A 108573-nucleotide genomic window follows, 5' to 3' on the forward strand; every position below is an offset into this window, starting at 1 on the left:
TCTGACTATAATAGACTAATATTAGAATAAAATCTCCCCAAAAAAAGTTTTAAATTATTGTTACAGTGGATGAAGGGGGTGGGGCTGGGGTGTCTAAAGTCAAAGATTAATCTTGATTGGGCCAAATTTGACCCCGAGTCACCCAAAACAATTCTGCTGGGTCATCCCAGACCTGAACACCAAATTATACACTTTTTTTTAGAGACCTTCAGACTTGGCTAAAATTGTCCAAATCAGTGTTGTAGTGTTTATATAGCTGTTGTGGAGGATATCATGAAGCCTTGTTCCGTAAAAAAAAAACGGTTACAATTATATAATTGTAACTTGAAACGGGTCACGGGATAAGGGACATAAGGGATAAAAGCAGAATCAACAATAAATTAATACGTGCTTCACTTGTCCATCCACTGCATGCGCGTCTTTCTGTTTAGTTCAGTATCTGTATATTATTGGCACAATAAACCACAACCCACAAACATACTCACTTGAAAGCAGACCTTTATACATATTTACAAAAAGAAAAAGACTCGCATGATGAGAGGATATCAGTTTAAGACAGTTTCATTCCTGCAAAGCAGTCGTTATGGAAAATCACACAAGAGAAATATTGACACAGAGATGTAATTACAGGAAAACAGAGTGAAACACAAGAGGCCGTTGTAATGAAAGAGGAGCAGCTCTGCACTTACGTCTTAAATGTTTAAAATGGTGCGCAATAAAAATGGTTCTTAGGACTTCTGCCTCCTACTCGTGTGCTGTTTGGATCTGACACAAATAAAGACTTACACACACATTACACACTCATACTCACACTATATCCTCAGGGTGAACACCATACACGCTTTTTCCTTTTCCTTTTTTTAGGTGGTTGGATTTGATGCTTGCTTGTCAACATTTTTGACCAGCCTGTATTTTGTATTTGCCTAGCCTAGCTTACACCATTAGCTTTTGTAATGTAATGACCAAAACAATTTGTTTAACTCTCTTCATGAAAAGTTAAACAGTCCTGCAGGTTTATGACGATTTTTAAACATTTTTTTCCGACAAGGTAGCTGCACTTCCTGTTTTTAATCTTTTTGCTAAGCTAAACAACTTCTGCGGTAGCTTTACGATGAAATAAGAATTGTATTAATGTACTCAGCTAAGACTTAACTAGAAAAGAAAAAAAACACATGTTACAATTCTAACTATTCTTTGTAGATAGATTGGTATTTTTTAACTGAATTGGATGATAGCCCCAACATTTATTTTGTTAGCATTAGCGACAGCTTCCATGAGGGAATATGCTAATAGCTAAAGGCTTGGAGTCATTGGATATGTTGAATTGGATGCTAACAATGTAACTGCCATTTTTATGTTGGTTACAAAGTGTTTACATTTTATTACAATTATGGATAGTTATTTTTCTTGTACAGAAAACAGCAATATCATGTTTACAGAAAGGCCTCAATGAAGAACCTCATTGAGATCTAGGATGCTAATGGATAGCAGAAGCTAAGAAAGAAAAGCTAAACTTTCTCTGTCTTGACATTTATTTTGTTGTTAACATTTATCAGCCCAGTTAGTAGCCTATGTCAATGGCTACGACTCATAACAATGTTTACTTTTCATAACCTACATTTCAGATTTGCCAGCTGTCTGAGAACACACTCAATCCTGATTTTACTTGGTCATACTGCCAGCTTCACACTCACACCCTTTCATTTTGAGGCGTGTCTGCACCTGACACTTTTAACATTTAACATAAACTCTCTCTTTCTTTACTCAAACACACATTCAGAAGTAGCTCAGCGCTGGTTGGCTCTTTCATGTGGCCAAAGCCAAGAAAGCCAAGGAGCCCAGCCCATGTTAATTCTCTGCTCTAAGTCGGTCTGGTTTATTTTTCTTACAGCATCAAAAGTGTCTCCGATCCATTGCTGAGATCCCTGTTTGGCAGATGTACTGACTGGCCCCTGGCCCTGCATTTCAGCTCCACTCACTCTGATCCTACTCTGACAAACACACACAGATCTGCGTGTGGCGCAGTGGATAGAGCCTTGGTGTTGGGATCAGGGGGTCACAGGTTCAAACCCCACTGCAGTCAGCATGTCGTTGTGTCCCTGGGCAAGACACTTCACCCCAAATTGCTCCTGTGGGGATTGTCCACTGTATTGAGTATGTAAGTCGCTTTGGATAAAAGCGTCTAACAAGTGACATGTAATGTAATCTAATCTATACTTTACAACAGCTGTGTCAAACTCAATTTCATCGCAGGCCACATTAGCATTATGGTTGCACTCAAAGGGCCGGTTGTAACTTTAAGACTATATAACAATACATACATAAATATTTAATATATATAAACGTATGTATTATATTACAATATTCCCTCTGCATTGGATTATTATGGGATAGGGTAATAACTTAATAATTAACTACGTCTGAAAGCAGAAGTCTAGGGCAAATAATTGGAAGTCTCTTCAGTGAGAATGTCACAAAATGATTTTTTTTAAAAAGCCAAATTCTGGAAAAAATGTGAAAATGTAAAAATATGTGAAATTTTGAAGCAAAAAAGTCGAATTCTGAGAAAGAAAAGTCAAATTCTGAACAACATTCATATTTGAGATGCATTGTGGGACATGTAGTTTATGGGCAACGTGCTTCTGTAAATCGGCATGTAACCGTATAATAAACGTATTATATTCTTTCACATTAAATGAAGTCGCGGGCCGGATTTGGCCCCCGGGCCTTGAGTTTGACACCCCTGCTTTACAAAAACACACACACATATGCAGTGCAAAGGGTTCAGGATCCTGCAGGACCCAGCATGGGTAATATTTAATCTAATATGTGCAGAATTACGTGCATGACTTCATCGTTGTTGGGTGAAATTACATATATGGAGATATGGGAGGCTGTAATTGTTGGACTAAACCAGGCATGGATAGTCTTCCAGTGAAGTAAGTTTTAATTAAATTAGTTGTCTTGCTTTCTCCATGTCCCTCTATTCTTACTGTTTATTCAAAATCTGAGTTCTGAAGTTTCAGCATTTGGTTTCTATTCGTTGTTCTGAGGAACTGTCAGAGAAACAGGAAGACAAAGCATCACATTTGGAAAGAGAATTGTAGTTCCTGCTGCTTTTTAAATGCTTGCCTTATGGGACGGTTAAAAAACATAAAATAACCGTGGTTGCAGGCAGGCACGATCTGAATTTCCACAGGTGGGATCGGGAAGGTGCGTCAAGAGAAACAGATGGTAACATTTGGAGATTTTACAAAACAAAAGAATACTGTGCAGACTTCAATGTGTGGGCATACAAACAAACAGTACATACATACAAAGACAAACCAACACAAATGTTAAATTAGCAGCCTGTTTGTGAGACATCATGGCTGAATTGGCAAAAAATGACCACAACATATCTGACCTCACAACTTCTGAAACAAGCTGTTTAATTCCAGACTAAACAAATAAATACCAATAAGAAGAAAGTTAAATAGAGGTGGAACGCTTTGTGTTGGTTTAACATTTAAACATTTAGAGAAAATCACAATTTACTGCCTTGGAAAGTCACTGTAGTCGTCTAAATCCCTCACGTCAGAGTCCACTTGACGCCAGTCCTGTTCAGCACTTTCTCAGGTTCCACTTTGTATAATAAAGGCGTCTTTATTAAACATCGGGCCTGCTTCATAATTTACAACCAAATGTCATTACCAGCTGCAGCTACAGGACCAGCGGTATATTACTCCACTTTTTTAATTTGGCTGGAACCCACACAAAGTCACCAACGGCCCATCTTAGGTCCAAAGCCATGGGTTGTAAAACATGCATTTTCTGTACAAAGTCTATTGGCATTTCAGTTCACACCTCAATCCTCAATGGAAACATCTTTTTAAAAGCATCTCAATATTTTACTCAGACATGTTCAAAGTTCAGCAAAAACAGATTCTTTTTAAATAGATACAGAGCCTCTAGAGGTTTTCAAGTGTTAGAAATATCATTTAAAATACTACCAATTAAAATATCCATGCCTTTTGCCAAATAACCCTTGTTATGTTAATCTAAAAGCCAGATTTCAAGAAACTTAAATAGCAAATATTAAAATGTGTACATTGGTGTGCAGATGTTACTTTTGTCCTACAATAAACATGTTTTCTAAATCTGTACACTGTACTCATGTGGGAGAGCAGGGAAACTAAACCAACACCCAGAATAGGATTTTCTCTGATGTTATAAAACACACCAGATCTACTAGGTCCTTATTTTCTGTTCACTTTTTCCCACACCTTTATTCAGCTGCGTGGCCGTGCCATAAATGAACACTACCAGCCAACATTTGTGAAGCTTTCAGGAGAACGGAATGGAAACATCTCCTGTCGCGAGTGTGTAAAAGAAGATGTGTAACCTCATCAAAGCTGTCGCCCTGCTTCTCTCTGCCCTCATCTTTGTGGTCACACTCCGTCATCTTGTGTCAGACCCCACCTATCTGAAGAAACAACTCTCTCTGTACTGTAGGTGAATTGTTGGTATACAGTATACTGTATCATTTTGGGTAAAGAAATGCATAATCAGTGCTATTTACCTTCTTAAAGGCCTTTAAACAAAATATCACTGCTGATTATTTCCCCAAAAATACCTTTAAACTTATTTTGACAGTGAACAATAGATTACTTTTTGTCCCCATGTTTTCACTTTCCAACAACAAAGCTAGACAATCAAAATGTTTTGAGAACACCAAGGATGGAGTGTCCTTGAAACGTGAACGCCACACATAGCAAAGTTTGTAAAATGCTGATTGCAACTTTCTAAAGAATTTTGCATGTTCCTGTGCGATGGTTTTCAAAGTCGCTCAAATTGAATGGAAACCAGTGTCTGCCGGGAAGGTACGAAATCAATCTTAAAAGACATCTGTTATCTGCTATGGAGGATAATTGGCAGAGTCTATATGACTTATAATCAAACATGCAGAGCCACCGGTATGGTGCTTTAAGGCAGCAATCATTTCAGAAGGGTTGGATGTTTTTTCAAATGTGGAATATCTACGTTTGGATTTTTTTTTCTCTGTAGAGGCTCCAAATCCAAAATCCCATGTCCTTGTCACGACAGGTAAACTGAGACATGTCGCTCATCCTTCATTCTACACGCTACGCAGCCTAAGGGTTTCTACTTTTTCCTTTTTATTCACAAGTCCTTTGTCCAAGTGTCTCTGTTGTTCTCCCCCTCCTGTACATACTTCAGTCAGACAGTTTGTCACTATAATGAAAGGATGCCTTTTTTGTTTGTAGATAAGTGCATGCGCATGTCATAGTCTCTGTATGTACAGTGTGTGTGTCTCAGTGTATAAGTTAAGTGTGTGTACGTGTGTGGACGTTTATGTGTGTGTTTTTTTAAGTCACTTAAATCCGCCCTCCTGTTCCGCTACACATTCAAGCGCTCCTCGGTGCCCTCTGCTGCGGCTTGCTCCTGCTCTTCCTCCCCGCTGCTCTTCCTCCCCCTCCACCTCCTCTTCCTCCCCCGTGCTTGTGCCTCTCCCCCTTCTCTTTCTCCTTCTTCTGCTCCACCTTGATTTCAGTGTAGTGACGGTGGTTGCGTGGGGGGCGGTATCCTAGCGCCTTGCAGTGCTGGCCGATGTTTCCGGGGTGAACCAGCGCCATCACGTCTTCGTACCAGTGCTGGCTCCCCGTGCTCTGATAGGACGAGGCGGACCAGGAAGCGAGGACGCGATTAGCCGAGGGGCTCCAGACGGCGAGGCGCACGGTGACGGCGGTCCAGTGGTAGCCGTGCTCCTCCACCTGGCAGTGGTAGACGCCGCCGTGAGTCAGCTCAGCTCGACGAATCAGGACGCCCCGTTCAATTACCACCAGCTGGTCACCTGTTACCACCTGGGGGGAGAGACAGAGAGCATTTGAAAAAGAAAAAAGGCTGCAACCTGCGTTTTTTATTCAAATACAGTACATGGGTGGTGTAGGTATTTGAGAGTATCTTTAAGTGTATCTTGTCATATTCTCATTGTATATTCTTTTTTGTATATTTATATTTTTTAACATATTCATTTTACTTTTATAATAGTTTTTAAACTAGTTCCATAACATTACATTATTACATGTCATAGCCTGACACTTTTATCCTAATGGACACTATACACTTCAATACCGTAGACATGCCTACATGTGCCATTATACACCAAAGTAAATTATAGTATATGTAAACTTAATTGACATTAAATCTGATTCAGATTTTCATATTGATATTTGATATTGTCCAGTACAAAAGAATAATGGTAAGGCATGTGTGTGTGTGTGTACCTGGTTAAGTTCGGGGCTGTTCTCCCCTGCCTGTTTGTACCAGGTAACAGCAGCGTGTCTGGATCGGGGGAGACACTCCAGATAAGTGCTGTTGCCCTCAGCAACCATCATTATCCTCTGCTCCGCCTCCACCTGCAGCCCGGCTGAGTGACAGCAAAGGACAGATGTGACAGGTTAGAGATCTGCTTTATCTTCCCTGTTAATTCAGTTTGCTTTCCTTCTTGTTGCAGAAAAACATTATTTTGTCAATTTATCACTGATCCTTTTGTGGCTTATTCACAAAATGCATGTTCTTTGCAGGTTTTGCTCATTGTGAAGCTTATTTTAATTCTAAGGAAGGAGGGTCTCGTATGTTATGTAGAATGTAAAGCGCATCAGGTTTTCAATCACATAACTGTTACTTTTGGTTATATAAATAAAATGACTCGAATCACCTAAATGTATCTGTAGCTGAGGCATTATTAGAGATCAAGTATCACAGTCAATGCTTGCCAAAGGTTACACAACAGTGATTGTATTTGTTAGCATTTGTAACTGAACAAACACTTTAGAGTGAGTTAGTTCCTCACCTCCCTGTCTGACACACTGCGTGAGGGGATCCTCTTCCTCCCCTAAGTGACGAGCATTCCTTCTGTCGAGAGAAACACATCAAATGACAGTAAACAAAGAGTTACAGCCTGATAGTTGATCTTGACGCTTCAATGTTAATACACCCTGTAAGGACAAAGTGTTGGACTTGGACTTACACTGACATTAGTAAGAAGGTTTAATTCACTTGGGAGCATCAATTTGCTCAGCTTGGAAGTGGAAGTGTTGGCTAATAAGTAATAATGGTGGCACTAGAGGAAAGGGCGTCATCATCAAAATATTATCATTGGGAACTTTCATGGAAATATATCCAACTGTCATACTTGGAAATGGAAAAGTGTTGGTCAAGTGGAAAAAATGCCTAACATTTAATCAGAAAGTAGTTTGGATGTGAATTTGAGTCACATTCTAGACTATCAACAAATGTGGTTTGAATTTGATTGGAAGAGATTGACTCCATGTGTTTGCTTTTTCAGACATTAGTGGGATAAAAACATATCTTACATATTCCAATAAGTGCTGTTTGGAAGGACAGATCTAACCTGCGCACGGTGGGCATGTAGGGGCTGCAGGCGTGTCCGTCCCAGGTGCAGTATGGGTCTCTGGCGAGGCAGCACTCAGCACAGGCCTGACCGTACAGCTCACACTGGTACAGGGCCAGCTGGGAAACACCCTCCCTGGAGCCCACAAACAACCACTGCTGGAGGAGGAGGAAGCGAGAGGGGGGGATGATATATAGGAATACAGATGTACGAATAAACAGTGGACATGGATGGTGGAAGAGAAGACGGAGAGAGGAAAGGGAACAAAGAAGTAGGAAAGAAGAGGAAAGTTATAAATGAAGAAGAGCCCAGAGAGAAAGAGGGCATTCAGTTTGCTCCCGTGAAACAGAGAGAAGCATTGACTATCAAGCTCAACCAGATACATCTGCACTGCGAGTCACACATCCATCTCACGCTGTAACAATGTCAGTGTGTGGCCACGGTGTGTGTGTGTGTGTGTGTGTGTGTGTGTGTGTGTGTGTGTGTGTGTGTGTGTGTGTGTGTGTGTGTGTGTGTGTGTGTGTGTGTGTGTGTGTGTGTGTGTGTGTTGAAGGCACATCATGATGCTTGCTTTTATAATCTTGACACGTGTATGCGAGTGTGAGCAAGCGTTAGACTCTTATTTCATGAAACCCAGACTATTTTAAAAATGCAAAGGGTGTTTCTGTGTGTGTGTGTGTGTGTGTGTGTGTGTGTGTGTGTGTGTGTGTGTGTGTGTGTGTGTGTGTGTGTGTGTGTGTGGCATATCGTCATTACTGCACCGACTGAGGTAGGGTAACCATAGCAACTGGTGATGAAGCTGTCCTTGGAGATACAAGGTGGAGAGATGAGTGATAAGTGTGATGTTGTGCGTGTTTGTCTGTGTGTATATGTGTGTGTGTGTGTGTGTGTGTGTGTGTTTGTGTGTGTGTGTGTGTGTGTGATGTAGTTTGGAAGTTTTAAAGTTTCTGTCTCTCTCAAATCTGTTACCTTTTTCTTTGAGAGTGTCATGGCTGTCACGGGTGATTTGTGCTGTGAGGAAAAGACAAAGAAAATTGAGTTTAAATTGAGACAAAGACAGAAATACACTGGCTCGAAGAAACAGACAAACAGAAAGACAGACACACAGAGATCAATGTCAACTAAAATATTGAATTTGTTTCTATGGAAAAATAAGGAATTTGTGTGTTTGGGTGCGCCTGCAAACCACAATAATGTTTAACAGTCTTAAATTATTTACAGAACTGATCTCATCGTCTGGTTATCATCCATTTCCCTTTATAAGGGCTTAACAAAGCACAAGCTTCACAGTGAAGAGCATTAAAAAGAACCTCAGACCTCACTTAGACAAATACATCTCGACCACATCAGTGGAGAGTGAAAACAGAGCCTTGATTTGAGCCTCCGGTGGACATAATATTGAGCAGAACTGTGAATATTGTGAACTGTGGTTACAGGAATGATAATCTACTATAGTCTGACAAGATAACTATGTGCAAAACACGGTTGTTTTATGTAAAATGTGTTACAGTCTTGGTGCAGTTACTTTTTAGATAAAAGCTTTTACTTAATTTCCTGTTTAATGGTATATATGGGTGAAGATTTAGGTCTGATAAACATAACAAAAAAGATTATTTCTTCATAAATCATGCATGCTTTACTATATGTCAGATAATTTGCAACGTAAGCATTGATGTCAAAGTGCTTCAGACTGTTTAAGCTACTGGTTTCCATTCATATGCATATCATATGAAAAGCAGATCTGTGGTTTTTAGTGTAGAACACAATGTTTGCATTTATTTCGGTCGCATGGCAATGCAGTCTTACGTGCAGACTTATTTAAAAAGTCTGTGCTGCATTACCTCTTGACAATAACGTAACTGTTTAAGCTTGAAGAGTCTGATACTTGAGTTTTAAACCACAAGGAAATGGTTAGAAAATTGCTGCATGAAAGCCAGGAAAAAAACATTTAGAAAGCAGTTTATAATAAATGGGTTGGAACATACACAATGGTATGGAGATAGCACTGTGTTTTGTTCAGAGGGGGCTGTACCTGGAAGACCTGCATCTGCTCCAGAGTGACCTCCTGACCCTGACCTTGTTCTCTGGGGAGATGGATGGCCTTCAGCACGAGGCCCGAGTCTGCAGAAGTATACAAAAATATCTTATCCATTGTGAAAAAAACACACACATTAAGAGTAAAAACGCAGGGTAAAGGTCCAGCAAAGACAATTTACCCGTGCCGATGAACAGGACGTCGTAGGTGCCGTCCACGGCCTCCACTCTGTCCACCAGCAGTTTGCTGAATTTGTAGTGAACACCCACTCTGACCAGGAGGGGGCGCTCTCCCAGAGGCAGCACATTTTCCTGAAAAACAGTCACAGTTTAGGGTTTTGAATTTTAAAATGCAAAACATGTGGACGAACAATGGGGTTTGTTTTATAAAGTTTTTGTCATATTTAGCAACGCTTATTGCATTTCTAAATTCCACATATGAATTGGGACAAATAAAAGGTTTGAGGCTATGCAAAACTAGAGTGCAATCTAATTGAATAACATTGTTGTAATTTAAAACAGTGAACTATCATTTGTACCTGCAGCAGGGGGTGAGTCCTGCTGAAGAAGATGACGTCGTCAGGATATTCTCTGGTGGAGCTGTAACTTCCATAAGTGCTGCTGGGACACTACGAGAAGAAAGAAGAAAGTAAAAGAGAGAAAAACACAAGGTGTGTGGAAGACATGGAGTGTTTTGTATTCATGCCTGAAGGAGTAACTTACAGTTCCTGGTCGCGGGTAAGGCACCTTGCCTGTGAACTCTGCCCACTTATACTGAGGCCCCTCCTTATGAAGGAAGTTTCCTTTGAAAGCCCGAACAACATCCTCCATCCGGTAGACGCACACTGCTGAACCATTCAGGATATCACTGCGGAGACATGAGAGAAGGGGAACTGTTAGTCCCTGCGGCGCACATGAATAAAAACATAAACTGAGCAGGTCTTTTATGAATTCACTTGAGCAGTTACCGTGGTCGTAAAGCAGTGCATTAAATAGGAGAGTGATGTAGTGTGTGCACTGCATGGAGGCTGTGAGTCATTGTGGCTTTCTCAGCCTGAACGCATCAATTCACTGAGCACGGTCCAACCCAAAGTCCAGCCTGGATGAATGCGCTGCTTTCAGCACATCATGGTTAGGATTTTTGCCTAAGTGTATCTGAACTACAGAAGGCAGTTGATGAGCAGAGCTGCTAGAAACAGAGCAGGGAGAAAGGCAGGGCTGTGATCATGTGACTGACACATACAGTTTGTTTAGTCTCATGTTGCTCTGGAGAGAGTGTGTCAAAGTACTTGGCAATAAACTGGATTCGGATTCTGAAACATACCACATACTGCATGTGATAGATGGTCAATCAAATGAAGAAATACAAAAACGAAATGATACAAGTAACAGTGAGGGATCTGCAGCCTGTGCTCTTAACTTCCTCACAGGGACACAAACGCCTGTGTGTGCATTCATGGTTGAGCAGAGGGAGAGGTTTCCATTCAGAGGGGATGACCTCTCTGCATCCTGCAGCTCTGTGGTGGGGACCCCACCCTGGGTGATGCTTTGGATTTCTGTCCGTTCCCCGCTGAGATTTCAGACACTTTCCAAAAGCCAGAAGTGGACCAACTCCCTGCTCCGCCGGCCAAGTGGCGTCATACCTCTGTTGCTACTGTGGAGCCCTGGCTGTAGCTCGGAGTTACTGTCAGTGCGTGAGGAGCCTCAGTACGTTTGGAAGAAATGAGAAAGTGCAGGCTTTCTTAGTTTGTTGCTCACTCGCTCATATGTTCTGGATTTTCCTCACTTTATAATACCTACCCCTTTTTTCAACCACTGCTTAGTTTTCAGTATATTTTTTCGAGGTTTGATTTTTGAGTGTGAGACATTTTTTCGAACTAACTGGCTTCTATCGTGCAGTTTGATGTGCTTGTGTTATTGCTGTGAGCCAAAAACACTATTTGTTATGATTACCATTTTGTAGATACTAACAGAAAGCATATTGTCTATAGTCTCTAATCAAATCAGTGCTGCTTCATATTTTCAATGTTTTGTTCAGGCATGTTTTTTAATAAAGATGGCAGTTGCACAGCCTGTTGTTTATCTGGTCTGATAGAGCATATTGTATTTTGAAATGTCTATTCCTGTGTTTCTCTTCATGTTTCATGTTGTCTCCTCAAAAAATCCCAGAGAGAAAGGAAACATAAAGGGAGAACAAAGCGAATCCAATGGCTAGAAAAAAACGTTTCATGCTACATTATCTCACACACTGTACGTACTTTGTGCATTACAGTCGATACACTAATGATGATGATGAGAGGACGAAGGCTCACATGAGCTCATTACAATGAATGTGTTTCATTCATTAGTCACAGGGACGGTGAACTGTGTGTCTCTCCCAGTGTGTGACATCATCTCTGTCAGTGTGACATCGCATCATGTCACTATGTGAGCTACTTCTCCATACAACATACACCTGTTTTATAGAAAAACTGTTTCTTTGTTTCTTATATCAACTTTTTCCTCTTTTAAAATAGCATGTTTTAGTATCCTCCATAAAAATGTAATCTTTCTGTCGGGTTGTGGATTATTGATCAGGTTTCAGGTCAGTTGTGGCAAATCTTCACTGTATGAATCCTGACTAACTTAAACGTCATAATCATGTATTGCCTAATGCGGTCTTTAACAGTTTCAGTCCCCATGATCAATAATTGATTTCTAACTCAAAACAAAAAAAAGTATTATATCACATTTACACCTAAGGGGCCTGTAGTAACTCACCTAGAGCTAAATGCCTTCTTTAAACTCAAGAGTATTTCCTTTTTCAATCAAAGTTAAATAGGATTTGCTGCTCTATACCACATCCCAGCTCAGCCTCAATATATCTATAGGGGTTGTAGGGTGGCTTGTTTATTTTTGTTATACGTGTTTATCGGCAATCAATACATCAAATGCTCTCACAAAAAAAGAAACAATCTGTTATTCACAGCTGTTGCAGGATTGTAATACTTCTGCCCAATCATTTTATTTATCCTGATCCTTCTCATAATAGTTATTTTGGTGGTGGCCTGAAGGGACGGGCTCTCAGTGTTTCCATCTGTTTTCTCGCTTGGTTTAGCAACATTTGAGCCAGTGCTTGGAAAAGCTTTGGCAACATTAGGCTGTTTTTTAAGTTTGATCATCTTTTTCAAATCTTACCCACCCTGGATTAAATCAATGTGTTTTTTTCCCAACTATGAGCAATCTCTGTAGAAATGAAAACTCTCCACCCAGAGGAAATTCAAGACACTCCCAGTGCCATCATACTGGGACTCAAACAAGAGTGCACAGATGACAACACGCTGTTTAATTGATCTAAAGCAGGGGTCTGGGGACATGTATAGCCTAACTGGATGGTCCTCACTTACTATGCGTAGGATGCAGCATTGGTTTTTATTAATGTATAAAGCCATTTTAGGTAAGCTTCCACTGTACATATGTGCCAGATTTGCCCCAGTTTGTGACTCTTACAACCTCAGATCCAGTGCCTGGATACGGTTCCAGGTTCCTGCTGTGCGGACTGAGGCTGGAAAAAGGAGTCTTTTTTATTATGGTCCTTGGTCTTGGAATGACCTTCAATCAAGCCTCAAACTGAGGGCACTTGTCTCAATAGCATGTTTTAAATTGAAGTTGTCTGAAGTCCTCACCACCAGCTGCTCTTGCAGTAATAAGTAGTGTACCTTTCTTACTGTCCTAATGTGCACAATGTAGTGACTGCTTTTTCGTCTTTTGTTTTCTTAGTTATGTTCTCTGTATGTTATGTGTTTGTGTTATGTGCTATGTGTAACGTTGCTGCCTTCTTGGCCAGGTCAGCATTGAAAATGAGATTTTATCTCAATGCTTTTATCTGGTTAAATAAAGGTTAAAAAATAAAAAAAATAAAATAAATTTCCCCCCTGTCCCCAGTGGAAATTACGCCATGCTTGTGTGTGCGTAAGTGCAATATATATGCAAGTTGCAACACACACAGAGTAAAACTCTGCCCCTCATGTGTTGTATAGGCTGGCACGACTAGGCTGTTCAATGGGGCTGATGTGTTGTGTAGATTCTGCCAGAAGGAAAATCAAGGTCAAACTCCTTATGAAGCGGTGAGGTGCCGCTCCACATTGCTTTTCTTCCCGACTGCAACGCTCGTCCCGCAAATCAAGCAAGAACGTGATTGGTCGATATTCATTGTGGGGGCGGGGGGAGGAGGGGTGTTAGATAAATAGAATTGTAGTAAGTAGATAGAGTTCGCTATGATTGAGGTTTCGTTTATGCATAGGGTAGATTCGTTTAATTACATTTCCTTTTTTTGTGTGTGTATTTTGTACATTTTGGATTTGCTTGGCGAGCTACTTATTGAGGGCTTACGAGCTACCGGTAGCTCGCGATCGACGTGTTGGAGACCCCTGATCTAAAGTATATTCCCTTGTTTTCTGCTTTACATTTGGTACAAACCTGGAAGTGGTGAACAGGCCATAGATGAGCGGGTTCTTCTTGTCTTTGGCCTGGAGGATGAAGATGTCTTCTGCATTGAGAGAACAAGGAAAGGAGGAAGGGATCAGGAAGAGGAAGGAGACAAAGAGGTAAAACATTAGTAAAGCATTCCAACTAATGGAGAAGTTTTGAGAAGAGTCACACCTGTATGAGGGTGTGTGTGCATCTATCAGTGTGACTGTGTGACTAATAGCGCTGGGCGTGCTGGCAGCATGGCTGACTGACTGCTGGAAATGAACCTGTAGCCATTAATTACAGGCCGCTGTGGGAGAGATGAGCACGGGGTCCGCCACAGGAGAACAACACCTGCTGTCTCTCACACACACACACACACACACACACACACACCACACACACACACACACACACACACACACACACACACACACACACACACACACACACACACACACACACACACACACACACACACACACACACACAGCCGATCATAACGCTGATATGTTTCTCTCACTCCGACTGCTGTGCCTCACGCAGCGCAATCTGGAGGAGTCGGTTATTGTCTCCATCTGTCTGTCTTAAAAACGTGATGCATGAAAACGTGATCTCATACAACACTGGCAGTATAGATTTTTGAATAGTCTTCTAGCAATTGAGTTACAAAAATGACTCCTTGGCGATGTTTATATAACCATATATAACAAAGTGAATAAGTTCTTTATTTATTTTTCCCAGTTGTTTTTCTCTACATCTTTTCTTCATTTTTGTAAGTACGTTTGTTTGGTTGCTTGTGTAAAGTGTTTTTTCTATTGTAAGTGTCTTAGAAAAGCACTATTCAAATGAACTTAACTATTTATTATTACTAAGATATACGTATATCATACACCAAATCTGATTTAGAAAACTTTTAAAGAGATGGTGAATCAATGCATTGCACTTAATGTCATTTTCGAAAGATAAATGACATTAATTATAGCTCTCTGAACTAACTCGGCACAATCAACAATCTCCACAGGAGGTCTGAATCAATCAGCTGCAGCATGGTAAATGAAAATTGACTTAAAATACTTTGATCACAAAAAGGTTTAATTAAAAGCTATCCTGCAGAGCTTTTGATCTCTGGTGGTACGATAGAACTAGGCTTTGATGAGCAGGTCCCAGATTTGTTTGTATGTTTTTATATATCAGCATTACGTCCATCAAAAGTAAATGGTTTATAATTAATGTTGGCAGACTTGGAGAAAAAAACCATTAAAGTGGTCCCTGAGATGTAAGAACAAAGCAAACTGCTATTCCAAAAACTCCATATCCTATCATTTATCTCCTGGGGCTAATCACTGTTTTCAAATGAAAGTGCAAATGAAGCATGTCACAAATCAATTGAAATAATAATAATAATAAACAGACTGACAGGAATGAAAGAAATAAACAGATGGCAGCAGTCAGGAGAACAAAAAACATCTTTTAAAAGTCTCTCACTAACAAACTAAATAACAAAAATACATCATGTTGTTATATTTGTTTCCAAGAAAATTCTACAGGGGCGGAGTGAATTATGTTCTCACATTTGAAAAGGCTTATAGTTTAGTATTGTAAAGTATAGAACAGTATGCTATTGTATAGCATAGTATAGTTAAGTATAGAATGGTATAGTTTAGTATAGTAAACTATTGAATGATATACTATTGTATAGCATCATATAGTTTTGTTAAGCAAAACTATACTATATAGTACTATACTATACAGTAGTATAGTATACTATTGTATAGCACAGTACAGTTAAGTATAGTAAAGCATTGAATAGTATAGTGTAGTATAGTATACTTTTTTATAGCATTGTAAAGCATTTTATAGCATTGTAAAGCATTGTAAAGCATTGTAAAGCATTGTAAAGCATTGTAAAGCATTGTAAAGCATATTATAGTATATAGCTTCGCGTCGGGCCGAACCACGCCCCTTAACTGTGATATAATGGCCATATACCACGGCCTGTCGTGAGCTATTGCTTAAGTATAGAATAGTGTAGTCTAGTATAGTAAAGTATAGAATAGTATAGTTTAGCATAGTATAGTTTGTTAAAGTATAATATAGTATTGTAAATTATAGAATAGTATAGTGTATTATGTAAGGGATAATGTGCAGCGAGGTGGTCATTATGGGTAAAAGAACACCCGACAGGCTGATCAGGAGCCCGACGCGAAGCGGAGGGATCTTGATCAGCATGAAGTGCATGCAGTTTGCTTTTCAGCCAAACTGTATACAGTTAAATCGACCGGACTTCTTTCTGCAGATGTGAGCGTCCTTAACAACGGTCAATAAGTCCTTGACAGCGGTCTGTCTGTACTGGATTAACAACGTGTCACGTGTTCTGAATTGACCAATCAGAATCGAGTATTCAACTAAGCCATGTAATAAAGTTCAGTATAGTATAGTTTAGTATATTGTAGTATAGTATAGTGTAGCATAGTATAGAATAGCAGTGTAGCATAGTTAAGCGTATTATAGTTTGGTATAGTATAGTTTGGTAAAGTATAGTATATAGTATAGTATAGGTAAGGATAATGTGCATATTACTTATATCACTACTTACTTTGAGTTCAGTTGACACATAACTAGCCCATTAATCAACAGGTTAGAATTACACATTTTGGGGCTCACAAATTGAAAGGAATCTTGGAACTGTTTTCTTGTGTTTAAAAATAAATCACAGTTGCAGAGACTTGAAATGCCAATCATATTTTCATCCTTTTTGCCCCTGTGTTTCTAGTGTTGTATAATTCAGTTGTCAGCTGTCACAGCACAGACGCCGCACAGTTTATTTAGATCACAGGTGTTTTGCACTTTTGTCTCAGCTAAGAGTTGGGAATGTTTTCATCATCATATCACAACGGAGGAGAACAGAGCACTTTGTCTCCGGTGTGGCATGCTGTGATAATCTATAAATACACAACTTGACTCTGCTCCTAGGTTACGGCGGGACAAATAACTTTAAAAGTCTTAGAAACTCTATAAAAAGGTTTGTACCCGGAAAGTACTCAGGTTGATGTCGAGACACAAAGAGTTTTACAACCTTTGTAGCCGTGAAGGTTGAAATAAGATGTTTTAAAACAATGTTTGGGTGCGCTCTACACGTCTCTGCTTTCATCCTCCTCTCCTTGTTTCCTCTCCTCTCCGATGAAGCAGAAATGTTGTTGTGGTGGCGGAGACAGTGAAGCGTATCACTGTCCCCACATTCCTGACGTTCCCGCTGCTCTAGATGGCCTCCATGAAACTACAGCCCTGCAGGACGTCTAATCTCATCTCATCTCAACACACACACACACACACACACACACACACACACACACACACACACACACACACACTTGCCACACACAGGGATTCAGGAGCGCATCCACATCGAACAAAGAGATATAAAAGCATGCATTGCCCCCCACACACACCAAGCAGCAGGGACCAGAGCACAGAGACGAACACATGCTGATACTGTACGTATAGACAGACATATATACAATCAGTAGGCCCCTCAGGGCAGAGCAGAGAGGATTATGGGTAGTCTGCAGCCTGCAGCATATCACTCCCTCCATTCTTTATTTAAGGTTTCACTTCTTTATAATTAAGTTTGCTTTATCGCTTCTGCTTTTAGTAAATGACAAGGCAGAGGTCTCATTTGTGCATCTTTACTTCTGTCCTGGTCCTCTATCCTACATATGTGAGTCATATGGTAAATCATCCCTTCTTCTCCCCCACCTCCTTTCTATACTAGTTTCCTTTCCTTCTCACATCTTCCAAAATATCTCCCTCCTTCTGTCATCAAAGCCATTATCTTGGCTACATTTTCTATTTCCCCCTCCTTCTACTTTTATTTATAGTATTTTTTTATCTGGATAATATATACACTCTTTGGTGAACGCTTCCACCCAGAGCACATCAAAGTGTTTTCCAAGGAAGGGATGAGTCAAAAGAAGGGCACAGGAAGATTTACATCTCAACCTGCAGATCTGAGTTTTATAGCCACACGTACAGAAGACCTTTCTGTACAGATCAGAGAGAGAATGTCTTTACACCTGGCACACAAAAACCCAATAAAACCCATTTGTAAGTGTGCACTCAAACTCTAATCATCAAAATCACATCTTTAGAGGTAGTCAGCCATATTTGGCCACATTGACGACAAAGTGTTGATGCAGTTTATCTGAGGAATGGTAAAGAAACCTTCATGTGAAGAGGTAATGAACAACAAAAGAAGATGCAGCCAGTTCAGATAAAGTGTTTACTTTAACATGAACAGAACACATATCTTCTAGTCTGATGGCCGAAAGACATTGGTTCATATTAAGCTAGATTTGGATAAAAGGTGACCAACTTAGTGTACTTATATTGTCTGTATCTTGAATTTGTTAGAAGAGTCTTAAACCAGGTTTTTATAATAGGTGATATAACAGTACTATGTTGCTACGTATTATTCTTTCTGTGTCTTTGTAGCACTACACACTGTATATCAGAGCAAATTCCTCGTATGTGTAAACCTATTTGGTAATAAAACCGATTCTGATTGTGAATCATTATAGAGATTAGCTGAGATACCTTAAGTAGATTACAAAGCTTTAAAGGATTTCCGGAATAGACCTCCTTTGAAATCAATTGAATCACAGTATAATGAAATTAGCCTTGGGGAGGCCTAGTTGTACCTTCTAGAAACCATTTAAGAGGTATCCTCATTTGCAATGGTTATGAAATGGTTGACAAGCCCCCGAGTCCCCTTACATTTGTGTCAGTTGATTCACTCAAATGTTTTCTCTTTTTTAGCAGGGCCACTGTAAACAAAGCAACGCCGAATACTACAACAGAGACTCTGTGTTGGTTAAAAACACTTTTCTACACTATTCTGTTCGTTTTTAATATCATTAATGACCTGTGTTAAAGAACTCATGAGAAAAACAACAGATTGAAACAAGAGAATGAATCGCACAGAGAAAACGTACTGGTGTTTTAAGGTGTGTCTTCACGCTGAAAACAAGTTACAGCTGTGGGAAATGGGAACCTCCATTTTCTTTTCAAGTCTTGGATAGGGACATCTAACCTGTAAGAAGCACTAGTGGCTACATCACATTTCATAGCAATTCTTTTAACAGTTTTTGAGGAACTTTAGTCGAAAGTGGTCCAACTGAGAGAATCAACAGACTGCTAGCATGGCTAAATATACTCAAGAAAATGTTTTAAAGCCATGTAGAAACGATGCCACGTATCAAATAAAGTTAATAAACTCAGTTCAATATTGAAAAATAACTTTGTGAACTTAATACAAACTTTGGTAAAGCCTGTAGGGAGAGACTCAACGCCTGCCTGCTGCTTGAAAGTTACCCGGTGTCTCCTTCCTCTCTGCACCTCCCTGTGCATTCAGCTTCACATGAATACAAAGCTCAACTTTGGAAGACGAAGACAGAACAACAATTTGCCTTTTCAGACTTTGAAGAAGACGCCTCGGTTATTTACAGCTCAGCTCGAGAAAAAATCCCCTCTTATCTCTCCGTGACAAGTTTTAAATCATGTCCTGATTTAGTGCCGTTCCTCCTCGCTGATACATCTCCCGCCAGTTTGAGTTATTAAACTGTAGTGACTTTAATGTCATTCATCTTTAACGGGGGAGGGAAAGCAAACACACATTCATCACAGTGCAGTCAGATATGAGGCCAATTTGCTTCTGTCTCAAAGTTATCTGGCCAGGTGAGGCGAGATGACCGCTTAATCATTTATCAGGTTGAAGGAGTGCAGACATAATGTTATTTATGAGTACAATAAAGCATTTTAATGATGTTGCAGTAACAGGAAAGACATTCATGCCTTTCTCCTCTCTGTTCTTATCTTTTGAACCACATTATTTTCTCTCACTGTCAGACAGCAGGCCACGACCATATACTATCGTAACAGCAATCCCTTGTTTTGAGCTTCTTTTCTCTCTGAACCCTCTTCTCGCCTTTTCTTTCTGTCTCCTTATCTTTTCATCAGGTGCACATCCCTCGTCCCTTTCTGCTCAAATTCACCTGGACTTCCCATGATCCCTTTGGGTGTCTCTCATTCTCTTTGTTTCTCACTTTCACCTTCCCTCCTTCCCTCCCTCCCTCCTGCTATCTCTCCCTCCCTCCGTCTCCCCGTCCATCTGTCTGTCTGGCCTATATTCTCTCTCTCTTGTGTCTTCTTCTCTAAACAAAGCGTCTGTGTGCCCCTGAGGGCCGATAGTGCTGTCTGGCCCGTAGACCTGCAGCCCCGGCCCCTATCATCATCTTCCTCCTCATAATTGTCTGGCCGCAGCCCCCCAAGGCGTACACCCCTATCTTCCTCATTTCTCCACTACTCCCTGAATGCCAGCATCCTCCCACCTCCCTCCTCCTGCTTGTCATCTATCTGACCACACTCCCTTTCTTTATGTCCTCCTCGCCATCTTATAGTCATTTGCCAATAATAGCCCTGCCTCCATCTTGTCTGGTTCGTTCCCCCCCCCTCGGCTATTGGCCCTATTCCTTCTGCCACTGCACCTTTTTTGTCTCTGTGACACATTTTCTTCCCCTCCAGCGGCTGCTGTTATCCCCACCCTGATGTCTCTCCGTTTATATCCACCAAGGGATCCATTTGGAAGAAGCCTACTCTTCCAAGGTGGCAATGAAGGGCGTTTGACTTGGCGGTAAATGTCATTGCCAGGAACCTTTCGTCTCTTAAAATGCCACTGATCAGCAAATCTAAATGAGAAAGAATATATAAATCAACCAATTATGTATTATGCTGGAGGACACTTTGAATAGTATGGCGGTCCTTAGAGAATGCTTTCGACGCCCATTTAGAAAAAAAGATATATCTTGAACTCTCATTAAAGACTGGGAATCTAGCCAGCAGCTATAAAGCACTTGGCTGAACCCATCCGTAGTTTAAGAGGGTTATGACTTTTAAAAGCTTCGTAATCTGCTTTACATTGAAAAAATGTGTAAAAATCCATTATTTCTGCCCACTGCATTTCCTACAGAAACCCTTTTTGTTATCGTCTCCCTCCTCTCCCCTCACTCTGTACCTCACTATCCTTCCCTATTGACCCCATTCCCCTCATTCCCTCCCGTCCAGTCTCCCTCCCACCACTCCTCACACCCTTTAAGCTTCACTTCACCTCACTCTGCCCCCCTCCGTGTCCTTTGAGGAAAAATGCCTTTTGTCTGGGTTGGGGTATTTCCTGCTGCATAAATCTCACCTTCATTATTTTGGGTGATTCCTTCTTCTCCTATTCTGTCTTTCCATTACACCATTTGTATTTAATTGCAGACCTTTTGGTAGCATCAGCACTTAAACTAATCTCCAACACTCTAGAGAGATGTAAAGAAATGTACTGCCAACGTTAAGTGAGGACCTTTCTTACTTTGATCATTTTTTCTCATCCAGACTTCTGCACTTAGCAATTAGCCATCGTATTCCTCTTCATAATAAGACTTCACTTGTGTCGCTTTAGGGCCACCATAGCTCAAGGGGAATAGGAAACTGGTGCCAGCGGGGAAGGCTGTAGAAGCCTCTTAGGCATATTCCTCCCATGCTACTGCAATTTCCACCTAAGAAGTCTTAAATAACCTTTAAATACCAGACACATCTCACTTTCTTTATCCCCTTGAGGAATAGACTCTTTAGACCAGAGCTCCTCTCCAACCAAACTTCTTCATCATCCATTGTCATTGTAAACAGGTAAAGCAGATTAATAATAATAATAACAATAATAATGCATAATAATGATAATTATTGCAGATTATAGATTATAAATAAATCATTTAGGGACAAGGGGGTGAGATTAAATAAATTATACTTCTTCTCACTCCTTTTCGAACACTAGATGTGGCACTGTTTATGCTGTTGTTGTTGTAAATGTCATTTTTTTGTTTTGATTTCTCTTACATGACTATGCACTGCAACATTTGTTTTGTTTTGTAATTATTTATTTTACTTGTTCGAAATAAATGTATCAATCAATCAATCAATTGTGTATCCTACCCTGAAGACAAATGTATTTCTTATATCTAATCAGATATTCCTTCTCTTTCTCCTCAACCTTCTCTTTCACAGTGCTAACACTTTGATAACAGTTTCCACTTCTTTCCTCGTCTCCTCCTCCTTTTTTCCTTTCCTCTTGCTCAACACCTTGAGATGAGATATAACCTCTACCCTCTCCCTACTTGTCCTACTTTTCTTCGCTGTCTCCCCCACTTTCTAAACCCACCTCCCTCCTCTCACCCTCTATCTTTCTCCTCCGTTTCTCCTTCTGATGAACTGGGCTTCCATTCAAGTGTTTTCACACAAGCTATGACGGATTAAGAAAAGGCTGAATGCAGGCGTCAAAACATGATTAATTTCCTTCAGTATCACAAAACATGTTTTCATACCCGCTTTGAACAGAGAGTGTTTTGGTTGATGAGGTAATTAAGCAGTAAATAGTGGGAATGCATTACTCAGGTTAATCTGGCAGGACCGGGCGACCTGGTGACTCAGTAATACAGGCAACTGCTCTTTCCTCGGTTTGAATATGGACTGAGATGTTATCGCCCCCTCCACTCTCTTTTTTGACCTTTTTATTCCATCTTTATTACCCAATAAAGTAAATGGACCGAAAAGAAGATACAATTAATCCAAATAAAGCTTTAATTCCAGAGTAAAACTGTCTAAACATGTGTAAAGTGTTGTCTACAGAATCTTGCAAAAGCCTCTTAGTGAGGTCCTTTGCACTGATGTTGGTGAATTGATGTGAACATTACAGGCAGGTCTTATTTGTTCTTCTGATTTTCAAAAAAAAAATATCCACCGACTGCCTTTTTGAGATAAATATTATGTCTGTGTAGAAGCACACTGTGGTTGGTTTATTTGTTGTGGCATTTCGAACCAATTTCCAGTCATATTTACATTTGTTTTGAATTGTTTACGACTGTATTGGTATCCAAGCTGTCTTAGGGTAAATATAGCTACTGTCTATCTTTCTCTTCATCCTCCTTCATCCTTACCACTCCCTTTTTTCTTTCCAACTCTTTCGATTTGTCCAAGACTTTTTTTCGTTCTGGCCTTTACAGATCTCATCATACCGGGGCGTGAAGATGACATTTCTCATGTTCTTCATCTTCCCTCCCTTCCACTCGTCATGTTTATCCTCTAAGCTAGGAAAACACACTTCATATTCTTACTCTTCTTCTGCCCACTTCTTTTTTATTCCACTCATCTCCCCAGTGACGTCCAAATCAAATTTAAATATGATTTATTTCCTGTTTGCTCCTCTCCCTATTCCCTGCCATCGTCAGTGGGTGATGTAGTGACACAGATATGGGTGTTGTCCTATGACGGGAACATTGAATCTATCATACACAGACAAAAATAGACTATAAAAATGCCCAAAAAATACCTCAGTGTCTCTAAATGCCATTACGCTGAGTCCGGCCACAGAGAGCTGTCTGTCTCCAGACAGAAAAACCTCATAGCATGACTGTCCTTCACAACAACTACTACCACAACAGGGACAACAGCAGTAAACAGCCCAGAATCCTCTTCCTCTGAGCTGGACTCGTGAGTTATTTCAGATTGAGTGGGCAACAGGAGGAACGTCTGTCCTCCATGACAGAGAAAATATGAAACACACGACTGGAGGTTTATTTGAACAATTGTGGCTCAATGACGCTGGACGTATAATTTCACACAATAAGTGACATCGTAAACATGTGCGGTGAGCCTCATGAAAGTGAACCTCAGACACAAAACAACTGAACAATCAACTTCAGGCTGTCCTGTGTCATGAGTCAGTCCATGTGGCCATCACTCACCAGATGCTCGTTTCAGAAGAAAGCCAAATGTGAAGGAGTTCAACATCTTAAATATGTGAGTCAACAACTACCAAAATAACACTAAAGGAAATATATGTTGTGCTGATCTAGTGGCTCTATTCTGCTTCATGGTGGCAAAGTCCATAGGGACTTGGCTTGGGAACTGGAAGGTCACAAGTTCAACTCCTGGAAAGCCACCGGAAAGTGCTACCGAGGTGTCCCTGAGCAAGGCACAGTTTCCTACACTGCTCCCCGGGTGCTGTACATAATGGCAGCCCACTGCTCCTAACACTAGGATGGGTCAAATACAGAGACCGCTTATATTTCCCCTCTGTGGGACAAAGAAAGGTATTCTGATTCTGATGTTGATGAATAGCTGAAGGAGTTGCATCTTGTATGATTACATGTGACAAGTACATTGATTTATTTATTTGTATAGTTATAATCTGGCATATAACATCTCTTCTCTTTTTGAGATGAATGTATTTGTATGCATGTTCTTTGTTCAATAAAGACATACAATAATAATAATAATAATAATAATAACAACAACTATTTGTTGGGCTTCTTCTCCATAGTACAGAAACGTGTACATGTACATGAACACAGCACAGCACACACAGTGAAATGTGACCTCTGTATTTAACCCATAGTTCTAGGAGCCATGCTTAAGGGAACCACGGCAGTGCCCAGATATACTTGGAACTTTCCAACTATCAGTTCATACTGCCTACTATGGTCTGTTCGGGGAGAGAACCAGGTCCCTACAGACTGAGCCTCTGCCACTCCAAAAACACTCCGACGAGGATGGGATTCGAACCCACGCGTGCAGAGCACAATGGATTAGCAGTCCATCGCCTTAACCACTCGGCCACCTCGTCCTGTGTACCAACATTTTATGCTTATCGATCAAGAAGGACTCTTGCTGGCCAGAGTATTTGAAGAGACAAAATGTATTTTGCTGGTGAGAAGCAACTGTGCCATCCAATATGTGAACATATCCGTTTTTAAGAGTGCGCTTAAGACCTTCCTTTTTGATAAAGCTTATAGTTAGGGCTGATTAGATTCAGCCCCTAGTTTTGCTGCTATAGGCTTAGTTTGTTGGGGGACACCTTACTTCTTCCTTCTCTCTGTCTGTACCTGTGTACTCTCATGTTCCGAATAACCCAGCTTCCCCCAAATTTCTTTTTGGTGTCTATCTACACCGGGATCCTGAGTCGTGGTTGATCGTGTTGCTGTGGTCCTGAGTCCTGGATCGCGAGCCCTGGATCTTGAGTCGTGGCTGTGCCTGTTGCTGTGGTCCTGGATCATAAGTCCTGGATGGATATCCTCGTGGATTCATCTTCTTATTATAGACACATGCATTTCCAAACATTTGGTCTACCTATGTTGTAAATGTATTATCTTTTCAATTTACACACGGCATCTATTGCACGTCTGTCCGTCCTGCGAGAGGGATCCCTCCTCTGTTGCTCTCCCTGAGGTTTCTCCCATGTTCCCCTTTAAACTGTGGGTTTTTCTCTGGAAGTTTTTCCTTGTACGATGTGAGGGTCTAAGGACAGAGGGTGTCGTATTGTCATACTGATATTCTGTGCAAACTCTGAAGTCCACTGAGACAAATGTAACATTTGTGATATTGGGCTATATAAATAAACATTGATTGATTGATTGATTGATTGATTGATTGAACAGAACAAAATAAATAAAACGTTTGTGATGGATTTGACCCACATGGTGTTGAATACTTTCACCTGTAAAAACAGTATCAGAGCTGACAGGAGCTGAAACTAAATATGGCTGTTTTTTCGTACCTGGTTTGTGTTTTACACAAATACACACGCAGAAAAAAGCGCAGAAAACCCACTCACATTTGTTTCACTAAAACGTAGCAATTACATAAACATACATTCAAAATATATTTTATTATAATAACATAGCACACTCAAAATGTTCAGCAAATTGTAATAACTTTCACACACACTCTCACCAGGTGGTAACCACCGCTCTGCTGCTATGAGGGACCCGCACACTGTCAGGGGTTTATGGGATTTGTAGTGTTTCTGTGTGGTGGAGCGTGGCAAAAACACAACACTGACCGCATTCTTAACGTGATGGGTTAATCTCCTGTATATGGGTTTGTGGTTTTGTGTGTGTCTTGCTGGAGTGTAATCACAAACAAATCTGTGCGCACCCTTATCAGATGAGTAAAACATGGCCACAGGCATGCAGGGCAGAGATGTTTATGCTCCTGACAAGTCAGAACTGTCTTGTGTACACACGCGGAGGCGCAAGTATGTGTGTAACAGCGCGAAAACTGTGCGAATGCGTTCAAATGTGTTTCTACATAGAGGTTTGACTATGTAAAAGAAAGAGTGTGTGATTTACAGAATGTGTTATTATTGTACTGTATATGTTCACATAAACAGTCATTCTGTGTGTGTGTTATGTCGTTTATTCTAAGAATCTTCTGTTTACAAAAACAGCAAAGATAAGAAACCGGTCCTGTCTCCACAGCGCTCCCGCTCTCTGTCCATGCTCTCTGTCTGCCAGCTCTCTCACCGAGCAAAAGGTGAGCCATGTGGGGCTGACAGCAGAGAGGTGCAGCAGAAGTGATTTGTATTAAAATCATCCTCTTTCAAAATCAAAGTGAAATTATGGCCCTGTTTTATACCTAAATAAATCATTTTCTCGGTTGTCTCTCTTACACTGGCCTCCTTAGCCAGGGAAAAACGCAACAAGCAGGAAGAGTCATGGCAGAGAAGAAGAAACGCTCCAGACAACAGTGCTGATTGTAATGTCTGCAAAATGATAATTACAAGTCAGATAAAAAAGTAAGGTTAGTTTCTAAAAACGGCGGCGCAGTGACGACACATTTCAAACACCAGACATACACAACGTGGACCTTCCGCTGCCCACCCACTTTGGACAGGTTTATATGAGTCAACCGTCTCGCCCATCCACATGAGCGTCCACGCCCCCCCTCTCTCTTCTCAGGGAAGTAGAGCATGTTATTTACCATGACAAATCATCAGTCCAGACATTACAAGTCAGCAAAACAGGGTGTGCGGCAGACAAAGACTGCTGAGCACTATGGCATTGTTGCTTTACGACAACACTCCTTTGTCTCATGTTCCTATTTTTGAAGAGCTTTGCTTTGCCACGTTTGCTCCCTACTGTGAATGTCCCTCTGTGCATTGTCTAACTTGTCTGTTTGACACTAACAGATACGCCCCAGTGGCCTAATGGATAAGGCACTGGCCTCCTAAGCCAGGGATTGTGGGTTCGAGTCCCATCTGGGGTGATTGACAGTAGGGTAGAGTGGTCCAAGAATTCCATTAATCAGTATACGCTCTTTAAAAAAATTGATCCTACAAATCATAATGAACACAATTCTGTTATGGTAGTCTTGTAGTACAAACAGAACAATTATTCTTAGATTTGAGTAGAAACTCTTCCTCCTTGAGACAGAGAGAGAAATATTGCAATCAGAAAAGAATCTTCTTCCCTATTTTACAACCTGCTCTTCTAATCACAATGTCTGTTTGGATCAGATGCACAGACATGCATAAATCAACACTATGGGGTAACCAGCTGTGGGGCCATCTTGATGAAAATCATAAAGATCAAGACTCCAATCTGCAGAGTTGTGGGGCAATCTGGCAGCTTCTTTGCAGTCTTCATGTATTGTGCCATGAAGTGATACCGAGCAGATTTAACTTGGCAGTGCATTAAAGATTTCTGCAGTAAAATGTGGCAACAAACTAACACTCCTGACCTGCAGGGATCTAGTGTGTAACTCTATCTGAGCCGGCTATATCAAACCATAGTGAATAACTAACAAAACAGATTCATATTTATCAATTCGGGGGGTTTTGTAAAACACAATTTAATAGCCAGTATTAAACAACTGCAGACTCCTGTGTGGGTGTGCAGGCCCTTTGAAATGCTACTCTACTTTAAAGGCAGGAGATAACCGTTCACACTTTGATAGTACTGTGTTCACCACCACTGAAAATCACAAACTTGTACATCTTCACCTACAAGTTCAGACAGAGAGCAAAGACAGGCTTACATCCCAATTTGCTCAAAATACACATGAAAAACCCATGCTTCCTAGACACAGACACACACGCAAGGACACACACACGCACGGACAACCGGAGGACACTGGCGCGAATCTTCGATAATGAATAAACCCACAGCAACTGAATGTTGAGGCCAGTTTCCTTGGTTACCAAGGCTGAGGCACGAAGACGGACCTAAGGTGACCGACAGGGCTGTTGATCACCGTGGTAACTGTGGAGCCAAGCAGACTCATGCCATGCAAACTCTCCTTCGTCATTTCAGAATGTTAGTGAGAAGTTCCGTCTCTTTGTGCATCACGCTCATAAACACAAACACACATACCGGGTGGTTTTTGAACTTAATTCCTCTTTTATGAAGCGTTCAGTGGTAGAGATCCAGCTGTTAGTGTGACTGGTGGCTGTTGAGGCCTGTCTGATGTGATTAGTTTTACTGTGCATGTAATGGGCTTCTCATTGGATGCTGGTGTGTACTCACGCAGCTGGTCGAAGTGTGTCTGCAGGCCGTCTGGTCCCGGGACCGAACACACCATGCGGGCCTTCTGGAAGGTACTCCACTTGTTGACCAAACTCCTCTGGCCTCCGATGTCATTCTACACACACATACAAAGAGTAGTCTGATTAAAACATGTGTATTTTATATCTGCTTTGGGTCAATCATTACTAATCGTTCTCTCTTGTATATAACATAGATGTCACTGATTTCACCTTATTTTCTAAGGATATGAAATATGAACCTCAGGATGACTAGTTGCTTGTTGAAGCTAAAGGGGATTTAAAGAAAGAGTAAAGAATACAAGCTAACAACATACTAACATTTATTTGTCTGTAGTTATGACCTAATATAACTTTAATTTACAGTTTTACACAAAACACTTACTTTGCTAACACCAAATACAAAAGCTTTTTTATGGAAGAATGTGATTATTTCCTGGTTATTTAATTAGTTGTCTGGTCTGTAAAACATCATACAAATGTAAAAACATTACATTATGTTTTCAGATTCTATCTATTTCTACTATCTTGGGCCAGGACTCTCTTGGAAAAGATCTCAATGAGACCTATCCTGCTAAAATAAAATAAAAATAAAAAAACATTAGTTGTTTTGGTTAACCAACAGCACAAAACTTAATTATATTCAATTTACTAAACAAGTATATATATGTAATACTGATAAAAGCGGCAAACCTCACAAGAAACCTAAAACCATAATTTTTTTTGTTGCAGATTATTGTGTTGTTGAATAAGACATTTACTATTTGATGCAAAATGTGTTTACTTAATAATTTTTTTTTAACATGAACACAAAAATGTGCATACATAACAAGGCAAAAATAAATCATACAAACACAGCCATGTATGTTTACACATATCCACATAGAAAGGCATTAGTACAAACACTAAGTGCATCACAGTGCAGCAGAAGACACAGCAAACATAAACAGTCCCATATACACAGACATCAAAAGGCACATCTATACAAGCTGGCAGGAGCATCCAATCACACAGAGCTGCTCTTAACGTAAACACTCTCTGAGCAGCACGTAGCTACTCTGCCTGTTCGGACAAACACGTGTTTACGTAAACTACACGCAGACAGTTTCTGATATGAGCACACAAACACAAACCTGGTGCCTATCTTTCTCCCACACACACAGTCCATACCTTGCACACACGTGCCACTCTGGAGTAGAGCACCTTCCCAGCAGCCCCTTCTGCCTCCTGAGCGCGCTCGGTGAAGAACACGTAGACCTTATCATCTTCTGGGTTATCAGTTTCAGACAACGGCGCTACCCGCACAAACTGGGCATCTGGGGAGAGACAGGCAGAGCTGAGTTTACAAACAGCAGAGAGTCAACATGTGTCTTGTTGTTATCAGCTGCACCCGTCGACAGACTGGCCTGAAAAAACCTCAACAGGGCGTGCATGAGATGGTTTTAGAGATGTGGATTTAGAGCAATATACATTTGGTTTACAAAGCTAAATGTAAAGAGAAAGACGGTTGTTAAATGAATATCAATCTATTGACACCAAAGAGAAAACCTCACATGAGTAAAGATGCAGAAAAGGCACAGATAAGTATCTAGGAGTAGATGTTTAAAATCTACTGATTATTATTTTTTTACCTGCAAAAGAGCAGTAGAAATTAAAATGTTGGTCTGTAAGCTGTTAGCAGTGTGCCACATGTTTTAGTTATAACACAACTTAACTAACACAGTGCAAAGAAGGCAATCAAGACTAATCCTGGGTAGCATGCTTACAAAATGACTCAACTTTTTGGTGCTCTCAAGATGAAAAAACGATTTAAGTGAAGTTACAATAGTTGCTGAATTATAAAAGGACCAGCCATCCCAGGAGTCTTGCAATTCAAAAACTGTGTTTCAAAGAAAAATAAATCCATTCCTGCACACTTATCTTCTGTGAATTGATCGACCTAAAAAGAGTCGATGCTTGTGATGCTTCAGTCACAAAGAAGGTGTTTTAATGGCAGTACTTTCTAAATACATCAAGAGAGAGGTGATAAGTGTTTGCTTTTTTCTTTGTAAAAGAGACCAGCAAGTGTGCCTCTTGCCTTCTAATCATCTTCTTACAAAAACTTTGAATCTTCTTGTGTCATGTGGCCACCTTATGTTACAGATCAGTAAATGTAGGGACTTTTTTAACTTTTCTTTTGGTTCTCTTTGCCCTTACCCTGCAGCCAGGTGGAGTCATACTGCTCGGTGCGGATGACGTGACGGTTGCCGAGACTACGGAAGAAGGCGGAGTCCCGGCTCATGAAGTCCGAGGTGATCCCAGCATACAGCTCTCCGTCTACACACATTAACAACAGTTTATTAAGGTCACACAGAATGGATAATGTTTAATGACGTTTGAAGGTGAAGTTTATTCCAAAAATATTCTCCTCTTTTTGTGAGAGCCCCAGTGCAGTTTTTTTTAATGCCAGCACCAAACAGACAATAGTGTCCGAGAATAATTGTATGTCGGTACAGTCTGTAGATGTCAAGAAACGGTGTGCAGCAAAAGAAGACTGCTGAGCACTATACCACTGTAGTTTCAGTACATTACTGCTTCTGTGCTATGTTACCATGTTTTCATTGATTTGCTTTTTTGTTTGCTCCCAGTTTAATGTCCTTTTGAGTTCGAGTCCCATCTGGGGTGATTAACCAGCACTTATTTGGAAATAGACAAGACATTTAAATCACATGAAGAGGTATAAAGTTTGTATTGCACTTTCATAAAGTTGGAAGAGTTACGAGCATCTTAGTTGACCTTAAATAGGTCAAGCTCATAAAACATTTGGTCTGAAACCTGAGAGTATATTTTCCACAGACTGTATCTGTAGACTGTGCCAATACAAAGACACAAAGTGGAGTCAAATGTCTGACCACACAGCATCTTTTTGTTAGATCCACCCTGACTGGAAAACGTCCATGTCTTTCAAACACAATGCAACCAGTTTGTAGCACAAGCTTTTTTGTTCAAATGTGTACTCTCCAGCCCATGCTAACTTTGAAAAGACATCACTATGCTGTCTCTTCATTGTTGTGCCGTCGTCCACCTCAGTGGCCTCAGGTAACCTCAGGGGCCATTGTGGACTAAAGCATATGTTTGTGCGATCACATTTGTTCATTTGTAGTGGAAGTCTTTTTACTGAATGGGTCAAATTAAGGTGTGCAAAGCCCCAGTGGCCTAATGGATAAGGCACTGGCCTCCTAAGCCAGGGATTGTGGGTTCAAGTCCCATCTGGGGTGATTGACAGTTGCTATTTAACTCTATGCTGTCAGGGATTTACACATTTCTCCCATGTCTGTGTTGCATGCAGTCAACACTCAATACTGTGCCTGAATGCATCCTGTGTAGAAACAGACAGAGCACTAAAGCTGCTGCTCAGGCTGCGCCTCCTGTAGAGTAGTCAGGGTGTAGGTATGTTTTATTCCTCTTTGCTCCCTCAGATTTAATTGCAGATATTATGTTAAGATGGCGTCAAAAAGAAGAAAAAAAACATCCAATCAAATTGGTTGTATGATTAACAAAGTCAGTGTACTAATAGGTGTTTTATAGTGCCTGCAACAACAAGCCTATAACTTTGTCTCATGCTCAGGGGAAAACTGGTCTTCCACACCAACCTGAAAATTCACAGACAAGTCATATCTGTTCCTATGATAACTTATCATTCATACTTTATTTGTGTTGCTGTTTGAGGAGAAAAACGGTCAGCTTACCCACGACAGCAGAGGCTGTTTTCTGGAACGGATCATAGGGGCATTTCCCTTTCCCACACTCTGTCTGGCTGTAGGAGAGAGTCTGGTGCTCCGCCTGGCAAGGAGAGCAGAGACAGAGGTCACTCAGAAAGAGAGGGAGAAAATCAGCCGGACAGAAGAAGACACACCAGAGAGAACAAGTTGTTTGGGCAGACTGACAGGCTGTGACTCTTTAATTTACTCTTTCATCTATTAATTATTTCATTCATTCACACAGAGAAGCATAGAGACTTTTTCAGCTGGTAGAATTAGTCTGCCACACACACACACACACACACACACACACACACACACACACACAGACACACACACACACACACACACACACACACACACACACACACACACACACACACACACACACACACACACACAATATGGGCGCCTAATTGAGGGTAACCAGGGTAAGTGAGGGGATTTTAAAATGTGTGAAGTCCGATCTTAAACCAGTCAGCACCACTAGATCCTTTAAGCACCTCGTCTGAACCGTTCTGATCTCACACCATCTTTCATGGTATTAGCTGTTCCCTGACACACACACCAATACAAATGTAGGAATTCCACATTCCACTCACACACATAAAATCACACATGATCTCTGATCCCACAACTACAAAGGTTTAAACCTCACACGCACAGCTCAAACTATAGCGGAAGAATATTAAGAACCATTAACCTATTTCTGACAAATTACATCCCACATGTTTTTCAATCATGTATCTGCTCTGGGGAGTAAAGGAGACACACTTGGGCTCTAGAATAACATTCACATTAAAGTGGACCTATCATGCTATTTTTAGGGTATAGCATAGGTCTCAGATATATAAAAAAATATAAAAAACATGTCTATGAAGTGTTTTGCTCAAAATACCAAACAGATCACCCATTCTAGCCATGCCTCATATCCCTCTATTTCACTTCCTGTTTCAAAAGTGCTGATTTTAAAGCTTTAAAAAAATTAAAAATTGATAAAAAAATAAAAAGTAGGGGGCTGAGCTCATGCGGGACCCGGCAGCTACTGTCTAAACTAAATTCTGCCGTGATGAAACGCCATATCATGGATTATCAAGGATTATTTCTGAAACAGTATGGAGCTCAAAGGCTTTCTCTCTTTCCGGTTATACCACAAGGTGAGTTCCTTTTTATTTCCTGCTTCTTCACACACATGCTCTATCCAGTACAGGTTAGCTCTGAGTGTTAGCGATGCTAATGTAAACATGCACCGACCATATGTGACCTGCTCTATCGAAATCAGTCGAATTGACCCGAAGACACAATTTGAGTTGTATACACTGTTGGGAAAGAGGATATTCCTAGCTTTCTGATGATATCAGGATTGTTGTTGTACTCCAAATATTAAGCTAAATATGTCACATTATATAATGACTGAGTCATCATTTTGAGAAAAAGGCCTTCAAAGTTTCCTCTTCTCTGGAATCCATCGATCTGATTGATTAGCGGAGCAAATGATCAAAATAGTCCGGAGGGAAAATATTTTCGTTTGGATTACTGCTCTGGGGGAAGCTCGCGAGCGTGTGTGTGTATACGTGTGTGTGTGTTTGTGTATTTTTGCATTTGTGTGTAATGTGTTTGTTTCCCGGGGAAAACACTCACGAGAAACACCGGCTGTTGTTATGCCTGCTGTAATGTTAAGTTACTCCGTTCTCCGCTTGTAATTATGCCGTTACAAGCTTCATAGTTGTATTTATCATCTAAATTCGCCAAAACAAGTTTAATATTCTGAAAGCCAAGACTTTGTTTAATTGAAATCAGATGAAAACAAACTGTAACGGACCCTGCCGTGTTATCTATGATTACTAATAATAATAATAATAATGGGTTCCATTTATAAAGCACTTCATATTTGATTTCAAATCCCGAAGTGCTTCAAGCAGTGAGCATGAACAGTATAAATAAACATTACACAACACGGTAGAATTAATAAAAATCAATAATAAAAAAAAAACAATAGAAATAAAATAAAATAAAAGGGTGTAAGAAGGTCTAGGCAAAGGCTCTTTTGAAGAGATGCAGATACTATAAGCCTTACATTCATAATTTCAGCCGGAGGGAGGGAGGGGGAGCTGCACTGCGGAAGAGCAGGGTGCGAGTGAGAGCTGTCATCTTCCCTTTACAAGCTTCAAAAATGTATTTATCGTGTGATTTTGGAAATAAAAGTCTTATATTCTGAAAGCCAAGACTTTGTTTATTTAAAATCAAAGCAAATCCATGTTTATTTTGAAATAAGCCGTTGCGACTTCCGACTGATTTTGATAGAGCGGGTCACATATTACGTCCAAAACAGTCGGGCATTGTTTCTGATAGCAACGTTTCTGATAGGCCCGTGGGTGTAAAGCCAGCCTACATTTCCGATATTACGTCATATCGGACGCAAATCTGGATCAGCTCCGTTGTAGCCCCGTTTTTAGAGATTTGGGTATGGAAAAGAGAGGGTTTTATTTTCTGACGCTGCGTGAGTTCCCTGACACACCGGGGACACATATTTATGTATAAAAGACATAAAAAAGTGCATTTTGCATGATAGGTCCCCTTTAAATTTGACGTAAAAATGTCCCCCTCAAAATGTCTAAAGTGTCAGGTGGTGCCAAGAGTGCAGCCTGAAAAGGTACACTGTATATATTTTAGACAGATGGCACAAGATAACCTTAGTACATGTAGATATATGGGCATGGGGGCAGACACCACACACATGATATTTCAGCTGCTGATAGGTAACTGTATAGGGGCTGGGAGTCAGAACACACACACACACAGGACGGTGGGTGGCAGGAACAGCATTGCTTCCTTTATTTGGCTTTTTTCATGTTATTTATTTAAAACCTGTTTATATATTATAGATCATAGTAGAAAAAGCTTGAAACTAGCTTATAGGATAGCTAACTAAGGAGTGTCATCGTTTGAATGTGATAAAGGTGAAAAGGCCAGTTACATTTTGTGAGCTAACACATTTCATCAACTGGGAAAGCCTGCACACATTTTATATTTTAAGGCGCAGAAGGAGAGACTCAAAATAGTGATATCAAGATCAAGGTTTTGAAGCTGCTAATACTGATCTGATACTTGTATACAATAATATATTTAGCAAAAAAACACCCATGTCTTTCAAACACCATTCAACCAATTTGTAACGCAGGCTTTCTATTGAAAACGTTACCCTTCAGCCCATGGCAACTCTGAAAACATCACTACGCTGTCTTTTTATTGTTGTGCCATCGCTGATATACCCCTTTCCCAAAGAAGCGGTTCGAACGGAAAATTAAGCGACGTAAACTGTGACGTCATGACGTGGCTCCTAAAGGTTTTGGTTGGTGGAAAAGCAGACTGATGCGCAGTTGGCTCAACATCGCGGACCAATTATGAACTGAACCATCGCCAGTGCTGAACAAGCACGGAACTCATTTCAGTGGAAAAGGGGTAACAGTGGCTCAGACCCTGAGGGGCCATTGTGGACTAAAGCCTATAACCCTTATTGTCACTTTGTAGTCTAACTCATTTTTGGTGAGAGGCTAAAGATGTGGTGTGCAAAGCCCCAGTGGCCTAATGGATAAGGCACTGGCCTCCTAAGCCAGGGATTGTGGGTTCGAGTCCCATCTGGGGTGATTTATGCTTTATGAACGTGGACAACAGAGACACATATTCTTCATGAACGAGGTTGTAATTGAAATAAAAAAGGAAAGTGAAACTTATGCTCGTCACCCTCTCCCTCCGGTCCACATTAATACAAATGATCCCAAAACGTATTATTGTATGAAAAGATCTTAAAATAAATACAAATGTATTTATTATAAACGTTAGCCCTTAACATCTATCACTGTGTATATCACCATTCAAACATCTTTTAAAAGTTTAACAAACCCCGCACAGCTCAGTAAAGACTGTGAAATGTTGACTTTATTTGATAATTTCAGTAAAAACTAACGTTCATATTTATCCTTTTGATTATAATACTGATGAACGTTCAAAACAAAGCACTTTGGCAACTTACCACATACGTTTTAAAATGCTTAATAAGCACCGTAACTTTCATGATATAATTTCTCGGTCATAATCGGTTGTTTCCGTGAACGGCCGAATGTTGTGTGTCACGGCAAATGTTGCGGCCGCAAGGCATTATGGGGCAGCATTTTCTCCTTTCCCTTCGTAAAGCAAGGTCCAGTGTTTCCTAAGCTAAAGGAGGTTATAAAGGAAGTTTCAAACCTCCTTTCCTATCATCTAGAGCAGTGGTTCCCAAACTTTTTGTGCCCAAGGCACACCAAAGGACAAGTAAAAATCTCAAGGCACACCTATTGTGCAAAATAGCCCTTATAACACGTGTTATCACTCATATCATGTAAAATATCTGTAAATGTGCATAATTATTTACTAATGCCAAATAAAATGTGACAAAGACAACTATATTACTCATGAAATATTTATTAACGAAATATTTCAGAAATTAATTTGAAACTTTATCAAATTAGGCTTCATCAAAGCAGCAACACACTCATTTAAACCAGACAGGTCACAAAATAAAAAATGAGGCAAAGACTCAGCAGAAATTCAGCACAGAGAACTGTCAATGCAAGGAAGCTGCACTGTCCATGGGCCTGAACTACAAATTATAAATGTAACATTTCAGCAATCAGCATTGAAACATGTGCTATTGTAAATATTTTGCCGACTTACAAATTAGTGAGATACATGTGCCTGTCGGGGCGCGCAGATTTTTGTAATCCTTGGTGGCACTGAGGAGAGGGCCACTCGCAAGTCCTGTTCAACAGAGAGCCGTGACCTCCTGTTGTTCTTCATGTAAACCAGAGTAGAGAACGCCAACTCACACAGGTAGGTAGTGGGAAAAAGAAGAAGTTGCTCAATCGCGTGGTGGGAGATGCTTGGGTACTCCGATGCAGAAGCCAACCAAAACTGATCCAGTGGGAGCTCACTAAATTTGAGTTTCAGTGTGCGGTCCACACGGAGCTCTGCGCACTCCTCTCTCTCTTTCATAGTGAGCTTTTCTGTTGGGAATTCCTGGTGGAATGGGTCTCGGATCCAGTCATAATCCTCGATGTCAGCCACACGTGGAAAATAGCGGTCAAACCTCTCTTTTAAGGTCTGAAGGTGTTTGGCATATACAGCGCGCTCCCTAGCTGCCTGCGGCACAGCTGATGCCAGCGGGAACATGTCCATGGAGCCCTGTTCCAAAGCCTCGCGCCACAGGATAAGTTTGCCCATAAACCCGAATCTTGTCTGTGGATGATAAAATGTTTTCATTCCTGCCCTGAAGCTTGGCGTTTAACTCGTTGAGATGCCCAAATATGTCTGCGAGGTAAGCCAGCCTGGCGCACCACCTCTCATCCGCGAGCTTGTCTTTATGTGGGACAGCGTGTTCACGTGAAAACTCCAAAAGCTCTTCCCGAAGCTCATAAAGACGGGATAGGACTTTCCCCCGTGACAGCCAACGTACCTCTGTGTGGAGGATCAGGCTTTGGTGGTCGGCTCCCATCTCGGCGCACATCTGGGAGAAGAGGCGAGATTTCAGGGGCCTTGATTTGATGTAATTCACCATCTTCTCCCGTAGTATGGCTTTCCATTTCTTTGCAGAAGAAAAACGTCTCTTTGATAGAGTCAGCATCAACATATCTGACGTTTGCCAGAAGTTGGGCAGCCCCACTTATGTCAGTAGATTAGTCTATTTGTAGGGAAAATCTGCCGCTCGCCTGCAGTGCCATAAGACAGGTAACTTTCATGATACTGTCTGCTGACAGTTTTTTTCCTCTTTTCTTTCGGTGGTGGGTTGTCGGCAGTCTCTGCACTGGTGGTTGGTGGTTTGCTCCGCACAAGAAAGCGCTCCATTTTCCCTCTTGCGTGTTTCTCTGTTTTAATGTTGTCCTTCAGCCTTCGATGTGTCACGGTCTTATAATTCCCACCTGTGCGACTGCGTTAACAGCGAAATATGGGGTTCTGTGAGGATTTTTTTTTAAAGAATTGTTTTTAGGTATAGAGTTTGCCTCTGTATTATGAAATGAGTGCATACAAAGTACTGATATAGTAAATACAAAAATAATTATTTTTGTGTAGTTGTATATTGCAATAATAACGTATGGTTGTCACAAAATCCCACGGCACACCCGGACTTGCCTCACGGCACACCAGTGTGCCGCGGCACACCGTTTGAGAACCACTGATCTAGAGAATTCGAACGGCTCTTATCATGGCTGCTACTGAGGTACTTCCGGGTCATTTCACTCCGTAAAGCCCCTGTCACACTGTCCCAAAATTGACACCAGATGGACACACGATAAAGGAAATGTTCAAATTTGGCTCTGATCGTAAACAACATCGGGCCATTCGTGAGGGCATCTTAAGCCATCGTATGACCCCCGGTGGAGTTTCTCAGGCTCCGGCAGCAACTTCGTGAGCGGTGGCAAAATCTTTGGCATGCCAAAAAATTGCCGAAAGACCTTGCGAAGATTCATTTTCGTGTTGAATTTGTGTGTCCATTTTGCCCTTCGTAAGGCACTCGTGAGGGCATCTTGTCAAATCGTGTCATCTTCGTCTGATCATCGGTGCCATCGGGCATTTTTTGCTTCACGAAGACAATACGAAGTAAACAAGAAACTGCCCGATTGTCTTAGGAAGGCAACACAACTACGTGAAGCCCTCGCAATGCCGTCGTGTAGCCATCGTATTATAGTACGATGACATCGAGATTGCATTTATTTCACAACAAAATCATGTAAACATATTATGTAAATAACCCAATTTGTGTTCTGTGAAACTGAAAAGGATATTACATTGTTTTTGTTACTTTCGTTGCAGTTGTATGTCTTAAATGTAATTTAGGTTAACTTCCTGTTTTATTTAGATGCTTTTATTTTGAAGGCGAGTTTACGTTGACAGGAAGTTGTTGTTGCTATGGAAACAACATGACGGAGATAAGTAATATTTTTTAATCGACATATAAAGACGGAGAAAGTAAAGAATAAAGTGTATGTTTAAATGTTAGCACCCCCCGAAGAGGCACAAGCTCTTACGTTGAGTCTGGATACATTCTAAATCATCAGTAAAGTCTACGACCATATTTTCGTGTGTGGTTCGGGTGCCATCGTGTGGCCTTCTGTAGGCATCGTACTTGCTTCGGCTGTTGCTTGGCTGTTGACCAAGTTCGGGGCCATCTTCGTGCGAAATAATAGTAATCAGCAGCGAACCGCTTCAACACGTGTATTTCGGTGTATTCACGGCATTCATTTAGTTATTCTACAGTATTGTTGTTTTATAGTTATTTGTTAATGTAACCCAATTTGTGTTCTTTGAAATTGAAAAGGATATCGCATTGTGTGTGTTACTTTCGTTGCAGTTGTATATGTCTTAAGTGTAATTTGGCATGTCCTATTTATGGACATGCTTTTATTTTGAAGGAGAGTTAGCGCAGTTGACAGGAAGTTGTTGTTGCTTTGGAAACAACGTGACGGAGATTAACGGAGAAAAGTAATATCTACATATAAAGACGGAGAAAGTAAACGATAACGTTTATAGCTACGTGTTAGCACCCCCCGAAGAGGCACAAGCTCTTACGTTGATATTGGAGATTTCAATCAATTCAATTTGAAAAAAAGACGGGAAAAAAACGAAAAAACAAACAAAACGAATATCCGAATAACGAAATTGAAACCCGAATAGTACTCCAACGAACGGATATTCGGATATTCGTATATTCGGGTACAGCCCTAAAACCTATGTTGGAGCCCTTGTGTTGCTTCGTAGTAGAACACATTTTTCATCAAAGGGTAAATATACTTAATTCAAAGCCCCAGTGGCCTAATGGATAAGGCACTGGCCTCCTAAGCCAGGGATCGTGGGTTCAAGTCCCATCTGGGGTGATTAACAGCTCATATTTACTCCATACTGTCAGCAAGTAAGTATGAGTTACACCATGCAAATTGTAGCCTCAGTTTCCTGTTCCTAGCACACGGTGTGGTCTTCCCATCTGCTTCAAGGTTCCAAGTGTTGTATGTTCTGAGATGGTCTTCTGCATACCTTCGCTTTAACTTGTGGTTATTTGAGTTACTGTTGCCTTTCTATCATCTTGAACCAGTCTGGACATTCTCCTCTGACATCAACAAGGCATTTTTGCCCTGAGAACTGCCGCTCACTGGATATTTTCCCTTTTACGGACAATTCTCTGTATACCCTAGAGATGGTTGTGTGTGAAATTCCCAGTAGAACAGCAGTTTCTGAAATACTCAGTCCAGCCCGTCTGGCACCAACAACCATGCCACATTCAATCACCTTTCTTCCCCATTCTGATTTTGAGTTTGAACTTCACCAGGTCCTCTTGACCATGACTACATGCCTAAATGCATTGAGTTGCTGCCATGTGATTGGCTGATTAAATATTTGCGTTAACCACCAATTGAACAGGTGTACCTAATAAAGTGGCCAGTGAGTGTATGTTAAGGCGCAGAAGGGGAGACTCAAACTAGGGATCTCCACATCAAGTTTTTTTGGCTTCTGATACTGATCTGATACTTATATACAATAATATATTTACCAACATTCTGAGTACTATAAATATGTATCTGGGAAACTGAAAGAAAAGCTATTTTCTTCTAAATGTGACATGTTTTATTTGGCAGATGGACCACTTTCTAACTGGTGAAGTGTCTTCAGAAAGTCATTGTTTGTGTGCATATGTGGGCTTGCAGTATTACCTGTTGGAAGATGCTTGTAGCTATGAAAGCACATCGGGGGTTGAAGGCTCCAGTGCCACACACGTAGAGGTGGGTCTGATTAAAAGGCTGCAGAACTCTCAGGAAGTTAGCACACTCCAACTGGACAGAGAGAGAAACACACACACATTGAGAGGGAACAATGTGAGTATGAAGAAATTATATTTGTAAATGCTTTATTACATATATGAGTAAGTGATTACTTTATATGAATTGGTTGCGTAACAATATTGGGAAAGTAGTAACAAAACGAGCCTGGTTGAATTATATTGAAATAACATAATGGAGGGCAGGATCTGTTGGGCATGTGACAAGTTTGCTATATATGAAAAAAGGTGGCTACACCAAACAAAAAGTAAGATTTGATTTATTGATAAGCATCACCTTTTTCTTCTCTGTCAAAGTCTTTCCATTTAGTCCCGGACATGTTGTTTTGTCGTCTGAATAAATTATGCTAACCTGAATCTTGATCATTTTGCCAGGATCAGAGCTGTCTTGTCTGTTTATTGTTACCAAATGAATCAGATGCATTCAGCTTTAGTTCCGCTCCAGATTGTAATCTACCATGCCACTGTCTTGCTTTATTGATGCTGATCTCTTCGCTGTTTGTTTTATGTGAGAGTTGAATATAAGAAAAAAAGATGTTAAACCTGATTTGAACTCTGATCTGAACAGATATATAAATGTTCACCTGCGTTTACGGCTACACACTGTGGTACATGTTGCTTTGCTTATGCAATCTACTGTTTTTGTGTGTTTGTGTGTGTGTTTGTGTTGAATCACCTCTGGATCCTTCCCAGCCATCAGACATTCTTGGACTCGGTCTGGACTGGCTGGCCAGTACAGCTACAGAGAGCGAGAGAGATAAAGAAAGAAAAAGAGGGGGAGAAAGATATTTAAAAACAGTGTTTGTTACTCACTCAACATTTTCCTGATAAAAAGATGTCAGCATTGTGCTCGAGGTGGGAACGAGGCAGCGAAACATGACTAATCTAGATTTTAAACAACATGAAGAGACGAGGCAGATTTGAATAGCTCTTGGGAGGCAGCTTCAGGGAGGAGAATATAAAAAGTAACTGGCAGCAATTCCGAGTCCTAATGATGAGGCAAGCTGTCAGAGCGGCAGTGATGGTGGCAACATGACAAATACAGCTATTGTTAGACTGTGACTGCAGTGTTAGCTACAGCAACATGAGCACAATAATGCAACTGTTGTCATTAGATTGGAAAAAGCTATCAGTTCATTTTCTTGTTTAATGAATAAGCAAGCCTCTGTCTAAATGTAAATCATTATCATTCATGTGAATACACCAGTCCTAGTTAGCAAATAGTTTTGTAACAGCAGTAAACTATGGCTTAGAGTGGCATTATAGCAGACTCCATTGTTAAAATGCTAATCAATCCTGGTTATAGACAGAGTTTGAGAGCACCTTTTCCAAATCTAAGGACCCAAACTGAATCTCAACTCCTCTTTCTATGTCATGTCAACTTTATTTTTTCTTTGCAACAAGTTTCCAGAATGTCTGATGTAAATTAAGGGTTTTTCTGACCTAATTTCTGAGAATGTAATTATGAATATTATGTTAAAAAGAACAGCACTCTGGCTAGGTAATAAAAATGTGGGCTGATTTGTTTATGTTCAGCAATGTGCCCACACAGAAGCAACATTCATGAGTCATGTCTTTTTCCAATCATGAGCCGTTCCACAGCAGACCAGTTCACTATACTTATAAAATCTGTATATTTTCATAATGTATGTAGGCTCTTTGCCCTGTGCATATCTGCCAAAAAAATGAAACTTTTCCAGAGGTTAAAAGAAAGAAGAATCTGTAATGCAGAAATTAGGTACGCAATGGAACCTGTCAGATGTGCCCCGAAGCCACATATTCAGACGTTAACCAATTAAGGTATTTCGGGAAGGCATGAGACAGTGTTTATTCACTTTTTTCCAAACTGTCTGAATCCCTATGTCTGAATAAACAGGTTGTTCAGGAATCAGGTTACATTTGCTTCAGGCCTGTTTAGGTTTGGTCGTGTGTGTGTGTGTTTGCTTTTTTAATAGATTCATCCTGGGTTCAGTTAAGAGAATCACTAATGAAAAGTATTATTTCTAATCAAAGTAAAGATTAGTTCACCAGTGGACGTATGGACTAATGGAACTAATGACATGTTTCCTTCAGTTGTTGTCTCTATTTCATAAAACTGCCATGTTTGTGTCTATGTTAATGATAAGTATATATATTTATAAAATTCCCTGCTTTCATGTCAAGCGATTAGGGCAAAAAATAATAGACAGGGCTTTGATAAAGAAAGAGAGAAAGAGAAAATATGGCTTCATGGGAAATGACTAATCTACATGACTAATCTAAATATTTCCCTTAGTCAGTCATTCAAGCAAAGATTGAATTGATATGACAACTCATCGTTCTCACTTATCTCTACATACCATAACAACTGCAAAGTTCACTGAAGGAAATGCAGGAACTTAACTCTAAAATTAAAAGTGGTAATGAACAAATGAACTTCTCGAATATCATCATTAATACTCACATAAATAAGATGTGATTGATCTGGATATTGGATCCAGAAAATGTAACATCAACTGTTTGAAAGGGACCAATGACAAATGATGGTGCTTTCAGGAAACAATTTATTCTGACCGTCCAGTAATGGCTCTCTGGTGTAGTCATTCCCGCAGAGCCTTTGGCGGAGCAGAGACGATCAGATTAGATTAGAGCCCACGTTTCCCCCTTATCTTCAAATACCACACACTGACAGGAACACGGACCACCACTAAAGGATTCTCACCAGGTAAGAACCCTGTGTAATGGAAATGTACCTCTCTGGGAAAAGCATGCTGGTTGTCAGTTTATGCGAAATATAGAACTCACCGGGAGGAAAAATCTGAAGGTATAATAGATTTTTAGAAATGACTCATTTAAAGAAAGAAAGAAAGAAAAGAAAGTGGAAACAAAAGAAGTACGGAGAATGAATAAACAATAAATATGCAACAAAAGCCACAAACACACACTCAAACCCTCAGTGACCCTTTGTGTAATGTGGACTGCCAGCTGCACACTCACACAGAAGGAATGTCTTGAGGGTTTTTGGTCTGATCAAAGTAAAAATGCAACTGAAGGCAACCGCGTCACGTTTGGCACTCTGCCCTGCAATGGGATGAATCGGAGGATCTGGTTACGTGTCCATCACTCGGTGCCAAAATCAGTTCTATTGAGTCAGTAAGACTGCACATATATAAAAAGTATGTGTGAGGTTTAAATCATGAAAAGAAAGCAATACATAAGTAGGAATGAAGTGGCCTCAAGCTGCACTGATAAGGAGCTCTGGGTGTCAGTAGCAGAGAAAACAAACAGGAATGTGGAGAATATGGCACTGTGAGTGGTTTGCACACCACAAGGGAAGAACTGCACCGAGCTGGAACAGTATAAACAGACTATAAATACTGTATGTACAGATGTATGACTTTACAGCCAGCACACAGTTGAGTTACGAGTTTGATATGACTATCTATCTTTTGTTGGCCGGTTGCCAAGCTGAGTGGGTGGCTGGCCAGCTTGACTGCTGTCTGTCTGTCTGCTTCACTGGTAGTTTGTCTGCTTCCCTACCTGTCAGTTATCTGATAGCTTACGTGTACAACGGACAGATGAGGCTATTGATTTGAGTCTGCAGGGTTTTAAAAAAGCAGCACAGACACTGTCCTTTCTGTAACCCTGAACCTAAGCAGACTGGTTGAAAAAAACGTCACCTTATCCATCTACATTCAAAATCATAGCTGCAGCATGAAACTGGATACTGTAACAAACCTGTAACTTATATGTAACAGTTTGCATCCATATTTTATTTCCCTATGCAGCTATAAGATGCTCTGCTTTCACTAGGAATCATGGTTTGGGCCTTAGACCCTGGTTGGACATGTTGTGTCATTTAAACCATTGTCAAGCAGCACTGGAGGAACTAAGTATGTAGCGACCATATAAGGAGAATTTTACAGAGTTGGACACACATTAAACGGTTTGCCGTGGTACTTTGATTGGTGCTAAAGAAAATGTGGATTGTTGTAAGTTGTTATGATGACGTCACAAGTCAGTGGGGACAAAGTAAGGTCACATCTCGCCATGAAAAAGAGTGGACCCAGCTCTGGAGTCGCATAGTTAGCTAATTAGCTTTCCTTTCTCCGGAGTAGTGGAAGACTGGGCAGAGGGGCCGTTAACATCTACCCAGAGTTTCTGCTGGCTAACAGTAAGCAAGCTACCTAGCAGCTTAGCTGGCTTGTTAGTTAAAGGTGGGGTATGTCATTTATTTCAGAAACACTTTTTGTTATATTCCATGGAATGCTCTTAACATCCCGATAGCAATGAATATATGAAATGCTTTGACAATAAATACATTAAAAAATGTCATCTGTGGAAGCCGTAGTACTGTAAAAAGCACGACCAATCATTTTAGCCGGCCCGGCTAAAATAACTGGATGGCCTACCTGCCTGTCAGCCTTCCATCTGTGTGCAAACTTATCTCGTGCCCTCATTGGTCATGTGTGCGTTCGTGTGTGTTGGAGGAGGGGCTCTGTAAGGAAGTGGCAGATTTTTTCCTGTTGTGTATTTTCAAATTCTAGCGCACTCGAGCTGGTTTCTCTAAAATGACATACCCCACCTTTAACTTGCTAATTGGACCATGTTTTAACGCTTCACAGAAAATTAGAGCAATGTGTTTTCCAATGCTGTGAGTGTGTGACTGACGCATAAAGTTAATTCATATCACTTATTTCCTCTGGCTTTGTATGTTTACTGCAAAACCTCACCTCTGTGAGTCCTTGACCGCTCAGTGTTGTAGTCAAGTCACCAATTCACGAGTCCAAGTCACTCTCGAGTCACCACTCTTCGAGTCCGAGTCCAAGTCCGAGTCACCAAGGGAGAGTCGTAGTCGAGTCCGAGTCCAAGTCCGAGTCACCCAAGGAATGTCCGAGTCGAGTCCGAGTCATCATTACCTGTGTTCGAGTCCGAGTCCAAGTCTGAGTCACCTAAGAAGAGTCCAAGTCAAGTCCGAGTCACAAGTCTTCATGTATTAATCTTCGTGGATATATGTGTTGAAATGTAGCTGCTCCTCTACATTGCTTTTATCCTGTCATGTTATACTAATCTGTCTATTGAACTGCTGTAAAGCGAGTTTGGCTACAATTCTTGTAATAGGTGCTATACAAATATAAAGCTTATTACTAATATTAATATTATTATTATTATATATAAATAAACTATGTTTAAAATGAGTTACCTTTTAGAGAAGTGATTATATTTGTATGCCAATATTTTCCTATGGTAAAGTTTTCGTTTTGCACTTTTATTTTGATAGTAATAAGATCGGGACTCTTATTTTGAAGGAACTTTTACCGGTTAAATCGGTTTACTGATAAAGATTTAGCCCCAGAAAGCACATGGCTACTTAGCATGCAAAATGACGTCATTCTGCATGCTAAGTAGCCATATGCTTTCGTGTTATCGGCTGAATCTTTATGTATTGATTAGATCACGTTACTCTGATGATAGTGTTCAAGACAGCCTATATGTCTGAACTCGATCCTTAGAGTAATGTGTTACGGAGCCTTCTCTTCAATATTGTTTCCACATAGAGCATTTTGAGCTGCTCTTTTCCAATGTGGAAGCAGAATGTGTGAAAGCATACAGCACGATGCGGGGTGTGTCTCTAGACATCTTTAGACTGGAATAGCGGGGCCCAGTACGTGAACTCGCCTCGCAGCTGGTGCACACGTCAGGATAGAGGACATCAGACTCCATAGAAAACTTGCTCGAGTCCGAGTCCAAGTCGGAGCGTCAATGTACAAGTCGAGTCCGAGTCATCATGGGGGGAAAAATTCACGAGTCCGAGTCCGAGTCCAAGTCAGCGTACGCGATAATTCACAAGTCCGAGTCCGAGTCCAAGTCATCGTGCGCGAGAATTCACGAGTCCAAGTCCGAGTCGCGTCAATCAGTGCGCGAGTCCGAGTCGAGTCACGAGTCCCGAAAATCGGCCAGACTCGAGTCCAGGACTCGAGTACTCCGAGGGTGTTTCTCAATCGCGAGTATGCTTGCTTGGTAGCACATGTCTGCCGAGCATCTTGCTTCAGAAGCGAGTCAAGAATACTTCCTGCCATTCGGAAAACAAAGAGTGGAACAGGCTAGCAAGTGTGCAGGTGTGCGTCATATGAGAGGCCCCGCCTTACATCTTCCGCCACAGATTTGGGGAAATTGGTCCGTGCGCAAAGCATTGTGGGGATTTTAAGGCCGCGAAGTCTACTCATGTGCACACTCGATATTTCTCCAAACGGAGTACGCCGGGCTCGGTAGATTTCCAAGTATACTGGAGATTGGAACCGTACTTCGGCGGCACTCGATGACGTAATATGCTTGAAATAGTGGCTCGGAAGCAGCTTTACTCGCGATTGAGAAACACCCCATCTCTGCGCTCTACAAGTCGCAATGGCTATGCAACACATAAAAATGGCCGCCGTTGTTATCATTATGCTATGTCGATTTAAATTAAAATGGTGGTTCTGCTGTATTATTCTTATGGTAACAACACACATAAGGAAAAGAGACTTGTGTCAGGGTGAGAACTTGACCAGCTGAACTCCGAGAGGTCAGAGCAGGGGGTCCACCTCAGGGTTTTAAGGTTTATATCATGAAGCTGTATATGATTGTCAACATGGTAAAATCCTGGTCTTTAAACTGTTTATATAAACTAAAAAAGAAATGGATAAATCCACTAAATCAGAAATGGCAAGTGAGCAGAAGCCCTTACTATTATAATAAATCAATAAAAAGGCTTCTAAATTTCTGCTGTTTTTCTTTAAAGCAGGGGAAGGGAACATTCGGCCCCCAGGCCGTATACGACCCGGGAGACCATTTGGTACGGCCCTCGAGGTAATTTATAAACACACGCAAAAAAGAAAAAAAATTAAGAAATCTAGACCGCAAACAAATTAAACAAGCGAGTACCTGTTTTTCCTGGCCAAGGTCAGGGTCCTTGAACACAACACGAGCCTAACGTGTCATCACGTGGTATATGTCTCGTCTGACAGGGGTGCAGTTCTGACGGAGAGCACCAGAACGCCGCTCTGGCACTTCCAAAAATTGCAGTACCCATAAGGAGCCGTACACATGCCGCAGTTTTTGCTGTGTCTTTAGTTGAAAGCCCAGTGGCGATCTGTTCATCTGACATACTGATCATACAGTCAATAACTTTGTTGTTATTAGCATCTGGTTAGCTAGCTATGCTAACGAATATAAGAAGCTTTTTCTACAACCAGTGAGGTAAAGGCACATCTTTATATGATTATTATAGTTATAAAGAAATAAGAGAATAAAGTAAACGGGTATAAAATACTATATGACAGTAAAAAAAAGTTGTTATTAATAAACAAGAATACAGTTTAAAAGGGGAGTGATTTGTAAAATATCCATAAAGAAAATAAAATCTGCTTACAGTTCTGTTTCATATGGGTGTTGAGAGATGTATCCATAGATCTCCTAATGTTGCTCTCAAAGTGCACCAGATTGATGCTTTTAACTTCAACATTTAAAAAAGAAAATCTTCCCGGGGGAGCATGCCCCCCGGACCCCCCTAGAGGAGGTTTGGTCCCCCCCCCACTTAAATCATGTTCACATGGATAGGAAACTAAATACATTTGCACACATCTTGTGTCCATATCTTTCTGTTTGGGTGGTCATGCCACAACCGTGCATGTGAATGCATGCGCGAGTCATGGTAAGATATCTGGATTAAGAGGTTGCTTTTTCTTTGCACAGCATGAAAGAAAGGCCAAATGAATGGGCTGTGATTTTAGTTTTTTTAAGCAGAGGTCAATCATTTGTACGGCCCTCGGACGATGTTGAAAAAATTGAAATGGCCCTTGAGAGGAAAAAGGTTCCCCACCCCTGCTTTAAAGGTATAATAGTGCCCGGCAGAGGTAGGAATTTGGAAAATGTGAAACAAATTATTTGTTACTGGAACCCATTATCTTGTTATGTATTGGTCCGTTTTGGAAAGTGACAAATAATGAGAAAACAAAAGAATGCTATGCTTCATTGCTAGTAGTAGTTAAGTAGTTTTGGTTATATTTAAGCTTCAAAAGGCTTTAGTAGACCTCCATTGCCCTATGGAAAGTTTTTGCAATGAGTTGGCCTCGATTTTGTTTACCTTGTACACACACAAGGACGGACACACACACACACACACACACACACACACACACACACACACACACACACACACACACACACACACACACACACACACACACACACACACACACACACACACACACACACACACACACACACACACACACACACACACAGATGCATCTTGCCAATGGCGTCACAATATTCCAGCGATCAACAGGTTGCAGTAACGTGCCAAAATATGCAACAATGCGCTATGAAAGGCAGGGAAGAAGATGACTGCAAGCTAATTAAGGTGGATGTAAAAATTGATGGATTTAAAATGCTTTTGCGGTTTTGCAAATGTTTTACGATAAAATAAATGCATTTGACATGCTTTGAGACCTCATGTTTGTACACAATGTGTTTTGGTGAGTAATATTGAATATAAACATCCCTTTTGTTTGTTTACAAGAAAAATCCACAGGGCACCTTTAAGTCCTACAACTAACACAGGCTTTTTGGGCTTTTGAAATCCCTCCAACTATCAGTGGATAAACTAAACAACACATGGTGGAGAGGCCAATAAATAAATCCACATTTTGAAGATGTTTTATAGAACAGTCACAACACTGCAGCTTTTATGGAGAGGCCAAGTTGGAGCGAGGGACAGATTGTGTAATATACTACTAAACATTGTTTCTGTCTATGTGGAAAGTTATTTCTTCTTGATTAGAGTCAAAGAAGGTAAAAACCAGGAAGCAGGGGACTCAGGAAGAAACTGATTTCTGTAATAAGAGCAAGGAATTAGAGACAGATAGGCGCTCAGAGGGGTGTGAGTTTCCTCTTCCTCATATTAATCATAATTAGTCCCATCAAAGCCCTCACACATTCATTATCTATGTTTATCTCCAAGCATTCATCAACAATCTTTGGCATGTGTGTAGTAATGCACCTTGCCTCAGGTGGTATGTGAAAATGAGTGTGTGTATGTCCTCCAGTTCTAACCTTGCGTGGGTTCTGCGTTATGTCATCCAGACTGGTAGACAGCAGGTTATCTTTCATGGCCACGTAGAGGCGCTTCCTGTCTTCGTCAGGCAGCAGATACTGCATGTCTCCGGCCACCAGGGGCAGCGTCAGCAGGCGGCCATTCTGGATCAGCTCTGATTAGGGAGAGGAAGACAAATGAAGGATTAGAATCAAAATGTGCAAGGAAATCTGAAAGAAATGAACATTAAGCACTTCTTGCAGGAAGTTAGATTAGAAGACTGACTGCACTGCCATCTGTATGCATTAACTATGGAGCTTATGACAGGATTTGATTCGAATTGCAAAGCTTAAAGACTTGAAGTCCGTTCACAAACAAATGTAAAATTGAAGTTGTTGTTATAACACAAGTAATGAGTTCCAGACTGCTTCTAGTATTTATGCGAAGTAAAAGTTTGCTAATTGACGTCTAATTCTGGCTTAATTTGAGCGAATAGAGTAAAGTCTTGTTCATCATAAAAATTGAAATTTGGTTTACACACATGCATGTATGGTGGCAAACAGGTTCAGACACGCTACTTTGGCCAAAACACGTCCATTCACAGACCAATTGTTCACAATCTTTCTTTTTGTGAGGGTCTAAGGACAGAGGGTGTCGTTTTCTCATACTGATATTCTGCACAAACTGTGCTGTTATATTTGCTGTAAAGTGTCCTTACTGTAAGGTAATTATTATATGTACAGCACTTTGGCTCGACCAAAAATCGTTTTAAAAATGTGCTATATAAATAAAACTTGATTTGATTTGATTTGATTTACAAAAAGCACTACAGTGAGGACATACTATCATCAGTCCAGTGCAGTTATTTGGTACGGCCAGAGTTGAAACAGACTAACTCTGTAAACAGTGACAGTTGGCCAACTTTATCATTCCCAAACGTCAACAAGCGCTGCGGTCCCAGCTGTGTGCGTCCCTTTTTAGTGTCCCCGTTTCCGTTTAGTTTTGAGCTTCTTGCAATCTTTTTTTTGCAGCAGCATTTTATATTAACAGCGTTTTGTATTTACAGCCTTTTCATGAGGCAGCGTGTTACTCCTAATGGAAATGTTTTGGGCCGTTGTAATGCGTTTCCACCTGTTGGCAACCGTATGCATGGGTATATGGAACAACAATTAATCCAAACATATTTTTTAAAAGATAAAGACAGCACCGAATGCAAAGATTTGTTGCGAGAATTTCTTTTTTTATAACAGACAACCACATAAACTTAGAAAATGGTCAAAGACTAACTTTCACAACCCCCTCAATCTTCCTCACACACACTATTTGTTTGATTTATTCGTCTTATCATCACTAGACACACTCAGGTCAAACCAAAGTAGCTACAATCTCTTTTTGTGAATAATCAAACATAGACACACTGTACCTAAACTACATCTCCAGACAGACAGTTTGATAACAAAGCATGCATCTGAAATGCTTTAAAATGATAAGAATGTTGCACCGTGTAAACTATGAGAACTATGAGAACACCACACGTCTGTCTGTCTGTCTTGTGTTAACTTTTATATTTTGACTGCCAAGTGTTCTTCAGTGGATCGGACTTGGCATGGCCTCACAAAGCTAAAAGCATAAACGTATAGGCTCTGAAGCACAACCAGGCTTCACACGTTGGCAGCTCTAAATAGCAGTAAGAGGCAGACAGAGCTTTTAAAACACGGTTTGAACTTCAAAACAACGAAAAGTGGGCACATTATGTTAGTGAAACGCACGCAGCATTCTCCTGTTAAGCAACCTGGCCGTTCTGCTTTTAGCAAATGATACCAAAGGGACGAGAGGCAGAAGAGTTTCCACTTTGAGTGTATAAACCAGACCCAAAGGAGGAATGGGATATATGAGATAATAATACAGCTTGTACTTAAGATGAATTATTCCCCAATGTTGCCTGAGCACACCATTTTGGTTCACTCAAGGGAAGATTTAAAGAAGTTATTAATGATTTATCATCTTTCACTGCGGCAGTAAACTCAGCTCACTCTTATTAAAAAAGATCATGTTTAGTTTTGTATCGTTCAAGTGGTGCTTCCTCCTCTGCAGTGCGAATCCCTCTCAAAAATACGCCGTGTTTCCTCAAGCAGCTGAATCTGAACTGACACTAAAAGATCATCGGAATATGATCGGGTCAATAAAATCCCTTAAAATGTCTTTCTATCAGTTGTAAGGATCAAAAGCAAACATAAACCTGCAATGGAAAGCTTACCAATGTACTTTTTTGATAAAGCTTAAACCTATTTTTGAAATGATTTCTAATTAGCCAACACCATCCTGTTGTAGGACTATGGGTTATAAAATGGAAACTGCTAGTCACACTACAGTACCTCTGCCTTCCCCAGTATTTTAACAGCCTAACAAACAGAAATATCAAGTATTCATCACAATATAAATTGGTTTGCTGACACGCACTGCGGTTACCCCTTATTCTACATTATACCCACATATACGCTCCTCTCCGAATACATAGTAATTATCTTTACAGCTGACTGAAGCAGATGTGGGCTCTCAGAATGAGGTAATGAATGACTCTGGATGTCTTCAACATTTTGCTGTATGTTCTTGATTTGCTACATGTTAGTGGACATGTGAGTTAGAAAAAGAAAAAAGAGTTTAGAAAAGATCAAGAGACTTATAGATGAAGGAAACTGGTTGAAGAGTGACACTATGGGGAAGAGAAGGGAAATGGAGAGGTTGAGAAGTGGGACCCTGTTGAGGTGCAGGAGATCGATTCGAAAGACTTAATAATAAATGAGACGACACTTCTGAGAAGGACCCTGAAAGGATGACAGACTGGAATCAAATACAAGGATGGATGAAGACATGGCAGGAGAGACAGGGAGAGAGGGGTGAGATTCCACACTGAACATGCTTTTATCAGTAAGTAAAAATATAATACTCAACAACAAGACAGGGCCATGCTAAATTCTGGTCTTATCAAATAACCACATTGGACCATGGAGTGCTTTTTGTGGGATTTTGAATGTAATCTGAATAAACGGCACAATAACCATGAAACAAGTAACGGGTCAATTCAGCTACAGCACTCTGGGAATGCAAGTTCTTCTTGTTTATCTCGTTGCCTCAGTAACCCAAGTATTGATCTTTCTTCCTTTGGTAACTATAGCTGTAAGGCTATAATCAATTGACAGAAAAACAATTGCAAAAAAATGAAATGATCAATTGCAGATGGCCAGGGGCTTTTTTTAGGATCTACAATATGAAGATGTTGTGCTTTTCTCTGTTTAACATCACGTTAACTTTGTATCTTTCCGTTTTAGACTGAAACCATACATCACCTTGGACTTTTAGAAACTATGATGCTATTTTTTACTATCTTCTCATAATTTCTGGACCAAACGATTAATCGAGAAAACTAATCGATAGATAGGACCCTTGTGTTTTGCATATTAAACTCCATCTCCTCACGTGCTTTTAACTGCCATGAGCACCGGACAAAGAGAATGTGGAAAGTCCATCATGCTTAACTCGTAAACAGGAACTTGAATCAGGACATTGGACCTGGTCCAACTTCATCAAAATGTCTAACAAGGTGGAGTGACAGGTCTGGAAAAACACTGCCCAATTAACAAGCTGCATGCTGGGAGCCCATGTGACTTTTATTTTACAATTACTGGCTGGTATTTAATGTCAGCAATGTAATTAAGTGATCCGGACAGGACCCAATATTACTAGAGCAGTTTCACTTTTCCTTTGGTACAGAGAAAACTTAGTTGAACTTGTCCGATCTGATCCTTGTATCGCAATGCTGAAATAGTTTTTGAACATCTGTATTCTTCACTATGCACATAAAACAGCAAATCAATGTGAGAAGGGTCACATAAAAAAAGCTCAAATCCCAAATAGGAGGAGGGAGGGATGTGGGGATAACGACAGGGCAGAGTGACAAGAAGATGAAAACAGTCCGATGGGCGAAGACAGATACGAGATGAGAATAGGAAAAATGTCAAAACATGACACGATGACAGACAGATGAGAGGGAAAGGGGAGGAGGAGAGCGGAGTGAAAGGAAATCTTGATGGAGGAAATTAATAAAAATGGATGGATGATGATGAGGAGGAGGAGCAGGAAGAGGAGGGATGGGAAAAGACAGGTGGAGATTGGGCAGGGAAGGTCAACAAGGATAGAAGCGAGAGCTCATGTGGAGATGACAGGGCTGGGGGGGGATGATGGGCATATGGGAGGATTGAGGAGGAAGTGAGAAAGGAGGATGAAGGGGAAGAGTAGCCCCGAGCGGGAGGGGAAATGGCCCCGTAATAACAGAGGGGATAATGATGGATAGAGAGGTGAATTGAGGAGGGAAAGGAGAGAAGCGGGAAAGTGAGAGGAAAAGACGATATGATGACAGGGTGAGAAATGATGATTGGGTAGAGGACGGGTGAGAGAAAGAGGTGGGAAGACTAGGTGCTAGGAGAAGAGTAGAAACAATGTCAGAGAAGAAGGGGAAATATGCAAGGTAGAAAAAAGTCTGATGAAGGGGGAAGAAGAAGAGAAAGATGGCCCGATGCTGCAGACAGTAATAAGAGAAACAACATGCTGACAGTCGGGAGAAAACACAAGAGATGGATGAGCAGAGAGAAAATGAGGAGAGGAGAAAGCGAGAGGAAGACATGACTCAATGGAAATGGCGAGATAATTTGAAACAGTCACAGTATGGAGGAAAAGCTTTGCAGGCACAAAGTAGAAACCTATACTTTAGCTCAGTGGGAAAGCCACGCTTATGAGCCACTGGGTATTTTGTGATTAATATTCAGCCGACGGTCAGAGAGGTAAATTGTTTTTGCCTCACGCTGATCTTGCCTTCATTAATCACAGTGGGCGCATCAGCACAGCAGCATTATGCATTCAGGATTTCTGTTTGTTTGGTTTAAACGTTGCTTTTGTTCGAGAGTCACCACATCCCCACATGGTAGCAATGCATTTTAATAGCCAGATTGTATCATAATCAGCTGGAATGTTGACCAAAACTATGGATTTAGACCCAAGTTGTCAACATTGTCTTTTTTCTATGTTCCAAGAACTTTAGTTGGTTATGGCTTTTGAGTTATGACAACTACTTGCAACACAACACTGATTATCAACTTAACCAAATGTCCCAATGTTGTCCCATAACATGTGATGACTTCCCTTATTGGCCTATTGTTACCACTACATTATTAGGTCTGACATAACCTTCTTGTTCGCAGTTGTATTTTGCTTGACTTACATAAGGGTACTTAAGGCAGAGTACAATTACCTTCGATTTTGTAAGTTTACAGAGAAGGATATTGACATCGGAATGATTAACATAAACCTATTTTCTGGTTAGATAAGCAATAACATGTCCTGATGCATTTCCAGCCGCATAATTGAGACATTAGGATCATTTATTGAAGATGATGCCTGTTTCAAAGTAGTAGTACAGTTAAGGAGTAGTACAGTTCTACAGCTAGCTCGCAAAGTTAGCTGACATTTAAACAAACATCAATATCATGATGGACATTTGAGTGCCAAAAGTTATTATTATTATGTATTTATTTATTGATATTTTACCTATGCTATTTTTAACCTCTTATTGTGTCACATTTCTGAAAGCTATGATTTAAAAAATGTCGACACTCATTCCGTTATGTGATTGCTTTAATTCCACAAAATGGGACTTGCTAAAGTTCTTCAACAGTCGTCGATACCATTTGTCCTCCTTACTCAAGGCTTAACTTTTTTCCAAACATGGTGTTGAATTGCAAACATCACACAAAGAAGTAAATACAACTTTGAAAACAGCACAAGGCAATGTCCCTTTCTGTTTCCTGACCATGTTTTCATGGGTACAGCTATTTGAATTCCAAGCAAACATCCCAACGCCTATCATACCCTCGTCTTCACAGGGAATCTAACCCTGGTGGAATTCATGCCTTGCTCTGCCTACTCAAGCATCAGGCACTTCATCTGAATTACAGTGTGTGCCACAAGAACGCTATGACCTTGCCTAATTCAATATAAAAGGAAGAGCTCAGCTTAATTGAATGTGAAACCACGTCTTCGGTGGAAACCCAAGTGACGTTCGGCAACTGTTAGCATCACGAGATCCTATTGGCTCCGACAGGCTGAAATCCAGCTCGCATCTTCACTTAAGAGTGCATTAAATCAGCATTATGGCATACAGATGACACTCAGAACTAAGAGGGAAACACATGCACACACATATACATTTACAAAGATAGAAAGTGGGTGCAATGGTGAGTCAGCAGCACATGTTGAAGACTGAAACACATTTAGATGTAGCTTCCACACACACACATCACAACCTCCCAGTTTGTATACACCTCCTTTATCTGTGTCACACCTTCACACATACGCAGAATTGTTCAGATTGTTGTTGTCTCCCATCTTGACCTCACAAAGATGAATGCCTCCTATTGAGTATAAAAACACACACATTCTTTCCCCCTGCCATGCGCGCACATACACACGCAAACCGGGATAAGTCGAGAAACACCAGCTGCACCCACCCCACCCTTACTCTTGGGACAGTTGCCTTGGAAACAGCAACCATGCCGACATAATTTTTTGAGGAGGTATGTGTGGTGTGTCGAGGAGTGTCTCTTGGCATTGGCTCCATACCCCACCTTCTCACACACACACACACACACACACACACACACACACACACACACACACACACACACACACACACACACACACACACACCCACACACACACACACACACACACACACACACACACAGTTATGAAGGATTTGGCTCACACCGCTCATCAACACTTTGGCTAAAACACAGAGGGCAGTTTAGAATAATGGAGTGTTTTTCCATGAGATCAAATATGTTAAGTTAACAGGAGGGCACACACACACAGTTACGCATTCAATTACACACACATTTCCAGATTCAAAAAGTGGCATCCGTGCCATGCTTCCTGGCTATCTGTCATGATCAACATTCAACAGGATATTAACACACGCCTGCCAAGACCAAATTAAATTGTTGCAAACATTAACCAAACACGGTCAGGAAAGGTCGAGCGTTTCACCTCACACAGGCTACAGTCACTTCTGTCTAAATACTTCTAGAATTGTGAAAGTGTATGTGCATTTTTTTCTCGCATTCATCTGTCTGTTTGTAATGTTGTTATCGACCCTGAGGCAATCTGTTTTTCCAACTCTGCAGCCTTTTCAAAATCTCTGAATTAAAAAAGCTTTTTTTTTTAAATGACTTCTCAGCTCCCGAATGCCTTTAAATTGCATTGAAAGCTGGAACAAAAATCAGATACCAAAAAAGCGAGTTGTGGTACAGAGAGTACAAGACAGAATAACCGAAATCATTGGAAAAATCTATTTAATAATGCTGGAAAAGCTGGTTTAAGAATAAAGAGCGACTGTAATTATATTCTATGTGTAAAACATGGTTACTTCTCTGCGCAGTGTTTCTTCAGAGCTTAATGTTGCAACACTTAAAGGAAACCTATCATGCTATATTTAAATGATATATTGTAGGGCCATACCTATATAAGGTATATTTATACGTTTCTGTTTTCGAAATACCAAACAGATCATGCATTTTAGCCATGCCTCATTTCGCTCTATGTGCTGTTTGCTGTCTACGGGTCTGATTCTGCTGACCACGCCCCCCTGCAGGAGAGGGGAGACGTGCTCTGATCAGCTGCTGGGCTGTCAGAAGAGGGGGAGAAAAAGAGATCTCCGTCCTCCATGTTTTATTATATAGAGTCGTTATTCATTTGTTTTAAAGCTCAATAAATAACAAAGAAGACCTTTGACGGGCACTTTTCTAATTTTGTCCGGAAGATTTAAACTTTAACGGACATCTTGACCGGCGAAAGTAACTGAAACTGAAACTCTGCCGCACGGTCCCCTCGTTCCTTGGAAGAGGCGGAGAGGTGGGTGTTTGTCATCTGCTGGTGGACTAACCGGAGAGAATTACAGTGCTTGCCTCGACGGGGAGGGATTGCATTGAATTAAAGCAGCGGGAGCAAACGCTTGCCTCGGGGAGGGAGAAAGAAAGCCACAGCGGAGAATAAACAGAAGGGTAACCATGGTAACCAAGTCTTCATCGCTGCTTTTGTGGCAGACTACAGCGCCACTTACAGGCCTGGCATATGTACTACAGCGTCTCCAGCGCTTTCGAGCGGCAATGGCTGGCCGTGGCCCAACTCCACATTGGAGTTGGCCCAATAGCCGTAGCGCCACTTTCCTGACGTCAGTAAAGTGCTCAAATCTGGATCAGTTTTTATCAGATCCGTTGCAGCCCCTTTTTTAGAGATTTGGGTATGGAGGAAAATAGAGAGGGTTGTGTTTTCTGACACTTGGTGAGTTCCCTGGAACACCGGGGACACATATTCATGTATAAAAGGCGTACAAAAGTGCATTTTGCATGATAGGTCCCCTTTAAACTATCCTGTAGCCAGTGGTGGATATAGTAACACTTTGACTTTCATGTGCCACTAGTTTTACATTCTTTAAGTATATTTTAATGCCTATACTTTTGTACTTTTACTTTAATGCAAGACCGTTAACTTGTCACAAAGTATTTTTAAAATGTATTATTGCTACCTAAGTAAAAAGATGTGGGTTTAACACAGACCACAACACTAAAACATTCCCCAAGATGTCTATACTTCCATTTCAAATTTTATGATGAATTTAAAAAGCAAAATATAAAGGTTTTAGTTTTACTTATTTTTGTTGACTTAATTTGAGACTGTTAAAAAAGTATTTATGGTACGATGGATACTAGTTGCTATGGGCGGAAATTGTAAGTCTAGGTAGGAGTGATGTGGAAAAAACGTTTTAATCTACTATGTTTTCTAAAAAAGCAAATATGCTCATTCTGCCCACACACACACACACACACACACACACACACACACACACACACACACACACACACACACACATACACACACACACACACACACACACACACACACACACACACACACACACACACACACACACACACACACGCACACGCACACTTGCAGCACACACACACGCCTGCTGAGTGCAGCCACTCTTATCAGCATCGAGTTGACAGCGGGGTCAACGAGGGTCATGACCTCTGATCCGAGCCAATTGGCCTCTGACTCCTGTCGGTGTGAATCAAAGACGGAAAAGGTTAAGACATAAAAGAACAGAAATTCTAAGACATAATCCTACTGGTATATGCACACACATGCAGACACACACACGCTGAAATGTGTGTGAATGGTTCCTTTATAGCAGTGCATGGAGTCAGCCTGTCCATATTTTCCTCCTTGAGTTCGTTTATTTACTGTTTGTGCATTTATACGTGTGTGTGTGTGTGTGTGTGTGTGTGTGTGTGTGTGTGTGTGTGTGTGTGTGTGTGTGTGTGTGTGTGTGTGTGTGTGTGTGTGTTTGTTAGATATTTTTATCCATGGTGAATATTAGATTAAAGGCTGCTGGTCATGGGAGCTGTGATGGACCTCTATGTGATTAGAGCAAATGTGTGCCGTGTGATACAGCTAAGAACATTCCTACATTGCAACACACACACACACACACACACACACACACACACACACACACACACACACACACACACACACACACACACACACACACACACACACACACACACACACACGGCAATGCACATGTGGACGGGCGTTCTCATTAACACACACACCTGCACACGGGCAAACAGACTTAACTTGCCGTGCAGGTAAATGTTTCTTGCTCGGTGTTAATCTAAAGTAGATGAATGATGCTTTTGTGCTGATCCAGCTGTTTTTCAAATATTGTTCTGATTTTTTGTTTGTTTATTTTACCAGTCATTATGTGTCTCTTAATCACAAGACAGTTCCAGACTAGTCGACTACAACTATTTATATTAAAGCTGATTGAGGCAACTTTCCTCACTTGGATACTCGTGCAGAATGTACAAGAGGAACAGTTCCAGCGAGCTTGTCATTAACACAGATTAGGCCCAGATGAGGTCAATCAGGACTCTTTTAAATCAATGATCAGATCTGTGTGCATTATCGCATTTACTACATGACATGCATTGCAGACTTTAATCAAATGATCAAAAGAATTAAGCTAATAGTATTTGCATGAACAGACAGGCAGCTATAGATCCCAGGAGCCATGGCTGCGCTGTAGACACAGAGTCAGAAGCAGAGCGAATGGGATTAACAGTAGCTGATCTAAAGATTCCTCTTTCGTTTCTTGTTGGGAAGGCAGTACCTGCTAAAGTTGTTTGTCAATATGTCTTTAGTTATGGTCGACAGTTTAATATCAGCTCTCAACCTATATTAGGTTGCAAGTTACCATAGCAACAGTACTAAAAAGGTAAAGCCAGAGATTCTCACATGATAGTTATCGGCTTTGGGGAAGCCACAAATATCCGATACTCACGGACAAATGTGCCATCCTTTTAGGTCTGTAGTGCTTCCAAATATCACAGCTCAAAGCTTTGATGCTCTGGTGCTAATATTGGTATGTTTGTCAAAGTATCTGTCTGTTTGAAATAAGATTTCATGCCTATTCGGGATGTGTTGGGAAATCAAGATTTATATTTTGACAAATCATTAAATACAAATAAAAGACATGAATCATTGAATAAAATGCTGCTTAGAAATAATCAGTGGTTTGTCTGTGTCCTTCTCTGAGCTCCTCAAGTCTTTTTGTAATGATGCTGGAGATGCCTGCAGGCTTTGAGCTCAAGTGGGACTGTGAAGGTGAGACTGGCAGCCGAGGTGCAGGGAGGTCACGGCAACAAAAAATCAGATAGAACCACTCTGATAGGTATCCATTATGCAAACAGTGAGCGTCAGCACTGCTTTCCATGCTGGCAGCGCAACACATCAAGGCTGAGATGACAACCTGCACAATGATGGACAGGTAGGAAGTTCGCTAATCTGGTTAGCATGTATGCAGGGCCGGATTATTCCTGAGTCCCTGACAGTTGCAAGTTGGAGGGAGGAAACGTTCCCAACAAAAGGCAGGACTTGCAACACATCGAGTATCACAACTGTATGTAAACAAAGTAATAGGTCTGTGAGTGCAAACCAGCAAAGTGAAATACGAGTGACATAATAGATACAAATGAAAAAGAAGATGATAAAATAAGTTTCTTTTTCAATGGTTATCGCACTGATAGGAATCCAATTTAGTTATTTTCCTGGTGTTTTACAGCATTTCCTCCACTTATCATTCATCTATCCAATTATTCCCTCAGAGCCTACAGCTTCCTCCATGTGAGTGTGTTGGTAAGCTACACACGAGTGTATTTTGTTTCTGATGTCTGTTTGTGTGTCTGTCTTTGTCCGTCTGTTCATCTACTCGCCGAGCCGCAGGGAACTTTAGTTGTCTGGTGCAACGTTCCCAGGGGGAGGACTTTGTTGGCTGCGCCACCAGAGGGAGGTGATGGTGGCGGGGGCGGGGAAACCGGGGCACATTTCCTGTGGAAATGGGGTTATCACTTCACCAATTACTGGTGCAATTACAGCGGGGGGCCTGCAGAAGCATGGGAACAAAGCCCATAGGCACACAGATGGGCACTTATGTGGAGACATGCACACAAAATCATTTCTAACACACATGTGCACGTGCAGTGACAAAAATCTCCCTCTGTATTTCTCTGTTACGTCAAGATCACATCGCACTGCATTTATATCTTTACAAATGGTCACTATGTTAGATCAGGTGTTCTTGGTGCCTTAAAGTGGACCTATCATGCTATATTATAATAATATAGTGTAGGACCATACCTATATAAGGCATATTTATATATTTTTTTCAAAATACCAAACAGATCATGCATTTTAGCCATGCCTCATTTTGCTCAATTTGCATTTTTTTACCCCTGTTTTTGCAAGGGCTGATTCTGTACCAGCACCATCTACTGGCCTGGCATATGTACTACAGCGTCTCCAGCGCTTTCGAACGGCAATGGCCGTGGCTGTCTCCTCCTGATTGGTGGAGTTGGCCCAATAGCCGTAGCGCCACTGTCCTGACGTCAGGACAGTGTTCAAATCTGGATCAGTTTTTATCAGATCCGTTGCAGCCCCTTTTTTAGAGATTTGGGTATGGAGGAACATAGAGAGGGTTGTGCTTTCTGACACTTGGTGAGTTCCCTGGAACACCGGGGACACATATTCATGTATAAAAGACGTACAAAAGTGCATTTTGCATGATAGGTCCCCTTTAAATAATACCACAATTTGTCGTGTCAGAAAGGGAAACAGGCAAGAAAGTCAGATTTCAAGAATCAGTAACAAACAACACAGGGTAAAATACCAATATATCATGCTCAATTCAATTCTCATATTACTCCTGATGCACCTAGCCTTCAGATTGTACCAGCATCAGGATGACACATTGTAGTCTTATTCATTTTTAAAAACTGTACAATGTATTCTCTGATCCAGTGGTGCCACTGGTGTTTCAACAGGTTAGGCCAAGTTTGCTAACGCATGATTATTGCAATATACAGGTTCAGTCTGTACGAAAAGTCAAGCGCATCTCCATCTTCGCCTTGACTCATGTACATCTGTGGAATGTGCTGTTCTATCACCTCTTTTTTCATTTTGTTACGTGTGTGTGGTTTAAGTGAGTGTGTCGCTCCTTTGACGTCATTTTAAATGCTTTTCAAATAAATGATTTCATCTACATTAACATTTTGCTGGGACTTAGCACCGCTGCTATGACTCCATCCTAGGGGAAAGACTAATTCTCAAGTAAATTCTTCTTCCTGTTCCACATGGGCTCAAATCATACATACACATGCACACGACAGAAACATTATACCCAAACACACAGTTGCAGTACGTCTGGACTGTGTCACAGAGAGACCAGACCCACGTGGACAGCTTGACCTTTGACCTCAGTGCGTATGATTATTCATCATCATCAGACTGCTCGGCCCAGCTCGCCCTGCTGCTGCACACACACATTACAGTCCATTCACTGTTTGCTTTCTATCTTCTACATCTTTATTTATCCAGAGAAGGTTCACTGAGAACACCCATTGTTTTCTCTGCTGCACATTCACACAGTTACATGGTGGAGCGGCCCAGTGCTGAAGAGTGTTGGGGGTCAAATGCTTTGCTCATGGCTAGACGGTTAGGGTTAGTTAACAGACGTTTCTCATTGGAAGTTTTATAATAAGTTACTTTTTCTCACACAAATAGTCGGAATGGAATAAGTTATAAATGATTGATTCCTTATCCTAATGAAAAAAAAAACAGAAAAGACTGCAGATGATCCCAGTTACTGTTGTGTCTCTTACTAGCACTGAACCCATGGTTTAATTCTTAACCTGAGGGAATCTCAACTTTAGTGGGTGCGTTTTCATTTGACAAAAACACTTATATGTTCCTTAGGTAGGAATACTTGTTGCACTATAGATAAACCTTCAACAAACAATAACAAAACAAAACCATGACATTTGAGCTATAAATGTACCTAAATAAGAACTGCATCATGCTGGTGAGGCTGAGATTAGAAATGTATGAAGTTGACTTATCCCAAGTGGAAACAGTCACGCTCAGTGGCTTGGACTGAAGACCGATATTCAAGAAAATCACTACTCTGTTCCCCGGCATACTAATCAGTACTCTGTGCCGCAACATTAATAGCATGAATAGAACTACCTAGGAGTTAAGTTGACACCGTGGTAGAGATTCAGAATGAAAAACCACTGCAGTCTTTAAATTGTCTGTGGCTTCCACTTCTTGGCCTAACATCAAAGCATGTAAGACATTCGGTATGCTTCGTGGCCGTTTGCCTTGGCGAATGGGCCATAATCCAATCTCTACATCTTATAAATGGCAGCCCATAAACAAAATGCTGTCCTGTGACGCTTATGGATGTCTACAGTGAGTTCAGATTTATACATATTATCAGCTTTCAATGTCAAATGTATGACAAATCCCTGCTTTAAAGCCTGGCCAGACGATAACACCACTATCTGTAGCAGTACATCCTCTGTATTTTCTGATAAGACTTGGATCTATTTAAACAGGAAGAGGAAGCCTGACTTCCGACCCTTTGTGGCACTTGTCTGATGTTTCCATCACTGACAAAACAGACAGAAACCACAAGAATCTGATTCTCAATTCTTGTGGTTTCATATTGTTTACGCAGCCATGGGAATGTCAGATCGCTAACACCAAGGATTAAAAATATCGGTGGTTTTAGTCACAAAGCTTCCCAGTAAAAGAAGTTGCTCCTAATGACGAAATTCTAAGAAATGTCTTAGAAATAATGATGTCCTACTGTTGGGACTGGATCCTGGTAAAGATACACGTTTTTCACAAATGATATTAGCCCATCAGAGAGAGCCTTAGGTGGAAGACTATTAGGACAAAGAAGGAGGACTTTAAAGAGGCTTAGAGTTTCTTAAGCAGAGGTTTATGTAGGTCTATATGCCAACCAATGAAATTGATTCCAGCAGAGCTATTTTTCCACTGTTATTATCAAATAGATTAGGTATTAAAATGACCAGGATGGTACAAGTAGGAACAGGAAGAGCAAACATTTTGTAGACTCATTTAAAAGTACTGCTCACAGCTTCAAATCATTAGCTAGGATATCTTGGTAGATTGTTTGTGAATACAAACCAGATGTTTTGTGCCGTGGGCATGCAGCACTAATCTAAGGATTGACTGGGGTCTATGTGCTACCACTTGATTTAAAGTCATCTTAGACTTCATGAACTGAATTGATCACATTCTTCACAAACCTACTAGGAAAACTCACAGCTTAATATTTCCTTTAGGAATGAACCTCTGGGATGGACACGCCCCTCACATCCTGCGTGTCCAGCCTGCCCTCGTCTGCAGCTAATGAGGTGAAGTGCTGGTTAGAGTAAGCGCTGTTGATCCTGTCTACTGCTGGCTTTCAGCTGGCCAACGAGTCAAGTGTGTCTTTGTGGATTACATTCCCTCAAGCAGCTCAAATGAAAGGAATGCACTGCAGTGAGAAATATACGTCTGCACTGAAAAGAGAAACAACCTAAGACATCCAGATCAGGGTCAATACACTTTATCCAGCCAATACAACCTAAAGGATTCATTTATTTTGCCTTAGCTCATAGTAAGTCCCCTGGCCACTTGTGCACCACACCTTACTAATAGAGTAAGAAGTTTGCTGACGCACAGTATGAGTCACAGGAAAGGTGAGAAACTCGTAAAAGGCCTCAATTATTGACAGCAAATTAATACTTTAGGGAAATAGAAGAAATATGAAGCTTGTGTTTTTTTTTGTTGCTTAATTGCAGGCTTCAGGCTAAAGATAGCCCCTGATATGAACACCAGTAACCTCTTGAGGGTACATTTACCACATGTCCACTGTTGTCAGGGGCTGTTGTTGCCAAAGCAAGAGTGTAATTAGACTCCTTTACTGTCTCTGTCCAGAGAGGAGAAAACCCTCAAACTCAAAGACCCTTAATTAGGGTTTTTTATGTCATTCTAACGAAAAGTAATAGTTATCAGGCTTCAAATACTTTGTGTTTTTTGAACTGCGGGATGAGCAAAAAGCCGCCGTTTGACTTCAATAGTGACAAGTAATGGTAGCGCCACCTTTGGGGAATGCCTCCATTAAAATGTATGATAGTGAATAGCCTGATCTGTGCCAGATAACAGACCCATTGAAATCCGCAGCTCAGCAACATCCCCAGCCCTGAGCCTGGAAAGCACTGGCCTAGATAGAAACACATCTGAAAGAATAATGAATAATGAAATATCTCTTGATTTTTAACTTCCTTCTAAAGGCTTTTGGGCTTTATTAGTACACAGAGAGGAGAGGAAGGTGATGCTGGGCCAAGTGGAAGAACCAGGACTCAACTCTCAACTTCAACGCCACAAAGAAAGTTAGAAATACATAAAGAATCAAACAAAACCAGGGCTTATTATATCCGGTATAGTTGCCTATCTGTTACTTAAGATTATAGTTTCCTTAGAAAGCAGAATTCTTAGACGACAAAAAAAAAACAAGCTTTTAGAATCAGTCTATCCTGTAGAAAACGTGTCCTTGCCACTTTAAAAAAACTAGAAAGAAAATGGCCTGTGAAGTCTCAACTGATCACAATAGCTTTTTAAAGTAATTTCACCAATGCCAAAACGCATGTGTGTTAACAGTTCATTCGCAATGTGAAGTGTCACTTTACAGTTGATTACTTGCTTAAGTTGTTACAGTTTGCATTCCTTGTGGAAGAATTGTTTTTCCTTGGGAAGAGAAAACCAGACAGGTATTTATTTGTATCGCCTGTATCTCTGAGTTGGATCTTCAACAAAAGAAACAAAGATATATTTCAAGGCTTAAGGGTAGGTCAAGCTATAATGTGTTACAATTCTAAGGAATTCCACACTGAGCTAAGGAGTTAGTGAGAACAGAAGACTTTCAAGCAATAAAACATATGATGAGGTTGATATGTTTGACGTGGCTTTTCCACAAATTCATCAAAACAGCTGAAATGTTTAAATACTATGAGCAAATGTATATCCAATCCCCTGTGCCGTGAAGGGGATTTCAAATGACCCCCCAAATCATTTGAATCTGTTGTAGATATCAGAAGACGGCTGCTGTTTTGTGTGTCTGTAGACTACGCCCTCCTACTTTATTAAAAACAGAAAGCTCATCTTGGATTCGTATGAAAGCATTCGTCCATGGCCCCTTCAAATTCCTCAACGGTTTTGTCGCTGAGGATAACTAGGCAACAAATGGGCTTTAATCATAAAGTCACAAAATAAATAAAAAATAGGATAGTTAGTAATTGAAGATATATTAAAATTGAGATGCACACTTTACACTCTCTGAGGAAATCTAAATATAATTGTATGAACATGCACACTGATGGACACTGATGAACTAATCTTACTGTTTAGTATAACCAAGCGATTTGCATGCTAATAGCTTGAATATAAAAAAGGACTCATTTGCATTTACATTACAAATTGGGCATTTCTCCAGGAAGACACTGGGGGAAACAGCAGTATAAGTTTTAACGTCTGAATCCCAACCATCCCAAGTAATCAGCCGTAAAGAGGTCAAAGGTCAGAGCCAATGCCTCGTTTTAAACAAGAGAGACTCATAGGATTCGATTCAAATCATCTCCAGTCAGTGAATTACATTCAAATGCGTACAGCAAAACAATTCGCGACGTGATTGCTGTATGAATAAAACATGAGTGTCTCCGTGTGGGAAAATAGATTCACAATGACGTACAGTAATAACCCCCTAAATCTCCTCTGAGGCATCTATGGAGCTTTACAATGACTCTTTATATTCTCATGTGACAGTTATGTGTTTGAAAGTAGCTGCAGGTGTAGCTGTGACAGCTTAGGGTGTTGTGTGTGTGTATACACATGTTCCATAAATGTGGGTTTGAGTACTTGCTTCTCTGTTTAGTGCGTGCCTTTTGAATGCTGCTTCTGTTTTTGTTCAGATATTCAGTTCCTCTGTGTGTGTTATTGAATATGGTGTGTCCAATGTGATTAGTTCAATAGTAATGTGCATGTCTTTGCTAACGGTTTGCAGGAAAATGTCCCTTTTATTGTGTGTGTGTGTGTGTGTGTGTGTGTGTGTGTGTGTGTGTGTGTGTGTGTGTGTGTGTGTGTGTGTGTGTGTGTGTGTGTGTGTGTGTGTGTGTGTGTGTGTGTGTGTGTGTGTGTGTGTGTGTGTGGTGCACAGAGACAATATCTCTAACTGCCATCTATAATCAAGAAAATGACACTACCTTCCACTGAATGGCTGGGATAATGGACTCATTACACACAAGTTAGTGTGTGTGTGCGAGTGTGTGTGTGGCCGTGTGTGTGCGACATGAAGTTTGAGTGCATAACTGGGATAATTTAGTCATTAAGAGAAAAATAGGGGGGGTTTAGGAGGTAATCAGGCATGTATTTAAGTATTTAAAGCTGTTTTTTTCCCAGACACATGAAGCTGTCTGGTCAGTCGGTCTGATTACACTCCACCAATCAGAACAAATCTCTCAGACAGCGAAAGGGCCGCTCTCTCTCCGGACTAACAGCTCTGAATGCCTGGCTCTGATGGCAGTAGCATCTCCATCTCTTTTATACTTAGTAAATGAAATGATTGCACTTCAAATGTTATGTTAAGACATGAATACATGATTTGATGGATTTTATTTAAACTACGACTTTGCAAAGCTGCTGTCAATTTTGTTATTTCATTTTGCACTCATGCAGATATTTCTAAAATGTAATGCAGCAGAGAGCGGAATATCCTGAGTTTAAATTCCTTGTTTTGGTAAAAGTCGAGGAACACTAGATGCTAGCCTTGCCTGCCATTCGATAGCCTCTTTAGTTAGACCCTGGTAAACGCCCCCTAACTCCACGACCCCTGTTTTGATTGTAGTCCCATACTCAAACGGAGATACTTTAGAAGATCCTCCCCATGGAGCCACAGAAGACATTATAGCTCTTTTCCCCAGGCCAAGACAAGACAACTGATGTCATGTATGACATCTTTTGGAATGTCAGTAATTTAATTGTGGTGAAAGATAAACACAGCTTATACTAGTTTAGAAATTACAACTTCCCGATGTTTTCTAAATTTGCAGTATCCTCCTACTCTCTGTGTTTCTCTTAATTTGTTTTTGTTGTCTCTCCGTTTCTTCCCTAGCAGCATCAGGGCCCTTTGTTGCTTTTTTGAAAGCAGATGTTTGTCCCATGATGCTGCTCTAATATAAACTCACGACTTGATTTGAAGCCCCAGTGGCCTAATGGATAAGGCACTGGCCTCCTAAGCCAGGGATTGTGGGTTCAAGTCCCATCTGGGGTGATTGACAGCTGATATTTAACTCCATAATGTCAGAGATTTACACATATCCACTGAGTTAGTATTGAGTGCTGCCAAAACTCCAACACTCAATACTATGCCAGATGCCTGCACATCCTGTGTAGACACAAGGCTCATCTCAATTGAATATTTCACCACCTCCTTTCCCTCACTCGCGTCCCTTCCTTGCGTCTTAGCTCCGCCTCCGTAAGACGCGAGCGAGAGACATGAGGAAGAGACGCGCGAGGAGTCCTCAGGTATTAATTGGGATGTCCTCGTTCACTCCAGCGTCACCATAAACAACGCTTTTTACTTCTGGTGCGCGCAGTTTTATCACCCGTCACTGGACTTCACACATAAATCCCTTCAAACCTGGGATTTAGTTTCTCATTGAAATGATTTCGTCCATCTCTTCCATTCATCTCTTTTATTATAGTTTTCTATGTATTATTTTCGGTCCTGTATTTGTTTTTCCAGGTATAACATTTCATTGAAGTTATCATTATAATCATAACAATATATAATAATTGATGGATTCATTTCCTTATGGTATTTGAGCTTGTTTCAGGTCAGCTTTTGTATTGGATGTTGTTATTTAATTTGTCCTACAGAAGAGAGACACAAATCACTAACATATGTATTAGATATGCTTCCCCTATTTGTATACATCCTAAATGTTTGACGTTCTGTGGGTCTACCACACATGCATCAAAACCACAAGTAAGAACTGTAAGTTATTGTTTTATAATCAAAACATTATCATTGAATTTGTAAGTATATTTCACACACTTTAATGTTTTTATAGAGTATGATCTCCTCATTCGTTTAAGATATTTAATATATTTTACTCTTAATGAAGCACTTTAAACATTTAATGACTCTGATCCTCCTTTAACGGTAAGATCAGCTGCAGTGAGCAGAGGCTGTGAAGGTGGGGGCGGGGCTTTTATACGCGAGTAGTGAAAACACTTCCGCGTAGTCTGCTCTCGTGTATCCTCGCTTTCGTCTCCTCTGGAAGCCTCCTCCCTGACCCCTCCTCGACTCCTCCGTGTGCATTTCAGCAATGGGGACGTCCTTCAACATGGCGTGTCTTGATCGATTTCCGGGTCAAGTCCCGGAGGAGGGGGAGAGAGGAGTCGAGGAGGGACATTGAGATGAACCTACAGACTGAGCACCATCCGCTCTGCTAACATACTTACTCTACGCCCCTTGTAGAGTAGACACAGGTGGCCTATAACCCAGGGTAATTGTTTGTTAGGGGCTTTCTGACTAACTAACATGTTTAAATCTGTGTGTGTAGTCACTCTGCATAGTTAACCGGTCTGGATATCACAAAGATTGTTGGGTTGTCTGGCTCTCTTTGTGTTACCTGACTAAAGGCCCTAACACACCAATCCGATTATCTGACGTCGGCCAATTTTGAGCCGTAAGTGAGTGTCTGTCAAACTGTTTTCTGCACCGTCAGCACTTTTCGGCCCTGTCCAACGAGTGATGGAGCCTAAGCGAAGCAGTGTAACGGACATGAGAAAAAACAAATATATGAATTTTCATTTTAATGTCATCTAATTTTCATGGATATGTTCACACTAGAGAATGAATGAAGCATGGACGTGAGTGAGAGGGTGTCAAAGTGGTCGGCAAGCTCGGCTTAGTTTAATGGTAGTATAGTAACAGTTTGTTTTTATGACAACTTCCTCTGCCAGAGTTGTTTACTCTCTGCAGGCGTAGAGTTTGCACTGAGTCTTTGTTGACATAACTTGTCAATTTAGTCTGTCAAAAGCCCCAGTGGCCCAATGGATAAGGCACAGGCCTCCTAAGCCAGGGATTGTGGGTTCTAGTACCATCTGGGGTGATTGGCAGCCAATATGCAGAAATGTACTCATGGCACATTTCTACTTCAATATATTCTTCTTCCAATATAGTTGGAAAACTGAAATACATACTTCCTTGTAACTCCAAAAAACAAAGCTTTACACAATGCAGTCTTTGCAGGTGCATCACAGCATATCTTGGCGTGTTACCAGCTGCTGTTGATGGATGGATTGTGACGTTGTTGGTCACAGGCAGCTTCCTATCGTTTTCTGATTTTTACCAACAAGTTTCTTTTAGATTTTTCCAGATGTGAGCAGCCTCTCCATCTGTTGGGCTTTGCATTCTGGGACATTAGCGGAATCAATAAGAATTACAAAGTGAATATAGTCTGCATACAGACATCTGACTAAGTGAGTATCAAATCTGTCCATTCCAGAGTGAATTCAGTTCATACCTAAAGCCCTGTTAGACTAAGAAAGCAGCGCAGACTTGGGACAGCTTCAGTCTTATGTTTCAACCGTAACGACTGAAAGGAATATAGTTTACAAGTGCTGGCAGGTGAAACGTAACCATGTCAAAAAAGCATAATTTTCAGCTTGATGGATTTCAGACGTTCTACAGTGTGGTTTTAAACATGCTTTAAAAGCAGAGTGGCCAGAGCAGCCGGTACAGGAAATCTAAATGTGAAAATCAGCAACATTTTGCTAAACAGTCTTTTTTTTGCCAGCAGAATTTTACAGAGCACAATTTTCGTCCAATCATGCATTCATTGACCAGTTTTACAGAATCGTTGCAGGAATTAGAGTAAAGCAACACTATTACAGTGATGTGACAAATGAACATCCTTGTTTGCTAAATATGCAGATTTACTAATGTGTTTCTGCCGTTTGTACAGTGGTTGTCAGCTATGCATTCAACAGATCAAGGAACATCCTAATGAGTGTCTCTGAACTGCCAAACAACCGCCGAGTCAAAGTGTTTAAGTTGAGCTGAAATCCTTCGGTAATTACAGCGATTCCCCGACAAAAATCTCCTCCCTCTTTCTGAGGAAAACCTCCGGAGAGATGGGAAGGGAAATGACCACAGCATGGAGCTCCCACAGAGAGAGAGGGAGAGCGCGCACACACACACACACACACACACACACACACACAGGCATGATGGTGAACAGAATCACTGCACACATCATCACATCACACATTTCTTTTTGTTCTCTTCCCAGGCTGAGGTGGGCAGAGATCCTGGAACCTAAAACTGCTCAATTGAAGCTCACACACTTCATACACCCCACACACACACACATGCTGACAAACACAATATGCAGCTACTTCAGCAGCTCTTCACATTTCTCATTCAGACTTCATTAGAGCTACATTCCCACCTGGGTGAATGCAACAAGGTTTCCCTCTCTCTGTACTTTCTAGGTCACGGTTGGTCGACTTCATCCTTATCACATCCACTTCACAGACCCTTTGTGTTTTTTTTGGCGTATGAAAGAACGTGTAATCAGTTGCTTTCTTATTCTACGGTGTCCTCTGGTAAACATGATTAAAGGGACACGAGTTCATCTCCCCGTAACTAAAGGCCAGGATACCTTAAAGCAGCTTTTCATTTGAAGGCGATTTGCTTCAAATATGGCTGAGAGGGCAAAAGATTGAACCCCAAATCCTTTTTTAATTAGAAGATGCAGACCTTTGCTTTCTCATGACTTTTGACGGACACGTTTGTTATAGCCAAACATCCAAACACTCAACGTGGGTCAATGTGTTTGAACCCCATCCTGCTTGGAGGAGTAGATGCTTCAGGACATCTCAGAGCGCTTCAGAAACGTGTTCAATCTTCAGTTTATTCTCCAGTGACGATAACCACACCCCACTGCTGCACCAACAAGGTCAAAAACAAAGGCAAACAACTAATAGATGATTGTGGGGCACGGCTGAACACTTAAGAGGTCCTGTTGTTTCTATTCAACCATGCATAAACTACTGACTCTGCTTCTGTTAAACAGCGACATGTTGATTAAACAACATGTGTTTATGCAACGTGCTGCACAGAGGCAACTAACAAGTGCATGAAGATAAAGACATTGAGGAAAAGAAGATACAATACAGTACATCAGAATACCGATGCACAATCCACAATGCTGAATACAAAGCTGAAGTTTTGTATTTTAGTCAAAAAATAAATATGGCTTTCTTTTCCCGCTCTGTTGCGTCTGCAGGTTTCTGCAGCAACCTCTGCATGGATTTCTCTGCGGTTGACGGATCGGCCTGAGGCCAAGAGATAATTAATTTGGTTGTGATCAGGATCTGGGACTTCTGCCATCAGATAATTATTTCTTTGTTAGCCATTACTGAAACTAACAGACATAGACACTCGATTTGAAATCCTGAGGGAGCGTCTGCCTTGTCAATGAATGAGTCGCCATGTCTTTGGGTGTGAGGCTTAATTGCTCAATTGATTCAAAGATGTTGATTTGACTCCAATAGAAAATGTAATGTGTATCTTAATTAGATTCAAATGGCCTCCTATCTGCATAGATGTTGTAATTGATATTTCAAAGACACTACATTTAAAGGTGGGGTATGTCATTTTGGAGAAACCAGCTTTTGAGTGCGCTAGAATTTGAAAATACACAACCTTCAGACTTCCTTACAGAGCCCCTCCTCCAACACACACGAACGCGCACATGACCAATGAGGGCACGAGATAAGTTTGTGCACAGATGGAAGGCTGACAGGCAGGTAGGCCATCCAGTTATTTTAGCCGGGCCGGCTCAGATGATTGGTCGTACTTTTTACAGTACCACAGCTTCCACAGATGATATTTTTGTATGTATTTTTTGTCAAAGCATTTAATGTATTCATTGCTATCGGGATGTTAAGAGCATTCCATGGAATATAACAAAAAGTGTTTCTGAAGTGAATTACCTACCCCACCTTTAAGATCTTTAAATAAGATCACAGATTACATTTTCATACTTTGGTTCATTATGTCTATCAGTAAATTGAAGTTTTGTTAAACAGCACGAGAAACTAAAAGTCAGGCGATTAAAACCCCGTGATAAATGTAGAGAGATAATATGTAGATAGTAAAGCTTTAATACAAGCTGTCCTTTGTAAACATCCACCTCAGATTATAGCCTGACTCACTATTGAACTTTAAGGCACTCTACTTTCTGTAAGTGTGTTTGTACACAGTTTTGCTGTGTAATCATAGAGAAAAAGCAACATTTCAGTTTATTTAGGCTACAATTACAGTGGTTTTGGATCATCTGGTTACAGTATTTGCTTGTTTCCAACCTGTTTGACTTGTTTTTTGTCGCAATGTAACCATATACCCAGATCTGAGGAATGTCAAATGTTATCATACCTGAAAGAAATGGGCATAACTCTGAGATCAGACCTATTGGAATAAGCTAAAACTGTGCTGTAAGGTGTCTTATATACCTGACAGCTGCCATAACTGTGCTGTGGTAACCAATTGAAATGACAAAGATGTCATTTAGGGGGGAAAACTCAGTTTCTAACACTGCAAGTGTGTTGGAGAGTCAAAATAAGTAGTTCAATTATTCATGTCACTTCTGAAGACCAGGCTTTTACAGCGAAACTTGAGTACTGGAGATAGATGAATGTAATGCAGGTGATTGATAGGATAGAGGAAGTTAGAGAGTGTGGGAAAGAACCAAAACAAATAGAGGGACAGAAGGGCAGCGGTATCATTTCTGCTCAAGATATCGCATGACAGTTAGTGGGCGAGAATCCAACATGAAAGAGAGACACGTGAAACATAAGAAGGTGTGTGAAACCTGTCACCTGCATGGTGTGTGTTTGGAAAATGAGAGCGGGACAGATTAAGTAAGAGTGAAGAATGATGGCAACAAAAAAAGTGTCTTACCGGAGTGGGTGAACTGCAGTCTTGGTTGAGATGCCCTCCATGCACCCGTAAAGGAAGCCCCGAGGTGGGCGAGCAGCACCGCTGTCACCAACCGATACATCCTCCTCCTCACACACACAAACAAACGCACACTGAGTCCAAGTGCTGAAAGTGTCAGTCAAAATCTCACTGTTGCATTCAACACACTCTTTATCCAAAGTGTTGCACTGTAAGAAAAAGGTCCAAAGATGCTGAATCCAAACGCGCTTGAGTAAGTCCAGATCCTAAAAATGATTCAACAGCAGCACTCACACTTCACCATCTGTGTGTTTGTGTGCTTATATTCTTTGAGTGTGTGTGTGTGAGCTTCAGAGATGGAGGGGAAATGTATTCCAAGACAAAACTAAGTCGTCTCTCCGCTGCCTCCTCGCAGCTTGACAGCTCTCTTCTGTTCTGTCTCTCGTCCCAGCTCCTCTCTGCGTGTGACTGCTCTCTCTCTCTCTCTCTCTCTCTCTCTCCCTCTCTCTCTCTCTGGAAGGCGGAGGGAGCAAGATCGCAGATCCTTGTGGCCACCCTGCAGACACACAGATGCAGGCACACACCCCTATTCACTGCTCCAGTAAAACCTAGTTAGAGTGGACATGAGAAAGACTAATGCTCTCACTCCCTCTCTTTAACAGTTTTTCTCTTGTTCCCGTACTCTCACTCACTCATTTTCTTTGCTATCATTTATTTGTTTCTTTATAATATTTAACTCTTGAGCTTTGGTTTCAGACAGAGGGTGAAAAGAGGTGCTGCAGGAGAAAAACATGTCACAGTAGAACATAATAGGAACCTGAAGATGAGCGTAGTAGGGCTCCTTTAAGATGTTCAAACATGCAGATCCGAGTTGAGGTGCCCAACAGCAAAAGCTCTGCACGGATCATTCCAGAAGTGTTGCCATGAAGAAGCCAGTAGGCTCTTGCCTCAGGACCTCAGAGCAGGTTGGGGAAAGAGACTCAAGTGAAACTGGGGCCAAGCAATGAAGAGCGTTAAAAGTAATGAGTCAAATCATGAAATCGATTCTAAAACAAACATTCTCCTGAATATTCTCAGTACCAAAGTCTCTCGATGAGTCTCTTTCCTCCTCCTCCTCCTCCTCCTCCTCATTATTATGTTTCTTCGTTTCTACTCCCGACCCAGATGCAATAATTAAAGCCCATGCCTCTGTTCTCGCTCTGTTGTTGTCATTAGATAGCTGCTCGCTGGGCTACGGCAGCAGTGACTGCATTTTTCACCAGCTTCAAGTTCAATCACGGGCTAACAGGGACAATTTATTCATTCTCCGGGATAAATAATGAATTTAGGTTGCCTGCAAATGAACAAGTATAGACTATCTCCAAGGATTTCTGAATCGTAAATGATTTATTCTCCACACTTGTTTGCAATTGTATAATTAGTGAAGATTATTTTTTGAATATGACCCAGCAGTTTAACATTACAATTAGAAGTTCTGTAATGCGTTGTTTACACAGCCGTATACAGCTTTGAATTGGATATGGGCATATCTGCTCAGACCTGCTGGATAATGAAATTACTATTTAACAGAAGAAGAGGAAGAGGTCCCTTCCTGGTTCTCCTCCAATGGTGCCCTGCTAGAGTGACCCCTAATGAAGCTTCATGTTGATTAATACATGAGATGTTTGTGCAGCTCAGTATCATTCCCTAAAGATGAAAACATTTTTGCTCAGTTTTAAGAGCAACAAATATACATTTATTATTGTTATCAGTAAGTAGTTATATTCTCTGCTGTCTACCGCTCATTGTTGTAATGTCTCTATTGTGGCCCAAATCACCTGTCAATCAAACATTTGTGCAATGAACCTATCCACCACTGTTGTAATTATTATTTGACAGCTTTACTTATGCATTTGTATGATTACGTTCCTTATGATCAATGACTAGCAAGACAACAACTTTGCTAAGACAGCCAAATAGCAAGAAATAGCGAGCTTGCAAATATTACATACGAGCATGTTACGAGATAAATAACTTACATAATGGCAAGATCTTATATACATTTAAATTATTTGGTAACATGAGTCACCAATCCTGTGCGACAGATGATATTCAACAGAAAGTCCTACAAAAAGCTGTGTGTTTGAAACTGCAAATATAGAGGCTGAGTTACCAATGTGTTAATCCAGTCGGTGGTAAAACACTTGCAAAGTGCACACTTAAACTATTTCAAAAATACAGAATAAGAGAACTAAAATTGTTAAGGTTGAGATCTTCAAATTAGGGAAAACCTGAATAGTAAAGTTGTGTAAAGGTTAAAAGTGTAAAAATAGGTTCTGATATTTTGAAATGGCACTATTGCAATATCAAAGCAGGAAACAGCGGACGCTGCAGTCATCATTTGAACATGTGAGAGTCAGTGAGTCACTATGAGTCGCTGCTGCTTGTTGCATGTTTTATAATCATGTGGTTGCTAGTAACAAGAAACTGCAATCATCTCATAAAGCTTTCATTTGACCTGTTAGCCGTGTACTAAAAAGCCAACCCTAAAAAAGATCACGAGCCACTTAAGAGCACTACCTCAGATGCAGATTCTTCTTTGGTGGTGGGATATATGGCCAACAAAACAAAAGAGTTGTTCTTACTGCTTAAATCTCCCTGTGCATCACATCGCTAAGAAAGATGGAAAAGACAGGCTTTTAGCACAGTGTAGTCGGTTTAAAATCTCCAAATGACACTTCTCACTTTAAACTGTCGCCAGAAAGCTGGCTAACATGGACATCCTAAATTCTCGAGTCATGGAGACAGGATAATTACAACCTCTTTACCAACTTTTCCTGATCAGTCAGCTTGTTAATCACAACTAATGAACTCCTAACAACGGTGAACAAAAAGCCTCTGATTTCTCTGACAAGGGACGCGAATTTGTTAAATTAGCGTAGGGGCTCTGGTCTCATTACTGGCCTCAGATCTCACCGCTTCTATTCTTTACAAGCCACAGAGACACAAACACACGTCCATTTACTCATGGACATTGCCACATTCCCTGTGTTTCCTGGGTTGAGTGAGAATGCATCATTTAATGAGCGCTCTTTGTCTTCTTCTCCTTCGATCTTGTTGTCCTTTATGTTGAGTTTCACCAGGCTGATATGAACCCTAATGTCATCAATTCACAGTGTATATGATATGATGGATGATGCAAATGGAAAAGAGAAGAAAAAGCATCAATTAGGCTGTTAGAAATATGACTGAAGGTTGTCATGTTGTGCATTTGTGCCAACCAGTGCAATCACAGTGGTGGTTGGAAAACAGTATTGGGTTGGTTATCACAATGGTACAAATCTATAGTAACAGAAGAAAAAGAGGCAACCAACAGAAAATTGTTTAACATAAGATTCAAACAAGAACAAGAAAACTTAAAAAAAATAATGATTACTAAATTTCAAATATATTTAAATCTTTCAGAATCCCCTGACCAAATAAACATTCAAAAGTAAACACAAGTACATTAAAAACACGAGTGAACCAACTTAATCACATTTGACCCAACTTTGTGACTTTGTGAATGATGCAATCCAACTACGTCACCTATCACAGACTTTAATATGTTAAAACTAAATGTAGCTAATTTATATATCTATTAACTGCAAGTAAAACATTTTACATAAGTCTACAGACCATTTTTTAGAACTTACTACTATGAAACTATTAACCTAACCAGAACATTTTGGGTTTATAGCAGAACAGAAAAAGCAAACATGTTGATCAATTCTCTCCCCTACACTACACAGGTTTAATTAGAGACGAGAGGGAGAGCAATTTGCTGTCTTCTTTTCAGACAGCAATGAAGAAACAACTAAAGGCTTATTTGTTCTTAAACATTTTTACCATGTGTAATTAAGAGATAGTTTACAGCACATACATAACAAGTACTTAATGATAAGTACATTGTTAAGCTAGGTCATAGGCCTCTGTGAGACTAAGGGCTACTGTACCAGTTAGCTAGTAGCCTAACATGGTTGTTTAAACTTTTATTATTTCATATATTTAATGTCATTGTGAGACAATTGCATAGTTAGAGAGGGCATACATCTGTCATAAAAGGATGGGAGTAACACAATCTTACCAAATGTGGCTGTGGACCGTCGCAATGTGCTTCTCTACCTGAATTAAGCTGCAGTGCGTGGTGATATTAGGAGTTTCTGCTCCGCACAGGTGAGGCTGTGCTGCCATCTTACGTTTCTTCGCGCCACTTACCTGATTGCGAGATCTCTCGTCTCGTCGACTTCCCGTCAGAATGTGCTTGAGAGTAAACTTCTAACGAGACTTGATTAGTGTATTGTATTTTTTGCTCAATTTGGAAATCTTTCTTCACGCTGTGAGTGAGCAAAACAGGTCAGGACAGCAAAAGTAACTTAAGAAGAGAAACAACTTGTTATAAATACATTAAAGATGTAATTACAGCGTTATTTCACTAGAGGTCAGTGTGTGATAGGGGCATTTTGTTTGCCGAGGAGAGGGGAAATTGTTAGGCTACATTAAATGTGGTTCCGAGTATGTTTGACATTTTAAAATGAATATTTTATTTTGCTGGCTTCTTACTTGCTGTGAATCACACAGGCCAAAACTTGTATTTCAAGAGAGACTTTGCTTCATTACAAGGGTGGTGAGAAAATTAAATAATAAGTGAGATGTTTATAAAGGAGAATTAAGCAATAACCAAAATTACTATTTATCATAGACTGTATATATAAAGCTATGTATACGGTTTCATATTTCTGTTCCATTTGAATCACTACATATCAAATAATTGACAGGACACAAGCACACAAATGGTTTTCCATTAAGATTGTCCTTCTAAAAGAAGGTTGCTATACATTCTTACTATGTCTTTTTTAAAGCATGCACCCAATTGATACTAATGTGTTTAAAGGTCTCAGTGACGAGTCTTAATCTCTAAAATTATTTACATTTTCTGTGGTAGGCCTATGCCTTTTGTAATTTTATCATAGAGAAAAAAAAAAAAAATACTGTTGTAGCATGGCCTTACATAGTCAAGTATAGTTGATGCCTTTGCATTTTATTCTAATCAAGTTTAATCCCAAGGAATTGTTCGGATTTAAATTCTTCAGCATATGTGATGAATTTTATGACAGGGTGGAGTCGGTGTTTTGGAGGGAGCGGGTCTGCCCGTCCTGCGCGCTCCCGCCGTGGTGTGTTGGAACCATGGATGTTGGAACCTTTTGTGCGGGGGCGCGGCTGACGGGAGCGCGACTGGTGCTAAACGGTAGGCAGTGGGGAATGAACCTACAATCCAATATGAACATCTGTATTGTGGTTGAGTAATCACAGTAAGTCTGAAAAGTTGAATAATACATGAATTCTGCGGTCAACTGTGGGAAACACAAATCAGTCTTTTCTTAGGTTAAATGTGTCATTGGGACTATAAACTTGTCCCACCGGAGGAACAGAAATAAATGGGTCACACAGGGCGTTGTGTTTCGGTGCGGACTGTCTAAAAATAAAACTTTGGGAAGCAATTTAGGTGGGTGTGCATGACTCACAGTCACGGGGTAATCCTTGTCATAGCCTTGCTTCAAAGTCTTAACAAAAAACACACCTCAGAGCAGCCAGACCTACCAGTTCAAAGTCATCCCCAAAGATCGTCTACGAAAAATAAAATGAATTTTCATCAGTAGTAGAAACAGGCATTTCTTTCATCATTTTTCAATAATGCAGCAGCATACATGATCACAGTGACAGGAAATCTTAGGGGTCATCCCAATTTCTCTCTGTAACTGGCTCTACATATGTGGGTCTCACTCAATCATGTTGAACCCTATGTTAAATTAGATCAATTCATGACAGGGTGGAATTGTCCTCAACATGTCATAACAACCTTAAGCTGATAGCTAAAATAGAAAAAAAAACATGTAAACTATTTACAGTTATTTGTGTATATTTGCTGTCCTTGTCTTACCTGTTTTGTCTATTTCAGTTAGTGTAAATTGAGCAACAAAAAAAAAGGTGTCCTTATTTGTTTTTTGAGCGAGAACATGTTATATGTTCTTAATATGATAAGACAGCTCTAATATTCATTGTTTAACTTATTGGGATAAAATCCCCTGCTGTGAGAATGCATTGTCCCCCTGAGGTTAGTGGAATAGTTACAAGTGTGTGGTGCCTTGGAAAAGCGGCAGAGTGAGAGATCTGTCTATCTGACACACTGCTGTCTGTTTAAGTGCAGATGATAGGCTCTTGTGTAGGCCCGCCTCCTCTCCCCTCTCTCTCCCTACCATTGGACGGCCTATTCATCTGCCTCTCATCCCATTGGACAACTCGGGTCGGTGATGAGCTCATATTGGTTTAAAATAGTTGGGCTTGCGAAGGGCTAAAAATAGACTGGTATATAAAGCCGGCTGTTGAGCTCCAATGCGTGCTACTCCTCCTCTCCAGCCGGCAGCCGCAGGAGAGGAAGGGAGAGAGGGGGAGACGCTGAGAGAAACTGGGAACAGCGTCGTCTCCCTCAGCGGCTTCCCTCCAGCTCATTCCTCTACAAGTGTTGCACCAGAGGCACTGAGGCAGCGTGTCTTACATGATGCCCGGCCACCAGTTTTGGGTGGAGCAGGCAGTGACGGACTTCCTTCCTTCCCCTTTGACTGTGGTTTCGCTCTGAATGTCTCTCCAGAGAGCCACAGTCACTTCCCTCGCATAGACTCTGTTAATAAGTGATGAATAACCAACCATAATACTAAAGCTGAGATTGAGGTGAACCACTGTGGCTCCAACAAGTTGCCTCTTGTGTTAAATAAGTGTCTATTCAAAGCCCAGTAATGTGTCAGCCAGTCAACATGGTTGTGCATTATGTGGCAGTTGTGTACCATTAACCAGAAAGAGATGTATATAGCATCATGTAGCATCTGTTAATATCATGTATGACACCATTTGGGTGTAGCCTTGTTAGAGTGAAGCAATGTGAATAACAGCAGTTGTATTCATGATGATATTCAAGTTGCTAATGAAAACACTGAAATGCAGCAGTTTAATGTAAACTAAGAACATTTAGTCAAACTGTCTTTAAGTAGCCCACACATTTTTATGTAGCCTACTTGTACTCTTTGAACTTTTTTACTGCCACTCCAATGGCGAAAAGATCTGTAGCCTTCTTTTTACTCCACCACTTTATCCAAAAGCTATGGTTACTAATATAGATTCGTTTTTTATATTCTTCCTGTCCAGTGAATGCTATTGATCTCCAAATGTGTAGATTAAACATTTAATTTTGTTCCTATCAAATTATCTTTTTCTTAGTATTTTCTCCTTCTACATACTTTTTCCATCATGCTTGCTATTATGTCTTTGGAAAGAGACAGAGAGAAATATTGGAACAGCCTCAGCAGCTGCTATTTGGGCAAAAAAGAGTTTTCTCTGGAGGACAAATGCCCTATTTTTCGCTACAAAGCAATCCAGCAAATGTACTCTTTGAATCTCATTGAAGTTAACACAAAAAAATGTGATATGTGCTGCACATGAGGCTAAATATATATGTTTCTATACTAAAAGGTTACTGTAAGTGCTTACTTCTTGTGAGTGCCATCCTGCTCACACATCCATTTTATTCCCACTCCTCCGCAGTGACTTATACAACTCCCTATATGTTTGATATTGGCTATAGAGCAGTTCCTCACTCTCTGCCAGTGGAAGCTTCTGTATATTACTCCACAGCATCCAGCTTCATCCCACACAGGCTGAAAAACGGCTCACCTCGCCATCCCACACACTTCTCTCTGCAGCACTGGACTCAGTGAGGCTGTGGTGTGGAGCTGCTTTCTGCTTTCCTTTCAACAGTCATCCTGATTAACCGATTTGTATGTGTTTTAATTCAACTTAATTTATGATAATGAGTGGACACAATATTGATTTACTTTCCTTTGAAATGAAGCTGTCTGATAGGAAAACAGTACATATTTAGTTTGTTCATTTTGGGATAAGACTGTTGCTATATGCCTTTTCTTGGCATATTAAAACACAAGTCAAGAGGAGGTTCACATTCTCAAGAGATGCCTGAAATAAAAACCACTGGTGTGGGCTTTGATATTTATTTGAAATCCTAAAAACTAGCACTTGGATTCAGTGATACAAGGGTGTTTAGGCGACTGATTAATGATCAAACAAGGCTCTGCGTGGGAGTCCCTCTGATCAAAAGGAGCTGCAGTGGGATTTCAGTTTCAGAATGATCTGGGCCTCTGCACCGGAAACATGGAAAACCCACTCAGCTTGCATTTCGAATAACTATACTCATTATTCAATGCATTGTTTTTTAACATTAGGAGTTGTAGCTTTAAGGGGTTTGAAAGGCAGTTGCTTGAGTTAAAAGTATATTTCAAACATGAATACAACAAACTCACCCCTCATTGCATGTTACTCACTATGTGATCCTTCCTTCAATTTTAAGTGTCAACCATGGATGCATTAAGGTGGTCAAATTCCAGTATGTTGCACTGACATTCAGCATAACCGTGACCAGTCAAATTAAAACAATAATTAATTGTAAACTCTATTTTGGTTGGTAAGTATTTAATTTGAGTCTTAACACTTTCCCATTTTTTCCTCTAAAATGTTTGTATTGTTTATCAGTTTATGAGCAATTGTGTGTTCAGTCTGGAGTCTGAAATGAATCCACCATTCATTCATACTTCATGTGTATTGATTGAACTTGAAGAGCCATTCCCCATGCCCCACTTGAGACAACAATGAATAGGAGCTGAGTGTTATAGAAAGTAATTTATTACACAAACCAAAGCTAGTTTACAAATAGTTTCCAGTCATGTGCGTATAGTCTAGTATGAACAAACCCACATTTTATATTTACAGACTTTGCATACAGCTTGGTATTCCGGTTCCTGGTTACGTCACTGCTTCAGCACCCAAAAATCAGGATTTTAAAAAATACAATAAAAGTAGAAATAAAAATGATTTGTACATAAGGAGACTTGCATTGTTTTTCCTTTTTGTCTTCTCAGCCATGTTCTAAACAAAGAACAGAAAAAGAGCCGGCGATGCTCTAGACAGGCAGCCGAGAGGCCAGCCTTTCTCCTGACTGCCTAACAACAGCATTTGGCAGGGATGATTGACGAGTTCTTACAACCAATTGTAAATCATCAGAAAAAGAAAATCAGGTAAAGCACAAAAAGTAGAATAAACTAAAGCTACGACACAGAAGCAGTCCCATAGTCTTACACCTCCTATTTTAAATACTGATAAGACAACATATGAGTTTTTCTCTTCTTTTTTTTAAAAGCAGGAAATAAAGTATAAAAACAAAAACACGAGACCAAGTTTCTGGAACAGCCTGTAGGCCAGGAAGAAGAACAGGAGGGCTACAAACTGTCAGAGAGTCTGAATGGGCTAAACACGCAGACAAGTCAAGGAAGGCTGGTAGCTGAGGAATCCCAAATATATCTGCACACCCTTACAATTTTTAGAATGGAAAGACCTTAAAAAATACCCCAAATAAAAAAGATCCAACATACAGCAGGTGATAAATGCTCACTGTGATAGTGATACAGATTTTCAGCACGTTTAACCCAAAAATCTATCTGGCTGCCTAACTTGACCATTCTGGCATTACCATGCACAGGATATATATATATATTTTTTTAAAAAGGTGTCACGCGTGTCATGTTAAAGCAGATGGCTGCTGCCTACAGCTGACTAGTATAAATGTATATTGTAGATAACCTTTATTTCCCCTCCAAGAGTTCTAGGTTGTTTTACATTTGACCTTCAAACATGCGCACACAAAGAAAAATAATCAATAGTCGTTCGTCCCAGATAAGGAGATCAGTGGTGTGCGTGTAAACACGGTTCTGTCCTCTCCTTGTTCTTTGTCCCGGTCTATGACCAGAGGAAGATGAGCACCAGCAGTCTGTGGAACAGGAAGGGGCGGGAGCTGAGATGCAGCAGAGTCTGGTCAGCTTATGAAGATCATCATCCAATGGGAACACAGATCACCTGCCTCCTTCAATTTGATATTTAAGAAGACAATCCTGAAGTAGACAAACCAACCCCAGTAGATTCACCAGCGTGTGGGTACTTTAATGCCCATCATATGGAGTAAACGTTTCCTCTGAAACACTGCACTGTGAAGATAAAATACAGGTGGCAATGAAAGCCAATTTTATTTACAGATCAAGTGATGATGCACAGGAAGTAGTTTTACATTAAGGCCAGCGCTAAGGACACATTTCTCTCAATTCAAACTTTTCATTAATGTGTGAAATACAGAGCATTCACTATGAAGAGGCTCTGTAACAGGTCACCTCAGTAAGAGTACGGCTCAATGGGTTTGTCAATGCGAGCACAGGATTAGCGACCGCCGTGACTAAATGGCACCGAGCTGGACATGTGAGCATGTAGCTCCACGACACATGAGACTGACTGTCCCATAATAACCCAATCAATTCAATTAAACTGCAAGCTTATAGAAGATCACTGTTTACTGGTGATTTGTCTACTTTTGGGGCTGTTCAAATATCCTCCCCAGGAAACTAAAGCACCCGTCTAACTTCACACTGCCCGCCCCCTTCTTCCAGGTAGAAACCCCCGATGAAGAGTCCACTGGTGGCTGTTTACAGTGGAACTCATTTACTGTGCCGTTTGCCCCTATCCATATGTCAAGTCATCCAGGCAGAAACTAGACCTTTTTAGTTTTTGCCGTCTCCTTATTGTGTTTATCAGTGTAAGTGATGATGTTGTTGAAAAGACAAACAGATGAAGAGCCTGATGAAGAGCCCAATGGTTTACAGCGGTAGTCAGCCCCCCCACCCCCAATCTCCCCCCCCCCTGTCCATGTCCATCGAAGCTTCCCAAACCCAAGTCCCAGGGCAAATTCAGTCCAACAAACAGCCATTTTACAGCGGTAGTCATTTACTGCACTCTTTTCTCCCCGTCTCTCCCTCCCTCTCCCGTCTAGTAATCCCCCCTCCGCCCCTCTCGAGCCCTAGCCCCCTGGGAACAGTTGCCCCGGGGGTTGAAAACAGTCCAAATGTGTCGGCTATTTTACAGCACTACACATTTATTGTGGTTCTTCCCGCGGCGGGCCTGCAGGGCCGCCCTGGTGGCCATCTCAAACACCTCCCGCACGCCGTCCTTGGTCTTGGCGGAGCACTCCATGTAGCCGAAAGCTGCGATGCGGCCGGCCATGTCCCGCCCCTCCTCCGACTTCACTGGCTCCTATTGGATGAAGAGAAAACCAAGAATATGGTTCAGGGACACATTCGAGACATTTCCAAGTCTGGAAAATGCTAGCTGATAAAGCCAACTGCTACTAAATACTGGTGAAAGCTGTGGTATTTAATCATTTGACTAACTACTCTTTACATTGTTTATTTTCATTGTTTGGAGTCACACATATTAGAAACAGGAGACAAGTATTCTCGTACCTGCTTCATCTTGGCCAGCTCCCGGCGTGTGTGGTCGTCGTTGCGCAGGTCTTTCTTGTTTCCTACCAGGATGATGGGAACGTTGGGACAGAAGTGTTTGACCTCTGGGGTCCACTTCTCTGGAATGTTTTCTGTGAAGGAAAAACAATAGATCAATATTTATTGGCCGTTTCATGTTCTGTGTTAATGTATAAAGGGTCATTTAGTTGTCACATTGAAATGTATTTCACAGCCCATTTGTATTTACATTCCTTCACTACAAAATCTACTGTACTACAACTTGTATAGCGTGTGCCACCATTGAGTCCATTATCGAGCATATTCACAGAAACTATGACAGATATTATCTAACTGACATCCAAAATACTCTTAGTGACCCTAACAGCCATTTGACAGAGTTTCTGGGTGGCGTCAGTCAAATGGTTGACGTCAATTTGCTGATTTCTTTGGGTTGCAAAATATGGCATGTTTTCTTTAAAAGGGCAATAATAACAATATAAAATACAAAACATAACACCAAATATTATTTATTCATTATATGCTTTAATACTGGAACATATCTCTTTGAAGTCTTGCAATCTTTAGTGCAGAGTAAAATAGTTTCCTCTTAATTCCACTGTTTATACAGCTCACTTCGATGCATTGGAATCAACATAGCCTTTATTAAAGAAAACCATTTTGTTTTAAACAAAACATGGATGATTTTGATATCCGTGTTAAATAGTTTTAGATGTTTTTTGGCGGTCATTATGGTGAAAAGAAGATTAGCAAAGTATTAGGTCTGTATTAACAACGTGTCACATGAATGGACCAATCAGAATAGAGTATTTAACCTAGCCGTGTAATAAATAGTTTGAATCTTATTATGCATCCTATGACACATTCTCTTCAGTCTGTTGACGAATCAGAAGCGTGGATGCAATGATACATTTTTCCGAGGTGTGCAGCGTGGAGACACACTGCCCCTAAACGCACAAACACGTTTAACCGGCGGAAACGCTTGCCTCTCCGTGTATGCCTCCATAAAGACATTCTTAATTAGTATGTAAATAATCCCACGTATTCGTAGGAAATGCTGGTATCATTTGTTGCTACAATTGAAAACCCACATTGAAACACTGACAACGGAGCGCTCGCACTAAAGCTCTTTGATGGCGCAGCAATTAGCCTTATCTTTAAATGAGTTAACAGAGTTAAATCACAAGATGGCAGCATTTTGATTTGATTTAAAATGTGAGTGACTGCAAAGATAATTTTGTGACCGAAGACAGGGGGAAAAACCCAAAACATAAAAAGAGCCTCCATATCTCAATTGAGCATCAAGTAAAACAAATCTAGCATGGTCAGCAAAAGCACAGCTTTCAAAGGGGAGCTGAATGTCTGACAAATGGTCATGTGCAACGATTTGATTACAAGCTTTAGTACAATAGGCCTGTCATTTGTTACAATAGCAACTTCCTCTCATTCGATTTATGTCTGGACCTATAATAATGTTCAGCTTATATCACCTTATTTTGATGTGATCACAGAAGTACTGTTCATAATCATTAGGACAGGAACTGGATGACTTTTTTACTTTTCCAGCATTGCTGCATGCCCTTGAATGACACACGATTTGTCTAAGGGTATGTGTGTGTGTGCAAATGTAAGCAGTTCCTCTGCAATGTGGTATTTGATGTCATGTATGAGTGTGTGTGTGTGGGTGTGGTTTGTACTCACCCAAGCTGTCGGGGCTGTCTATGGAGAAGCACATGAGGATGACGTCAGTGTCTGGATAGGAGAGAGGTCTCAGCCTATCATAGTCCTCCTGACCCGCAGTATCCCACAGAGCCAGCTCCACCTGACACACACACATGGAGAGGAGAAGGACAAAGAGAAGGGGAAGAACTAAAGTTAATACACCATGTCCAATATGATCAGCACAACTTTCACATTGAAGCCCGAAAGTAAATTAGATAATAAACAAGGTCCACAACGGACAAGAAGAAATTATTGCGCCATGATCACAAGATTCCTGCTGCAGAGCTCAAGGCTCGGGGGCTTTCCCCCCCCATTTTCACGAGGACGGTATTCTATGATAGGAACAAGAATTACAAGTCTAAACAAAAGAGATTCAATCAGAAAGTCATGCATTTGTATTGGTGGAGCATCTCTGTAATGCTGGTAAAATGTTCATTAAAAAGGTGGTCCTGTTTTGCAATAATAATAAAAAAATAACTGACAAATGTGACGCTTTTTCTAAGTGAGTCATTTATTGCAAGAGTCAAGAGGTCTTAAGCTGACAAATAAAAACCGAGCAGACTGCAAAGCTAAATCGGGTAAAAGGAACCAGATTTGGAGAGTTTGACACTTGACAAGAAGTAGTCAGAGTCCACCCCAGCAGCAAAAAGGGTTAGAACCAAAAAGCCAATAAAGATTCAAAATCCCAGGATCCCATTACCCGATTAATGAGGTCAGGACTTGGAGCTGTGTGCTTACAAAAAATAGAGTACATCCCGAAGCTGGAAGCCACAATGAGTCTTACTCCAGAGAGTAAATGCCTCTTAATTTGAGCGATACATGTTTTAAACAGTCATATTCCTACAATGTGCTGGTTCTGGGGGTATAAAGGATTCATTTAGATTTGGCATGTAATCTTTCATCAATGTGTATCCACATAGGACGTCTTTGCATTGTTATAGAACCAAATAAATAACAATTCAAGACCCCTGGTTAGTGAGCAAGCATAGCAATTGACTGCATTTCTGATGGAACACAGAAACGTAAAAGCTGACCCAGAATCCAGACAAACATTTTGCCAATCAATCTGAGCGCCAGTGACTCAGCCCAAAGGAAGCAGTCTCTTTAAACAGGCCCGACTTGGCAACAGACGGCTGCAATGTGAGGGAAGATGTGAAAAATGGAACAGTGGCGTTTTATCCACACGTTGCCCTCAAGGTAGAATTAAAGCTGGAGCATGATTAAGCACCAAGGAGAAAATTAGCCATTGATTCAAACACAAAACATTGGAAAGATTAAAAGAGAGATGTGTTGCGGCAGTGGCCGGTGACGTTGCCTCACCTGTTTGCCGTCCACCTCGATGTCAGCGACGTAGTTCTCGAACACGGTGGGCACGTAGACCTCAGGGAACTGATCCTTGCTGAAGACAATCAGAAGGCAGGTCTTTCCACAAGCTCCATCCCCCACTATCACCAGCTTCTTGCGGATGGCTGCCATCCCTGGAGGAAAACACGGAGGAGGAGGTTAGGATCAAGGAGCCACGGGAAAAACACGACATTAAGTACCATCAGAACTGTTGCTACTGACTATTTAAAACTGTTAAAGTGTGGTCGTCGAGGGGAATACACAACAAATGATCCTATATGATGCATAAACATCAAATAAAACATACAAATGTGTGCAACATGTGTGGCCTGTAAGCGAGACTATGTGTTGGGTAGTGTTGCACAGAGCCGGTGCCGAATGCAACACTTCACAGAACACATTTAACCACAGCGCTGAGAGAAAAAAAAGCAGTTCTCATCCTGAAGTTCAGATTCTCTCAGGGGGGGGGGTTTGATTTGAAAAATGGAATCTGAAAAAGTGCCAAGACAGAAATGTAATGTCATATTTGTGACTATGGCTTTTCCCCTGAGGTAAGGAACACTTGCAAACTGCGAGGCTTAATAAATGCACATGTGGCCCCACGAGAGCAGGAATCACTTCCTATTTTAAGGCAGTATGTGTAAAAGAAAACCTGAAATCACACCCTTCAGACTAGCTGCATATGAGGTAAGAGTAACAGATTAAGACCGCTCAATACAAAAAAGCAGGTTGAATTTGTGAAGACAGATCTGTTGTCCTGTGTCATCCTTTTATCAAGTATCTGATCAGGATTTATGCTGATGAGTATGTACAGCTTGAGTAAGGAGTAAAGTACAATAGGAGAGCCGTTTTAAGATTGCACCAGTACCGCCCAAGTATCTTTGCACGTCTAAGCCCTGCAGGTTCCTGTCCCATCCTTAACAGCATACAGGTGTCAGCATAAAAATGTCATTACAGAAGAGCACACCATGAGCTACGAGGAAGTAAAAAAATGCAGCTGTAGTTCCAGTTGTTCATGACAATAAACAACCTTGCAGACGTGTCAGCGTGGGTGGAAGAGAACAAGCTTGCCCAACAGCGTTAAGGGAAGTTGGGGCAAATGAATGTCAATCATGTAGTCTCGTGTCATTGGCTGAAAGCAGCTTCGATCACTACGTATCAGGAAATTCCTTTTGAAAATCACAAACACAGGAACTAGGTTAAAATGCCTAACGTTTTCTCTTGAAGTCTTGCCGGTGTATGATAAAAAGAATAAGGGCCACATTTTTTCCAGGAGCAGAATGTGATCACAACATAAAACAGGAAGCGGCCATTTCCCTTCATACACGAAGAACTGTGTCCAAAAGGCACAGCGGCTTTATTCACCAAGAGCACATCAAACGCACCTCATTTGTCATTGAGGCACTGCTGCAGAGACAACTTTCACACTGACACAGACCATGCACTGTGTACTTACTAACTGCACAAGGACAAGCAGACCCCATATAGAGAGGGTAATACATCATACGCCTGACGGGCTGTTTCCTCCTTGATCCGGAAAGGTGCAGCACCGTGCGCTGTCAATCATGTATTCCAGTCTGCTATGCCCTTCACAGTGAGTCAGCGGGAGGCTCGATAGAGAGCAAACTCCCCGATGCCGCTCCTGTTCTTTCTGAAATGATCTCTGGAGCTTTAACATGGCGCTATCACAGCCCAGGTTAGAGCTTTTATTTCCTTGATTTACTTTGCCCCTTTGAATAGAGACTGTGGGTACCAGGAGTTTAAATGTTTCTGTAAAAAAGGATTTCACTGCTAAAAACTGGTTATTAATCTGAAACAGGCTTTGCATAGGAAGAGGGTCTCTGGCCCCAATCAGTCAGTCTTCCTTCCCCCTTGATTTGTTTTTGTCCATACAGCAGTTTGCAACCAACTGACATTTTCCACTACTGTAAGCTGCCTACATTTCTACTGCTTCAGTTTGAATTTCCAGACCTTTCAGGTGAAAAGCTAACATGTTGTTCCCACACACCTGCTGTGGCACATTGGGCATACCAGTAATCCCATATGTTGAATGATTAATGAGTTTATGGCAAGAATACTGTAAAACCTCCGATTAATCATTACTCCCAAATAAAATTGCCTTAGATTTGACAGCTTTTTAGCCCTCAGGCCCATTAGTTCCTGACACTAAATTGCACTTAAGCACTGTGAGGTGCTGCAAGCTTTCTATAAATGGTAGAAGAATCCTTAAAGTAGGACAGCAGTGTCGAAAAAGATTAGACCATTCCCCCATGATTTGAAAAAAGAGAAGACAAAAACGGGGGCAGCTGTAGCCTCGAGGTTGGTGTCTGGTCAATGCTTGAAACGTTTGACCAGCGGGTTAACCAGGGTAAATAACAATGTGCCCTCATTTTTAACAAATGCTGCCTATAAGCAAATCATTGGCGCCACAAATGATTCCCACAAAGCAGCTTACCAGACAACAGGAGTCTACAATCTGGTGTTCATATAAGGCAAAGAAGCTTCTATCATTTACAGTATTAAGAGTACAATTTCCCAGTACGTAGAAAAATGTCTGGCCAACAAAAATCAGGCAGGAAATCCCTTAACAGGGGCACAATAAGGACAAAGCACAACAGGAAAATGTCCATTAGCAGCGGAGACTGTTGTGTCTGAACTGTCTGAACTCAATAACATACAATTGCAGAAGCACAAACTCCGATGTGAATAACAACGATGAGCAAAGTATCATTTTGGAGCAAGCAAATTGAGCGAGGATAATCTAGCGCTGATTAATTTCTGTTGAGTAGCCAACAGACAACAACCACTTGACTCGCCGTGTGTAGCAGGAAAATTCATAGACACCGTTCCACAGAATAAGGGGTTACATCAAACTACACAACAAATACCTCAATAGTGCCAACTTTTCCCATGTACTGTATTCAAAATGTCAGCAATGCTAAAAGCTGTTTTTATTATTTTATTTTAAGGGAAACCAGTCAGGTTTGTGAGACGAGAACAATTCTTTCAGGAATGCACTAGGGATGGGAACGATTAATCGAATATTCAAAATTATTCAGGTCTTCGAATATGAGTTATGAATATTTTTTATTGTATTTTTTTTCTTTTGGGGAAGGGTGCCTTAGTTGATTACATATTATCAAATGGAATAATTCAATGTATACGACAGTGCCATAGCTAAATGTGTTAGGTCTAAAGGTGTGTTTTGCTCCGCTCACCGGTCCCTCACAGCGGGCAGAGCTGCAGGTGCTGATCTCTCTCTCTCGTCCGGTTATACTTCACTCGCGTTTATGTCCAAATCCATCAGAAAACGAAGTTATGTTTTAAGCATGAAAGCTGTAGGCCTATAGCTGTCAACTGTTCAAACTCTGATCACCAGTTCAATACATTTGACAAATTCAACTTGGTTTCTATACTTATTTGAACATGTGTTTATTTTTCAAAATAAAAATATTAATTTTTTTTCCCACATTTCTTTTATAGGATATGTACATTTCGGTTAATCGGTTAACCGTTTTTTGGGGGGTCGAATATTCGAATATACATTTTCTTTCAAATTCCCATCCCTAGAATGCACGAGTGGTTTATCCCAAAAATCTGGATAAAAATGTATTGCATTTGGCTAGTTTTCGACAAATTGGAATACAAATAAATCCATCTGAAAATGTTAACGGTTCCTTTTCTAAAATTAAAATATATTTCCAGTGAAAGCGCTCCCAACTCTGGAACCATAGCCTGCAGCTTCATGACACCAACGAACACAATGTAAAGCTACCACCAACCACACACATCATCTTGGGATGTTGCTAATATGTTAGTCTGCCAGACACTTTGGCCAACAGCCAAGCCAACATATTAAACAGGCTTGTCAAGCATTAAAGTGGTGCACGTGTGAAGAGATGTAACACCAACTACAGCCTGCAGACCACAGCACAGCTGTCTGTCTTCATTGGTGAATAGATATTAAATGTTTACATACACCAAGAAAAGGAAAAGGTTGTTTATGTAGACTAGGCTAATGGTCACAGTAACATCAAATTGAGTTCAAATCCAATTTAATCCCCTGGTAAGTTGTAATCATGGTCGATAAAAAGGACAACGCTACAAATCACCACCCCACCCTGCATGCTAGCTAAAGAGACCCTGAGAAGAAATTAAGAGACAGACAGGGATAACCGAACAGGAGCATATTAACAGATTAGGATAGATACAGAGAGAGCAACAGGGAATACTCCTGACTAAATAAACCACGCAACTATTCAAAGGAATGCCATGTTTGAGAGGTCTCGTCTATTGGGATTGTTAAGTAAGCCGCTATCAAGCTAAAACAGACAACATTTGAGACAGCAGGCCTGCCAGTCAAACCCACTCATGTGTCCACACAACCAGTTTCCATCAAAAATGAATCAATTGTATGGCATGTTCGCTGCTGAAGAAAGTGTTAAGAGAAACACTATAGATTCTGCATTGTTATATTGTATGACAAAGCTTTATTGCACTTCATGATTCATCAGCCTGTTCTTTAGAAAACCCCGCACAGGCAACAGTCGCATCAAAAGGCCTGTGTGCGTTTATGCCAGGAAATACCCCACGCATTCATAAGTGCGGAAAATTAGCCCCGGCTTAGTGGTGGTTCACTGACTGTTGGCTGATGAATATTTCAGTTTCTGACAGAAACATGACAGGTGGTTTTCGTCTGCCACCTGACATGCATTTAAGTGGGCGGAAACATTATGAATATATCCATAACTGTGACAGAAGAATGTTCTTTTAACAATGTGTGCAGCACACACACAATGGTAATACAATCGCCCTTGAGGTAAGTGTTGTATGCACCCAAACAGGGCAGTTGGCTAACCCGTCTTATCTACATGATAAAGATGAATGCTACAGCATGCATGTCATTTTTTATTTAAAAGTCACCCAGATTGATCATACTGCTAATAGAAGCATTGAATTATCTGACCGTAAAAGAAAATGTCACTGATTCTTCCAAACAACCTGTGTTATCATTGAGATCCTTGTTAATAAGCGCAATCGGCTCACAATATATTATCTAATATTTGTAATAACCGCTTGAATAGCTTAACAAGTAGATCCATAAGATTAAACATAGCAACAGGGACACACTTATAATACAATGCAGCTGACAGTGATTGATTTGGGCCAAATTTGGCCATTTAACAAAATTGGACGTCAACAGTCAACATTATCTCCCTTCATTACAGTAAAGAGGTTATGATTTTAATTTGAATAATTAATTAATAATTAAATCAGTAAGAAAAAAATACCAAAAGATTGACTGAGCCACAACAATTAAAATTGGGAAAACCATCTTTCGTCTGCTTGCTATAAATCCCTATTTAGATCAATGTGTGTGTGTGTGTCATATATCTTTATGACACTGTGCTATGAAATACCATTTTATTTCTGGTTGAATTGGCTTTTAAAAGGTATTCTCCTATGCTTTACACTTAAATGAGAACATTTTCTTTAAGTCTGTCAGGGTGAAATTGACAAGAAATGAATCCACCAGTCTGAACAGCATGGACATTAGTGCTGTTTTCCCTAATATCTCTGACTTTGATTTACTGCTAAATATTACAAACTCACAGCCAGAATACTGTCGTATGATCAATGAGCGTTGTGAATATAAAAAAAGTGACATCATTTGATCAGTAACCATGAGCCATAGGAGATCAAATATGTAAGACTTTAGCATGACTGGTTAGAACATTCCCTAATGCTTCGTGAAACAAGCCACCGTACCCATCGCTCAGAAGAAAAAGAAAGTTGTGTTTCTCGCCTGTGAGAGCTCCCAGTGTTTAGTCAAACATTGTTTTTAAACCAGCTAGCTACTGGGTGGGTCACCAGAAAGATGGCGTCATCACAGCGGCAACAGATGGCTAGTGTGTCCGCAGTGGAAGAATGGGTGGGTGGCCCCGATCCAAACTAAATACATAGACCCGTATATACTTTCCACATGACTTCTCAGAGTGAAAGACTGCTAATAACAAAACATTGTATTAGAAAAACTTAAACGCCACTATAAAGTAGAGACTGCCTTTTAGTCACCGACATGTCCTAAATTCTACAACACAAGAAAATACTGCTTTGGTGTTTAAAGAAGGCACATGGTGCTTTATCCGTTCCTTAGTATTGTCACGTTACTAAAACATTAACGTCTAACTTTAACAAAAAAACGACCTTAAGCAGGCACATCTGAGCGGTTGGGAAGCCGCCTGGTCAGCCGGGCAAGTCAGGAAAAGAGCCTCATTGTTTGGCTATGGTTGGATCGCCAATGTAGGCCAGTTTTGCCGGTTACATTTGCAAACATCACGTAAGTTATCACAGATGAATAAAAGCCCATGGTGTAGTCTGGCCATGGTGTTTCAGTCAGAGAAGCTTCTACACTGAGAATACAGCAGTTTTCTCCGTAGCATGAGTGTGTGTGGCAAGTGCGGAAGCGGCTTGAAATCGAGGTCGGTTAGGGGAAACGCTAACGTTAGCTAACCTCGCTAGCTTTGAGCCTCGCTAGCACGGCCTCTAAAAGCTCCGGACAACTTTTAAAAATACTCCCGTCCGCTTTAGAACTTTACAATACGAGATATAAAGCACTTTATAAAGGTCTGGTATTCCAGAAAGTAGTTTACCTGCAGTTGTATGTGGCTTGCAGTCGGAGTTACAATGTTTCCCGGAGCAGAGTTGCTTTGCCGACCAGTCGAGTCGCTCTTCCTCCCGTCTCAATCTGATACAATGAATTACTTCACGGGAGCGCGCAGCCACGGTTTGTAGTTTGTAGCTGGGGGGAGGGGTGGCGGGCACGAGCCTGAGAGCCACACCTGCGCGGGCACGAGGTGTACGAGCAGAGTTACCGGCTCATCAACTGTATGGAAATTAGTAACTAAGGTAACGGCGAGCTATAAACGCTGTCTATTTTCAGACGTGACATTTTCACAACTTTTAGAGTGTGTAACAGCAGGGTGTTGTTTTACCTTCCAACATAACTTTATAAATGTAAGGGTTTAAAAAAAAAAAAAGTTATTCTTAGAAGTTTTTATTTATATATTAACCTGGGTCCAACATGAGTTACTGTAAATAATTCCTTATATCTGAAGTAGGCTTCCACTGGCATTGTTTTAGTAAGCTGTCCCATGTTAAACTCTTATTTAGTTTAGCTTCTGTAAAAACAAATGATACATAATAATGGACACTGTACTTATCCATTACAAAATGCTGGGGTTATGTCCTTATGAGACACATATCGTTTTCAGTAAATTGTGTTATTCCCCCAATCAGAGTTAATTGAGCCAATTAAAGCTTGGCCAACACTGTAACGTTGTTTCGTTGTATTGCCTGCAGTCATGAGAAAACTGTGGTTACTGCCCCACCTGGCGGACAGATGAGGTAACTCATCAAATTCAGAGAAACGAAGGGAGAAATCACCTGAAATATAAAAGAGAATAAAACGAATAGAAACATGTAACCAACGTTAACTAAGTAGCCTAACTACTGTACTTAAGTACAATTCCAACATTCTACATTATGCTTTTACTCCACTACATCTCAAAGAGAAAATATACTAATTATTTTGCTACTACATTTTTAGACTCTTACACATGTATTTTTACAATGTTATGCATTTACTATACTACCAATCTGGGAAGTTGTACACAATATAAAGTTACTCACACATTTACAAACAAAAAAAATACTATTACATGTAGGGTCAGTGATAACATGTTATTTAATATTATATAGTAAAATACAATTATAAAACACTATGTGCACAACACTTAATACGTTTGTCTAATGAAACATCCATGTACAGTAAAATGTGTCGTAATATAAAGTTCACTAAATTGATTAAGGCTATTTGCATATACCTTTTTCCTGTTTTCACTTTTGATTTGATGAATGATAAAACAAATACTGTACCCTTGAAAGTGTTATACCATGCCATACATTGACGAATAAATTGGGTTTAAAAAACAATTTAATTTAGATTGATTAATAGAAATGTTATTCTAAACCTTGAAAACTGTAGGTAGTTGAGTATTATGTCTGAATTAAAAATATTTTTGTAATTATGAATGACCCTAATAGTCAGCAGTGACACATGACAAAAGGGTGTCATGATATGAGTAATTGCTATGCTAATTGTATGCATATTCAAGATCTGGTAGAACACTTGGATTTCCTCCTATAGATCATTCTGTAAGGTTCCTTATAGGATTGTACAGGTCACATCATCCCACCACTATCCAGCCCACCTTTAATGTCAAATCACATCCACAGAAGGAAATGTCACAAAAAATAATGAAAAACATATTTTTATTTCATACAATCGTCTTTTATTTCATATAGAGATAAAGTCAAATATCTGAAAACCAAAACAGAAAAGTCTGTGCAACAGAGATAGATAGAGAGAACGCCTGTCATTAGTATGAACACGATCTGTTGGTGCAAAAGTAGGGACAGAAAAGGAAGTAGTGAAAACTATTTGATAAAAGTAAAACATTGCTGTGAATGAACCCCCCCTTCCCAACAGGACACACACACACAGAGCAGTCTCATATGATGTCATTCATTTCAGGGCAGGAGGACAGCTTTCATTTACAAGATGTTTCCCCAAAGTCTCCAAACAATTAGATTTAATAGGATATTTGTTGCCAGCCTTTCAAAAATAAGCAAATTAGCAACTTTGAAATGTAAATTGTCCATGAGCTGTTTTCTCCCCGGCGGTGTCATTAAAACAATTTCTTTTCCAGTTTACACAAAAAATGATAAGAGAAACTGGACTTTAATTGGCCACTTTGACAGGATACCATCCAGGGAGAATCGAATTGTCTGGGTAAAGCTGCCAAAGCACTCATTAAGGGTTTCAAATTGGCTTCCTGTCTGCGGTGTGTCTTTAATAATGACAAGATACTAGTGTACAGGACAAACACTTATAAACCGTGTCTTTAACCACATTGAATTCCAGCAATAAAAGTGCTTGATTATAACCTAAAACGACAACACACTCATTATCCTCGCCTGTAGCTCTTCTACTTTTCAAGAGCGACGGTAAATTGGCATTATTCAAACTGACAGTCTGTCTCTTTTCTTCTCATTGAGGATGTTTACAGCCAGAACAAATGTAAATACAGGAAGAAAGAAAAAAGGGATCAGGTATGGAGGTGTGGCCAGGCTGAATGAAACCTCTGACTGCCAACTAGAGCATTCCAACACGCTTCATTTACACAACTTCACCGGATTACACAACTTCACCGGATTACACAACTGCATCGTTGGCATCCATGTAAGAACGTGTTTCACTGCATTGCTGACTCTAAGGTATGATGCAAGCCTAGCAGCTAAGCCAAACCGAGTAACTCGCAATTAAAAAAAGGTGAGATGACACCATAAAACTGTCATTGCGCGGTTCAAATCTGTAATTAGTTTTGACACTTTTCCACCCTTGCTACTTTGCTACAGACATTTGAGCTCTGCCTTCTACAACCTGAAGCCGTCTTTCATTTCTGTCCATTCAGTTATATCAATACCTCATTCATATTTAATTAAAGCGTAGACACCAACGTAAACATCTTGTTGCCAAAATAAGAGCAGAGTGACTTGAGCAGAAGGAGAAACACAGAACACACAGAATCACATCACTCGATTATGGCTTATCACTTCCCATACATTACACCTTTCCATACGGGGGAAAAGCAACCGTTTCTCAATGCTAAACTAAGAGTTCAAACCGTATGTTTCATCTGAATTTGCCGTATTTCACATTGTTCATCTGGAGCGCACTGTCAGATTCAAACTGAAGCACGGGTTGGAAATCTAAAGGGGACAAAATGGAAGCTGTTGAAAGTTTGAACGTGACTGTTTGTTGTCAAGAAAGTCAACCATTTCCCAGGAGCATGTGTTCCTTAACTGGTAGCATTGTAGCGTCAACACATTGAGTCAGAGGGCACTATGTGTCAAGAACTAATCTTGTGATGCTATTACTCCAAACTACAAAATGATCAAGTCAAGGAATCAGACTTTTCCGCCATTTCCCCGCACATACCAATATATCCTCTACCACTACAAACACCATTTGCTCGATAATCAGATATCAACAAATAACCATCCCAAAATCACATTACAGATCAAAGGCCAATATATCCGGGTGAACAGGGGTCGGACATTTATAATAGAGGGCAACACATGGCAGAAAAAAACCTGTCTTCTGTTCATTATTATTTGTTTAAATGAATGCCAACTCAATTAGTGACAAATAAAACGATCAGTAAGGCCGCTGCAATAAATAACACGTATTAGATTTTTAGAAATAAAAAACAAAACTCCTCTTGATTGAAAATGTATTAAACTTTAAATTAAAATTGTTTTTCTCCAGATTTAATGTTAGTAATTTGGAATGCTTCTGATGACTTACTGAGGTGATGATGGTACTTGAAATCAAACCGTTTTAGTTTCCAGGATGCTTTGTGAAGTAAAAGACAAATGACCTTAGTCAGACTGTCAATAATCCACTTTTGTCCCAGGAAGACTTTGAACATCACAACTTATAAGATTTGTCATCACCGTGATCGCACAGCTGAAATAATGTATTGGCTGCTTCCGACTTTAATCGACGAGGACAGGAGGGAAATTGGGAATTTAATGGCTTGAACGTTAGTATAATCTGCGGCGACATCTACAGCGATGACCGTCAACAAAATGAATAAATCATCTGACCTTTTTGATCTGCATAGAATCTATGATGCGTTTTAAATGGGACAATTTAGCTGCCAGTCAACCTCCCTAGAAAATAATTCACCACCAGCTCTGTTTGGCATCAAGGTTTAGAAATGACAGGATGTTATAAATGCAAAGGACGTTGTTGGGAAATGGCTGATTACTGTTTAATGTCTGCGCAGTCGTTTATCCTCGAGACACAACAAGTGACAGCACAGATACAAACTCTACATCTGCTACTCTGTAAATACCTGCATGACCATCACGCCTCATCTCTACCCTTCTCCTGCCCGTCTCTGCAAATGACGCACACAATCTCGACAGACCCCTCTGTATCACATGCACTCAGATAGTTAAATAGCTATTGACGATTCTTGTGTCATTTCAGATCGTAGACGGTGGAAGTGTAAAACAGAACAAGAGGATGTTTGAAATGAACCTAAAACGTATAACTCGTAAAACCTCCACACAACAGATCTGTGTGTAGGGGTAACGCCATTCACGTATCTTGTTTGTTTACAGGAACAAAAGGTGTTTTTTGATTTTGAAAAAAAAAAATATATCAGAATTTTTCTCCACTGAACAACAAACGGGATCAAAAAAGGTTTGGGGAGGCTTTGCATTTGTCGGCCTGTTGTTTCAGAGACACACCAGGAAGCAATTGAACCTGGTCTGGATTCCTCTCATCTGGCACCTCTTCAAAATCTTGAAGTTTTGTATCATAGTTTTTCAGCAGGACAGACCTGCAGCAGCTTCTGTCCTCCGGGCAGCACATCTCAGAGTACGTGCTTTTCATACTTCCTCCGTTACACACCTGGGTACGCTTCAAGGCCCAGTGAGCGCTCCTTAGGGTCAACCGTCTGACAAGAATTCAGTGTTTGTCACTGACGCATTTCTCAGGCAATCAGAGAACAACTACGGCTGCTCCGAAAAAGAACTATAAAAAGAATGTTGTACACCCATTTTGTTATTTATTTAGAAAGCAAGAGAAAGAGACATGAAGCAGAGGACCGAGAGTTGAGCTTAACTCCACAAAAGACAGCATTTCTGCTCGTCTTTGCAGGAAGAAGGAGAAGAATTTGAGGGTCCAGTTTGCCCAACTACACTGAGATTTACAACATGTCTGAACTGAAAGCACTATACAGTTACCAACAGTGTGTTTGTGAGCGCACGGCCGTGTGTATGAGCTGGTCGTGTGTGTGTGTGTGTGTGTGTGTGCGTGTGTGTGTGTGTGTGTGTGTTCTCTCACTGTCATTGGAGTCAAAGAGCGAGGGTTTCTCTACGCAGCGTGTTCAATTTGTTACGATCTAGAAGGGGCGTCCTCGAAGCTAATGATGCTGGACTCGGGGTGCTGCGCTCCGCCCGTGGACGCCCCCCCGCTGCTCTGTGACATTGAGGATGAGGAGGTGGAGGAGAGAGAGGCGCCGGCAGGTCCCCCTGAGGAGGAGGGGAGGAGCGGCTGCGTGTCCGTCCTGATCTCGTCGTCCTCCTCGTCGTCTTCGTCGTCCATGCTGGGCCAGGCCGACTGGTCGTCCACGCGCTTCAGACGCTCGTTCAGAGCCTTCAGAGCCAGCTGTCTGGAAGGAGGGGAAGAGAGATGTTAGTTTGAGCTGCAACGGATTGTTAAAATGGCAGAAAATGCAGATTTCAACCCCTCAAATACAAAAGGTTTGTTTTATATTGTTTTATATCATAATAAACACATTTTGGGGGGGTTTGGACTGAAAACAGGACATTTAAACCTTGGACTTTAAGAATATTGGAATTCTTCTTTGAATATACAGTTTAGATGATCTTTTATATGTTTTGATATTAGATTCAAGGCTTTATTTATTGTCATATGCACAGTAGCTACAGTGTAGATATGGCAATGAAAGTCCCAGGCTCCTACCACAATGTAACATGAATATATAATAACCAAATCGGACAAGGCACACAAAAAAATGTAAATAAAACACTGAAATAAAACATAAAAAGGGCAGAGTTGGAGAGGAACCAAAGACACGGCAGCCATCATCACCGGCGCCAAAATATAATCTGAAAATTAATCAATAACTAAAATAGTCCTTAGATCAGCCCTCTCGTCTTTCAATCATACAGAATAAGGGAGGCCTGTTTGTGGCGGTTTTAGTGTTAAAAGTAATTGAATGGCCTTATTTAGGAGACGTAACAATGACATTGAAAATGATCACCATGAGGTTAATTAGCCAGTCAGCAGAAGGCCTTCCTCTTAATCCAAAGCAAATCAAAACAAAGCATGTATAGATGGTTTCTTCCAGCGGCAGCCATATTTCATGTGTCATACCCGAGGAAGAGAACACTACCTAGAAAATGCAGACCGGAGCCTATGAAGTTCAACAGGTCTCTGGGTAAATGTGTAATAATATGTATGTGATGTTTAAGCATGTGCAGCAGGAGGGCTCAATGGCTATGCTGAATGGAAGATGGATAAATAGAGGCTTTTAATGTTCAGTCGGGACAGTGTAGATAGACAGGAAACACAAAGGGGACATCCTGCCACAAAGGACAGAGTTGGTTGAAAGTATCAAATTACCCCGTGACAATTACAGGGGCGCAGGTCTGTGTTAGTGTGAAAGAGAGATCTGTAACTGAATCTGTGTGACAGCTTGAGAGTGTGTCTGCTGGACAAAGGAGCAGAAGGAAAGGCCATAGACTGTAACCTCTGACAGCGAGAGAGATTAGTGAGTGTGTTTAAGAGTGTATGCATGATCTGTTTGAGGAGTATGACTGGAAAAGAGCACAGAGGCTCAGCAAACTTCACCTCAGTTAATTATACACTGCTTTTGTTATTCGTCTCCTCTAGGAGTATTTGGCTATATGGATGTCTGTGTATTTATTATATCAGTCACGGATCCTTGTGTGCATTCTGTGCATGATGTTTCTTTCTGATGGCAATGGTATTATATCATTAAACAATATTTCACTGCTGAACAATATGTGACATCACAGAAAGCCCCAGAACAGCTACTTAATGACCCTTATTGGGAAAATGTTAGAAGTCAACAATATTTTGTATTTATCGACATTAATGAAATAGAACATGATCATTATTTACTCAAATTGAAAGTATTCAGTATCAACAACTTCTGAATCAACATTTAGATCATGAGGGATGACTACTCTTTCATTGGAACCGCATGAAAAGATTTGAAGGCAATGTATTTATTGGTACAGCAACATATTGTTGCCATAGAGAGAGCATTTAAAGGGTCCCTATTATGCTTTTTTGGGTTTACCCTTTCCTCTAATGTGTTATATACGTCGACCTTGAGAGCCTGGAAAGACGCCTATATAAATCAAATGCATTATTTGTATAATTATAATGTAGGTTTTTGTGTGTGGAAATGGGCTGCAAAGGCTAAAATGCTCAATTTCCCACTAGAGGGAGTTTCTCTCCCACACATTCCCCCCCCCCTGCCTGAAAAGCCTTAATTGGACTCCTTTGTTTACTTCCGCGACAAAGTTATAACCATCGCGCTTCAATTGACTAGCGCTCCAACACAGTGTACGTGATAGGCTATGGCACCAGACCTCTCTAAGCGGTTGACCAATCACGACAGAGTCGGCCAGCTAACCAATCGGAGCAGATTGGGCTCTGGTTTCAGACAGAGGGTGAACAGAGATGCTGCAGCACAGGCAGTATGAGAAAAATAAAGAGCTTTCTGAACATTAAAGCATGTGATATGTCACGGTAGAGACACCAAATATGAAACCTGAAAATGAGCATAACAGGGCCCCTTTAATCTACCATTTATACTAAACGCTTTAATGAAGATTATTGTAAAGGTCAAATAAACCATATGCAAAGGCTCATGGAGGTACCTGAACTCTACTAGACTGTAACAGACCAGTGTCATACATTTAATGCACCAATATACACAACCACCCTTTCCATGAGATGACTAAGAACAGAATGTGACTCACCTCCTCCTCTCTGCATCCTGGGGGTCTGTCCCTGGCAGGCTGATGGTGATGGAGGAGGGCGCCCCCACGTCATATCTCTTCACCATCTTCCTGCACACCTTCAGCTTCACCAGGGCGGCGTGCACCAGCCCCGCCAGCAGCCCCACGGCCGGCTGCAGCGCCTCCGGGAAGAAGCTAGCGAAGGCGAAGTGGTCCGACATGTCCCCGCGGCCCCGGCTGTGCCTCTGGTAGAAGCGCAGGTACACCCAACCGGACAGGGCGCCGAAGCTGTACGCAGCCAGTTGGGCGGAGCTCTCCAGCAGCCCCGACAGGCGCAGCAAGGAGAGGAAGAGGAGGACCAGGGCCGGTGCTGCTTTGAGTCTCACCTGAGAGGAGAGGGGGAGACAGAGTTTAGGTCCTGTGAACAGAAACCATCGGGCACAGGGAGAGATACTATTGGGTCCACAGAACACCGTGGCTGCCAGTTCCCACAATTCACTGAGGTCAGCAGGATTGAGGAAGTGGAACACCAAACAATAGCTGGTTACACGCCAGGGTGGCAGGCGAGTCCAAATGTACCAGGGTTTGTTTTGATACAGTTCCAAACGTGCTTTACTGAAATGAGGGATTTTAAAAAGGAAGGCTTTCACAAGTTGGAGAAAAAAAACTATAACTTTGACCGATATTGAGATATGATTCCCGACATTAGAGGGAATGATCATTTAAAAACCATTACCCACATAATCATTACAAATATATACTAAAAGGATTATGGTGTGATTTTGTAAGAAGATCTCCAACGAAAAAGGATTTTATTAAGTCTAAAAAATGGCATTTGTAGGTCGGGACTTAATGCATCACCACAATACTTTATTTAAATATTTTTAAATGTTTCCATCCAAAATAAGAACTTACTGCCATTTGGATACAGCACAAGTCGATATTGCCATTTTGATTTAAGTTTCATTAATTGTGCAGCCCTACTGCTGTTGATTTATTTAATAGTTAAACATTTATTTTCTGGCTGTTTTAGTTTATTGTAAATGTACCTTATATTTAGTGTAATTATTGAAGTTACTTGAAGTAGTTGTTTATGCTTTACTTTGAAGGCGGTTTGGAGCACCTGGTGATTATGTACAGTACATATTGGGGACACGTGTAGGTGGGATTGGCAAACAAGAGGGCACATGGATTTTTTGCAGGAAATGTAATCATATTCTTGTGTAAGATTCTCTATGGTGCCCCGGTGGCAGTTTCATTGTCTACACATTACAGTAAAGTAACCTAGTGCAATATAAACTCATAAAAAGCACCATAAATTGCCTGGTTTAGAAACACATTCAGAATGTGTAGCTAATGTGTGCTTCAGCAAAACACTAAGCCCTTATCGGGACATTAAGTGTAAGCTGCCTTGCAGAAGAGTATCAGATATAATCTTTAAATGTAAATGAACAGATCACACCGTAGCCCAAATTTGGAAGAGAATCACAGACTAGGCACTGAGCGATCTAAAAACCACTGGCCTTTATGGCTTTAATACAAGAGGATGGCAATCATTTTAACGTGTGTTCGTTCATAAAACGATTACAGCCATTACTAACAATATCACACTGTCATAAAACAAACTAAACGAAGCAAGTGTGGTATACTATGTGACAAGAATAAACCAAACAAAAATAGGTCACAGCATAAAATCCCAATTCATGAAACTGGGAAGTCATCCCACTGAAACAGGCACAAAGAAATGTAAAAATATTTTGTAGAGAAGTCCTGCAGTAAATATAAATGTCTTTGTTGTCTTTCTTACTGCTGCAGTTTGTAGTGTTGTTGTGTATCTAGTATCCTTTTAGGGTTTTCACCAAAGTGTTAGTAAGAGGCTGTCAAATAAGCATGCAGAGCAGAAATGACTTTCAGTGTGTGTTATGCTCACCTGTGGCACTCTGAGCACTGTAGTGTCTCCCATGGTCTGCTTCAGCGCCACCAGCACTCCTCCCAGGAACCCGGCTGCTCCGTAGGCCCGCACAGCAAACAGGTAAGTGAGGTCAAAGGTGGCAACATATGTGAGGAGGTAGGCGAGGCCGGCCAGGAGGCCTGCAGAGACGTTAACCACTGCGAAAAAGATCAGGAGCTCCAGAGCGCCCCAGAGAGGCTCCAGCAGGCGCCCACAGGTCATCACTGTCCCCACATTCACTGCCACACCCCAGATGTGCTGCTCCACCACCCCATGGGTCAACAGTGTCCACACCCAGAAGTTGGGTGGAAAGAGGTAACCTGGTGTCACCCCCAGTGCGTATGGAGTGTCCACAGCCCATGACAGTAGGTAGAGGAGAACCACCACAGCACTTATACTCTTCACCACCACACTGGTGCTGGCAAGGGCAGCCAGGAAGTGCTGTCGGGCCACCGGCAGGTAACGATTCATTGTGGTCTCTTTTGATGAGGATCCTTCTTGAGCAAATCTGCCCAAGGGAGCGGAGCAGCAGATCAGTGGCTTCTGGTGGAGCAGATGTCGGTGTGAGATTAATAATGCCAAGAAGAACAGGTGACACCTGTAGGTCCTGACAGCATCAAAATCCACACTTCTCTGTGAGCCTTCATCCGGGATACTGTCTTTCAACTGGTCAGAGATAGCGTGGATGATCAGCTCAGTAGGACTATTCCTTCTCTTCGAACGACTAACAAACTTTGGGCAGCAGTAGATAAGATGTGATAACCTTAACTAGGAGACCTTTTGATCAAGCTGCCTGGCTGGCGACCTTCAGTCCGCGTACATAGAAGTACAACAAGGTTACAAATCACCACCAGCTAGCATGAAGGCGGAAGGACCCAAGTACGCAAATCCTAACAGAAACAAATACACCTAAGAGCCAACTTCTCCAGACTGTCTGGGCTGGGCTAGCTTGTAAACAGAGCAGAGCTAATGTTAGCTAGCTGTCAAACTGAGAGCGCCTGGAGTTTCGCTGTATATATCCGACACCCGGAGCAGGAGAGGTTACGTCTTCTTTGTGTTATAAGATAAGACTGGCAGGGTCAGTCAAACCTGGTCGTTATCCCGCGGAGCTCCTGTCCCGGTCTCTTGCGCTCTCTCGGCCCGGTGTCTACAGGGCTAGCCCGAGGATCCCCCGCAGCTAGCAACAGGCCTTCAAAACAATGTGAGAGGCGCTCCTGAAACAGCGTCAAAACGGGTATATTTCCCGGGCTTTAATATACGCTTTGTTTCACTCGTTTGTTGTTTCTCCGTGTTTTCAGAGCAAGTCGTCGGAGAAAATTATTTTATCTTGGCAGGCACTCCTCCCAGTACACCGTTCAGCTACTAACCTGCGCTGTGTCTGCCATCGTCATCAACAATCGGTGAAAAAAACGTCAAGTCACGTAACAGCAGAGAACTCTGGGAAACCGAGTTTTCAACAAACGACGCATCTATGTAGGTTTCGTCTCAGTTTGACACCACAAAATACGTTGCGCTGGGTTAAAAAATAGTCAATCGATGACTTTGAATTGTGCTTTTCGAAAAACTCTTATAACATGAGTGTGAATAATCATAACCTTTAGTTGCCTTTGGTGGAATGCAGCCAAATTACATTAACTCAGTTCGGTAAAGTTAGACAGTTACTACCGGATTTTGTCTTGACGGTCAATCAATAACTCATAAACAAATCAAAGTATCTTCACAGCCGTTGTAAGGGAGACACTGAGCTATCATATATAACATATTTGTTTTAATGACAAAACAATGTATGGTAATTGATGGTCTTCTGTTGGTTATAATTCGCCAACAAGTTAGGGGGAAATATCTTTTCATAATTTGGTTGATTATTTTTGTGGGAAATATTCTTTAACTTCACTAATGTAGGCTACACAGTGTAGCTTATCACTGTACACATTAATAATAGTCTCCTTCTGGTAAGGATTTAGAACAAATCCAATACTTTTTGTAACAACTGTTCTAAACAGGCAAAGAATGCAACAGAGACAAAGGCTGAGGATTAAAACAACTTCACCGAACTGAGTCCAGTACAAAGTTAAACAGTCAGAAAGGCAACCAAAACAGACAAGTAGTAAGCAAAAAGCAGGGTCAAGTAATGTTAGAAGGATCAGAAAAAACAAGTTCTCTGGCTTACACTATACATTTGATTAGGAAGCATATTTCTGTTTCAAAATCCTAGTTCTGGTGTGACTTTTGCAATTTACATTAATTGCATATGAGGGGCCGTTGCATATGGTACATTTGCACAAAAGTGTAAAGGGTCAAATGAAATATAATGAAAAGCACAGGTGTTGTACATACACATCCATAACAGATAGTGCATGTTCTGTAATTGAATAATCATGCAAATCAACTAGTGGGCTATTTGTCTGTGACATGAGATCCCCTTCTGTGTGCAGGAAAATATCATAAGAAACTTATTTTGATTATTGTGACATTTGAAACGTGTTACTCAGGGCCGGCCCTGACCAATTTGCTGCCCTAGACAAGATTTTAGCTAATTTCACATAAACCTCTTTTACTGGGGCTGGGGCAGTTCAACTTGATTTTGGGGGGTGTGCCATAGTTTATGGGCGCTGTACGCAATATAGGCGTAGTTCTGTTAGTATAAAATAATAAGATGTACTTTGTTGATCCAAAATTGGGAAATTGTGTTCTTATGAAGTTTCAAAAAAAATATTTTTTTCATAACTTTCTTTTTCTCCCCAATTTTCGGCGCCCCCGATGGGTTGGGCATTCGCCTATACTGCCTATGCCAAGGGCCGCCCCTGGTGTTACTGTATCTGGTGTACGGTATACTTAACTGTTAGTCCTGTTTTGGTGTTTGGAATTAACTGATACCAGCAACAAACCAAGAACTCAAGTTACCTGCAAAATAAAGTCTGCAAACTTTC

General features: G+C 40.9%; 3 protein-coding genes and 6 non-coding genes across 10 annotated transcripts; 5 read left to right on the forward strand and 4 right to left on the reverse strand.

Annotated features, from left to right (window-relative positions):
- Positions 1 to 2924: 2924 nt before the first annotated feature.
- Positions 2925 to 74967, reverse strand: sema3h (sema domain, immunoglobulin domain (Ig), short basic domain, secreted, (semaphorin) 3H). Of its 2 annotated transcripts, none has more exons than XM_034145197.1 (18): positions 74531 to 74967; positions 49992 to 50146; positions 41593 to 41655; positions 40792 to 40911; positions 32042 to 32135; positions 30510 to 30629; positions 29484 to 29629; positions 28297 to 28411; positions 13907 to 13976; positions 10172 to 10316; positions 9988 to 10077; positions 9631 to 9760; positions 9447 to 9535; positions 8384 to 8425; positions 7415 to 7569; positions 6854 to 6915; positions 6285 to 6427; positions 2925 to 5861 (listed from the first exon to the last, which is right to left on the reverse strand). In XM_034145197.1, the coding sequence occupies exons 1-18, from the start codon at positions 74628 to 74630 to the stop codon at positions 5406 to 5408; spliced, it is 2295 nt and encodes a 764-aa protein (XP_034001088.1). In that variant the 5' UTR covers positions 74631 to 74967; the 3' UTR covers positions 2925 to 5405. The 2 variants fall into 2 exon arrangements, with proteins under 2 accessions (XP_034001088.1, XP_034001086.1); XM_034145195.1 differs by having other exon boundaries at positions 7415 to 7572; positions 74531 to 74630.
- Positions 24536 to 24617, reverse strand: trnas-gcu. The gene has a single exon. It is a non-coding gene; the product is annotated as a tRNA-Ser (tRNA).
- On the forward strand, positions 26965 to 27037 carry trnar-ccu. Its single transcript has one exon. It is a non-coding gene; the product is annotated as a tRNA-Arg (tRNA).
- trnar-ccu lies at positions 31498 to 31570 on the forward strand. The gene has a single exon. It is a non-coding gene; the product is annotated as a tRNA-Arg (tRNA).
- Positions 35628 to 35700, forward strand: trnar-ccu. Its single transcript has one exon. It is a non-coding gene; the product is annotated as a tRNA-Arg (tRNA).
- On the forward strand, positions 39888 to 39960 carry trnar-ccu. Its single transcript has one exon. It is a non-coding gene; the product is annotated as a tRNA-Arg (tRNA).
- Positions 68752 to 68824, forward strand: trnar-ccu. The gene has a single exon. It is a non-coding gene; the product is annotated as a tRNA-Arg (tRNA).
- Positions 74968 to 83271: 8304 nt separating the features above from the next.
- rhoab (ras homolog gene family, member Ab) lies at positions 83272 to 95806 on the reverse strand. The gene is made up of 5 exons (XM_034144840.1): positions 95688 to 95806; positions 89011 to 89168; positions 87670 to 87790; positions 85951 to 86081; positions 83272 to 85741 (listed from the first exon to the last, which is right to left on the reverse strand). Exons 2-5 carry the CDS (start codon positions 89164 to 89166, stop codon positions 85568 to 85570), a joined length of 582 nt encoding a protein of 193 aa, XP_034000731.1. The 5' UTR covers positions 89167 to 89168; positions 95688 to 95806; the 3' UTR covers positions 83272 to 85567.
- Positions 95807 to 97354: 1548 nt separating this feature from the next.
- tmem115 (transmembrane protein 115) lies at positions 97355 to 107024 on the reverse strand. The gene is made up of 3 exons (XM_034144947.1): positions 105623 to 107024; positions 103714 to 104078; positions 97355 to 101345 (listed from the first exon to the last, which is right to left on the reverse strand). Exons 1-3 carry the CDS (start codon positions 106112 to 106114, stop codon positions 101069 to 101071), a joined length of 1134 nt encoding a protein of 377 aa, XP_034000838.1. The 5' UTR covers positions 106115 to 107024; the 3' UTR covers positions 97355 to 101068.
- Between the last annotated feature and the right edge of the window lie 1549 nt (positions 107025 to 108573).

This window comes from Trematomus bernacchii, unplaced genomic scaffold, assembly GCF_902827165.1.
Source record: "Trematomus bernacchii unplaced genomic scaffold, fTreBer1.1, whole genome shotgun sequence".
In the NCBI taxonomy this organism is placed as follows: Eukaryota; Metazoa; Chordata; class Actinopteri; order Perciformes; family Nototheniidae; genus Trematomus; species Trematomus bernacchii.

Coding starts and splice junctions, on each gene's coding strand:
- sema3h (XM_034145195.1), bottom strand. CDS start 74,630: ATGTATCGGTTGGTGACAGCGGTGCTGCTCGCCCACCTCGGGGCTTCC. Junction 10,317..13,906: donor GGCCTGTTCACCACTTCCAG/GTTTGTACCAAA, acceptor ATGTCTCCGCAG/TGATATCCTGAATGGTTCAG. Junction 6,916..7,414: donor TACATGCCCACCGTGCGCAG/GTTAGATCTGTC, acceptor TTCTCTCGACAG/AAGGAATGCTCGTCACTTAG.
- rhoab (XM_034144840.1), bottom strand. CDS start 89,166: ATGGCAGCCATCCGCAAGAAGCTGGTGATAGTGGGGGATGGAGCTTGT. Junction 86,082..87,669: donor AGACAGCCCCGACAGCTTGG/GTGAGTACAAAC, acceptor TTTCCTTCACAG/AAAACATTCCAGAGAAGTGG. Junction 85,742..85,950: donor AGCTGGCCAAGATGAAGCAG/GTACGAGAATAC, acceptor TTCATCCAATAG/GAGCCAGTGAAGTCGGAGGA.
- tmem115 (XM_034144947.1), bottom strand. CDS start 106,114: ATGAATCGTTACCTGCCGGTGGCCCGACAGCACTTCCTGGCTGCCCTT. Junction 104,079..105,622: donor CAGTGCTCAGAGTGCCACAG/GTGAGCATAACA, acceptor CTCTCCTCTCAG/GTGAGACTCAAAGCAGCACC. Junction 101,346..103,713: donor CAGGATGCAGAGAGGAGGAG/GTGAGTCACATT, acceptor CCCTCCTTCCAG/ACAGCTGGCTCTGAAGGCTC.